Source organism: Loxodonta africana, chromosome X, assembly GCF_030014295.1.
Source record: "Loxodonta africana isolate mLoxAfr1 chromosome X, mLoxAfr1.hap2, whole genome shotgun sequence".
NCBI classification, from domain to species: domain Eukaryota; kingdom Metazoa; phylum Chordata; class Mammalia; order Proboscidea; family Elephantidae; genus Loxodonta; species Loxodonta africana.
In genome coordinates, this window is record NC_087369.1 from 45,281,545 (window position 1) to 45,425,723 (window position 144,179).

Genomic DNA, 144,179 nt, shown 5'->3' on the forward strand with positions numbered 1-144,179 from the left:
GTATATGTCTACGAGGTCAAGTTGGTTGATTGTGGCATTTAGATCTTCTGTGTCTTTATTGAGCTTCTTTCTGGATGTCCTGTCCTTCACCGAAAGTGGTGTGTTGAAGCCTCCTACTATTATTGTGGAGCTGTCTATCTCACTTTTCAATGCTGATAGAGCTTGTTTTATGTATCTTGCAGCCCTGTCATTGTGTGCATAAATATTTAATATGGTTATATCTTCTTGGTGTATTGTCCTTTTAATCATTATATAGTGTCCTTCCTTATCCTTTCTGATGGATTTAACTTTAATGTCTATTTTGTCAGAAATGAATATTGCCACTTCTGCTCTTTTTTGATTGTTGTTTGCTTGATACATTTTTTTCCATCCTTTGAGTTTTAGTTTGTTTGTGTCTCTAAGTCTAAGGTGTGTCTTTTGTAGGCAGCATATAGACGGATCCTGTTTTTTAATACATTTTGCCACTCTCTGTCTCTTCATTGGTGCATTTAGTCCATTTACATTCAGGGTAATTGTGGATAGGTATGAATTTAGTACTATCATTTTGATGTCTTTTTTTGTGTGTTGACAGTTTCTTTTTCCCACTTGATTTTATGTGCTGAGTAGATTTTCTTTATATATTGTCCTTTCCTCATATTTGTTGTTGTTGATTTTGTTTCTGCTGAGTCTGTATTTTTCCCTTGTATTTTCTTTTGATGAGTAGGATAGTTTGTCTCCTTTGTGGTTACCTTATCATTTACCCCTATTTTTCTAAATTTAAAACTAAGTTTTATTCCTTTGTATCGCCATATCTTCCTCTCCATATGGAAGGTGTCTGATTACATTTCTTAGTCCCTCTTTATTATTTGAATGCTGTCTTCTTTTATATAATAACATCGCCATTACCCTGTGTTGGGCTTTTTTTTTTTTTTAATCTTGCTTTGTTTTTTTGGATTTCCCTGTCTGGGTTGACTTCAGGTTGCTCTGCCCAGTGTTCTAGTCTTGGGTTGATACCTGATATTATTGATTTTCTAATTAAAGAACTCCCTTTAGTATTTCTTGTAGTTTTGGTTTGGTTTTCACGAATTCCCTCAACTTGTGTTTATCTGGAAATGTCTTAATTTCACCTTCATATTTCAGAGACAGTTTTGATGGATATGTGATTCTTGGCAGGCAATTTTTTTCTTTTTATTTTTTAAATATGTCATCCCATCGCCTTCTTGACTGCATGGTTTCTGCTGAGTAGTCCGAGCTTATTCTTATTGCCTCTCCTTTGTAGGTGACTTTTCTTTTATCCCTCGCTGCTCTTATAATTGTCTCTTTATCTTTGGTTTTGGCAAGCTTGATTATAATATGTCTTGGTGACTTTCTTTTAAGATCTACCTTATTTAGAGTTCGATGAGCATCTTGGATAGATATCTTCTCATCTTTCATAATATCAGGGAAGTTTTCTGCCAACAAATCTTCAACAATTTTCTCTGTATTTTCTGTTATCCCTCCCTGTTCTGGTACTCCAATCACTCGTAGGTTATTTCTCTCGATAGAGTCCCACATGAGTCTTAAGGTTTCTTCATTTTTTTTAATTCTTTTATCTGATTTTTCTTCAAATATATTAGTGCCAAGTGATTTATCTTTGAGTTCAGAAATTCTAGCTTCTACTTGCTCGATTCTGCTCCTCTGACTTTCTATTATCTAATTCTGTAATTTTATTGTTAATCTTCTGAATTTCTGATTCCTGTCTGTCTGTGGGTTTTTCCAGCTTATTAAACTTTTCATTATGTTCCTGAATAATCTTTCTGATTTCTTCAGTTGCTTTATCTGTGTGTTCCTTGGCTTGTTCTGCATATTGCCTCATTTCCTTCCTGATGTCTTGAAGGGTTCCATGTATTAAACTTTTGTATTCTGCATCTGGTAGTTCCAGGAATGCACTTTCATCTAGAAGATCCCTGGATTCTTTGTTTTGAGAGCCTGTTGAGGTGATCATGGTCTGTTTCTTTATGTGACTTGATATTGACTGCTGTTTCTGAGCCATCTAGAAGTTACTGTATTAGTTTATGCTTGCTTTCTGTGTCGTAGCTGCTTGCTTTGTTTTGTTTTGGCATACCCCTATGGGTTGCTTGAGTGAGCTAGCTTGATTATTTTTGTCTTTGGAGCTCTGGTGTCCTGTCCCCAGCTGGCTAGAGCTGTTATCAGGTATATCAGTCCAGGAGTCCAATCAGTTTTCTTATATGAATTCAGCTCAGGTTTCCAGGTAGCTGACATCAAGTGTGTGGTACAGGCTCTGTCCTACAGTCTTAGAGGGACAGGGGTAATTGTCATATATACCGGTATCTGATTGCAGCAGGGGGTCATGCTCTGAACAAGGCAGGGGGCTGAGAAGTGACCCCCAACTGTCTCTGAGGAAAATGTGTCTCTGTTCCCTAGAGCGTGCTGGTGGGTGGGTTCTGCAGAGGGACCATGGGCACCCAAAGTTTTTGTTGTAAGGACTGGGAGGTACCAGTTATCCCTGAACCCCTGTCGCAGGTGGCTGGGTGACCCAAGTGGAGCCACCAATCCTTGGGTCCCTGTTGTGGGTAGGTGAGGACCTTGTTTAATAGGGAAAGTAATGTCAAACGTCAAACACCCACCTCTCCACCGCACAGCTGAAATGGTTGGAGTTTGCCAACAAGGGCCTATTCTCCCAAAATAGGCCCACACAGGTCCATGCAGAAGGGAAAGGTGCTCAAGGTCCACGGACAGTTTATGCCTGGACAGGAGCTGCTTCTGTCCTGAGCTCCCCTGGTTAATGGAGCTAGCAAATTATCTTTTCCCACCAGTTGCAAGTTTTTTCCTTCCCCAAGGCTGGGAGGATGGCTCTAGGTGCTCACCAGGGTCTATCTCAGGCCCAGGGATTCAGCCGCTGAATCCGGCTTGGGGGTGGGGAGGGGCGTGGTAAAATATACACAAGTACTTAGCTTTTGCCGAGTGCGCCCTTCTGCTCAGTTCCTGGAGGTGTGAGCGGGCTGTGTGGCTGCTGCTTCTCCCTGAGGAAACTGCAGCCCAACGCTAGGACCAGCCCGCCGCTGCCGCTGCTCAGGGAATGGTGCCTGAGGGCTCCCCGCAATTCAGGTCCAGTAACTCCTCTCCGCTTCTGAAAGGCCTCTTCCTCCCCCTGCCCCTCAGCTCATTGTCTAAGATTGCCTTTGATGCTCAGGGCTCCCAGCTTGTCACAAATATACTCATCTCACTTGTTTTTTTGGATGTTTGTTGTGAAGAGGGCTCGACGGAAGCGTCTGTCTATTCCGCCATCTTGGCTCCGCCCCCCCCCCCCCCGCGATCGGTTTTAACAAGCCCTCCAGGGGATTCTGATTCTTACTGTAGTTTGAGAACCACTGTCCCTAGGGAATGGCAGAGCCACAAGACAGAAGAAACCTGAGTTCCTGTAACACCATTTGGAGGACAGCAACCCACCCACCCACCGGAAACATCTACCTCAGACTATGATATGAAATAGAAATAAACTTTGGTTGTGTTAAGGCACTGATGTTTGAGGGTTTATTTATTACAGTACCTAGTGTTGGAGGCCTAACTCTACCCCAAACACAATCACAATGCAAGGGTGTGTATGGTCAATGAAAGGGTGTGGGGTGAGCAGAGGGGTGATGAATATCACTGGATTCCTGGCACTTAAGGGGGGTACAGAGGAGCCTTCGCACAGCTACAATTAGTGGCAGCAGTGACAATAGAAGATCAGGGTCTAGAGTCCTCAAGTAATGGTTGAGCATGCCACTCAAACAAGCAGGCCTCCAGAACCACCAGGAAGAAGAAGGGACAATGGTAATGCTGAATGGCTATGTCTCCCATGATCCTTTGCTAGTCTCACAGGAAGGCTTTTCTCGGGAAACAAGCACAGATACCAAGGATTATCTGCCAGTTGTCAGCTGACTATATAACTATATAAACACCATTACTGGCAGACCAAAGTGCAGGAATTTTCCAGTGCCCATAAATCTGTCAACACCTGTGTCTGAAGCAGCTACTATCATGCTACTGACTTTGCTAGATCAGTTTCAAGACTATCTGCAAGGACATTGTGTGTGGTAGGCAGAATTCTAAGATGATCCCTGTCTTAGGCTGGGTTCTCTACAGAAGCAAAACCAGTGAAGTCTGTGTATATGTAGAGAGATTTATCTCAAGGATATGGCTCATGCAGTTGTGGAGGCTGGCAAGTCCCAAATCTGTGGGTCAGGCGACAGGCTGGAGGCTTCTCCTGACTCACGTGGTTGCAGGGGCTGATGAACCCAAAATTGGCAGGTCAGGCAGAAGGCTTCTGGTTCAAGTCCCAAGAAATGGAGGTCAGAGGATGATGAGTTGGATGCAGGATCCAGAGCGCAAGAGCTTTGCCAGAACATCTGTACATATTAGATGCAGGCCACATCTTCAAGGAAACTCGCTTTTCAAGTGATTTGCTGCTCACATCAGATCATAAAATGAGAGATTACTACATCAGATCACAAAATGGAGGATGATTACATCATTACGTAACTGCCAAACTACATCATTACATAATTGCCAAACCACTGAGAATCATGGTCCAATCAAGTTAACACACAACCTTAACCGTCACAACCCCAATGACTCTCACACTTGTATAATCTCTTCCTTTTTGAGTGTGGGTAAACCTGTGAGTATATGCTGAAATCACTCCTACAATTATGTCACATTATATGGCAAGAGTGAAATTATCTAGGTGAGCCTGACTTAATTGGGCAAGCCCTTTAAAAGCAGAAAGCTTTCTCTGGCTGGTTGCAGAAGAGGAAGGCAGAAAGACACTCTCTGACTGGCCTGGAAGAAAGCAAGCATCCATGTGAATTGTCTAGGGGGCCACATGGCAAGGAACTGCAGGCAAATTCTAGGAGCTGAGAGTGACATCCAGACAACAGCTAGCAAGAAAATGGAGCCTCAGTCCTACCACCCCAAGGAACTGAGTTCTGCCAACAACCAGTGAGGTTGGAAGAGGACCCCGAGCCCCAGATGAGAACCACATGCCCAGCTGACAATTGATGTCAGCCTGGTGTGACCTGGAGCAGAGGATCCAGCCACACAGGCCTGGACTTTAGGCCTACAGGACTGTGAGGTAATATGTTTGTGTTGCTTTAAGTTTCAAAGTTCGTGGCAATATGCTCCACAGCAGTAGCAAACTAATATCTGGGAAAATCACGGGTCTACCAGTGTAGCAGACTCTGCATACACTCCATTCAGATCCCCTGGCTCCCGTCTATAGGTTGTGTGTACATTGCCCATCTTCTGTGTCCTTGTAGTTCGAACAGCCCGCACACACCTGTAATTCCCTGTAGAAGGCTGTACTTGGGCTTCTGGAGCTGCTTTACCTGGTTTGTGCAAAGCTGGAAGTGTCCCCGGGAAGCCACTTAGTCAAAGATGGGCTGGTATGGGAAAGTAAACCCCAGCTCCCTTGCCTCAAGTTGAGAAAAGCTGTGAGGAATAACTCACACTCCAGAGCTCCCATGCAGGACCAGGCAGAAGCTAAGACTTGGTTTGAGATGGCATCTTGCTTTGCTTCTTCTCCTTCCCCTACTCCCTTACTGGTCTCCCATGGGAGCACTACCTTTCTTAATAACTTGCACCTGAATCCCCATTCCAAGTTCTTCTCCTGCGTGCCAATACCGGTTTCCATCCAGTCCATTCCAACTCATGGCGATCCCATATGTGTCAGGACAGATTTGCGCTCCATAGGGTTTTCAATTTTGGGGGGGGGGGTGGGAGTAGATTGCCAGGCCTTTCTTCTAAGACATCCCTTGGTGGACTCCAACGTCCAACTTTTCAGTTAACAGCTTGCACCACCCATGGACTCCATTCTCCTGGGTAACCCAACCTAAAGCAATCAGTTCTCCTTTTCCTCTCATGTCTGCCTTACCGGCTGAAGGAAGAATCTGGTGGAACGAAGTGTACGGTGGCACTTTGTAACTGCAAAGCAGTCCCTTGTGAATTTCCTTGCTGTGCTGCTTGCTCTGCCCTCTCCTGTAAATGTCCACGTATCAGGATGAGACAATGATTTTAACAGCTGACATCCAAGTTCCTTTTAAGGAGACATTGTCCTTCTTTAGGAAAATACCTTGATGAGGAAGGGGAGACTCTAAGGGTACACTTTACAGGAAGACCATGGAATAAGGTGAATAAAATGCCATGCATAAGGAATGAAGGGAAACGGAGGGGGGGAGGGCAGAGAAGGATGGCAGGGGGAGAGGAAGCAGTCAGCAGGTCCCCCACAGAGGATGGTACCTAGAGAGGAATCCCCAGAGTGTGCTGGAGGAAAAACTCGAACTGTCAGATGTCCTTGCTCTTAAAAGTTACATTGATTACATGGCTTCCACTTGAATCTCTAGCCCATTGACATAGGCTTGAACTTCAGTAAAGTTGACTCTACTCACAGTTACCTGGTGTGAGTGGTTTTTAGGAAAACCAGATTGCTTTTGTTGGTCATCATGGAGCAGGGGGAGGAAGACAACTCAGCTCTCTCTCCAAGTTCTGACCACCTGTGCCAACTACTGATTGGAGCCAGGACTCAAACCTTTCCTCTGAAACTGGGTCCTTTTACACTACTCCAGCCCTCCAGTCCTCTTCCTGCCCAGGGAGCGATGAGTTGTGTTCATTTAGATTTCTCCAAAAGCAGACCCTGAGACAAGGGTTTGGGTTGCAGGTAGTTTATTTGGGGGGTGATTCCAGGTTGGGAGGGGGGTGGTGAGGAAGTGAGACAGGGAAGAAAGGAAACCCAGTAAAGGGTGTGGGCAGCTGGGGCTCAACCCTGCTGGGGACCCTCTGAGGGACTAGGTAGAACATGCCTCGGAATTTCCCAAAGGATGGGGAAGTGGGTTTTACCCACTGGCTCCTATCCCTCATTGGCTGAGAATTGCTTGGTTGTTGTTATTGGCTGCCATTGAGTCAGTCGCCGATTCACGGTGCCCCGTGAACGAATGAAATGCTGCTCAGTCCCGCACTACTCCCATGATTGGTTGCTGATCAGGCCATTGTGATCCACAGGGTTTTCATTGGCTGATTTTCAGAAGTAGATCACCAGGCCTTTCTTCTAGTCCAGCTTAGTCTGGAAGCTCACTGAAACCTGGTCAGCGTCATAGCAAGGCACAAGTCTCCACTGACAGACGGGTGGTGGCTGCACACGAGGTGCATTGGCCAGGAATCAATCCTGGGTCTCCTGCATGGACGATGAGAATTCTACCACTGAACCACCCCTGCCCCCAGGATAATTGTTCTGGGTGAAAAGTGGAATACCAACAAAATCTATAAAAGAGCCTAGAGTCGCTTCTAGCCCCTCCCTGCCCTCACCCCTCTCATCCCATCAGTCATACCCAACTCTTGGTCAGTTAATCTAACTTCTCCTTCCTTCCTATTCTCAGCCAAGGCTGTAACTCAGGCCCTCACGGTCTCTCTTCTAGAAACAAAAACTTGCCTGCTGAGCTCCCACCTCCAATCTCTGCCTCCCATTTCAATGGGATTCTTTCTATAAAGCTCCCCAGCGCTTCCAGGATCAAATGGAGATCTTTGGCATTGGCCCCAAGGCCCTGCAGGCTCTACACTCTTGGCCAGCCTTGTCCTGGCTTACACTCGGTATTCCAGCCACCCCAATTTTTAGCTTCCCAAATTTTCCATCTCTCTGCCTCTGCAATACTATTCCTGCTGCTTAGAATGACTTTTTCCCCCTTCCCCCCGTGGCAAAGCTCTGCTCCTCCTTCAGTGGTCCTGTAATGGTTAATTTTATGTGTCAACTTGGCTAGACTATGGTTCCCAGTGATTTGGCCAAACAATAGTCTAGTTGTTGTTTTGTAATGTAATGTAATGTGATCACTTTCCATAATGTAATCTAATGTAATATAATCAATCGATCAGTTGAAATAGGAGTTTCCTTAGTGTGTGATCTGCCTTCAGACTGTTTATAGATATTTTGAGAGAACTTGATTTCTCTCCACTCTGTACTCATTTCATTGCCTGACCCATGGACCTTGGGATGCAAATCTGCAGAAGTCTCCAGTCTGTCACCTGACCTATGGATTTTGGACTTGCCAGCACCCACAATTATGTGAGTCAATCCCTTGAAGTAAATCTCTCTCTCTTTCTCTCTCTCTATATACGTGTGTATATATATATATATATACCAAACCCATTGCCATCAAGTCAATTTCAACTCATAGCAACCCTATGGGAAAGAGTACAACTGCCCCATAGGGTTTCCAAGGAGCAGCTGGTGGATTGGAACTACTGATCTTTCGATTAGCAGCCGAGCTCTGAACCACTGTGGCACCAGGGCTATAGCCTCCTCCTGCCCAGTAAGCAATGAGTTGTGTTCGTTATATAGCCTATACAGGCTACAGCCCCAGTGGCACAGTGGTTCAGAGCTTGGCTGCTAACCAAAGGGTAGGCAGTTTTAATCCACCAGCCGCTCTTTGGAAACCCTATGGGGCAGTTCTACTCTGTCCTATTGGATCACTATGAGTCGGAATTTACTTGACGGCAATGGATTTGGGTTTTTTGGGGGTATATGTATATTTAAATACACACACACACACACACACACACACACACATCACTGTTTCTGTTTCTCCCAAAAACCCTGACTAAGACAGTTCCCTCCTCTTCCCTGAGTCAGAGTTGATCACACCCTCCTACATGCCATGATCTGGTTTCTAACGTCCACTGCAGCATGAATTACCTGGTATTGGGCTTGTCTCCCTACCTGTCAGCCTGCCCACCTGTGTATCCCCCACATGAAGATCAGTGTCTGTTACAGTGTAGATGCTCCCATATTTACTAAATAAATAAGGGAAGGAGGAATAAAGAATTGTTCTTTTATAGGTCACGGACTGTTACAACGGAAAGGAACGTTAAAGATGATAGGGTTCAAGATCCATATTTTGCAAAAAAAGGGCAAGTGTCCCACCACTGTCCCACCCGTGTGCTCTTAGGCTTTATCATTTCAGTGCACTCCAGCCTGAGTTCCCACTGCCAGGACCTCATCTCTGTCTGGGGGCTTTCTATGGCTTCTGGAACCTCCTTTGCCCATACTTGTAGCAGGCCAGAAATGACTGACAGGAGTTGGTGGATAAATACCCTAGCTCCCTCGCCCCTGGCTTTGGATTAACTCTGTGACATGTTTTACACTATCTCCCAGAGAGCCCCAGAGATATTGGGCTCCAGTTTTCCACAGTAATAACTAGTTTGATAATTTCCCCTTGATTGATTTCCTCCTCTCCCCTGTCTTACTTCCTTACTACCCTGCCGGTACATCCTGGGATTATACCCCAAATAAACTATTTACACTTGAATCTTTGTTTCAGGGTCTCTTCTGAAGTAACCCAAGCTAAGACAGAGACTGAGGTTCAGAGAGGACAATGAATATGACTAAGGTCACACTGTCATTCAATACTGTCTCCTGCCTCCTATTGCCTTACTGCTCAGGCTATCACCCAGCACATATAACTCTCCCGGTAACCCCAGGCAGCAGGCCAGGAGGTGTGAGCCTCTCTCCCTGTGGGAACCAAGGAAAGATGCAGGCCCTCACACTTTGTGAGAACTAGGGCCAAGCCAGTGATTTGGTGTCACACCCGCTGATCACCTGGCCCCTGACACTAGACTACCCAGTCCTGCAGCATTACTTCTAAACCACTTCTCACCTCCTCTCTTTTGGGGCCAAATCTTTCATGTCCCAGTGCAGACAACCCTAGCTGGAGGAGACTTTCTTTGGGGACCCCCAAAATATTCAAACCTAACACTCTTCTCTCTCCTGCATTTCTCACCCCTTTTGCTTTCATGCTGAAGTGGATGGGAACACCCCATTGATTTAAAGCTGAGGATGCCAACTTCCAAGCCAAATACAATGAATCTTGTATTTGAAAGCTCATTTCAAGCCCCCTGAGCTTCAGGGAATTGATACTAAAAAATGTCTTATTCACACAAACACACATACATACCCCCCATGACACACACATACCCTCCACAACACACACACAATGCATAAATGGAACATATACAACACATGACACGCATAAACGCAAGGAACACATATAACACAGTCAATGCACAGAACACATATAACACACACAAACATAACATATTCAACACAAGTGACACAACCCATACAACACACATATACAATACACACACACAGCACACGCAACGTACAAACGAAACACATATAATACACAACACACATAAACACAATGCGCACACACAACATATACCACACAGACAACCTACACAGTACAAATGATACATACAACCTATACAATGCACAAGCACAAAACACAACACACACGTACAACACAACACACACGCACACCATCTCTTTTCTTTCAGTTCTTTCCTCACCTGGGCAGCAGGCAATGTCTGAGAGGGCAGGGCACCAGCTATGATCTAGTCGTCCATCTGGATTGTACCGAGTGCCACACCGAAGAGAGGGTTATTTCAGTTCATTTCCACTAGGCATTTGAACCGACTTGCTCGTTTCCTTCTCACTCCTCAGTATTAATTAGCCCCGGGACTTAAATCTGATGCATTAGGCAAAAACAATTCCAAATGCTTTTGGAGAAACAAATTCCAAATTAGCTGTAGCTGAAAGTGCGCCTGTTTGAAAGGCAGGCAGCATGAACATTGACGCTATAAAAATTAGAAATGAAAGCCCTCTAAAGGGTAAGGCCAAGATCAGCGGTGTTTGTTGACTTCCTGTTCACAGCCTTGCCCTAGCAGAGGCTCTGGGGTGGAAGATGGGGGGGGGAAGCTAAGTTTTGCATGGCGGTAACAGGTGAGAGGGATGGACAGCAATTCTGTCTTCTTCCTGCTTTCCCTAGTTGGCCTTCTCTTGTTTGGAACAGCCCTACCTCAAAGGCTGTTGTCATTGTTGTCTGCCATCAAGTCAATTCTGACTCATGGCAACCTCATGTGTGCAGAGTAGAACTGCTCCATAGGGTTTTCAAGGCTGTGGCCTTTCAGAGGCAGATCACCAGGCCTGTCTTCTGATGAGCCTCTCAGTGGGTTTGAACTGCCAGCCTTTTGGCTAGTAGTCGAGTACTTAATCATTTGTGCCACCCAGAGACTCCCTTGAAGCCTAGAGAGAATGATCTTCCTAAGGCTGCTAGAGGCAAAATCCCTCTCAAATTTCTCCTACTCCAAGCAGTAATCTTCATTCACCTGCCTGTTCCTCTTCTGAATGGTCCCTGGGGTCTTTGTAGGGCTGAGGAAGACCACATGGGGATGGATGTTCCATCTTGTACTGCACTGCAGTCTCTCTTTCCTGCAGCTCTGTCTTTTCCCCTCAGATGCAGGGATGGGGCACCTTTGGGGTTAGCGACACCAGGCTTTCAAATGTTTTCTGTGTACTGTTGCCTAACTGGTTGTATCAGCTGGAGTTTGATCAAGGAAGCAGAACCACTATGAGTGATACAAAGGAGCCCTGGTGGTGCCATGGTTAAGCACTTGGCTGCTAACTGAAAGGTTGGCGGTTGGAACCTACCAGTGGCTCTGCAAGAGAAAAGGCCTGGTGATCAGCTACTGCAAAGATTACAGCCTAGAAAACCCTATGGGGCAGTTCTATGCTGTCGCATGGGGTCGTTGTGAGTTGGAACCAACTCCATAGCACCTAACAACAACAAGAATTATAGAGATTAGCCCTGATGTAGTTGGAGGAGCTGCTTAAGCATCCATGGAAGGCTATCGCTTCTGTGTCTGGTGATAGGCCTGAAGCCAGCATGGCCAGTAGTCAGAAGAAAATGGTGGGCATGAAGTGGGAGAGACCAAGGACAAACCTGAACCTGGAAGGACAGATTGGAACTGGCATCTGTCTCTCACCTCCAACCTCAAAGACTTGAGTGACCTGCAGACTAAGCCAGTGCCCCTTACCATGTAACCACACACTCAACAGCCCCAGGCCTCAGAGAAGTTAAGGGAGATCCGGCAGGAGCTGGAGGAGCTACAGGGCTGGTGCTGCCCTCACCAACAAGGGAAGCCAGCAGATCAATGATGTTGTGTGAGAGCTGCAATGGTGCCTGCCCTTCCCCAATGTCAGAGTATAAAAATGGCTGCTCCCTCACTTCTACTTTTAGAATCTCATGCGAAATTCTCTTGTGGTCCACCATAACCCAGAAACATACAGGGAAGAGATTTCCGGGGAAAGTAATTCAGCTCAGCTAGGTTGACACAATATAAAGCCATCAACTGGGTAATTACTTCCCTGTCTACTCAATACCCTCCAGTCACTCACACTTGCTCCAGATGGTAAATAAGCTGGATTGTTGGTATATCAGGCAATAATTGCTGCGTAACAAACAATCTCAAAATCACAGTAGCATCCAACAGTGAACATTAATGTCTTACTCACAAGTTTGTAGGTCAGCTGGGTGGCTTGGCTCCACAAGTCTTTTACCCTTCTTTCTGGGACCTGTGCAAGCTAGGGAATGTTCTTCTTATGGTGATGGTAGAGACACAAGAGAACAAGCAGGAACTCATGAGGCCTGTTAAAGCCTAGGCTCAGAACTAGAATACTGTCTCTTCTATCCCATTCCATTAGCCAAGTAAGTCATATGACCAAGTCCAAAGTCAAGGGATGGTAAAATACACTCCACCTATGATTTTTTTTTTCATGATGAAGCCATGGCAAGGATGTGGATGCAGGGAGAGGGGAAGAATTGGAGTAAATGATTCAATCAATCCATTGCAAGGGGAAAATCCCATCCATTGGACATCTCTTCCCCACCATTTCTGTCCCGAGCCCAAGGAGAGCTTGGGACTCTTGTTACCTCTCTTTCAAAGACTTTGACTGCTCAGTTAATGAGTCTCAGCCTAATTCTGTCTCACTTCTACCCCTATCCTTCCACTTTCTCTCTTCCAAATCTTGTCTAGTAATCATAAAAAAATAGGGGGAAAAAATCTCTTCTTTTCTTTTCTTCATTCCATATCTGAGCCAAAAACCATGTGATAAAAAAAAAAGCCATGTGAAATTCTGCAATAAATACAACCGAGCTGAGGAAAAGAAAGCCTATTAGTTTTGAAGTGAAATTAGATAAAATAAAGAGTCAGTGTCATCAATCTCTAACAACCCTTGAAATGGTCTAGAAGTGCCATCCATAATCACTCCACAGTCTCCACATGCCTCCTCACACCTACCTAATTAATATCTGTTTTCCTTTAAGCCCCGGGACTAAACTATAAGAAACTTTCTCCATCTAAAGTTACTGTTTGAGGTGTTTGTGTTTAGTGACTAAGCTAGCAATCTGTAAAAAGTGGCATGGTGGCATCAGACCTCCTCTAACTTCAGGAAGGGAGAGGAGAATAAATATCAACATCAGCCCAAAGCTGATTCCTATGAGGTGGAGGTCAAACATATCTCCCCTCTCAATTTTTTCACCAGTTCTGACACCAGCCGTCCCTCCCATGGCACTCTCTACTTCTCTGCTGGGTCCAATAATTCACTGGAATGGACACACAGAGAAGTAGACCATACTTTCGGTTATGGGGTTTATTAGGGAAGTAACAGGTTACAATTCAGGATCCAGATCAACTTGGGGAAGTAACAGGAACAACTCAGGATACAGTTGTTTGATCAGGACAGCTTCTTCTTGGCCATGCCCGCAGGCAGGTCTCTCTCTCTCAGCCCTCAGCCACTCGGCCACTAAGCCACTCAGCCCTCGGCTCTCACCCTAGCTTCTGCCCTGCTCGGTCAAGTGTTACAAAGCTCTTTAGCTCTTCCGATAAGTGGCTGGAGGCACTCCACTCCCCCAGCAATCTTCTTGCCCAAAGGCAGTCAGCTCTCTCACTTGTTAGGTTGGCATGCCCACTACCTTGCTCCATGGACTGGGAAGCCAACCATGCTATCTCATGCCAGTCTCCTGGTTCTGCTACTGGCATTTCTCTGCTGCCACTTCTTGCCATCTTGTGCCATCTCTAGTGTTACATCTCTCTCTGTATCTTGGGTCTAGGAGGTTCTCAGCACAGGGATCCCGGGTCCAAAGGACATGCTCCTCTCCTGACTGTTCTTCTTGATGGTAGTGAGGTCCCCCTCCCTAACCTCTAGGATTGGCTCATTTTAAGCCTAGCAGGATGGCAAAACTTGTTAGGGCTCCATATGCCTTATTTGCATGATTCTACCCTTGCAAGGGTTCCACGCACCTTATTTGCACTATTAGCAAGCTGTCCAATCCCGTTGTTGGGCTACAAGCACCTTATTTGCATAGTCCCACCAATCATTTTGTGGAAATCACAATATCACAGCTAAAAAGCTAGAAGGGTCATATTAAGTAATTCACTGCACCACACAACCATATTACTTTCGCCTGGTTTATCTCCTGGGTATTTTTTAGGACGAAATGAGTTAATTCACAGAAAGCATTTAATACAGTGTCTGACGCACAGTAAGCACTCAAAAACAGTGAGACATTGTTAGCTGTAGTTGAAGTCATCATTACTAATGCACAATGTTTCAGTTAGTTACTACTGTGTACCAAACCACCCCAAAATATAATGGCAAAAAAGAAAAAAAACAGCCATTGCATTAGGCTTACAGATGCTGTGGGTCAGAAATTCAGAGAGGGGAAGCATGTCTCTAGGAGTCCTTGGGTGGTGGAGACGGTTAAGGCATTCAGCTGCTAACTGAATGGCTGGCAATTTGAGTCCACCCAGAGGCACCTTAGAAGAAAGGCCTGGCGATCTACTTCTGAAAAATCAGCCACTGAAAACCCTATGGAGCACAATTCTGCTCTGACACACATGGGGTTGCCATGATTCAGAGTCGAGTCAACGGCAACTGGTTGGTTAAGCCTGTCTTTTTTCCATAATGACTGAGGCCTCAGCAGGGTAGACCCAAATGATTAGGAGTGATTTGAAGGACTGTAAGTTTGGTGGGCATCTCTCTTACTGCATGGTCCCAGGACCTCACTTCTCCAGCATGGTGACTTCAGTGTAGTCAGGCATCTTACATGGAGGTTCAGGCGTCCAAGAATAAGTGTTACAGCCAGAAAGCATGACCTTTTATGACCCAGCCTCTGAGGTCACATGTGTCACTTCTGCTATACTCTATTGTTGAAGCAGTCACAAGCCCACTAGACTCAAAGGAAGGGGACATAGACTGCGCCTCTCGATGGGACAGGCATGAAAGGATTTGCAATCATGTTTTAAAGCTACCACTCAGCTATTTCTGGTACAATGATAGCTAAATAGGCTTTTGTGGGCTAACTGGGAACCTCAAGACTACTTAACAGTGTTTCTGTGGGAACTATGTTTGTAGGTCCAAATAACAGACTTACAAGTTGGAACTCAACTCATTCATAAGGTAGGACCTCCTGAATTCTTGTTCTTACCCAAAATGCCTAGCATTGTGAGCATAGGTATCAATACTATTTATTAACTATCAATGTTCATTGAGCACTTTCAAGTTTTAAAAAACAAACATGTCACTTTGATGACTAAGGTGCATTTGACCCAAGCCAAGGTCTTTTTGATCCCCTCATATGCATGTGAAAGTTGGATAATGAAAAAGGAAGACAGAGGAAGAACTGATGGATTCAAACTGTGATGTTGGAGAAGAATATTGAATATACTGTAGACTGCCAACAGAATGGACAAATCACTCTTGGAAGAAATACAACCAGAATGTTCCTTAGAAGAGAGGATGGTGAGACTTTGACTCACTTACTTTGGACTCGTCATCAGGAAAGGCCAATCACTAGAAAAGGACATCATGTTTGGTAAAGTAAGATGGTAAGCAAAAATGAGGGAAACATACAATGAGATAGATTGACACAACAGCCACAAGAATGAATTCAAACATAACAACCATCATGACGATGGCACAGTTTTGTCATACATAAGGTCACCATGAGTCAGAGTCTACTCAACAGCAGCTAACAACACTCTACATGGATTGTGTCATTTGATCCTCCCAACAACCCTATAGATACTGTGGTTATTTCCATTTTACGGATGGGGAAACTGAGACTTAGAGAAGGCAAGTGACAAGCCAAAAGTCATACAGCTGGAACTGTGACACAGATTTTGAAACCAGGTCTATCTGATTCCAAAGCCCATGCACTGACTCCATAAATACAATAAGAGTTAAAAAAAAAAAAAAAACCCAAAAAGGTTTGTAAAGGCCAGGGGGTTCTCTCCAGGGGAGCAGGCCTAACAGGGAAACTGTCACATATGTAGCTATCAGAAGCTCAAGCCTCTAGCACCAGTGACCTCTTCTTGTGCCCGCAGGCCCAGGGGCACTAAAGGGACAGTGTTCCTTCCTGGATGGATCTGGGTCACACAGTCCCTCCACATGGGCACAGCCATTCCTGCCTTGCCCCTGAGTTCCTGGCCTTCTCTGCCCCCACCAGCCACATCTTTCCCAAAACGTAGCAGACCAGGCCACACTCAGCTTTTTGTCCCCAGGCATGGATAGGGAATGAACGGCTGTTTTGTCCCTGGCTGTACAATGCCATTTGTGCACGGCTGCCCTAGGTGGGAGCGTGAGGCAAACACAGCCCCCATTCTCCAGGGCTGGTTACCAGACAGCAACAGCACACACAGTGGGAGGCAGCGCTCAGGCGGGAACAGCGTCGCCTGTGGGCTGCTCAAGAGGAAAAGAGGTTGCTGCCCTGGTAGGCTGTCCCCAGAGGTTTCATAGTCAAGGGTCTGTGTCACCAGCCCCAGCCTCCTCCTCCCACTCCCTGTTTCCCCAGCACCCATCCTCCACTGCGGTTTGGGATGAGAAAACGCTCTTGTTTGGGGTCTTTGCAATAACGATGAAAGCCTTGTTTTTTTCTTCTTAAGAATTCATCACTGCATTCCAGTGGGGGCATTTATCACCCTGTGCCCGGGCTGCAGACGGCTCCCTCCTTCAGATCCTCCTGCCCAGAAAGGCGGCCTTGTCAGACACGTGAAACCAGCCCCTCTGGACATCTGGACAAGACGCAGCCCGTTGGCTGAGCACGAGGCCATCACGAATGCCGCAGACAGTGAAAGGAGAGCCCTTGTTCCCGCTCCCAATAGCCCAGTTAAACGGACGCAGCTGGGCATGGAGGGGGCAGCAGGGTGAGGAGGGGAGCCAGGCCCTCTTGGCTGGCCTCCCCAGGCACCTTCACAGGGCAATCTGAAAGGCAAGTTTTCTTTAGGAAGAAGCGCCTGGAGCTGCCTTAGTAACTAACACCCTTTCCCTAAGAATTAAGCTGGATCAGTAACAGGGTAGTGGGTAACTGTTGCTTTTGCCTGTCCAGCGCCCCGTCTTCTTGTGACAGAATCTTTCTGTCCTGTGGGCAACCAATTCCATTAAAGGGTCTGACCCTTCCTCCACTCCCTCCCCGCCCCTACTCCCCATCCACAAGACTATGTTCCAGACCTGGGTGGCCAATCAGTGTACTCCAATACCCTGGCACTGCAATTGGGCATCTGCTAGTTCAACCAATCAGAGCCCTCTATAGCACTTTTCTCCCAGAGATAAAGACTCTCTGTTTCCAAGAGGCCAAGATGAGGCCTGCAGCTGCCAGTGGCCGTCTTGTCCACCATGTGGCTTCAGGCTGGTTAAGAAATGGAGTGACAGAGTGCTAAAACTATTTTTTGAGCCCTAGATTCAGCCATGTCTTCAGGTATTTTTTGGACATTTCAATGTTCTACACCAATAAATTCAACTTTTTTATTAAACTGGTTTGAGTTGGGTTCCCATCATTTGCATCCCAAAGTGACTCATTAGTTCCTCCTCAAACAAATATAAAGTCCTCAGCCTGGCACTGGAGGCCTTCTGTGGCCTGGCCACACTCTAGCCATTCCAGGTCCCAGTAGACAGATGGGTCAGCCTCTCCCTTGCTCTGGAAGAGTCACTCCCAGCCCATCCGTCCTGGAGCAGGTGCGCACCCTGAAAGTGGCTCTGTGAGGGAATGTGAAAACTGGTAACTCCAGTGTCTCAGACCAGCTGTGGCCCAGGAAGACCTGGCAGGAATCGATCCCCCTCACACTTTGTAAAACCTTGTGGTCTGACCGAGGCTCTGCACAGCTGGTGGCTACCAAGGCTGAAGAACCAGCTCTCACCAAATCCCCTCAAGAGTCCCCACAGAGGTATGTCCCAGTGCCTCCCCCCACCACCCCATGAAGGCTTCTCCCAGTGGCTCCTCAGGGGCAGCCATCTTTAGGGGCATGTTACTAGTCCTCCAGTGCGAAAGAGCTGTAGCTGACTTCTGGCTTCGCAACAGTACAGGAGCATGCAGGGCTGGCTCCCGAGGGCAAGGCTTCTTAGGCATGCTTGGAGAGGACTCAGGAAAACTAATTCCCTGCTTATATGGGCCGGTGGGCCTGAATGAGAAATTTCAGGCACTAGCCAGGGGCTAGAATTTGCTTCCCCAATTACAAACCAAGAGACCCCAGTTACAACTATAACTCTCTTTATATCTGCCCCCCACCACCACAGTGCCTTGCAGCACACAGTAGGCATTTTGGCAATGCTGCTGAAATCAATGGAAACTTTAGGCCTCAGAATTGATGTTTGGGTGCGCTGGTAAAGTCGAACCAGGCGTTAAAATATGAAAATACATAAAGGTTAGTAAATCTTCCTGACCCAATGCCCTGAGTGTTCCCCCTGCCGCCCAGCCTTCCAACCTTCGTACAATCCACCATTTAAAGGGTTAACTCTACAGCCTTGTTGCAGCCCTGACCCAGCACCAAGGAAGACACCTTTTTGATAGATGGGTGCCCAGGCCTTAAAAAAAAAAAAAAAAACCAGGCCTTAATGGTAGTTAAATATTCTCTCAACCCCAGTCAAGCAGAAAGTAAATGAATATCCAGAACCCTGAGGCATGGGGCCTGTCAGGGGCGGAGAGGCCACCCAGCTTCCTTGGTATTTCTCACTGAGCCTCCCTCCCCAATTTCTAACCTTCTCTCTGCCAGCTCTCCGGCCCTGGGTATGTGTATGTGTGTTGAGTGTGTGTGCAACCAGGCACAAAATCAACACAATAGATCGTGTGTAGATCCAGGCACAGAATCAACCACAATGGATACATTTCACTCATCCTTTATCCCCTCCATGTTCTTCCCCCCATAGTTTTCTAACTCACACCGTCCTTCTCTCACCTTCTTCCCCCAATGACCTCACTTGCTGAGAACACTGCTGAGAGTCTCCTTGGTGTCAGACGCTTTACCTATGGTACTTCTAAATAGGTATGATCATCCCCATTTTACAGAAGAGGAAATTGAGGTTCTGAAGGGTTAATTCCATTGCTCATCACCACACAGCAGAGTTGGGATTTGAACCCAGGTCTGAGAGGCCGTCAGCACCTGTGACCTTCCCACTGTACTCCACTGCCTCCAATATAGTCACTTGCATAAAAACCTATGTTTCATGTGGCTAATATCCAGAACCATTCTGAAAATGGTTTGTCTTTCCCTCCCTACCCGGATTATAAAGCTCTCAAGTGTAGAAATTCTTCTTTCTTTGTCCTTCCATCCCCTTCTTCCTCCAGTATTGGTAGTATGTGGGCACTCAATCAATATTGATTAAATTGAATATCATAAGATGCACAGCTTGAGAAACACCGAGCGTGTTCTTCCCTTTTGGTTTTCCATTTCCACCTCTTCGCACATGTCATTGTAATACTTTCCTTTGTCTTCTTAAGCCACTCTTTGAAATCTTCTGTTCAGTTCTTTTATTTCATCAATTCTTCCTTTTGCTTTAGCTGCTCGACATTCAAGAGCAAGTTTCAGAGTCTCCTCCAACATCCATCTTGGTCTTTTCTTTCTTTCCTCTCTTTTCAATGACCTCTTGCTTTCTTCATGTATGATGTCCTTGATGTCACTCCACCACTCATCCAGTCTTCGGTCACCAGTGTTCAATGCGTCAAATCTATTCTTCAGATGGTCTCTAAATTCAGGTGGGATATACTCAAGGTCATATATTGGCTCTCATGAACTTCCTCTGATTTTCTTCAGTTTCAGCTTGAACTTGCATATGAGCAATTGATGGTCTGTTCCACAGTCAGCCCCTGGCCTTGTTCTCACTGATGATGTTGAGCTTTTCCATTGTCTCTTTCCACAGATGTAGTCAATTTGATTTCTGTGTGTTCCATCTGGCGAGGTCCATGTGTATAGTCACTGTTTACGTTGGTGAAAGAAGGCATTTGCAATGAAGAAGTCGTTGGTCTTGCAAGTAAAGTACTATAATGACATGTTCAAAGAGCTGGAAATGGAAAACCAAAAGGGAAGAACACGCTCAGCGTTTCTCAAGCTGAAAGAATTGAAGAAAAAATTCAAGCCTCGAGTTGCAATAGTGAAGGATTCTATGGGGAAAATATTAAATGACACAGGAAGCATCAAAAGAAGATGGAAGGAATACACAGAGTCATTATACCAAAAAGAATTAGTCGATATTCAACCATTTCAAGAGGTAGCATATGATCGGGAACCGATGGTACTGAAGGAAGAAGTCCGAGCTGCTCTGAAGGCATTGGCAAAAAACAAGGATCCAGGAATTGATGGAATAGCAATTGAGATGTTTCAACAAACGGATGCAGCGCTGGAGGTGCTCACTCATCTATGCCAAGAAATATGGAAGACAGCTACCTGGCCATCTGACTGGAAGAGATCCACATTTATGCCTATGCCCAAGAAAGGTGATCCAACCGAATGTGGAAATTATAGAACAATATCACACGCAAGCAAAATTTTGCGGAAGATCATTCAAAAATGGCTGCAGCAGTATATCGACAGGGAACTGCCAGAAATTCGGGCCAGTTCCAGAAGAGGACGTGGAACCAGGGATATCATTGCTGATGTCAGATGGGTCATGGCTGAAAGCAGAGAATACCAGAAGGATGTTTACCTGTGTCTTATTGACTATGCAAAGGCATTCGACTGTGTGGATCATAACAAATTATGGATAACATTGCGAAGAATGGTAATTCCAGAACACTTAATTGTGCTCGTGAGGAACCTTTACGTAGACCAAGAGACAGAACGAGGGGATACTGCATGGTTTAAAGTCAGGAAAGATGTGCACCAGGGTAGTATTCTTTCACCATACCTATTCAACCTGTATGCTAAGCAAGTAATCAGAGAAGCTGGACTGTATGAAGAAGAACGGGGCATCAGGATTGAAGGAAGACTCATTAACAACCTGCGTTAATGCAGATGACACAACCTTTCTTGCTGAAAGTGAAGAGGACTTGAAGCACTTACTAATGAAGATCAAAGACCACAGCCTTCAGTATGGATTACACCTCAACATAAAGAAAACGAAAATCCTCACAACTGGACCAATGAGCAACATCATGATAAACGGAGAAAAGATTGAAGTTGTCAAGGATTTCATTTTACTTGGATCCACGATCAACAGCCATGGAAGCAGCAGTCAAGAAATCAAAAGATGCATTGCATTGGGTAAATTGCTGCAAAGGACCTAACTTCAAAGTGTTGAAGAGCAAAGGTGTCACCCTGAAGACTAAGGTGCACCTGACCCAAGCCATGGTATTTTCAATCGCATCATATGCATGTGAAAGCTGGACGATGAATAAGGAAGACCGAAGAAGAATTGATGCCTTTGAATTGTGGTGTTGGCGAAGAATATTGACTGCCAGAAGAACAAACAAATCTATCTTGGAAGAAATACAACCAGAATGCTCCTTAGAAGCAAGGATGGCGAGACTGCATCTTACATACTTTGGACATGTTGTCAGGAGGGATCAGTCCCTGGAGAAGGATACCATGTTTGGCAAAGTACAGGGTCAGCAGAAAAGAGGAAGACCCTCAACGAGGTGGATTGACACAGTGGCTGCAACAATGAGCTCAAGCATAACAACGATTGTAAGGATGGTGCATGACCAGGCAGTGTTTCGTTCTGTTGTGCATAGGGTCGCTATGAGTCGGAACTGACTTGACGGCACCTAACAACAACAACAAGATGCACAGAACTAAGCCACGTGGCCAGGAGGGTACCAAATCTTTTTAAAATAGCTATGTTTGGGACCTGTTATTTGTCATCTTTGGTCTGTAAAAGGGGAATAATAATAGTATCACCTTCATAGGTTTGTTGTCACGTTCAGATGCAAAAAACCATGCTGAGTGCATGGCATAGTGCTGGTACACAGTAAGTGCTCAATAACTATTGATGTTAGCGGCTGTTAAGTCAGCCCCTGACTCATGGCGACCCAACACACAAGATGGAACCATTATGATCCCTAGGGTTTTCACTGGCTGATTGTTTGGAAGTTGATCGCCAGGCCTTTCATCCTAGTCTTTCTTAGCCTGGAAGCTCTGCTGAAATCTGTTCAGCATCATAGCAACACACCACCTCCACTGACAGACGGGTGGTGGTCGTGCATGAGGTACATTGGCTGGGAATCGAACCCAAGTCTCCTACACAGAAGGTGAGATTTCTACCGCTGAGCCATTCTTATTGTTGTTATCATTCCCACCCAATGGCCTAAGCTTGATGCAAGGTTTTTAATTCCCTTTGCTCCATGACAGCTCTGCCAAACACTTCATTCATTCAATGGGGAAACACCCAAGAAGACATATCTCAACAGCCCAGTGACTGTCTCCTGGGTCTAAAAGCTGGATTTGCACTGCTCTTAAGCCCTCCCATAAACGCATCTTTCTACCTAGGCACTCAGAGAAGAGAGGGAGGGTCAGCAGAGTGAGCCATTTTGTGTCTTATTTAGAAGCAGTCTTGCATACTGGTGTAAAGGTCACTGTAATATGGCCGCGTGACAGCCTGTGCCCATCGTAAGTCCTTGTCCAGGATCCACTGTTGAACCTACTCCTGCTTCCTGTAGGTCACCAAGCACAGATCCGCCATGTGCCTGAACGCCAAAATCATTTAATGATTTAAAAAGATCGAGATCAATGGCTTCAGCAATTTCTGGGAAGCGGAAACTCAGCAAGCTGTGGAAGGTTCTCAATTTGCTGTCTCCAGCCTGGCCCAGTGGCAAGATTTATGCTGAATGGGCTCCACGATGCAAATATATCCTGGGATCGGGCCCCATCCAATCACCCCGCCCAGGAAGTGTTGGCTTACTGACATCACCCTCACAGCTGCCAAGTCTCCCTTGCTCTGAGGGGCACTCTCTCATTTCACATTAATTAGAAGGCCATTTTCCAAGCATTTCCATCCCATAATGAAGGGCTTTCTGCAGTGGCTCAGTGAAATATTAAAACATCTGACTTGGAATCTTAAAAAAAAAAATACATCCTGCCTACTCAGTCTGTATATTGTATAACCCTTCATATTCCAAGGGGGAAATTGAATTTAGAAATAAGGACATCTTGTCCAAGATGCTGGCTGTGGGGGGGGGGGGAGAAATGGGGGAATGGCCACCCTGCCACAATCAACGCTGACCACTGTGCTGTCCTCTTCCCCCACATCTGTCTCTGATGGGGAGACGGGAGTAGCAGAAGAGAGGAGGGATAAGAGAATAGGGAAAACATGATGAAAATAAGGGCCTCTAAGAGAACAGAAACAGTAGATCCCTTGTGACTGCTATTTCGGTGGCTCCCAGTGAACTGCACCTCCCAGTATTCATCTCCTTTTGTAGTCCTACCACACACACCCCCCTCCCCACGCTGATTCTGGGCTTGGCCATTAGACTCACTTTGGTCAATGGGGACACTAACAAGAGTAATGCAAGCAAAGGCTGGATAATCGCTTGCACATTGTTCTCTTGGAACACACACTCTTGGGATCCAGCCACCATGTAAAGAAGCCCAAGCTAGCCATGTGAAGAGACCATGTGGAGAGAGGTCCCAGCCTTCCAGCCATTGCCACCAAATAGCCAGGCATGTGAATGAAGCCATTTTGGACATTCCAGCCCCATTCACCATTTGACTCCAGCCACATCAGATATCCCAAGCAAGACAAGCAGAAGATCCACCAAGGTGAACCCTAGTTAACCCACAGAATCATGAAAAATAATGAAGTTGTTTTTGTTTTAAGCCAGTAAATTCTGGGGCTGTTTGTTATGCAGCAATGGAGAACAAAAGCATTCCATTATTCTCTAGCACACTCAAGGTCAAGACCGCATTTGGTCCCCAAATGCCTGCCATTGACTTTCACCAACCTACTCTAGGTCTCCACTAACTTCCACCTTTCCCCTCCTCTCTGGTATAGCCATCTCTCCTGGTCAACAAAAGTAGGGCTTCTGCTAACCCACAGCCTCTACATTTCTCCCACGGTGAGTCTTGATGATCAGGTGCCCTACTTAGTCATGGACCTTCCCTGTAATCACAAACCCGGGGTACTGGGTTATAGTGATGGAAAAATCACATTTGGGCCACACGGTGTGGCAAGGCGTGTTGTTGCAAAGTAGGAGAGTGTGAGTATTCAGCAATGAGGTCTGAGCTGCTAAAGACTCTAAATTTTATGCATACATTTTATATATGTACCGTGTGTGTGTGTGTGTGTGTGTACACACAAAACCAAAGCAATTGCCATGGAGTCGATTTCAAGTCATGGGGACCTCATGTGTATCAGTAGAACTGTGTTCCATAGGCTGATTTTCTGGAATCAGATCACCAGGCCTTTCTTTTGAGGTGCCTCTGGATGGACTCAAAGCTCCAATCTTTCAGTGTTAACTGTATCACCCAGGGGCTCTCTCTCTGTGTGTGTATACATATATATAAAAAAAACCAGTATATATATATATATCTGTGAGGGGGTGTGTGCACACACCCACATAATATCCTGGTCCATGCTATATCACAAACTAAGCTAAGCATTGAAAGGCTGTTTTGCTATGTGGAAATCCCTGCCATAATGAATTAATAAGAATCCTGTGCAATCAACATATTAATTGTATGTAAATGGTGTTTTTTAAATGCTTTAAAACAATTTATTCCCCTGAGCATTTTAAATAGGCCCCCTGGAAAGTTGTTTATGTAGTCATTTGCTTGGTGAACTTCTCTCTCCTAGCAGGTTCCTGCAACTCACAAATGAACATTGGAGGAAGCCTTGTTGTTCCCCTCTTCTTCTCTGGGCACCAGGAGGTTTCCCGAGGGCTGTGGCCTGGGATGTAGCCTAGTACTTGGGGAGTCAGATCACTTGTCTCAAAGCCTTTTGTTCCTTCTGTCAATTAAGGCCTATCCTGCACGAGGTCTGGATAAGGTTAAAACTTCGGTGGCTATCAGGGACAAAAGAAAATTAATCAACCCGCTAACAACTGCTCACTCGGCTTCTACCACGTTGCCACCTTGGCATAAAAGGTGAATGTTGCTGAAGCCAGACATCCCGTACATTCCCAAGACGACCACCAACATGAGAACGCGGCAAGTCGCTGAGGACATTCCTCCAAGACCTTCCGCGCCTTCACATTGAGCGGAAGCAACACCCCAGGAATTGCTGAAACAAGATGTTTAATAAACACAAATGCATGAGTTGAAGACACAGAAAGAGCCACTGTTTTGATTCATTTTGTTTTGTTTTGTCTCATTTCGTTCGGCTCCAAGCAAAGATGCAACCCCAAATTAACCCAAGTTCCAAAGGACCTTTCCGGTGAGTATGACCTGACCTAGGACAGGCCTGTTGAACCTCTGGAATTTCCCCACATGCTGCCACTGAAAAAAAAAAGCATCATTTTATTTATTTTCTTGAGATGCATATGATTGCAGTGTAGAAGAAACGTGCTGGGGCCATCAGTGAGGACCAACTCCTCTCACCTGGAATGTTTAAAGGTAGATCCTCAGAAAGTTAAGTAAATTTCTTTTTCCTCCCCCCACCCCACCACCTTCTCCTCCTTGAGCTGAGGCCACTTATTTTTCTGATTCCCAGAAGAAGCACAAGGCTTAAAGGGACAATTAACGAAGTCAATGTACATCATGACCCGGAGCCACATAGCACAACTGCAGCCACCTCAGTGACAAAGGTGACATTTTCAACTCAGCAGCCATGAATAGCTAATAGTTACCAACTAATAGACTCCAACTCACAATCGCCCTTGAACGAGGGGATACTGCGTGGTTTAAAGTCAGGAAAGGTGTGCATCAGGGTTGTATCCTTTCACCATACTTATCCAATCTATACGCTGAGCAAATAATCCGACAAGCTGGACTACATGAAGAACGAGGCATCAGGATTGGAGGGAGACTCATTAACAACCTGCGTTATGCAGATGACACAACCTTGCTTGCTGAAAGTGAAGAGGACTTGAAGCACTTATTGATGAATATCAACACTACAGCCTTCAGTATGGATTGCACCTCAACATAAAGAAAACAGAAGTCCTCACAACCGGACCAATAAGCAACATCATGATAAACAGAGAAAAGATTGAAGCTGTAAAGGATTTCACTTTACCTGTATCCACACTCAACACCCGTGGAAGCATCAGTCAGGAAACCCATGCAGTGCATTGAGCAAATCTGCTGCAAAAGATCTCTTTAAAGTGTTAAAAAGCAAAAATGTCACTTTAAGGGCTAAGGTGTGCCTGACCTAAGCCATGGTGTCTTCAATCACCTCATATGCATGTGAAAGCTGGACAAGAAATAAGGAAGACTGAAGAAGAATTTACGCCTTTCAATTGTGGTGTTGGTGAAGAATACTGAATATACCATGGACTGCCAAAAGAACAAAGAAATCTGTCTTGGAGGAAGTACAACCAGAATGTTCCTTAGAAACAAGGGTGGCGAGACTGCATCACACATACTTTGGACATGTTATCAAGAGGGACCAGTCCCTGGAGAAGGACATCATGCTTGGTAGAGTAGAGGGTAAGCAAAAAAGAGGAAGACCCTCAATGAGATGGATTGACACAGTGGCTGCAACAATGGTCTCAAGTATAATAACCATTGTGAGGATGTCACAGGACCAGGCAGTGTTTTGTTCTGTTGTACATAGGGTTGCTATGAGTCAGAACCGACTCGATGGCACCTGACAACCACAGTAGACTCCAACTCACAATCGCCAGCATGTTCAAGCCCATCACTGCAGCGATTGTGCCAATCCATGTCATTGAGTGTCTCCCTCACCCTCCCTGATCCTATTTCACCAAACATGAGGTCCTCCTCCAGCAGTTGATCCCTCCTCATGACGACGTGTCCAAAGCAAATGGGTCAGACAATGTTCTGTTGTGATCCATGAGATTTTCACTGGCTAATTTTCACAAGTAGACTGCCAGGTCCTTCTTCCCAGTCTGTCTTAGTCTGGAAGCTCCACTGAAAACTTTCCGCCATGGGTGGCCCTGCTGGTATTTGAAATATCGGTTGCATAGTTTCCAGCAACACAACAACATGCAAACCACCAAAGCACAACAAGCTGACAGATGGGTGAATAGCCAGTAGGGGAGGGGAAATGGAAAGCAAGCATTCCTAAAGGCAGGAGGTCATCCCTGTGGACTCTGGCACAGACATGGGAAACCTGTAACCTGTTGCTGGGAGCTGAATTCAGCTTGCTGAGGTTTGCTAAGGCCTCCATTCCCCAGTCTTTCCCATGGCAGCAAGGCTGCAGCCAGGCATGGTCCTTGGGTTGGTCAAATGCTAGCTTTGTTTGACCTTCTGCAGTACATATATGTGAGAAGGTCCCACTGATCCCTGTAAAGGCGACAGAAGCCAGCTGTTGCTCTCAACACAGTCACCCACAGCTGGTAAAAGAGATGGGAGCTGCTCCTGACTTTCCAAAGCAGCTATGACAGGGTGCTGAGGACAAGGCTGTCCCAGTGGGTACTGCTGTGAGACTCCAAACACCTCCCCAAACACCCTCCCAGATAGACGGCAGCATGTGAGTCTTTCAACTGGGCAAGCCAGGGAAGGCAGGTGGCTATGCCACCCCCTGCATCTTGGCACCTGCTTCTCCCTGTCTGCCCCATCCCCAGGGCACAAGTTTTTGCAAAGGCTAAGATGTAAAGAACATTTGAAAGCAGGATCACAGGGGAGGCCAATACTTAATGCAAAAGAACGTGAAATCACGGTAGAGATATTTAGGACCTTCATGGAGGGGACATTTGAGGGTGTTATGGATTGAATTGTGTCCTCCCAAAATATGTGTTGGAATCCTAAGCCCTATACCTGTGGATGTAATCCTGTTTAGGAATAGGGTTTTCTTTGTTCTTTAATGAGGTCCTATCAGTGTGTAGGGTGTGTCCTAAACTTAATCACTCCTGAGTTATAAAAAGAGTAGATTAGACACAAAAGGAAGTACAAAGCGGGGAAGATAGATGCCATGTGAGGATCAACAAGGAACCCAGGAACACCACACTACGAAAGCTGAAAGAGATAAGATCTTCCCCCAGAGCCAACAGAGAGAGTCCCTTCTCCTATAGCCTGTGCCCTAAATTTGAACTTCAGCCTCCAGAACTGTGAGAAAATTAATTTCTGCTCTTTAAAGGTACCCACTTGTGGCATATGTGTTACACCAGCACTAGGGAACCAAAGACAGAGGGTGAGGTCTCTCAAGTTCACCTACAGGTCACCTACCGGCCACCTAATACCTTTGGTAAAAGCCAGAGCTGGCTAGGGGTGATGCCACTGACCAAAGTGAAGGGAAAGGGTCCTGAAGCTCCCCTGGGGCACCTGCTGTTAACCCTTTAGTTGCTGGGGTGTGAGGAGGTCTTGGGAGAGGGGGCAATTAGGGGCCTGGGGCTGTTTACCAAGGAGTACAAAGAGATTTCAATGTTTTAACAACTGGCGAGGCCTGGATGGGGCAGGCCAGCTAGGTATGACCCAGGACAGGGCCTCTTGGTGGGAAGCCACAGAGACAAGTGACAGCTCTTTAAGGCAGGTTCTCCCAGGCTCCTAGGAAAGAGCCCACCAAGATATAGGGTCCCTTCCTGAGCAAACACTCTGCCACCACCACTGTAGACACATGGCAGCCTGGGAGGCTGGCTCCAGGAGATGTCTTTCCACAAAGCGAGGACTGAGCAATTTGCGCAGAGCCTCCCAGGCTCAGTGGCTCACTTGCTGACCAGCCTGGTCTCCAAGGCCAACGTCTGTGAAGGAGAAGGAGGAGGCCAAAGCCCCCACTGCTATTCCCTGTGCAAAGCTAAGTGGCCTGGTGGGCTGGGAAGAAGACCTTGACCTCAGGAGCCCTAAGCTGCCACTGACAGCAGACAGCAAGGGGGCCCTTGGGAACAGAGCTTTATTGAAAGACATTTGTCTTCATTTGGGGCAGCCTATATCTCATCCCACAGGCGTGCCCTGCAGCCCAAGTGTCCCTACCCCTTACCCTGATTGTCCCTGCACTGGTCATGTGCTGGACTTAGGGCAAAGTGGCCTCTTACACCCCCTCAGGCCCAGGGTGACAGATGTCAGGGAAGAGTAACAGGAAATCCCAGCAGTACCCCCAAAGGCCCCTGCCCCAAAAAGGAGACCTAGCACAGGGCGGGCCCCTCACAGGCTCAGCCCCAAAACATGAGTCCTGGGCTAGTGATTCTGCAAGTTCAAAACCCATATTCAACATAATAATCATAGATTTGTACAAGGAAAAAAATATGTACCTAAGGTTTGCAGAATGCAAACTGAAGAAGCTAAACCTTCTCAAAATCCTTGTGACTGGCAGAAGGTTCCCCAGACTCTCTCTGCCTTCTCTCTCATGGAAAGAGATGCTGGGGAGAAGGGCTCTGCTAGTGGAGGTTTAGAATCTGAAAACCTCAGGGTGCAAGATTTCGGTGAGTTTTTTCCCTGAAAAAGTCGGAGCATTTAAAATATTGGAAAACCACCAACTATGCCCTGGACGCTGCCACTGATCTGTGGAGTTGTTGTGAATAAATCATTTCACCTCCCCATGCCTCATTTTTCCAAATATTAAAAAATCAAATCTCCTAATCTTCAAAGGAGATGGCGGGAAGCCAGGTTACCCAGGCACCAAGCTGACTATAACTGGCCGCAGGTCCGGGTTCCCAACTAGGCTTTGCCCTATGTGACCTTGAGCAAGGCTCTAAACCTCTCTGGGCCTATTTTTCCTCTTCTGATGTCCTCTACCTGGAGAGGGGGGCGGGGATGTTAAGGAGGAGAGCATGGGAAGCCTCGGTAGAAGGTGGAAAGCACCTTGTAGAGCCCGAACCTCAACCTTTACGGAGCTGTAGAATGGAGGCATAAGGCACGGGGCGCGCCTCTATCCAGCACTTTCTAAACACACAGTTGCGAGGTGCTCTTGGTGAGAGCGCCTGGGCGCTTGGGCCCCCCTGCCATGCCCCCACAGGGAGTGGGGGTAGGGAAGTGTCTCCGCATTCAAAACGCGGGTACGGAGTGGGTAAGACGCGCCAGACCTCCAAGCCCACGTCCGGCGCGCCGCCACGTTTGCCTTCCCTGCTCGCTGGATTCATTTTCATTGCGCGCGCGACGCGTCCCAGCCGCCCTTATCTCGCCGCCGCCGCCGCCGCAGCGGCTCTGCAGGCGCGGGCGCCCCGGGCTCCCTTCCCTCCCTCCCTCTCCTCCTGCCCGCGCCTTTGTCTGGCCCTGCGGCGCGTTCGGAGCCAGCAGGGCGGGTAATTGGCGGCCAGAGGAGGCGAGCGGGCCGGCCCGGCCTCCGCTAATGAGCGGGCGGAGCCGCGGGGAGGGCGCAGCGGGTTCGGGCGCAGAGCTGGGGAGGAGGCCTCCGGGGCCGCGCGGAGCCCGGGATGGCGCTCCGAGGCCTGACCACCCCCCTCCCGGACTGTGGCAGGGTCGGGGACCCCAAGGGACATCCCCTTCCCCTCCCCCATCCGGTCCCGGGCGCGCTCCAATTACCCTGTGGCCATGCCAAGGCCTCCGGCTGCCCCTGGGCCGCCCCCGTGTCCCCGGAGAAGTGCCAGGGATGGAACGCGCGGGCGGGAGGGGAGAGCGGGGGCTCCCTGAGGGCTTCGTCTCCGGCAGGGGACCCCGGCGGCCCAGGCACCCCTTGGGTAGGGGCACTGGGTAGAGGGGACGCCCCCAGGGTCTGGTGCCAGAGAGCTGTCTTTAGGGAAGCCTGCAGGCAGCAGTGAAACCTGCTCCAGCGTAGACGGTGATAAAATCCACTCTGGTTTCTAAATTAATTACGCTGAAGCTGCAGCACTCTGCCGGCTCGGCTGAGGCTGGCTTGGATGGTCTATAAGGGGCACGGATGGCCCCTTGCCTGAGGCGGGGGCGACCATGTGGTGTTGGCTCCCACAAACAAAAGCCCCACTGCAAGCCTGGCTGTTTGGGAATGACAGAGGCCCGCGGGGCTTTGTGGAGAAGGGGGGCGTGGATTTTTCTCCTTTTCTCCACTGAGCCCTTGTCTCCACAATGCGCAAGCCCTTGAGGGATGCCTCATGTTAACAGAATCCTTCATGGCCGCCCTTTCGGAGGTAGCTTCTCAGACTTGGAGGTAGAGGTTAGGTGGCCTGTGAAAGAAAGGGCCCAGGCCTCAAGAGACTTGGGGGTCCGCGGGGGAACCCCACCTCAAGCAGCTCAGTTCAGCTCCAGGCCAAGTTCCCCAGTGGCCTCCAAGGTCATTTGACTTAATGGGGACTGCAACCCCCAGGGTAAGTGAGGACATTTTCTTCCAAGAACTCTCCACCTGGAATCCCCCCCTTCTCCCCCTTTTTCCTTTCCTGCCTAACCCCCCCACGCCCCCCCTCCCGTGGCCACCGGGGAGCAGCCCACCCACAGCGAGCTTTTCCCTCTTTATTTACTTTTTTATTGAGGTATAACTTACATACAGTCAAGTGCACACATCTCAAGTGCCCAGCTTGATACATTTTTACATATGTATATACCTGCACAATCACCACCCAGATCGAAATATGGAACTTTTCCAGCAGCCCAGAAGCTCCCCTCTTGCCGCTCTTAGTCAATAACCCCCAACCAGTGTAATCTCCATCACCGTAGATGACTTTTGCCTGTTTTTAATAAATGGACTCCTGCAGCATATGCCTCTCGTGTGTGGCTTCTTTCATGCACTGTCTGCCAGATTCATACATGCTCTTGCGTGAAACAATCTTTCTTCCTTTTTAATTACTGAGTAGTATACCATTGTATGAATATATCACAATTTATTTATCCATTTTACTGTTGGTCGATGTTTGGATGGTCTCCAACTTGGGGCTATTATGAATAAAATGGCTGTGAACATTCTCCTATATGTCTTTTGGTGGCTATGAGGACCCATTTCCGTTGGGTATAACCTAGGAGTGGAATTGCTGGGTCATGAGATAGCATGCGTTTAACATTATTGCCAAACAGTTTTCCAAAGTTGTACCCAGTTAGCTTTTTAAAGCTGCAATTAAGGTACAAATGCTATTCAGAAAATCTCCAAGCACAGCATAATAATGACCCAAACCCAAAACTCACTGCCGTCGAGTCGATTCCGACTCATAGCGACCCTATAGGACAGAGTAGAACTGCCCCATAGAGTTTCCAAGGAGCGCCTGGCGGATTCGAACTGCCAACCCTTTGGTTAGCAGCCATAGCACTTAACCACTACGTCACCAGGGTTTCCATAATAATGACCCAGCCCACCCAGTGCCGTCGACAGTGGACATATATTCAGTACATATAATGTGCTAAGTCCCTGGTGCCATAAACATTTTAAGCACTAGGCTTGGATCTACTCAGAGGTGCCTCAGAAGAGAGGCTTGGTAATCTACTTCTGAAAGATGACAGCCATTGAAATTCTGTTGGAGCATAGCTCTAGTCTGCACACACATGGGGTCACCATGAGTTAGAAGAGAGTCGAAGGTAACTGGTTTGGTTTGGTTTGGTTTGGTTTTGACGTGCATTTCCATGCAAACATTCTCACAGTGCCTGTCTTCATCTCAGAATCAGTGCAAAATCTCAGAGGCTGAGTCATATTGCTCTTTGTCCTGGCTGCCCCGATTGGGACCCAGGCACAATATTCTGCTTGTGGAACAAATCTCCATTCTACAGATGAGGAGACCAAGGCCCAGAGAGGTGGCGACTTGTTGAATATTCCAGAGCTAGTGAGTGACAAGGCCAAGTCTGGAACTCAATTCTCTGGGCTCCTGGCCTGGCTAGCATTGTTCGCTTATGTATGTAAGCCTGAATCCACTTGCAGCCTTTTTAAATTTCCTCCCTCTTACACTGCACGTGACTAATGTGCCCCTGACCCAAGCCATGGTCTTTTCAATGCATGCAAAAGCTGGACAATGAAAAAAGAGGACAGAAGAATTGATGCATTTGAACTGTGGTGTTGGCAAAGAATATTGACTATACCATGGACTGCCACAGTCTTAAAAGAAATACAACCAGAATGCTCCTTGGAAGCAAGGATGGCAAGAGTCTGACTCATTCATGTTGGACACATTATTAGGGAAGACCAATCGCTAGAAAAAGACATCACGTTTGATAAAGTAGCAGGTCAGCGAAAATGTAGGAAACCCTCAAAGAAGTGTATTGACACTGTAGCCACGATGATAGATTCCAATGCACCAACCATCATGAAGATGGCATAGGGCCCACAGTGTTTTGTTCTATTATGCATAAGGTTACCATGCGTCAGAGTCGATTCAATGGGAACTAACAACACCGCAGTTTGGCATCTCCAACACTCCAGTACTTCAATCCTTTGGAGCCTTTGTCTTTGTTTTCTGGCTATCTATTCTTGTGTAATGCATATGGTAGTAGTGCAGTGGTTAAGATCTCAGCTGCTAACCAAAAGGTCAGCAGTTTGAATCCACCAGCAGCTCCTTAGAAATCCTATGGGGCAGTTCTACTCTGTCCTATAGGGGTCGCTATGAGTCGGAATCAAATCAACAGCACACAACAGCATTCTTGTGTGACATACCACCCTCAGACTTAGTGACTTAAACCAATGATTATTGTGTCTGGAGTATTGTGAGTTGACTGGACTCAGATGAAAATTTCTTACTTGGTGTCTCTCAAGTGGTTACAGTTAGATGGTGGCTGGGGCTGGAGTTCACCTGAGCTAGACGTCCAATGACACACTCATAGGGTTGGCAGTTGATGCTGGCTGTTGGCCAGATCATCTACATGTGGCTTGAGCTTCTCACAGCATGGTAGCTACGTTCTGAGAGGGAGTGACCCAAGAGGCAGGAAGAGGAAACCATCAGGCCAATTAAGAGCTACACCAGGAACTGGTATAGATTCATTTCCATCATATTCTATTGGTCAAAAGAGTCACAGGTCTGGGCCAAGTTCAAAGGGGTGGAGACACAGACTTGATAGTTGACTGGCAGGTCACATTGCAGAAGACCATATGGGATAACAGCTATAGTCGTGGCCATCTTTGTAAAATACACACCTTCCTTGTCCACTTACCCTGCTTCCCAACTGTAGGTCCAGGAAGGCCAGAAACATCCCTCCACCTCTTTGATTCTTGAACATACTAGGTTCCCAGGACTCCTTCCACTTCAGGTTAAAACCACCACACTGAGTCATCTCAACATCAGATCCTTGGCATGCCCTAACTGTGCCTATCCAGCACTGAACACTGAGCCAGCTCACCATTCCTCTGAGCACATGGCTTCTCTGGGTTCCAGCCAACACATATCAGTTCCTCTCCAAACTCTGAGCACTGTCACCACTCTGGAATGTCCAACCTGAACCCTGCCATCCTGGCTTCCAATATCCAGCTGCCACCTCCCCAGATCTTCTCCTCCTGACAATCATAGAACCCACTTGAACCCCAGCCTAAACTAGGATTCTCCCACAGCCACCTAACATGTTTGGAAAGGGAGGCTCGGCCACTACCCTTGTGTACTTACCCCTTTGAAAGAACACAGACTTTATAGTTCAAAGACCTGGGTTTGAATCCTTACTCTGCTCTTAACTGGCTGTGCAGTCTTGGGCAAGAGGTCAAACCTCTCTGTGACTTGGGTGTCCACATCTACAAAATGGACATAATTACTATACCCATTTCATAGGGTTGTTGTGAAGACGAAAGGTGATAAATATATAAGCATCTGGTACAGTGCGAGGGAAAGAACACTCAAAAACTAGAAGGCAGTTTCCCTGATCCAATTTTTTCTTTTCCCAGACTCCAAAACTACTTTTTTAAAGTAAACTGTTTACATGGGGGAAACCCTGGTGGCATAGTGGTTAAGAGCTACAGCTGCTAACCAAAAAGACGGCAGTTTGAATACACCAGGCACCCCTTGCAAACTCTATGGGGCAGTTCTACTCTGTCCTATAGGGTCATTATGAGTTGGAATGGACTCGACGGCAACGGGTTTGTTTTTTGTTGCTGTTGTTTACATGGGATTCCCTTTTATAATTGATGGGTTTTCACAAAGCAAACATGCCCACGTAAGCAGCACCTGGATCAAGAAACAGAAGGTTATCAGCACCCCAGAAGTCCCTGCCCCTTTAGAGTTCCTACCCACCCCCCAAGACTATGATTTCTAACACCATAGATTAATACCTGAGCACATTTGTGGCCGCCAACTCCCCTGTACAATTGGCCGACAAGATAGTCATCTATCTGGTGTGATTTGAAAGCCAGAAAATCCAGCTCCCAATGTGCCTCAATTTCCTCCATCACTGAGGCATTCCTTTGGTTAAGCATTGCTCCCCACCCACGGTTCTCTTAAAATGCAAATCCATCTGTTTTGGGGTAATGGTAATTCCCTCCAAAAAAGAAAAACAAAAGACCAAACTCATAGTGACCGTATAGGACAGAGTAGAACTGCCCCATAGGTTTCCAAGGTGCTGATAGATTCAAACTAGTCCCATAGAAAAACTATCTGGTCAACTTTTTCACACTCGCTCCCTGCACAACAGAAGTGTGGTTAGCTGCCACTGTTGAGTCACGTGGCAATCCTTATGCACAAAGGAGCAAAACGCTGCCCAGTCCTGTGCCATCTCCATGATCGCTTGTGGATGGGACTGTTGTGATCCATAGGGTTTTCATTGTCTGATTTTCAGAAGTAGGTCACCAGACCTATCTTCCTAGTTCATCTTAGCCTGGAAGCTCTGCTGAAATCTGTTCAGCATCACAGAAACACACAAGTACCCACTGACACGTGGGGGTGGCTGCGAATGCAGTGCATTAGCTGGGAATTGAACTCAGGTCTCCCAAAAATTGTGGTGTTGGTGAAGAATATCGAATATACCGTGGACTGCGAAAAGAATGAACAAATCTGTCTTGGAAGAAGTGCGGCCAGAATGCTCCTTAGAGGCAAGGATGGCGAGACTGCGTCTTACATACTTTGGACATGTCGTCAGGGGGCATCAGTCCCTGGAGAAGGACATCATGCTCGGTAAAATAGAGGGTCAGTGGAAAAGAGGAAGACCCTCAACGGGGTGGATTGACACAGTGGCTGCAACACTGAGCTCAAGCATAACAACGATTGTAAGGATGGCGCAGGACCGGGCAGTGTTTCGTTCTGTTGCGCATAGGGTCGCTATGAGTCGGAACCGAGTCAACAGCACCTAACAACAACAACAACTCCCACACAGAAGGCAAGAATTCTACCACTGAACCACCACTGCCGCCCCACCCCCAGCACAGTAGAGCCTTGTTAACCAGCAAAGAAATGGAGAACAAGGGAAAAGCACGGAACACGGAAGATAGACCTTACCTGCTTCACAGTATTGCCCACAGCCAATTCAGACTTTGGGTGTGCTTTTTAATCTGATGTTTAAAGCACTTAGGAACCCATCACTCACCACTACCACCAACCACAGCGATTCCAGCAAACCACCTGAGACACAGAAAAGGAGCAGGTGGTGACAAAAATTAATCCTGTGAGTTTGCTGAGGTGCGACCCCACCCTGCTCTCTCAATACACCTTTTCTAAGTCAGGCCCAGGAGAGCTTCTGGCACTCTGACATCATCAGATGTCAGGCCTTTGACAAATGAGCCCAGCCCCACAGCTGGAGCCTTTGATAAGCCATTTGCAGGCGTCTGGGAGACAGCCACGCCGTTCTTGGGAATGTATCCTAGCCCCGTCTCAAATTCATAGCTTTTCATGTTTTTTAAAAGTATGCCGTACATCTGTGAAGATTCATGGTTTAAAAGATTTTCTCTTTTCTCTGACGTTTCACCTTTTCTCCTTATTTTATTTTATTTTTTTAAGGAAAAGAAAATATTCACTCCAAGGTTCATTTAGTTTCTGGGTAATAACTGTCAGATATTAACAGATAGCCCCATACATCCAGCATAAAATAATAGAATTTGTTGAGTGCATTAGACATCCAATAATGGGCACGGCGGACAGTGTTGTAGAGCTGAAGAAAGGCTTCTGTTGGTAAAATGGAATGCATGCTTTGAAAAACAAGGCATAAAGGACATTTGTCAAAATGCCCTCTTGTACCTCCATGCATTTGCAAATGCTGGTGCCCCTACCTGGAAAAATTGTTCTTGCCTTTCTCTCCCAGACATCTCCTCATCCTGCAAGACTCGAATCGGCATCGTCTATCCCAGGCAGCATTCCCCCGTCCCTCTGCATCACATCCTGTGGTTGGGAGCCAAACCACTGGCCGTGGAGTTGACTCTGACTCATGGCAACCCCACGTGCATCAGAGAAGAACTGTGCTCTGTGGGGTTTTCGATGGCTGATTTTTCAGAAGTAGATTGCCAGGCCTTTCTTTCAAGGCACCTCTGGGTGGAGAACAGCCAACCTTTCGGTTAACAGCCAAGTGCATCAACTGCACCACCCAGCAACTGCATGGTTGGAAGCACATCCTCTCTATTCCCATAGCATTCTGGGCTTGCTTCTACCAAGGCACTTGTCATACTAACTTGTAACCGTCAACTGCACCGCTGTCCTCTTCAAACTGCAGGCTCCTTGAGGGCAGGGCTCCTAACGCCGCATGAGACTCAGTCTAGCAGATGTTATCAGAGCCTCACCTGGGTCCCCCAGCCCTGACCACTTCAGCATGGGCCTCTCCAGTCCCAATAGGCAGCATCTGCATCTTTGCCTGAGTGTTTTGTCTGGCTCCCAGTGCCCACTTTCCTGCTCCTGGGCAGCCTGGAAGTTCTGGGGAATTACTGCCCTCCCAGCAGCCCTCAAACAATGTTTGACAGAGCTGGTATATAAACACTCCAGTTACCTGCTCCCCTCCCCACCCCACCACATCCTGGATGGGAAAACTAAAGCTTGTGTGCAACATTGGCTTAGAAAGTTCCCCGGTGGTATTAAACTCCAGCTGCCCACTCTGCTAATGGGCTTGATAACACTTTTTATTGCCTTCCTGCCTTCCTTTCTCTGTCTCACTTCTGCACTCCCGTTTCCTGGGATCACCTCTCAAATAAACTGTGGCTGTTAGCTGCCATAGAATCGGCCCCCAACTCATGGCAACCCCAAGCACGATGGAACAAAATGCTGTCTGGTCCTGCACCATCTCAATGATCGATTGTGGATCAGACCACTGTGATCCATACGAATTTCATTGGCTGGTTTTCAGAAGTAGGTTGTCAGGCCTTTCTTCTTAGTCTCTCTTAGTCTAGACACTTTGCTGAAACCTGTTCAGCATCATGTTAACATGCAAGCCTCTGCCGACAGACGGATAGTGGCTGTGTATGAGGTTCACTGGCCAGGAATCAAACCCAGCTCTCCCACATGGAAGGTGAGAATTCTTCCACAGAACCACTAAAGCCTTTTCTCAGGATCAGCTCTGAAAGAAGCCAAACTGAGACGGAAACACATCATAGATGCTAACTAAATGATGTTTGAATGAATGAATAAATGAGCGATGGGATTTTTATAATGCAAATATCCCAAGGAGCTCTCGAGTGTTAGGCTCTTATGCACCTATTGCTGTTGTGTCAATTCCAACTCATAGCAAATCTACAGAACAGGGTAGATCTGCTCCATAGGGTTTCCAGGGCTGTAATCTTTATGGAAGCAGACTGCCACATCTTTCTCTCACAGAGCAGCTGATGGGTTCGAACCACTGACCTTTCAGTTAGCAACCGAGTGGTTAACCAGTGCACCACCAGGGCTCCTTGGGCTTTCATGTAGGGCCTGTATTATCCATTTAAGTGACTGCACTGAGTCGATCAAATTCAAAGACTACTTGAAAATCTCTCCCTCACTTTGAACAAAGCAGACAAGGCCAAGTGCTCTGGACCTGGGAAGACTGCATATTACATGGCACTGAAGTATAGCATGGCTGCACCCAACTTAGACATTGGAGCATGGGGAAGCCATGCCAATTTGGTTTTGCTTTGGGTCCACTGGCCACACTGGGTTCCCCTTTTCCTTCTGTAATCTATCACTTTGGAGCTCAGTTAGGTCTTGGGGTTTTGTTGACAAGAGAAGCTTTCAAAGACCATGTGTGCCATTGCTTTGCCTGGTGGAAACATCAGCAGCTAAGAGTCTGTCCTCACTGCTGGCTCTCAGCCCCTTTAGCTAACACAAAACAAAACCCAAACCAAACCCATTGCCACTGAGTCAATTCCAACTCATAGTGACCCCATAGGACAGAGTAGAACTGCCTCACAGGGTTTCCAAGGAGCACCTGGTAGATTCAAACTGCCAACGTGGTGGTTAGCAGCCATACCAGGGTGTCCTAGCTAACACAAGGGGCTCGGAAATAAGGAAACAAGTGAGGGTGTAGTCTAACAGTGCACGGTCTAATTTTACTGATGGCTTTTTTTTCCCAACGATCCTCTGTCCACTAGGGTCTAGCTTGGTTCTAAGAGACCATTTCATTTCCAGGCTGATATTTCTGCCACTTATATGGATCAGGGGCTTTGCCTGCAAGTGCTCGAGCTTATTGGAGACAAAGCTAACTGCTGACATCCTTTCTAGCTCAAAAATCCTTTCAAAATTTTAGAATGTCTTGATTTTTAATGGACTCAACTTTAGTTGCAGTTCTCTTTTCACTGTTTCCTGACAGGATTTCTGAATTGAGATTTTCTTTTATGGTCCTTCTTGCAGGCAAAAGAGCCTAGAATACTCACTTGGCCCACAGGTAGGGGAAGCAAACCAACAAAAATAGCTAACATTTATTGAGTGCTTATAATGTGCTGAGAGCTCTGTGTATGTTATCTCCTTTAACCTTCGCGCAACCCACAGGGCACTACGATTATCTCCCTTTGACAGAGGAAGAAAGTGAAGCCCAGCGAGATTACAGAACTGGCCCCGGGTCATCGGGTTAAGAAATGGCAGCGCAGGGCACACACCATGAGTCTGCACTCTTAACCATGGCACTCAGCTGACTTAACGTTTATTGAGCATCCCTTATTGCTAGGGGTTTGTAATATAAGCTTTACTTGCTTTGTCTTACTTTATCTTCCCCCCAAATTCTAATCAGTAGCATTTGTCTTTGTTGTTGTTGCTGTCGAGTTAGCTGCGACTCATGGCGACCTTGTGTACAACAGAACAAAACATTGCCCAGCCCTGCACCATCTTCGTGATCATTGGTGTATTTAAGGCTATTGCTACAGCGATTGTGTAGTGCCTTCCAACCTAGGGGGCTCATTTTCTAGCACTACATTGGCTAATACTCTATTGTCTTAGTTTAGATTCCCCCAAAAGGACACCATGGGATGAGGATGTGAGCACAAGTTGTTTATTTGGGAAGGGATCCCAGGAAACCCCAGCAAGAGAGGGGACATGAGACAAGGAAGGGAAGGAAGCCAATAAAGGTGTGTTATCGATCAAGTTAGCACCACGGGCAACTGGAGCTCAATCCTCCCAAGGAAATTGAGGAGGCATTGTAGAATGTGTACCTCAATTACCCTGGGCATGGAGGCTGAGGTGTTTGTCCACCAACTCTCACCGGTCATTAGTTGAGGGCTGCCCCTGGTGGGCATACATTGTCTGGCCCCTCTGGCCTGCTGCATGCAGGCAGAGTGGGCTCAGGGTTCAGAGGAAGCTCTAAGGCCAAGAGCTGTAGAGGCCAGCAGTTATAAATCAGGCCTGTGTGCATTGCAGGGCAAAAGCATGGGGAAATATGGGCAAGGTACCAATTATACCCACTATAGGATTAATATTCTCGGCGTATAAATGAGATGAGGAAACTGCAGCTTTATGACACACAATAGAGGTCTGGTTAACTAGAGATAAATGCCATAGTCCCCCAAAATCTCAAGACAGCAAGGACGGACAGCACTATCTCTGCCCTTAAAAGATTTATCTATTTAACTAGATAAAAGTGGCCCCCAACCCTAGAGTTGTTAGGGGGCTGATGGGTAGCCTGGGGATGATTCAAGGGAAGAAGAAACAAAGGCAGGAGATGGTGCTAACAGAAGAAGAGGAGCAACAAAATCAGAGAGAAAGATTTTCAGTATGCTTGCGGTGATGTGGCAAAACCAAAAATGGAAGAAGAAATTCCTATACATCATGATGGTAATATTCTCAAGTTCTTTTGATTAGTAAGAAAACAAACAAAAATGTCCTCTGCCTAAAGGTACATAATCAAATGTCCTTCCAAGAGCAGCCAGAATCCATAAAACAGCACTCTCCACCAGGGGATTCCCGGCTCTCACTCCACTTTCTGGGAAACCCAACTTTGCCCGACCACAGGAAAGAGGAATGGCCTTGAAGGAGAACCTTCCCTGGAACTGGTCTGACTCCCAAAGCAATGGTGCTCTTAGTAGAATGCTCTGTGGAAACTTGTTTGTCCCAGGGGAGAGAAGCCAATTCAGTTAAGGGAATGGTTGGTTCTTGAACCATAAAAGTCCAAGTCATTTCTTTTAAGATGTTTAGCAGTGCTATATTGCCAAGTGTGGTAGGGAGAATAATGGCCCCCAAAGATGTCCATCTTTGGAACCCGTGAATATGTTACCTTGTATGGCAAAAAAAAAAAAAAAAGACTTCAGCGATATGATTAAGTTAAAGATCTTGAGATAAGGAGATTATCCTGGTTTATCCAGAGAGCCCAATGTAATCACAAGGGCTCTTAGAAGTAGAAGAGGGAGGCAGAAGAAGAGGCCATGTGAGGACTCAACCCACCATTGCTGACTCCGAAGGTGGAAAAATGGGCCCATGAGCCAAGGAATGTGGGCAGCATCTAGAACCTGGAAAACACAAAGAAACAAATTTTCCCATAGAGTCTCTGGAACGTAGCCCTGCCGACACCTTGATTTTAGTCCAGTGAGACCCATTTCAGACTTCTAACCTCCAGAACTAAAAGATAATAAATTTGTGTTGTTTTAAGCTACTAAATTTGTGTTAATTGTTACCACAGCAATACTAAACCAGGTACCTGGGGAACCCCCAAGCTGGCAGGCTGCTCATGTCCACTATGAGTGCTACGGGTGTGGAATAACCTCACAATTACCCCTTTAAGCAGTCCCGGGGAAATTTGCAGGAGGCCCCCACTTCTTGATAGACAACAGTGGTCCCTGGAAAATGTCAGGTCTAAGAGAATTCCCATTCCCTGCATCCATGAGGGAGCTAAATGCCATAGGAATTAGCAAGCAGCTCCCCAACACATGCATTTACTGAGTTAACCAAGAACTCTACCGCAGCTGTTTCTCATCATCTTCAGATGGCTTTAATCACATCTAGAATCATAAACAAATGGTTCCCAAATCTGGTTGGGCCTCAGAATTACCTGAGGGCACTTGCTAATACCACCACTCGTCTGTCAGTTTGTTGTACTGTGGTGGCTTGTATGGTGCTGTGATGCTGGAAGCTATGCCACCAGTATTTCAAATACCAGCAGGGCACCCATTGTGGACAAGTTTCAGCTGAGCTTCCAGACTAAGAGAGACTAGGAAAAAGGACCTGGCGATCTACTTCTAAAAAATTGGCCAGTGAAAACTTTATGAATAGTTTGATATAGTGCCAGAAGATGAGCCCGTCAGGTTGAAGGCACTCAAAATTCAACTGAGGAAGAGCTGCCTCCTCAAAGTAGAACCCAAAAAAAACAAACAAACCCATTGCCACTCAGTCAACTCCAACTCGTAGCAACCCTTTAGGACAGAGTAGAACTGCCCCACAAGATTTCCAAGGAGCAGCTGGAGGATTTGAACTGTCACCCTTTTGGTTAACAGCCATAGCTCTTAATGACTATGCCGCCAAATATGTGTGTGGAGTCAAGATTTCAGGACCTTCTTTGCTGATGTGGCTTGACTCAAAATGAGAAGAAACAGTTGCAAACATCCATTAATAATCAGAACATGGAATGTACAAAGAATGAATCTAGGAAAATTGGAAGTCATCAAAAATGAAATGGAATGCATAAACATTGATATCCTAGGCATTAATGAGCTGAAATGGACTGATATTGGCCATTTTGAATCAGACGATCATATGGTCCACTATGCCAGGAATGACAAATTAAAGAGGAATAGTGTCACACTCATCATCAAAAAGAACATTTCAAGATCTATCCTGAAGTACAATGCTGTCAGTGATAGGATAATATCTATACAAGTAAGACCAGTTAATATGACTACCATTCAAATTTACAAACCAACAACTAATGTCAAAGAGGAAGAAATTAAAGACTTTTACACCAAATTCTATAGTCTGAAATTGATCAAACATGCAGTCAAGATGCATTGATAATTACTGGTGATTGGGAAGTGGAAGTTGGAAACAAAGAAGAAGGATCAGTAGTTGGAAAATATGGCCTTGGTGATAGAAACAATGCCAGAGATCACATGAGAGAATTTTGCAAGACCAACGACTTATTCATTGCAAATACCTTTTTTTCAACAACATAAACTGGGACTATACACCTGGGCCTTGGTGGATGACGTATGCAGGGATCAAATTGACCACATCTGTGGAAAGAGGCAATGGAGAAGCTCAATATCATTAGACAGAACAAGGCCAGGGGCCAACTGTGGCACAGACCATCAATCGCTCATATGCAAGTTCAAGTTGAAACTAAAGAAAATTAAAACAAATCCATGAGACCCAAAGAACGACCTTGAGTATATACTACCTGATTTTACAGACCATCTCAAGAATAGATTGGATGCACGGAACGTTAATGACCGAAGACCAGATGACTTGTGGAATGACATCATGGACATCACACATGAAGAAAGCAAAATGTCATTAAAAAGATAGGAAAGAAAAAAAATGGGTATCAGAAGAGACTATGAAATTTACTCTTGAATGTAGCTAAAGTGAATGGAAGAAATGATAAAATAAAAGAACTGAACAGAAGATTTCGAAGGGTGGCTCAAGAAGACAAAGTATTATAATGAAATGTGCAAAAAATCTGAAATTAGAAAACCAAAAGGGAAGAACACACTCAGCATTTCTTAAGCTGAAAGAACTGAAGAAAAACTTTAAGCCTCAGGTTGAATACTGAAGGATTGACCAACACAGGAAGCATCAAAAAAAGATGGAAGTAATACACAGAGTCACTGTACGAAAAAGAATTGGTTGACGTTCACTGATTTCAGAAAGTGGCACATGTTCAAGAACTGATGGTATTCAAGGAAGAAGTCCAAGCTGCACTGAAGGCATTGTTGAAAAACAAGGCTCCAGGAATTGACTGAACACCAGTTGAGATGTTTCAACAAACAGATGCAAGGCTGGAAATGCTTACTCGTCTATGCCAAGAAATCTGGAAGACAGCTAGCTACCTGGCCAACTGACTGGAAGAGATCCATTATGTGTCCCCATTCCAAAGAAAGGTGATCCAATAGAATATAGAAAGTATCAAACAATATCACACCCAAGTAAAATTTTGCTGAAAATAATTACAAAATGATTGCTGCAGTACATCAACAGGGAACTTCCAGAAAGTAGAACAACGGATATCACTGGTGATGTGAAATCGATCTTGGCTGAAAGCAGAGAATAACAGAAAGATGTTTACCTGTGTTTTAGTGACTATGCAAAGGCATTCGACTCTGTGGATTTCAACAAATTATGGATAACATTGTGAAGAACGGGATTTCCAGAACACCTAATTGTGCTCATGAGGAGTCTGTACATAGACCAAGAATTAGTTGTTCGAACAGAACAAGGGGATACTGCGTGGTTTCAAGTCAGGAAAGGTGTGTATCAGGGTTGTATTCTTTCACCATACCTATTCAATCTGTATGCTGAGCAAATAATCTGAGAAGCTGGACTATATGAAGAAGCACGGGGCATCAGGATTGGAGGAAGACTCATTAACAACCTGCAATATGCAAATGACATAAGATTGCTTGCTGAAAGTGAAGAGGACTTGAAGTACTTGCTAATGAAGATCAAAGACCACAGCCTTCAGTATGGATTGCACCTCAACATAAAGAAAACAAAAATCCTCACAACTGGACCAATGAGCAACATCATGATAAACGGAGAAAAGATTGAAGTTGTCAAGGATTTCATTTTACTTGGATCCACGATCAACAGCCATGGAAGCAGCAGTCAAGAAATCAAAAGACTCATTGCATTGGGCAAATCTGCTGCAAAAGACCTCTTTAAAGCATTAAAAAGCAAAGATGTCACCTTGAAGACTAAGACTAAATACCTGGCCCAAGTCATGGTATTTTCAAACACCTCATATGCATGCAAAAGCTAGACAATGAATAAGGAAGATGAAAGAAAATTGATGCCTTTGAATTACGGTGTTGGCAAAGATTATTGGATGTACTGTGGACAGCCTGAAGAATGAACAAATCTGTCTTGGAAGAAGTACAGCCAGAATGCTCTTTAGAAGCAAGGATGGCGAGACTTTGTCTCACATACTTTGGACGTGTTATCAGGAGGGACCAGTCCCTGGAGAAGGACATCATGCTTGGTAAACTACCTGGTCAGAGAAAGAGAGGAAGACCCTCAAGGAGATGGATTGACACAGTGGCTGCAACAATGGGCTCAAACATAGGAGCGATTGTAAGGATGGTACGGAACGGAACAGTGTTTCGTTCTGTGGTACATGGGATCGCTATGAGTCAGAACTGACCTGACAGCACCTAACAACAACAACTTGCTAATGAAGTCCAAAGCTACCCTATCTCTGTCCTTAAACACTTTGGCCCAGGCCAGTAAAATGAGGCTGTCTGATGGTGCGGTCTGGGAGTCTGTGTTTATGACAGGTATCTCCAGGGCATTCTGGCACCTGTCTGTGGACCAAGATTTAGGAAGCACTGTTCTAAACTGCTGAGCTTTAGAGCCTCATGGAATGCTGCAACTAGCTATGGTATCTAGATAGTTGGATTCCAAAAATTTCAAAACTCTCAGCAGGGCACTGTGTTACTGAAAGAGTTTCACCGTGAGAATGCAAAATTGCAGCCTTAGTGTCCTTCACCTGGATAGTCTATAGCTGAAGGTGACCCTAGAGCTGAAAGTCCCTCATGGCAGCAAAGACCTCTGCATTCAGGCTCCAGCTCCACCACATTTGTCAGACCCCTGGCCTCAACCCTGATGCCCCACTGCTCCAAACCAGAAAAACCAAACCCATTGTCATCAATTCCAACTCATGGCAACCCTATGCGTGTCAGAGTAGAACTGTACTCCATAGGGTTTTCAATGGTCTTAATCTTATAGAAAGGAGCCCTGGTGATGCAGTAGTTAAGCACCCAGCTGCTAACCTAAAGGTCGATGGTTTGAACCTACCATCAGCTACATGTGAGAAAGACGTGGCAGTCTGCTTCCATTAAGATGACAGCCTTAGGAAACCAATGAGGCAGTTCTACTCTTTCATATAGCATTGCTATGAGCTGAACTCGACTCGACAGCAAGGGTAATCTTACAATAGTAGATTGCCAGGACTTTCTCCTGCAGCACCACTGGGTGACTTTGAACCACCAACCTTTCAGTTAGTAGCCAAGTGCAAATTCCACTGTCTCGAGACCTCCGTTAACAGAAAGACAAACTTGGGCAATATCCAACATTGTGGACTTTGCTGGTTGACTACTCATCAGCCTCTCCCTCCCTTTGTCCTTGCTAACAGAAGCCTAGTTCTGCTGGCAGGCAGCAACCGAACAGGAAAGGTCGGCCCCTCCGCAGTCCCAGAAAAGGATTACTCTACTCCAGCCGTGGGACTCCCAGTTCTCTCTGCTGATGATTGGTGAAAAAATGGTCCCATGGCCCATTTCTGAATATAGAGTCATAACTGGAAGTCTGCTGAGGATTTGGGGAAGAGAATTTTCCCCCTGATATAAGGGAAACCATTGCAGGAAGAGGTTTCTTTCCACTCACTCTCTTCTTTCCTGCTTGGGATGCTATTATGTAGGGATATAAAGCGTGGTGCTATAACTGCCATCTTGTGACCATGAGGTGACAGATTTAAGGGTTGAAAGAAAGAGCAGAAGGATGAAGAAGAGTCAACCTTGATAAAGTCATTGCGCAGCTCAGCCAAACTTGTAAACGCCTAGCTCCAGATTTCTTGTCATGGAGATCAAATAAAAGTCAGTATTGCTCGGGCCGCTGTTAGTTATGCCATGTGAGAGCTTTAAAACTTGGCACCCCAATTTTTTGCCCCCCCCCCTCATTGAGAGGTAGAGTTTATATACCTTCCTCTCAAGTTTGGGTTCTGCGACTACTTGATCAATAGAATACAGTGGAAGGCTATGCCAGTTCCCGAGCCCAGGCCTTAAGAAACAGGCCATCTTCTGCTTCCTGTCTCTTGGGACATCTGCTCTTAGAATCCAGATGCCATGGGAGCAGCCCATTGGGAGGCCCACATCAGAGGAACCAACTTACCAGCCAGGTAGGTGAGCCATCTTCAAAGTGGCTCCTCAGGCCCTATGTTAAGCTGTCCCAGCTAATGTCACATGATGCAGAGACAAACCTTCCCCACCAAGCTCTTCTCAAATTGCAAATTCCTGAACTAAAAACATGATCATTGTTGCTTTAAGCCACAAAGTTTTGGGGTCTTTTATTACACATCGATAGGTTACCAGAACACTCTGTCACTTGCAGCTGAACTACATTCAAATAGGGGCAGAGCCATCCTGTAGACCAGGGGTTGGCAAAACTTTTCTGTAACTGGTCAGATAGTATTTTCAACTTTGCAAGCCATACAGTCTCTATTGCAACCACTCAATTCTCCCACTGTAGTGTGAAATCAGCTATAGGCAATAAGTAAAGGAATGGGCATGGCCATATTTCAATAAAGTATTACTTATAAAAACAGGTGGTGGGCCAGATTTGACCCTCAAGCCATAGTTTGCCCACCCTGCTGTAGACCAAGGCTACACATTCTGCCTCCTCCCAAGCCCCAGACTTCTGTTAGTCCTTGCCCTGGGTCTCCTGTCATGCCAGAAGAGACCACTGGGCCGACTGCGGTCATCCATCATGATGTTTTAACCAGCCAGCGGGGACGTTGAAAAACTCAACTCTCAACTGTGCATTGAACCCGAGGCCTGACCAAAAAGCCCTCCAAAAGCCTGTGGTTCCTCCCAGGGAGGCCAGACATCGAAACCATACAGACTCTTCCCCAGGCAAATTGTTACCCCCACTTGACACTCTATTTAATGGAAAGCCTTTCCCAGAAATAAGTATATTAAAGTAAGCTTTGCATTTTTTACATTAACTGAAATTTGATGCAAATTGATAATAAATTACCTTCCCCCTACTCATTCATTTGGGAATCACATAAACTAGTTTACAGTTATGTATTATTACATTTCGCATTAATATAGCCATAGGAAGCTAGGCTTTGGAGAAATTTGCTTCCCAGCAAACCATCAGAAATCAAGGAGGTAAAAGTGGGATTTGGAGGGATATCTGACACTCCTAATGCGCTAGCCTCTGAGAGTTGTGAGAAGTAAGGCATCAGTGCACTGCTCGAGGCCCAAATAATTCATCAAATGATCACCGTTTGTCTTATTTGTCTGGCATAATTTTGCCCACTTCAGGGTCTTACAGCCTTCCTTTCTTCTTTCTTCCTCCCTCCCTCCCTTCCTTCCTTTATTCTTCTCTCCCTTCCTTCATTATTCTTTTCTTCCTTTCATTAACTTTTACATGAGTGTCTGCAAGGCCATTAGCAATGTACTACCTTGGATAGCAATGATCAGATTAGAGAGTACAAAAGGTTTACTATCTAATGAAGGTACAACAACTAGACAAAACTATAAGATGGCTAAAAATATTCAAGGTAGAATTTCTAAGTATACCTTCACATCTAGAATATAAGTTCAGTGGAGGCTTTGGTTTAAAAACGGTGGACTGAACACACATATTTACCTCCACTTCCTCTTGACATATCACTAAACCACAGAAAATGAATTTTTAAAAAGACAAGCCCACAAAGGCAGAGAAAATGGGAGAGGTGAGAAAGCAAGAAAATTGTAGACTATGGAAAGCAGGTAAATGAGTAGTAACTAACTTACCAGATTTGAGAAAGTTCCTAAGCAGGAAGGGGTACAGAATCTCATCTGCAACATAGAATTTTTAAGATCTTCATGCTTGCAAATGTCTTTATAGTCCTTCATATTTGATTTATATTTTTTATGGGTATAGCATTTCAAGTTGGAAATCATTTTCTCTTATCATTCTGAAGGCATTTCTCTATTGTCTCTTAGCTTCCAGGTGCTGTTGAGAACTCCAACACAATTCTGATTCTTCATCTTTTTTATGCCATCCTTTTTTTTTTTTTAACCTTTGGAATCTTTTAGGGTCTTCTCTTTGTGAACTCTTTCTTCAGCAGTTGTACAGCATGAGTAGGGAAAAGAAAGTCAGTCCTGGTTAGAGTAGGCCAGGAGATTCCGAAAGTGATAGCTCCGTGAAGATGGAATAGAATATTTTATGTGCTTAACTTTATTAACAAGAGATTTAGACAACAAGTGAAATTTTGGAGTTGAGTTAGCAATAGGTACGTAGAATAATGTATCAGTTAGTTGTTGCTGTGCAACAAACCACTCAAAAAATTAGTGGTTTAAAACAATCACTACTTCATTTGGTTACAACTTTGTGGGTCAATAATTTGGGCTGGAGTCAGCTGGGTGTCTCTTCTGCTGGTCTTGCCTGAGCTCACTCATGCAGCTGCAGTCACCCGGTAGCTCAGCTGTGGCTGGATGGTCCAAGATGGCCTCACTCACATGTCTGGTGTTTACCAGGTTGTTGGCTGGGAAGCCCTGGTTCTCCTCAACATGGCCTCACTGGCAGGAGAGCTCAGGCTCATTCACATCATGGCCTCAGGGTTCAAACTGCATCACATTTGCTAATATCTGTTGTAGGCTCATCCTCTGTATATGTCCCAAAGGAGCCCTGGTGGTGCTGTGGTTAAAGGACTCGGCTGCTAAGCAAAAGATCGGAGGTTCGAAGCCACCAGCTGCTCTGAGGGAGAAAGATGTGGCAGCCTGCTTCTGTAAAGATTTACAGCCTTGGAAGCCCTACGGAACTGACTCGACGGCAGTGGGTTTGGTTTTGGGTTTATATGCATCCCTATCTTAATCTCTAGAACCTATGAATCTTATACGGCAAAAGAGAACTTTGCAGATGTGATGAAGTAAAGGATCTTGAGATGGGGAGATTATCCTGGATTGTCTGAGTGGACCTGAGGTAATCACCAATCAAAAAAAAAAAAAAAACACAAACTCGTTGCCGTCGAGTCGATTCCAACTCATAGCGACCATATAGGACAGAGTAGAACTGCCACATGGAGTTTCCAAGGAGGGGCTAGTGGATTCGAACTGTTATCTTTTGGTTAGCAGCCAAGCTCTTAACCACTGCACCACCAAGGCTCTGAGGTAGTCACAAGTGTCCATATAAAAGGGATGAAGGAGGAGTCAGAATCAGAGGAGAAGGTGATATGATGACAGAAGCAGAGATTGGAGTGATGTGCTTTGAAGACAGAGGAAGGGGCTAAAAGCCGAGGAATTCTGGCAGCCACTAGAAGCCAAAAAAGTCAAGGAAATGGATCCTTCCCTCAGAGACTCCAGAAAGAACCAGCCCTGCCAACACCTTGACTCTAGCCCGGTGCAACTGATTTCAAACTTCTGACCTCCAGAACTGTAAGAGAATAAACTTGTGTTGTTTTCAGCCACTAACTTTGTGGTAATTTGTTACAGCAGCAACAGGAAACCAGTACAATGTCCCACTGACAAAAGCAACTCACATGGCTGAGCTCAGATTTGACAAGGGAGAAACCAACCAAGAGGCGGAGGAGCACAAAGTCATATTGCCAAGGGGTGTGCACTCAGGGAAGAATTATCACAACCAACTTTGCAAATAATCTACCAGAGCAAATAAGAGAGAAAACAGAACAGTAGACTGCATGGCTCCACTATGAGTATTGTTTACATAATCATAATAATATGAACCCTGAATATTCTCTAACCTAAATTTATAACACGAGTATATTGAGAGAAAGTGAGACTGCGGAGAGTGAGAATAGGTGATGATGATGAAGGTAAACGAAATACTCATTTTCCATCATAACCAAGTCAGTAGGAATTAAAAGATAATGTCTACAACAGAAAACTCAGAGTAGTAGTATAAGCATGTTATTTAGAGTTGTTGTGACTCACGGTGACTCCCTGTGTACCGAGTAGAACTGCTCCATTGGGCTTTCAAGTCTGTGAGCTTCCAGAAGTAGATCACCAGGTCCTACTTCCAAAGCACCTCTGGGCGAGTTCGAAGGCCAACCTCTGGCCAGTAGTCTATCACTTAAATATTTCCTCCACCCATACTTATCTTATTTAGAGTTGTTGTTGTTGTTAGATGCTGTTGAGTTGGTTCTGGCTCATAGCGACCCCATGTACAACAGAACAAAACACTGCCTGGTCCTGCCCCATCCTCACAATCGTTGTTATGCTTGAAACCATTCTTGCAGCCACTGTGTCAATCCATCTTGTCGTGGGTCTTCCTCTTTTTCTCTGACCCTCAGTTTCCCAAGCATGATGTCCTTCTCCAGGGATTGGTCCCTCCTAATAACATGTCAAAAGTACATGAGACGAAGTTTTGCCATCCCCGCTTTCAGGGAGCACTCCGGCTGTATTTCTTCCAAGACAGACTTGTTCATTCGTCTGGCAGTCCATGGTATATTCACTATTCTTTGCCAGCGCCATAATTCAAAGGCATTAATTCTTCTTCGGTCTTCCTTATTCATTGTCCAGTTTTGCATGCATAGGAAGCGATTGAAAATATCATGGCTTGGTGAGGCACACCTTAGTCCTCAAAGTGACAGCTTTGCTTTTTAACACTTTAAAGAAGTCTTTTGCAGCAGATTTGCCCAATGCAATACATCGTTTGATATCTTGACTGCTGCTTCCATGGGCATTGACTGATTTAGAAGTTAAAGAGGTAAATACCCAAAGAAAGAGATAGCCAGAGGAGGTGAAGTGGGAGAGGGGTGCCAGAGATTTCTGTTTGTTCACATAAAGGCTTGTAGAACTCTCACTGCTTAAACTCTATCCATGCATAGAATAGACTGTCAGTGAAAGAGAGGGAGACCCTCAACGAGATGGATTGACACAGTGGCTGCAACAATGGGCTCAAGCATAGCAACAATTGTAAGGATGGCGCAGGACCGGGCAGTGTTTCATTCTGTTGTACATAGTGTTGCTATGAGTCAGAAAAAAACTTGACAGCACCTAACAACAACATGCATAGTTTGACAAAAATAGAAGCTAGGTATTTTGAAAGGAAGGTGCACTGCCTTTCTTGTGTAACAATACAATCTGTCCTTTACAATCCTTAACCCATTACCATCGAGTGGATTCTGACTCATAGTGACCCTATAGGACAGAGTAGAACTGCCCCATAGGGTTTCAAGGAGAGGCTGGTGGATTTGAACTGCCGACCTTTTGGTTAGCAGCCTGAGCTCTTGGCCATTGTACCACTAGAGCTCCGTACAACCTATTGCCAATGCTAAAAGCTATACTCTTCCCTCACTAATAAACAAGTGAAAATAAATTTAAAGGCAAGGTGATATACAAATACATGCAGATAAAACTAAAAGGCCTCAAGTAGAAGTGAAGACTCCAAGCTCCTTAGCCTAGAGGCTGAGGAAAGGTCACTATAACGTTAACAGGCATTTGCCTGAAAGTTATAAAGGTAATTTATATCCAGAACATTTCCACCCATGTGAGAGAATGACCCTCCATTTTACTACATGTTGTATTAATGTCAATCAATATATGTTTGAGCGCTTTATACGTTATGGACAATAATGTTGGAGCCTTGCAAACCATTCCTGTTGGGGGAGCCACGCAAAATTCTGCAGGAAACAGCAGAACAACCAAGCCCTGCATGGCCCATCTCTCACTGGGCTCAGCAAATGTTAATCAGTTCAGCTATGCAAATAAGGCCAGAAGTTGGCCTATTCCCAGGCTGAAAACAGGAAATGCCCTGAGGGGAAGGCCATTTGGAATGGGGAAGTCTGGGCTGTATCTGTTCTAGAGGAAGCTGAGTGTTCTCCTGAACAGGGTCCTGTGCCGAGGAAAGATAGCCATGCAGATGAGCCAGGGGACTTGGGCCAAGTCACCTCAGTGATTTGGCAAACACAAAAAAACCAAACACGTTGCCGTCAAGTTGATTCCAACTCATAGCAATCCTATAGAACAGAGTAGCCCCATAGGGTTTACAAGGAGCCACTGGTGGCTTTGTATGTTCAACATTTTGGTTAGCAGCTGAGCTCTTAAGCACTGCACCACCAGGGCTCCAGTGACTTGGCAGTCCATGGTATATTCAATATTCTTCACCAATACCATAATTCAAAGGCGTCAATTCTTTTTCTGTCTTCCTTATTCACTGTCCAGCTTTCGCATGCATACGTGGCGATTGAATTTACCATGGCTTGGGTCAGGCACACCTTAGTCCTCAAAGTGCCTAATACAATATGTCATTTGATTTCTTGACTGCTGCTTCCATGGCTGTTAATTGTGGATCCAAGTAAAATAAAATTCTTGACAACTTCAATATTTTCTCTGTTTATCATGATGTGTATTGGTCCAGTTGTGAGGATTTTTGTTTTCTTTATGTCGAGGTGCAGTTCATACTGAAGGCTGTAGTCTGATCTTCATCAGTAAGCGCTTCAAGTCCTCTTCACTTTCAGCAAGCAAGGCTGTGTCATCTGCATATCACAGGTTGTTAATGAGTCTTCCTCCAATCCTGATGCCCTGTTTGTCTTCATATAGTCCAGCTTCTCGGATTATTTGCTCAGCACACAGATTGAATAAGTATGGTGAAAGGATACAACCCTGACGCACAACTTTCCTCACTTTAAACCTCTCAGTACCCCCTTGTTCTGTTGCAAAGACTGTTTGCTTCTTGGTCTATGTACACACTCCTCATGAGCACAATTAAGTGTTCTGGAATTCCCATTCTTCACGATGTTATCCATAATTTGTTATGATCCACACAGTCAAATGCCTTAGCATAGTCAATAAAACACAGGTAAACATCTTTCTGTTATTCTCTGCTTTCAGCCAAGATCCATCTGACATCAGCAACCATATCCCTCATTCCATGCCTTCTTCTGAATCCAGCTTGAATATCTAGCAGTTCTCTGTTGATGTACCGCTGCAACTACTTTTAAGTGAGCTTCAGCAAAATTTTGCTTGCACAGTGGTTAAGAGCTCAGGCTGCTAACCAAAAGGTCAGCAGTTCAAATCCACCAGCTGCTCCTTGGAAACCCTATGGGGCAGTTCTACTCTGTCCTGTAGGGTTGCTATAAGTTGGAATTGACTTGAGGGCAACAGGTTTAGTTTTCTGGTTATGTCTCCTTGGAGCGCTGACCGTTTTATCATTATGTAACGCTTTTCTTTCTGGCATGCTCCTTACCTCTCTTTGGCATCCACAACTTCCCTCACCACCAGCTGGGTCCTGCCTGCAGGCTCTGAGCATCCTCACCTGCCTGATGTTCCTCCTGTCCATCACCCACCCAACCCTGCCCTCCTTTCTCACTCCAGTTCTTAACCCCAGCACCTGCCTCACCCCAGGAAAGTAGCCTCCCTGGCCCAGGACCTCCCGCTGGTAGCACCAAGAGACACAACTGGAATTTTCAGGAGCTGCTGATGACAGCGTTGCGGATGCTGCTGTGAGCAGTACCTGCAGATGTTGAGGCAGTTATTTTTGTTCATCGATTTCAATTTGGTGTGCAGTCATTTCCTGGGCTCCCATTGGCCCAAGCTCTCAGGATGCTGCTGAGAGGAGCTCTGGGGTCCTGGGGCAGGCCAGTCCTTCTTCGCAGGGCGTAAGCCAGAGCACCATGAAGCCACTTCAATACGTGGGCCAGCGCCGAGCAAATGGGAAAACATTTTGAAGCCGCAGGCTTCTCCTGAATTAAATATTTACTCATTTCATGCCTCTCCCTCTGTCCACGGAGAATCCAGCTCAAACTAAATAACAAAGGAGGTCAGGCCTGTGATCTGCACAAAAATACTTACCCTGCAATTATAGGAATATTGGGCCTTACAATTAATGCCAGGCCTGTGGAACTTGGACAGGGTCCAAAGAAAAGCAACAGAAATGATGAAGGGGAAGAAAGATAAAGCTAGTCCGAAAAGCTAGAGAGGTGGGGCTTGTTTTGAATGGAAAAGATCTTGGGGGTGGCTTAATTACAGTCTTCAATACATTCCAGGGCTGGGAAATGGCAACGTGGGGTCTCCAGTTCCACTAGGGACATGCTTAACTTCTACCATCAGGTTGGCCACCTCTTGTTTCCACACTTTTTGATCTTGCTGGCCTATTAATAAAACATACCGAGCGCTCACCCCATAATGGGCTTCATTTATTTAGTTTGAACTTGTATAAATATATCATTGGACTATATTATCTTCAGCATAAAACACATACAAAAAAATGCTGTTGTTAGTTGCTGTCGAATCAGCTCCAACTCATGGGGACCCCATGTACAACAGAACAAAACATTAACCAGTCCTGTGCCCTCTTCACAATCGTCAGTATGGTCAAGCCAATGGTGGCAGCCACAGTGTATTGTGAGTGCCTTTCAACCTTGGAGCCCTGGGGGCTCAGTGGTTAAGAGACTGGCTGCTTACCAAAAGGTCAGCAGTTTGAATCCATCTTCCAGCACTACATCCGACAATGTTCTGTTGTGATCCATAGGGTTTTCATTGCTAATTTTTAGAAGTAGGTTGCCAGGCCTTTCTTCTTAGTCTGAAAGTTCCACTGAAACCTGTCTGCCATGGATGACCCTACTGGTATTTCAAATACTGGTGACATAGCTTCCAGTGTCATAGCAATACATTACAACAGACAGATAGCTAGGTGGTAAAAAAATACAAAAATAGAAAGTGTTAAGGGGCAAGACAGAGACAACTTTAAATTGAAATAAAAAAGGTTCTTCCCACACTTCAATGGATCACCTCGCTGCCACATCCTACTTTGGAATCCACTGTCTGTGCTGAAAGTAGTCCCAGCCACAAGGGTGTCACAAGGGCAGGAACTTTGTCATAGCTTTCATGTTCAGCAATGTAGCCCCAGAACCCAGAGGGTGACTGTTTTACGTTGAGATTCCCAGAAGCAGGTCCTGAATGAAGATTCATGTGCGAGTGATGTACAAAGGAAGTGCTCCGAAGAGAGGTCAGAAAGGGAGTGGGGGAAGCCAGACAGGAAAGCAGAGGAGGCCAGGTAAGATGCCATTGCAGGCAAAATGCTTACAGTGGGTAGCTTCAGCCTGATCCGCAGGGGAGCTCTGGAGGATGAGTTACACCTCACAGTAGTACTGAGCTAAGGCGAGGGAGGAGTCCCTGGGGGTGAAAATGGTTAAAGTGCTCAGCTGCTAACTGAATGGTTGGAGGTTCAAGTCCACCCAGAGGCACCTTGGAAGAAAGGCCTGGCGATCTACTTCTGACCGATCAGCCACTGAAAAAGCCTACGGAGCACAGTTCTACTCTGACACACATGGGGTTGCCATGAGGTGGAGTCAACTTGATGGCAACTGGTAAGGCAAATGTGCTGGGCTTTCCTGGTCCTACGTGGGTTAACATGGGCCTCAGGGCTGGGGGAGGAGGGGTGATATACACCTCAAGTTTCCTCGGGCTCTCTGGGCAGGCAAAGTGGCTCAGGTAGCCTGAAGGCAATCCTCTGAAAAAGAGCTACTAGTGCTAATTGGAGAAAGCACATCGGAAGGGGCTGCAACGAATATCTGACATTGTTCACTACGCTAACTCATTCATTGCGCATGCTCAACTAGTGTTTGCTGACTGACTGAACTGCTTGATATATGTTGTTGTCAGCTGCCATGGAGTCAGCCCCCAACTCATGGTGACCTCATGCACAACAGAATGAAATGCTGCCCAGTCCTGTGCCATCCCCAAGATGGGTTTTGGATCGGAGTGTTGTGATCCATAGGGTTTTCACTGGCTGATTTTCAGAAGTAGATCACCAGGCCTTTCTTCCTAGTCTATCTTAACCTGGAAGCACCCCTGAAACTTGTTCAGCATCGTAACAACACGGTGGTGGCTGCACATGAGGTGCATGAGCTGGGAATCGAACCCAGGTCTCCCGCGTGGAAGGCGAGAATCCTACCCATGAACCACCAATGCCACGTGTCGTGTATGCTCCCAGATCATTCTCTCCACTGTCGTTAGGGGCTCTTGAAGCTCTCTTTAGATGTGGTGGACAGGAGATGTTGTTAGGTGCCGTCGAGTCGATTTCAACTCATAGCAACCCACGCGACAGAGTAGAACTGCCCTGTGGGGTTTTCTAGGCTGTAATCTTTTCGGGAGCAGATTGTCAGGTCTTTCTCCCATGAAGCCACCGAGTGGGTTTGAACTGCCAGCCTTTCAGTTAGCAGCTGAGCGCTTAACCATTGCGCCACCAGGGCTTCTTGGAGGGGAGAGAAGCAGCCAGATTCCCTTCCCAGCCCTGGGCTACAGAGGAAGCACTATGAGGAGAGACTCTTCATAGTCTCTATGTCTGGCTGCCCTCAGAGATTGAGACCAAGGCGTCTCCTTCATAAAACACCAACAAAAACAAAGCCCCACCCAGGAGGTGGTGATCCCGCAAGCCGGAAGGGAGCCTGCACTTTCTAAAAGCATTTCTCTTGGCTTGGCTGAGCAGCGGGGACCTGCTGCCCCTGGAAACTTGGGCCAAGGACCGAATGCCCCATTTGCCAGCTTATGCTGTGGCTGTGTGACCTGGGGTAGAGCTTGGCTTGTCTCCGTGTGGACAATCCTGCATTCGTTAAAACGAGGAGGGCCACGTTTGCTTCCTGCCTGATGCACATATAAATCTTCTGCTTCTGGAAAACTCAGGGGCCCTGGGAAAAAGGGAAATTACAAGTACCTAATGCCACGGGTTTGTCTTTCGTGACTTGGATGAGAGTGCAGACACCCAACAGCAGAGTGACTTGTTCTGTTTGTGGCTATGCTCTGACGTTCCAGAAGTTGTCCTGTTGCCATTTTAACAGAAGAAACACCCATGGTTCTCTGCTGTGATGTTATCGCCCTCTGTTCTCTGGCCCTCTTCGTCTCAGATATATCACCATTAACTTTTCGTCGTTCTTGCAGCATTCTTTAATGAAGAACTCTATTTCATCATCTGAAACGCTGTGGAGGTAAAAGTGTGTGGCTGTGGATTCTAAGGCCACCGGATTTCTGAGGCACCAGACAATGGTCAGATTTATATTTTGCTGCACCGTCTGCCTTTTAGATGGTGTTTATGTTTCATGTTAAATATAATTCTCTTTGGCTTCTCCAGCTGCCTGGGGCCTAGTTCTGCTCTGTCCTAGAGCGTTTCACCAGGGAGCCGCCTCTCCATGTGGCCTCTGGGGTCGATTCATTTTTCTCCCAATGCCTTAATGAGTGATGAGTTCTAGAGACAATCAGATCGGCTGCGCGGGAGATTCCGCTCCATCATTACGACAGCCGGATACATCCCAGGCACCATTTTTCAAACCCATGTTTTTCATCACACAGATATGACTTGATTAAACCTTTGTGATATTACATTGGGATATTTGAAAATAGCCTTTAGTGACCAGCATGTGGGTCTTGTTTCTGATAAATATATTACTGGTGCCTGAGGGACTTCTACATATGGCGTTGGAGAGCACAGTCTCTGAGGCCAGACCACTCGGGGCCAAATCCCAGCTCTGCCACTTACTGCTGTGTAACTTTGGTCATTACTCAACCTCTCTGTGCCTCAGTTCGTCATCTATAAATTGGAAATAATACTAATAAGAATATACTTACCACATTGGGCTGCGGTGAGGGTTAAAGGAACAAATATGTGTAAAGCACTTAGAACAGATCCCAGAATGTAGTAAGAGCTATACGTGTTTGCTATTATTATTTTTATTATTTGCTTCTCACCGCAGGAGGTAGGGCCAATAAGAAACAAGGACACCGAAGATCGAGAAGAGCTCCGTCACCTGCCCGGGCAGCAGAAACATGGCACCAAATTTTCGGTCCAAAATGGAATACCCGTGCTGGTCGCTACTTTGCATCATCTTTCTCCCTTCGAGGCTGGCCTTGATGTGAAGGTAAAGGAGAATGTTGCAGGGGATGGGGAGGCACAAGGAGAAGTTGGCTGGGCCCCACGCCCCACTCCAGCCCCTGTCAAAGAGCAAAAGGAGGAGTTAAGACACACACTCCATCCCTCAGTCAGTCGTGGATTAAGCCATGTGTCCAGCAAAGGCATTGGTGGGTCAGTGGTAGAATTCTCACCTTCCAGGCAGGAGACCAGGGTTTGATTCCTGGCCGATGCACCTCAAGTACAGCCACTACCCATCCATCGGTGGTGGCTTTCACGTTGCTGGGTTGCTGAACAGGTTTCAGTGGAACTTCCAGATGAAAATGGACTAGGAAGAAAGGCCTGGTGATCTACTTCCCCAGAAATCAGCCAATAAAAACCCTGTAGATCACAACCAATCAACAAAGATAAACTAACCCCATACACCACGAAGAATGCTAGAAAAGACACCGGTATCCCATGTTACAGGGAAAACAGAAGTCTGAGGATGTGATGAGTTGGATGGTGTCCTCCCAAAAGATATGTTGAAATCCTAAACCCTGGTATCTGTAAAGGTGACCTTGTTTGGAAATAGGGTCTTTGCAGATGTAATTAGCTAACATGAGGTCATACCACAGTAGGGTGTGTACTAATCCAATCTGAGGGACTCCTTGTAAAAGGGGAGGAGAAGAGACAGACAAAGGGAAGACAGCCATGTGATAACAGTAACAAATGCTGCAACCTACAAGTCAAGGCACACCTGAGGCTCCCAGAAAACTGTAAGGGACAAGAAACCGTCTCCTCCTAGAGCCCTCACAGAAAGCATGGCCCTGATGACAACCTGAATCTGGCCTACTAGCCTCCAGAACTCTGAGACAATAAATTTCTGCTCTTATAAGACACTCAGTTTGTGGTATTTTGTTACAGCAGCCCTAGGAGACTTATGTAGAGGGCAAGAGGCAAGTAGGGAATCTGGTTGACATCTTTGATTCCCCTGGCTCATGCCTCGTATCAGTCAGCTTTCTGCCTAAGCCTGCTGCATAACAAACAACCCCCAAGTATCAATGGCTGACAACAACAATCATTTCGTTTTCTTCAGCTGGCTGCTGTAGGTTAGGTTAAGGGCTGCTCCACACATCTGTACTTTCTGGGACCAATAGCTACCAACACATGTTCTCTCACATCAACTAGCAGGAGAGTAAGAGGCCAAGACAAGCTGCACAAGGCATATTTAAAGCCTCTATTCATGTTACCTCTGCTGATTTCTCATTGGCCAAAACAAATGACGTAGCCAAGCAACATGAATGGCACAGGGAAGTATTCTCTGCCAACTCTAATAAGAGGGCCAGCGAAGTCACATTGGCATGGCTGGATAACCCTATTATTGGCATAGAGGAAAGAATTGGGAGCAATAACGCAATTTACCATGAGTTTCATGGGCAAGGCCAAGCAAGGGGAATAATGTCGGTTATGAGAGCACTGGAGGCAATAGTGGTTTAGTGGTAGAATTCTTCCCTTCCATGCAGGACACCCAGGTGTGATTCCAGGCCAAGGACCTCATGCACAGCCACCACTTATGTGTTGCTATGGTGCTGAACAGATTTTAGCTGAGCTTCCAGACTAGGAAGAAAGGCCTGGCAATCTACTTCCAAAAACCAGCCAGTGAAAACACTATGGATCACAGTGGTCTGATTCTGTTGTGCATGGGGTGGCCTTGAGTCAGGGGTTAGCTAATAACAACAACAACATACGACCACTAACAGCTGGTCCAAGAAACAGGATATGGCTATATTATGGATTGAATTGTGTTCCCCCCAAAATGTGTCATAAATCCTAACCTCTATGCCTGTGGTTATAATCCCATTTGGGAATGGGTTGTCTTTGTTATGTTAATGAGATGGGACTGGTATAGGGTGTGTCTTAAATCAATCTCTTTTGAGATATAAAACAGATTAAACTAGCAAGTGAAAGTAGTAACAATGGGGAAAGAGAGATGCCAAGCCACATGAAGATCCCACAAGAGCAGAAGCTCAGAAGGCACAAGGACCTTCCTCCAGAGCCAACAGAGAGAAAAAGCTTTCCCCTAGAGCTGGCACCCTGAATTTGGACTTCTAGCCTCCTAAACTTGAAGAAAATAAAATTCTGATCGTTAAAGCCGCCCACTTGTATTTCTGTTGTAGCAGCACTAGATAACTAAGGCCACCAGGTTTTCCAGATAACTAAGACAGGCTACTCTATTTATTAGGCGAGAGACAGAAGCTCGACTCAAATTCCCTTTTGCTTAACCAAAAAGAGAAAGTATTTGTTACATAACTGGGAAGTCTGATGGTTAATTGAATTCCAGTTTGACTACATCCAGAGACTCAAATGATGTTGTCAGAGTTCTTTTGCCCAGTCTCCATCTTGCTGTTCTGATTTTCTACGTAGCGGGAAGTTGGACTTGTCAGCCTGAGGATTTTATGGTCTTTACAACTTGAGATCCCAGAGGAAGAGCCTTTAGAGCTCACATAAGAAATCTCAGGGAAACTGCTTATTGGCCCAGTTTGGCCTGTCTATTTTTTTTTCATCCCTGAGCCAATTACAATGACCTTGGAATAGAATGCTCTGGTTGACTGATGGAAACCCTGGTGGCCTAATGGTTAAGAGCTACGTCTGCTAACCAAAAGGTTGGCAGTTCGAATCTACCAGGTGCTCCCTGGAAACTCTACGGGGCAGTTCTACTCTGTCTTATAGGGTTGCTATGAGTTGGAATCGACTCAATGGCAACGGGTTTGGTTTGGGTTTTGGTTGACTGAATTAGGAGGGTGGTAGCCTAAGGATACAATGATTGTCAGCCCCACCAAGACCACTTGGAGTAAAGAAGGGACAGTTCTCCAAAGGAAAGCAGGGTACTATTTTGAGACAAGGAGGAAATGGATGCCAGGCACCCCTAAAAGTTCTCATTCAGTAGGTGTTTCTGTTATATCTTGCTGTATATCGAACCACCCTCACTGGAAAAAAAAAATCCAGAGTGGGGGTGGGGGGAGCAGAGGGAAGAAGAGTTGAGTTATAAAACTCTCCTGGATCCAAAATGAGGGAATACAGCCCAGTGCAGCTTTAGTTTAAAAGAAAAGAAAATACTGCCACCTTTGCTACAAATCGCAGGCTGGCTTCTTTCTTGCCACCTCACCGCCTAGTAAAGCTGATCCAAGTTCAACACTTCACTTGCCTTCTGTAGCCTGGCTTTGCTCCATGGGGCAAGGAGAACCAAGCCCCAAGTGCCCTTCTATTTCTCGTTCATTCAGATCTTAAGTAGCAGGAAAGAACATCATATTAGGGCTCGCCAGAAGTGGCGTTATCCAATGTTCATTAAGTGTCTCAGCTATTATCTAATGCTCATTAGCGAGGCCAATCTGATATTTGCAATATATTGTTGGACTCATGTAAGAAAGGAACTTGATTTAGGAACCAGCAAGGGCTGCTGCTGTGAAATCTCTGGAGCTCCCTTCCCTGTGGTTTCTAGAATGTTCAGTAGTGAATAGTGAATCCCACTCTTTAGGAGAAACATAAGTTCTCCTTCCATGCCATTCAGCAAACACCAGGGAAGCGTCTTGCCCTTTTTCGGGACCTCCATCTTTGGCAAAACAACACACTCGGCTGCTAATCGAAAGATTGGTGATTCAAGTCCACCCAGAGGCACTTCAGAAGAAAGGCCTGGCAATCTACTCCTAAAAAAATCAGCCATTGAAAACCCTATGGAGCACAGTTCTACTCTGACATACATGGTGTTGCCGTGAGTCGGAATCAACTCAATGACAGCAACTGGTTTATTTTTGGCAAAGGTTCCACAAAGCCAGGAGACCTTCCGGAAAGACATCCCATATACATCTTATCGAAAGAATAAACCAAACCAAACTTGTTGCCATCACGTAGACTCTGACTCATAGCGACCCTGTAGGACAAAGTAGAACTGCCCCATAGGGTTTCCAAGAAGCGGCTGGTGGATTCGAAGATACCGACCTTTTGGTTAACAGCTACAGCTCTTAACCACTGTGCCACCAGGGCTCCAGCAGAAGAGCTGCCTTATTTCCCTTGGCAGAGGCCCCTGTGATGTAACTTCAGAACAAATGCCCTGTTGGAATGCCAGAATATGAACTGACTTCCCAGCGCGCACCACACTGCTCACGGAGTCTGCACTCTCCTCGGCTCGGATCATTTACGAGGTTTGAAAAGCATCCATATTAAACATGGGCTACAACATTTTCCTTCCCATCAGCATTCTGCAGACTCTATATCAGGAGACGATTCAGCCCTTCATACTTAGCTGAGAGGCTGGCGCTCTAACAAGCCGTTTCATGAGAAATATCTCTGAGAAGTCAAGAGAGTTGGCTGACAGTGGCCATAACGATGTGACTTGTACTAAGGAGGTCAAGGGCAGGGATCGCTGCCTTCATCCACTCTGGATGCTATATTGACTCTGTACTAAGGCAAGAGTCCTGGGGGGAGGGAGGATGCCAAGCCAAGGAGTGGACCCTGCCCTCAGGGAGTTCAGTCTGGCTAGGGAGACAAGTTCCCTCCCAAACAACTACCAGAGAATAACAGGCTAGGTAGGAGACCCTGGGTGGCGCAAAGAGTTAATCACTCCGCTGCTAAGCAAAAGGTTGGAGGATCAAGCCCATCCAGAGGTGCCTCGGAAGACAGCCCTGCTGATCTACTTCTGAAAAATCAGTCATTAGAAATCCTGTCGCGCACGGTTCTAGCCTGACACACACAGAGCCCCCGTGATCCAGAACTGACCCTGCGTCCTCTAGTAAGAGAAGCGATAAAGCATCAGCCAGGAGATGACAGGAGTCAGAACAGTGGAGTCAGAGCCCAGGATGCTGTGCGAGAAAATCAGATCCAGCCCGTAGCTAGAGGGTCCCAGAGCACATTGGACATAAGATCTAGAAGGAATAGAAGTTTGAGGAGACAGTGGAGTAGGGTAGATTGGTGGCGCAGAGGGTTCAGAACAGGTTCAAGACCCGTTCAAATTTTTCTCTCTTCAGCCCTGTCTTTGTGCCTCTATTTCACTTTGTCTTTCTTTGTGTTTCTCCTCCTCCTGCTCTTTCTCTCTGTCTCTGTCTCACTCCTCCCCCGATCATTCTCTCCTATTCTGTATTCCTCTTTTAGATCCTCTTGGTGGTTTTTTTGGTTTTGTTTTTTTCAGTTCTTTTAACCTATCCATCTTTTAATTCTTCAATCCCTTTCTCCACTCCTCCTGTCACTGGACAAAGGAGACAAAATAAGAGACGGAAAGTACTCTCTTTCTCTCTCTCTCTCTTTTTTTTTTTTTTTTTTTTGGCTCATTTGCTTCAAACCCATTCTGCTGGATTTTTTATTTTAAAAAATAAGAGCTGGGAAAATTTGGGTATCCTCAATGGTGATGCTCGGACAACATGATGAACATAATCAATGTCACTAAGATTGTTGAAATGGCAAATGTTTTGTTACCTCTATATTTACCACAATTAAAAAAGAAAAGAAAAAAGCACCAGGCAAAGGAGTTAAGGGGAAAAAAAAGAAAGAAAGAAGTGAATCAGACGTTTGAGGCCGTTTTATAGTAGAAGAAACTGAAGTACAGAGAGATTAGGTGATTTTCCCCAAATCATACCACTAGTAAGTGTTAAGCTACATCTCAAACCATGGTCTTCTAACATCAGCACAGTGACCCACAAGGACCACTCCCTCTACCAGTCCACACCAGTACCCAGAGTTTCACAGTATCTTACAGCCAAGCAATTTGCCTGTTTATTTATTATCTCAAGAATTAAAAACACTAACTTTGATTTTTTTTTCACACACACGGAATATAGAACTTTCTACATCTCTGCCCTCTAGCCTAAAGTCAAATCTGTATGCTTTACTATTAATAGACTGCCTCCTCCAGAAAGTAGCATTAATTGCCATTAACTGGGAAAAGCTGGGTTCTGGGACAAGGTCTAAATCATCTGTTCCAAAGAAATGATAGGCCCTAGCCACGGGGACATGGAAGAAAGGCCTGGCAATTTGCTTCCACAAAGATTACAGCCTAGAAAACACTATGAAGCAGTCTTACTCTGTAACACATGAACCAGGGGTTGCCATGAGTCAGCAGCTGACTTGGTGGCAGCTAATGACAACTACAGGAACATAGGAAGCTCAAGCTGGATGGTTCATATTGGTCAGTCCATCCAGCCTAGAGCAGATATTAAAGGCCTAAGAAAGGACACAGGCTGTGGCCAAAACTGCTGGCTGTCCCCCAGTGTCCTTTAGTTACAAGACCCCTGCCTTCTAGTAAGGCACGTGGCTACACAGAATAAAGACAACATTTTCCAGCTTCTCTTGCAGCTAGGTATAGCCAGATGGCTAAGTTTAACCAGTGGATATAAGCGGAAGGGTCAAGTAACATTCTGGGTAATTTTCCTAAGAGATAGCAGACACATGCCCTTTGCCTTCTTCTTCTTCATCCTTTCCTCCATACTGCTGCTAGACCTCCAAGAGCCATCTTGAACCATGAAGTATGACCTTGGGAATGGAGGTCTCACATGATGGGACGACAAAATAGCAGGAGCCTGAGTCCTTGAGACTTTATGAAGCAGAGTTCTTGACGGCCCTGGACTGGCTACGTCTAGACTTTTACATGAAATTAACTTCTATCCTGGCTTAGTATCTTAGTTTCCTATTGCTGCTGTAACAGAAATACCACAAGTGGATGGCTTTAAAGAACAGAAATTTATTTCCTCACAGTTCTGGAGCTTAGAAGTCCTAATTCAGAGTGTGGCTCTAGGGGGAGGTTCTTCTTTGTCTATTTCAGCTTCTAGTAGCTGGCGGTCTTTGGAGTTCCTGAGTTTATAGATTCACCTGCCTCCGTAGTCATCAGATAGCATCTGTCTTCCCCTTTTGTGCTTGCCTGTCTCTGTGTCTAAGCTGCTCCTTATAACTCAGAAGTGATTAGGTTTAAAACGCATGTTGTATGATTGGCCCTACACTGATACGGACTCATTAACATAACAAAGAAAATTCTATTCCCAAATGGGATCACATCCACAGGTATAGCGGTCAGGACTCCAACACATATTTTGGGGGCACACAATTCAATCCATAACACTTAGGTAAATCTGATCCCAACTGTAACACAAGAGTTCCTTGAAGCCATGTGAAAAAGGGAGAGAGTGGGTTGGCAACTCCAATGGACAGTCCGTGCTCAGAGACTAAAGGGGCCTGAAAGGGGGTATCAAGTCAGTGAAAAAAACAAAGCAGGTAGTGTTGACCTCCAGCCCAAGAAGGAAATGACAGCCCTTTTACAGCTGAGAAACAGTGAACAGAACATAATGTCAGAATGTGCTCTGCAGAAATTATGGCAGGTGCTGGGTGATGAGCCACCTACATTGGAGCCTCTCCGATACCCATCACTCTGCCATGTATCGCCATCATTTATTGGTCATCTTTCCATTCCATTCCTCCTGCCTTGGCTCTTCCAGACCCAACATCGTGAGAGGACAGGACTGCCATGATATGTGTCTTTGTATCAAGATCCCATAGTACCTGCACAGACTTTGTTTTTGATAAGGGCCCAAGGGACACTAATGGTTGCTAAACGCTATGAAGAAGAGTTGGCATCTTTCGTCATATTTTTCTACTGCCTTATATATTTTACACAAAGAACATATGTCATTTAGCCTTCACAACGACTCTTCAATCCATTCATTAATTCATTTGTTCATTCATTTTTCATTGACCAAGCACCAGCTACAGTAGGCATCTGGCTGGCCACCAAGAAAACAGACGAATGAACCATGGTCCATCAATGTAGGCAAAGGTAACAAAGGGGTCAGACAACTAACAAGGGGTTATTATCAAAATAGATAAAGAACTCAGAGATTTTTAAAAAATAATAAAAATGGGAAAAAGGTCAAATGATATGGATAAACAATTTATAGACAGGAAATCCCTAATGACTAACAAAAAGATGAAAAGATAGCCAATCTCCATGGCTTATCAAAGAAATGCAAATTAAAACAGAATCACTTCACATTCTAGACATCGGCAAACCTTACAAAACTGAATAAAGCTGAGTGCTACAGTAGGTGTGGGGAATGGGAATTCTCCTGCACTGCTGGTGCAACTAGGAAGCAACACAGTCATTCTGAAGATTACCTGGCAGTGCTAAGAGGAATAAAGTCTGTATAAACTTTATGCCCCAGAAATCCCCCAGGTCTTTACCCCTGTACAGGCTTGTACAGGCCCATGAGAGGACATGATTGAGGATGTCCATTACAGTTTTATTTGCAGTGCCAGAGAGTGGGAGGCAACCTGGGTGCTCCTCACAGGGGAATGGAGAAGCAAGATGGTGGTAGATACATAAGAAGGTAGCAGATATATGTGATGGTGGTAGATATACATGATGGCTGTAGATACACATGATAGCGGTAGATACATATGATGGGGGTAGATACATATGATAGCTGTACATACATTAGATACATGTGATGATTGTAGATACATAAGATGATGGTAGATACATAAGATGGCGGTAGATACATATGATAGCAGTAGATACATATGATAGCTGTACATACATAAGATACAAGTGATGGTTGTAGATACATAAGATGGTGGTAGATACATATGATAGCAGTAGATACATATGATAGCTGTACGTACATTAGATACATGTGATGGTTGTAGTTATATAACATGATGGTAGATACATATGATAGCAGTAGATACATATGCTAGCTATACATACATAAGATACAAGTGATGGTTGTAAATACATAAGACGGTGGTAGATACATATGATAGCTGTACATAGATAAGATACATATGATGGTGGCAGATATATGTGATGGTGGCAGATAAATATTACGAAATACTGTGTAGCTGTCAGAAGCAATGGACCAAATTTACATACAGCACTTGAAGAGATCTTTAAAACATAGTGTTGGGTGAAAAAAGGATGAGATCTATGGCTTTATATTAAGTTACTATTATAAATCAAAATCACCTGTATATATTTTTTAAAAACTCTCCATATATCTTTCAAGACATACACTAAATATATTGGAATTGGTGCCAGACCTGGAGGTAGGATGGGGACTGAAGAATGGAGTAAGGATGGGTGATATACAGGAAAAATAAGAAAATAAATAAGATGAGAGGGGTCTACGCCTTGATCAGTGAGGATGGCAGTGTGACACGAACTTGGTGTATGATTAACTCAACTCCCTGCATCTAAAGGCCAAAGGACATACAGAAAGACAAGGAAGAGAGGAAGGGAAGGAAGGAGGGGGAAAAAAGATGAACATGGTCATTGTCCTCAAGGGGTTCAGAGCAGGTGTGATAAATCCTCTTTTTTAAGAGGAGGAAATTAGCTCAAAATGAAGCCATTAAATGACTTGACCAAGGTCATATGGCAAATAGAGGCTGGACCCAGGTCTTCTCATTTCTGATCCAGGCTCTTCTCAGAATGCAAGGAAGCAATGTATTCTCAATTGCCCAAATTTAAGCATTACGCCAGATAACGAAGATAATGGCCAAAGGATGAAGGGAAAAGAAAGGCAAATAAATGGACTTGATCAAGTGGAAGGGTCTCTGCTCCAACTAGGCCAGACCCCCAGGCATTGGCTCAGAGGGGCTGGTACCAAAAAATCTGTTGCCGTTGAGTCAATTCCGACTCATAATGACCCTATAAGCCAGAGCAGAACTGCCCCATAGGGATGGCAATGTTTCATTCTATTGTACATAGGGTCACTATTAGTTAGAACCGACAACATAGGGTTTCCGAGGCTGTAATCTTTATGGAAATGGCACTAGTTTTTTTTTTTTTTTAATCTTTATGGAAGCAGACAGCCACATCTTTCTTCCTCAGAGTGGCTGGTGGGTTCTAACCACTGACCTTTTGGTTAGCAGCCAAGCCTTTAACCACTGTGCCACCAGGGCTCCTTTTAAGGGGCTGGTAGCTAGTGCTAAAAAAAAAAAAAAAGGAATGAGAAGATTCAAGACTTGAATACATACAATTCCCATATCCTCAAGGGAAAAGGTAGAACTGACAGGATTTCTTTGCCACTCCTTTTGGTGCTCTGGGCTGATCTAGATATTTCCTTTCTTCCTAACTCAGCTTCATATAAGTATGTACGCAGTTCAGAACTTCTGGTGTAAAAGACAGAACCCAATTAAAATGGACGGGAAGAAAGAACAAGAGAGTGGCAAGTCCATGGAATGTAGCTCACCTCAGGCATAGCTGGATCCAGAGATTTAAACGTCAAAGGTCACAGCCTGTTTCTGTCTTCCCGTCTCTTTCTTTCTTCCTCTGTTAATGCCTCTCCCTCTCCTCTGTTTTCCTCAGTGTTGGCTTTATTCCAAAGTAGGATCTCCCCTCTCTACCAGCAAAGACAGCTGCTGGCTGGTTTAGGCTGATACTCTACCCGCTCAACAATTCCAGACACCAGAGAGTGTCTCTTTACCCATAGCAGTAACAAAAGTTGTAGGAAAGGCTTTCATTGGCCTGGCTGTGTCACGTGCCCAAGCTTTAGCCAATCATTACAGCCAGGGGTATCCTGAGCTCTGATTGGTAAGAGTGAGGCATATAGCTACCCTAAGAATGTGTGTATATGGGGAGGAGGGGATGTTAAAGCCAATACCACTGAAGCTACAAGAACTGTGAATAAGGGGTAGTGATTACCCCAAAAGGAGATCAGGATGCTGTATAGGTACAAATAATGGATATCCACTGCTGTGTATAAAAACCAGTCGCTGTCAAGTTGATTCCGACTCATGACAATCTCGTGTGTGTCAGAGAGGATCTGTGCTACATAGGGTTTTCAGTGGCTGATTTTTAGAAGTAGATTGCCAGGGCTTTCTTCAAAAGCACCTCAGGGTGGACTCGAACCTCTAACCTTTAAGTTAGTAGCTGAACATGTTACCTCTTTTTATATGTGTGTGTGTGTATACATATACATATATACAGGGACATATTACCAATATACAAGGTACACACAGGCTTGCTTGTGCTTACTAATCTGTAGTGTACAATTTCATCTGTCTTTCACCACATGTTTTTCACCAGATATGGTAAAACTCATGTGAAATCGTGCACTACAGATTAATAAGTAAACACAATCAAGCCTGTGCGTACCTTGCTTACTGGTTAACCCACCCCGTGTGTGTGTGTGTGTGTGTGTGTGTATATACCAGACCCACCCAGTGCCGTCTTATATACACATATATATGTATGTATTGTGTGTGTGTGTGTGTGTGTACAGGCCGTCCCCAGGTTATGAATGAAATCCATTCCTGTGTCTTTAAATCGAATTTGTAGGTAAGTTGGAAAAGGTGCATACGGTTCTTATTTAGCCTTAATTTAGTGCAAGAAAAGGCTGGAAGCCTTTTCAGTGATTTAGAAGCTGCACGTGCAGCGAGTGAAGGTGATTGTGATGAAGAATTTGTTGCGAAGAGGGGTTGATTCAAGCATTTCAAAGTGACAGCAAATTTATACAACATTAAAGGGCAAGTACGAGTTGTCTGGAAGTCTGATGTTCATAACCCAGGAACTTACTGTATATGTATTTTTATATATCTGTGTATGACTTTGTGTTTATTTTTAGTCATTTTTTACATAGTTAATATATTCACATGGCTCAAAATTCAAAAGATACAAATGAGTAGACAATGAAAAGTCTCCTTCCCACCCTTATCCTAGCCACCCAGGTCTGGGCCTTACCACTCTGCTTCCCACTGCACTACTGGCCCAGACCCAGCACCTTACTCTGACCCTGCTCGGCAAACCTCCAGCAAGGCCACAAAAATCGGAAGCCTGGAAATGGTCAGTCACTGGTAATGCCAGCGATGCCCCGGCCGCCTCTGACATTCACTCACCTGTTGATGCTGGAACCCAGGGCCGCTTTTTACCACAGGCCTGGGGCTCCCTGGGCCAAATGGAGGGGGCCAGGTCCCCCTTTTCTTCCATCTGACCTCAGCAGAGCTGCATGCTTCTGATGACCAAGAGCGTGGAGAGGCATGGAGCAGCGTGGGTCACAGAGGTTAAGTGTTGTCATAATTCTCTCCCCTGGAGCACTGAACTCCATCTCCCTCCACTCTGTGTGGGAGGAATGTAATCCAGTTCTCCTTGGAAGGCAGAGCACATAGTGACTCCTTTCTCCTTTTGTGGTCAGGAAATGAGTTTTGCTCTGTTTTGCACTTGGGGGCTTATTATGCAATTGCTTAAAATATGCAACGGGATGCGGATATTTATATGGGGATGTTGAAATGATGACTTTTTAATGGAAGCAATCTAATTATGCCATATCTGCGCTCTTTTCATTTTTTGAAATTGTTTTCACATTGTTTTAAAGAAGAGATTGTGTGTGTGTATGTGTGTGTATGGGTTTTGTTTTTGTTTAGGGTACGTGGTTTTATTTAATCTCCCAGACTGTTGCAATGGATTGCAAAGAAGAAAAAAAAATCCAAAAAGTATATGGCTGTGATTTAACAAGATAATTAGCAGCTGCACTTTATAACAAAATCTAAGGCAATTATCACTTCAGGAGGACCCCGAGGAATCCCAGCTGCCAACATCCTGCTTCTCTGCCAGAGGGAATGACGTCATAACTGCTCCAGACAAAGGGGAGGTGGTTTCTGGTCACTGTGATGTCACTTGCTCCGGCAGACGGTCCCAGGCAGCTGGAAGACAGGTGACTGCTTCCTAGGACGTGAGGGAGAAGGGTGGGCAACAAAGGGCGGGCATCAGTTATTTATAGGCCCAAACCCCTCCCCCTCTCTGGGCTTCTCCCATTGGACCACCAAGAGGAAACTTTTTTTTTTTTTACTTAGGCTCCTCCCGCCGAGTCCTTTTGGTACCTTTTTTTTTATTGTAAATATATAGGTAACAAAACGTTTGCCATTTCAACAGTCTTAACATGTACTGTTCAGTGAGTGGTACCTTCTTTAAAGAAGTTGAGTTGCTCCTTTTCTCCTCTCCGAAGCCTCGTTTCTAAATCTTTGCCCCAACTAATCAAACCCTCAGTGGCTTACTGGGTCTCAGTCATGGTCCATTCAAATGTGTCCATTCAAAGATAAAAATTTCTCAGTTACATTGGACAGCAAGTCAAAGCAAGCTGAAGAACAAGATTTGTATTTTCACATCGGGGTTGCTTTCTTTCACCCCGTGACAAAATATTCATCAATCTAGATTCCTGAGCAATTTTTTGATCAAAAACAGAATACTCTAGTACATTATCTTCAAGTTCCAGAGAGCAAACTGGAATTTGTCATTGATTGAATTTTACATGTAAAATTGAACCAAACTATCTCTTTCTTTGATTATAAATGCCAGCAAATGTTTATGTGCATTGTGGGACAGCCCACAATTGAGTCCACAACCAGTCTTTTAATGGTTCCGAAGGATGGAGAAAGTGGGTCTGATTTTCTTGTAAATTGTAGGAGTCACCGACGAGCAGGCAGATTCTGGCCACCCCCGCCCCTTCATGAAACTGTAAAGCAATAGCCAAGGCCTCATAAGTCACAGTGCCAGATGACATTCTTGGGTGTCCGGGTGGGAATCTGTCCTATGTCCTTTGACAGATAAACCACAAAACGATGTGTTCCTGCACGCCCTCCCTCTCTCTTCCCCCTCTCCTCCCCCCTCTCCCGAAAGCCTTAGGCTCAAGATCCAAACTAGGGGAGGATAACAACAACTGGGTCAGGACATCTTTCATTCCTTCTCTCAACCTCAGCTAGAAGGCTTCTTGACCACATAGGAAATGAAATGAGACACGAACAGCCCCCAAGCCGCAGCCCCCAGGGGCCTTACCCAAAGACTGAGGAGTAAGTCCAGCGATAAGGAAGCCAGGCCTGCCCAGAGCTCAGCTTCCCTCTGGAACTGGGCAGAGTTCTACAGCCAAAGAGTGGGGGAGGGAGGCACTAAGTGTGCAGCCCACACAGCAGATCTTTTGGCCTAATGCCATTCTCAGCCTTCTAGAAAACTTCCTGCTTCCTTTATGGAAAACAGGTGTCCATGTCTTCCTACATTAGACTGGATGTCAGACAGGACCCTGGGCTAAGGAGCTGTTCCTGCTATCTATTGCTGCTTAACAAACCACCCAGGCCACAGTGGTATAAACAACAACCACTGGAGTATGCTCACAGATTCTGGGCTTCAGAAATTCAGACAGGACACAGCAGGGATGGCATGTCTCTGCTCCATGATGTCCCGGACCTCCCATGGGAAAACTTGAATGGCTGGGATGACTCAATGGCTGGGGGCTGGGATCAGCCAGAGGTTCCTCGATGCTTGGGCTGAAACGACTCAAATGTTGGGCTCAGCTAGTACTGTTGACCTGCATGTTTACATGTGGGCTCTTAATGTGGCTTGAACTTCCTCATAACATGGCAGCCAGTGGTCAGACTTTTTACATGGCAACTTGGCACTCCAAGCAGGAGTGTTTCAGCAAATAAGGCCGAAACTGCCTGGCCTTTTTGGAAGTCACGTAGCAGCACTCTTGTGTTGTATTGGCTGAAGCAGTCTCAAGCTCACCCAGATCTAAGAGGAGGGTCGTAGAACCCACCTCTGGATGGGAGGAGTATCAAAGAATTTGCTACCATGTTTTCAAACCACCACTGAGATGACTTCTGTGCAGAGCACACTTTCACCTTCAGGCAGGCTTGAATGCATGGATGTTTTGCCAACAGTATCAACGATGTTAGCGCCATGCTCGGGGTGGCCAGGAGAAGCAGGGAGGAAAGACAACCCCAAAACTAACCCACTGCCGTTGAGTCCATTCCAACTCATAACGGCCCTATTGAACAGAGTAGAACTGCCCCACAGGGTTTCCAAGGAGTGCTTGGTAGATTTGAATTGCTGACCTTTTGGTTAACAGCTGTAGCTCTTAACCGCTATGCACCGGGGGAGGAAAGAACCTGTTGCTGTCGAGTCGATTCCGACTCATAGCAACCCTAAAGGAGAGAGTAGAACTGCCTTGTACGGTTTCCAAGGAGCACCTGGTGGATTCGAACTGCCGACCTTCTGGTTAGCAGCTGTAGCTCTTAACCACTATGCCACCAGGCTTTCCTGGGGAAGAAAGAGGGAGGCACAAAACTTTGTCTTTTTTTGCTGTTTACTTCTATTCTCTCATTTCTGAGAGTCTCTAAAGATGCCTCTGACCTTCCCCCTTGCCATTTTCTTCCAAAGTAGGTGGAAAAGGATGACCCCATGACAGCCCTACTCCCGGTGTAGAAAATATGGCCGCCATTTCCACAGAGTGTCGGGAGAGAGGCAGGAGGCCTGTCCGGAGGTAATCTAGGTAATCTAGACAGGAGGGGCGGTGGTCAAGTAGGAGCTACAAAGCCCTTTTACTTTGCCCACACCCACCCCACTCCAACCTTGAACACCAGCTGGGTGAGCCCTTGACTCCCTCCCAGGGCTTCCGCCCTGCAAAGGGAAGTGTTAAAATAGAAAGCGGTAGAGTATCTGAGGTTATCGCTGAGTTCTTGGTAGGGCAGGCTTCAGGGGTTTTGTTTTCCACTCCAGTCCCAAGGATGCACCTGGTAACCTGCCTGAGTCTCTTAAAACCCCCCAGCATTTCTATAGAACCTTCCAGGTGCTAAGGCCAGTTAAACGAAGAGGGCTGAAAGGGAGCTATCGACCCAGGTAATTAATTCAGCCCCCCTGTCCCATTTCAGAGCTGAAGGAACCAAGGCTCAGTGGGGCTGTGACTTGCCCAGGGTTACTAGCGTGTTAGTGGCTGAGTTGGAACTGCTTGCTGTCCTCTGAGTCACCCTGCCCTCTGCCCTGGGGCATTCTCATAGCCAGCCGCCTGTCAGGGGTCACACTTAGGGGAAAGCCACTAATCGCTAGTGATTTGGCCAGCTCGGCCAGCAGCCCGGGGCTTCTGGGCAGCTCTATGACTGCCAGGAGGGCCCTGCCCACCCCCAGCAATCCACAGAGGCCCCCCAGGCTGCCAGGACCACGTCACCACAGCCTGCGGTCTGCCCAGCTAATGGCAGCGGCTGCAAGGGGAGCAAAGCAGCGGTAATTACAGCATCAAGGAATCACAAATGAATCTGCAAAGATGACATTAGGAGCATTAGACCTGGCACGGCTGCCTCCCGAGAGGTCGCTGGGAGGAGGCCGGGGCGGGGGCCAGGGGACGGGAGACAGACGCGCCTCTGTCTCATTCCACCCTCTTCGTTCCCAGCCAGGACTGTGATGACAACGCCAGGATTCACAAGCCCCTCGCAGAAACCACGTCGGCTGCCAGTCTTGTGTGTGTCAGTGAAGATAACAGCTGCCTTTCACAGGGAAATAATTGCTTGAAACACAACTGGACAAACCCCCAGGGGGCTGCATTAGAGAGGGGGAGCCCTGCTTTGGAGGAGGGGGATGTAAAAATGGTGTGGCAGGGGATGCGTCATCTGACCTCCTCTAACTTCACAAGGGGGAAGGAGAGTCATTATCAGCATCTACAACCCAAGGCTGTTTGCCATGAGGCGGAGGTCAGACATGTTTCACCCTCTAACCTCTTTACCAATTCTGACACCGATGCCCCATGCCACAGCACTCTCTACTTCTCTGCTGGGTTCCATAATTCCTTGCAATGGCCACACAGAACTCACAGACAACAGTCACAATTATGGGGTTTATTAGGGAAGTAACAGGTTACAGTTCAGGTTCAGGAATGCTCAGAATACAGTTCTTCCATCAGGAGAGCCTCTTCTCAGCTGTGCACACAGGTACACCTCTCTCTGGCCCCTCAGCCTCTATCCTGCTCAGGCAAGTGTTACAGAGCTCTTTTACCTCTGCCGGTAAGTGCCCAGAGGCACCCCACTCAGTCAGAAAGCCTCCTGCTTGAAGGTACTCAGCTCTCTTGCTCTGTGGGTCGGCACACTCACTGTAACCGCCTTGCTCCTTGGGCCACCATGCCATCTCCTGCCAGTCTCCTGGCTCAGCTACCTCTGCTGCTGCTTCTCACATCTCTCACTGTCTCTGGCGTTACAGTTCTCTTTCTCCTGGGTCCAGTGGACATGCTCCACTCCTCACTCTTCTTTCCTGGTGGTAGTAGGTCCCCCTCTGCTCTGGCACTGACTGCTCTTATAAGCCTAGCAGGATGGCAAAACCGACCAATCCCCTCGTTAGGGTTTCATACACAATTTGCATGGCCCTACCCCCACAAGGGTGCCATGTACCTTATTTACATTATTAACAAGCTAGTCAATCCCCTTGGTGGGCCACAAGCACCTCTTATGCATAATCTTCACCCAGTCATTTGGAGAGAGTTACAAAGACTATGGCTAGAAGGGCCATATTAAGTAATTCACTGCACCGACGGGGTAACCTGGGAGGACTCCCCATCCGCAATTCCCGTGATCCTTTGACATCCTAATGAGCTGTGCCAGCCTTGCCTTGTGCCGTCCCCAGCCCTCCGGAAGGTAATTAGTATGTCAGCAATGGCCACCACCTGCCCCTCCGGCAGGCAAGCCTGGGTGGGGGCGATGGTGGTGGGGTGGGGCTTCCTGGGTGGAAGTTGTTGCTGGAGGAAGTCCTCAGAGGCTGGAGAGGACTGAAACCCAAAAAACCAAACCCATTGCCATTAAGCTGATTCCAACTCACGGCGACACCACGTGTGCTGAGTAGAACTGCTCCATGGGGTTTTCAAGGCCATGACCTTTCAGAAGCAAATCACCAGGCCTTTCTTCTGAGGTGCCTCTGAGTGGGTTCGAACCACCAACCATTCAGTTAGTAGTGCCATGCTTAGCCATTTGCGCCACCCAGGGACTCCAGAGGGAGTTGAGGGAGGAGGAATTGAGGCAAGAGTGAGGCCTTGGTCGATAACCATCCTCCCAAGCCTGAGAAATGGGTCTGAAGCCGAACCGCTGCCTTTGGCCCAGCTGGCACCAGTAGATGTCACTGTAGGAAAGGTGGGGGCCTGGGGGTTGTCTGTGGACTGTGCTGGTAAAAATAGAGCTTGCCTGTGTTCCCACTGCCAAGTCGCCAAGCCCAGTGATTTATAAGGCTGAGAGCAGACGTGTGTGTAAATGTTTTTGCGTGTGAGATGTGTAGCCAACCGCGGACTGGCTTTTTCAAACTTACAAGGAGAGAGCGAGGGAGGGAGGGGAAGAGAGAGAGAGTGAAGGCAGCCAGGGTGGGAAGCACATGGGCCACTTTTATGTAACACTCCTCTGATACACACCGCAGTGGGGATTTATGCTCTCTTTGAAGTAAATTGCATCCCGGTGCACCATAGCATGAAAGTTAAGATTTACCATGGCTGGGACCTCCGAGACTCTGCTGGAAGCTAGAATAATTAGCACAGCATTTGGCTGCCTCTCCTCCCGCTCTGCGGGCGGTGACAGGAGTGGCACTAATAGATCTTCCAGGCCTGGGCCCCGTGTGTTTGTCATGGGGTCTAGAGTGGCTGCGGGCAAAGAGGACCCCAGTCAGCTGGGGAAATGGGCAGGGGAGCTGGGACAGTGGGACCTGCCCCTCCAGGGGCTGGCTGACAAACCAGCTCACTCCCATGAACCTCCTGTGCTCCTCTGGCAAAGGAAGGGGCTGGGCTAGAATGAACACTTTGCTCTGGGAACACAGGCACAGGCCCAGGGGCTTGTCTACGCAAGAGATTCCAGTACGGGACTTCCAGATTGCTACAAGTGGTTGTCCTGAGGCACCTGGCCAGTTTGAGGGTCTCCCAGACTGTGTCAGCTCCAGTATTCAAAGGCTCTCAGAAGATATTGCTGAGGCCTCTCAAGCCCTCCTGACTCACTCCCCTCCCTACCCCCGCAGGCTCCTTCCCTGGGCCCTTTCCCAGGGCCCTTGCACTCTGGTGCTGAAAGCTCTGAGAAGTGAACTTGACAAAGCTTGAGCCCCATGGAGCGAGTCTTAACAGCTGCTGGTCATCCCAGCTCTGCCGCTAACCTGCGGTTGTGACCATGGGCACGTCCCTGTCCATCTCGGGGCCTCAGCTTCCACCAGGTGGTCTCGAAGGGCCTCCTCTAACATTCCGTAATGTAGCTGACTCTCCCTCTCCCCAGGACCCCTTCGTGGGGCTCTAAGGACTCTCTAAAGCCAAAAGTAACATCCAGTTATAGGATCGCAGGCACTGTGATAGGATGTGGTAGAAGTGGGGGGCTTGTCCGCACTGCTCACAGCCAAGATTATAAGGGGGTTACAGTAAGGTCATATGCTTAACTTTTTCTCAAAGCAGAGAGCAAAGCAGGGTTTCCAGAATTCCCAGAGACTCTGCTTCATAATAATAATAAGGAAGCAACACTGAGCAGGGTTTTCCAAAGCCCTCATAACACTCTCACAGCATTATGTCAAGGTTGGTAATAACATTGTCCCCATTTCACATCTGAGGAAACTGAGGCTGTAGAAAATTGACTGGCCCAAGTGAGACAACAGAGCATGGTAGAGATAGAGATTTTGAAATCAAAGCCACATGAGTACAAATCTCAACTCTGACAGGGACTAGCTGGGTGAAGTAGGGTAAATGAGAAACTCTCAAGACCTTGGTGTTATCATCTGAAAAATGGGCATTAGCTTGACCTGAATGAGCCATCGTGAGGGTTAAATGAGATAGCATCTGTGGAAGGGGCTCACAGGGCAGGCTCCTCTTAGGTGACGTTAATGAGAAGGAGTCCCCCAGCCCAGAGTGCTCAGCCAGCACCAGGGACAGCTGGGCATCAGACACAGGGCTCTGGCCTCAAGCCACCTTTGCTTCCAGACCTTGCCTGGTGCCTGGCACAGGTCGGGCACAGTAAATATTTGCTGAACTGAATTACACTGGCTGCTACCACAGAGGTCTCACTGGTGAGCAGCACTGGGGAACTATCAGATAGAGCTGTGAGAGCACAGAAGATTCTCTGAAGGGAGCAGGCAGCTGGTGGTATGGAATTTAGGAAAGGGGGAGAAGCAAGTTAAAAAAGCTGAGGCTGCTTCTTGGATCAGGTGGACACTTGAGGCTATGTTGGCATCTCCTCCCTGAAGGGTAGATGAGCGGGTGGAGGGAGGGAGCAGGCTGTCTCATTCGGGGGAGAGCAATTGGGAGTATGTAGCAAGGTGTATATAAGTTTTTGTGTGAGAGACTGACTTGATTTGCAAACTTTCACTTAGAGCACAATAAAAATTTAAAAAAAAAAAAACCTCAGGCTACCAGGTCCGGAGGCCCGTGGGGCTTGGACAAAGAATCCAAAGTGGGGCAGAGGTTCTTGGGCAGATTCTAGAGGATGAATCCCCAAAATGCCCGGAGCAATCTTCCAGATCAATCTTCTAAGGCTGGCGATTGAAGGAGAATCTCCTCGGTAAAGCAGAACCAGCAGCCACACATGGCAAGTGGGATTCCTAAACTGTCTTCCCTAACCTCCCTCTCCCAAACCAAACAACCAAGCCAGTTGCTCCATAGGCTTTTCAAGGCTGTGACCTTTCGGAAGCATATCACCAGGTCTGTCTTCTGAAGCACCTCTGGGTAAATTCCAACTGCCAATCTTTTAGTTAGTAGTCAAGTGCTTAACCATTTGCACCACCCTCGGACTCCTTTCCCTTCCTCTACCACACCCCAAATTCCCATCTGCCATGTAGACATGGGTGTGAGAGGGAGAAGATGAAATGGGGGCTCCCTCCAGTATAAATCCTGAGTCCAAAAGAATGGAGGTCTAAGAGTCACCCCAGAAAATTACCACCCACCCCCACTCCAGGTTCTCCAGCCTCAGGTCTCTTCCTGGCTTGAAAGTAACAAGACATTCCACCCCTACAGTGCACTGTAACACCTGCCTTCTGCCCTGTGGAATGGCCAGGGCTGATGAGAAGTCCCCCAGTGCTGGGGCCTAAGGCCTCCCTCGTATAACTACCCTTTGCACAGGTCAGTGACTTACCAAGCAGAGGGGCCAGCAGAACACCCTGGGGTTCTTGGTCTCTCTGCAAAGGCCAGGGATGAAGAGATGGATGGATGGACAGATGGACCGAGTTCCCCAGCCCCTGCTGGCTTCTTGCTCTGGAACCTTACAGCTCTTACAATTGAGAGGGTTTTCCGAGTGTCTTGTCTACTTGCTCCCAACTAAGGCTTTAAAACACTCCCTTTTCTCTGCTCCTCAGGAGACAACAAACAGCTGGACAACCTCCCGTAGGAAACTGTCACGTTTCGTTAACTGCCATTCCACATACGTCACATCATGGAAAGGGGGAGGGTTTGCAGACAGGCAGGCCCAAGTTTGAGAAGCAGACCTAAGACCTTTGAGCTGTGTGATCTTGAGCAGCCTATGAAACCTCTCTGAACCTGTTTCACCACTGGTAATATGAGGGTTGTAATCATAACTTCTCAGGAGTGTTGTGAGAAAAGAGGCCATTCCCAAGAAGTACCTGGCATCGTGGTAGGTATTTTCTTTTCTTTTTCAGGAAATGAGCTAGAGGTGGTGGAAACTAACATAGGCTTTTGTGTCTAAACAGGCCTGGGTTGGAACCTGCTTCACCACTCACTATGTGGCTTGGAGCCAAGGTAGTGAATTCTGAGCCTCAATCTCCTAATCTCTAAAAGGGTATAATAATACTTAACCTGCAGAGTTGCTATGAGAAATAGAAATATTTTACATAAAGCTCCTGGCACATTAAAAAAAAAATGAAATGCCATCAACTCAACTCTGACTCATGGCGACCCCATGTGTGCAGGGTAGAACTGTGCTCCAGAGGGTTTGCAAGGCTGTGGCCTTTTGGAAGCAGATCGCCAGGCCTGTCTTCCAAGGTGCCTCTGGGTGGGTTCAAACCACCAACTTTGTGGTTAGTAGCTGAGCACTTAACTATTTGCACTCCCAAAAAATAGGTGTTTAATAAGCGGTAACCATTATTGTCTCTTGTGAAAGGAGATGGGGAAACTGAGGCACAAAATGGCCTGCTCCGATAGTGAATCAGTGATGGGGTCTAGGCACCAGTGTGGCCCAGGGGAGACATTACCAATGCTTGGTCCCCAGCAGCAGCCCTGTGGAAACAGGACCCTTCAGGCTCCCTGTGATTAGGATTTGGCCTGACCTTTAGAGTAGCTGGAGCTCACAGGGTGGGCAGGGGCCTGAGAGATAACTTTGTCTAGTTTTTGGAACCAGAATCCAGGTCTCTTGACTCCCAGTCCAGTGCTTTCCCTAAACCTTCACAAGGCAGCATAGCAAGGTCTTCAAGAACACTGGGGCTTCCTCAACAAGTTAAACATAGAATTACCATATAATCCAGCAATTCTGCTCCTGAACGTATACCCAAAACAATTGAAAGCAGGAACTCAGATACATGTATATGCATGTGCATAGCAGCACAATTCACAATTGCCAAAAGACGGGAACTGCCCAAAAGTCTATCAACAGACGAATGGATAAACAATGCATGGTACACACATGCAGTGGACTATTACTCAGCCATAAAAAGGAATGAAGTTCTGATAATGCCACACCATGGATGAACCTTGAAAACATCATGCTGAGAGAAAGAAGTCAAACATAAAAGACCACATAGTGTATGATTCCATCTGTTGGAAATATCCAGAACAGGTAGGTCCATCGAGACAGAAAGGAGATTGATTAGTGCTTACCAGGGCTGGCAAGGGAGGAAATAGGGAGAAACTGCCTAACGGGTACAGGGTCTCCTTTTGGAGTGAGGCAAATATCTTGGCCCTAGATAGAGGTGGTGGTTGCACAACACTTTGCATGCAGTAAATGCCACTGAATTGTTCCCTTTAAAATGGTTAATTTTATGTTATGAGAATTTCACCTCAATAAAAAGTTTTAAAAAAAATTGAAGACGAATAAAGAGCACGGAGCCGCACTGTGTTGGCTTTACTCCTGGTTCCACCACTTGGGACTGTGTGACCACTGGCCCTGGCTAGGCCTCTCTGTGTCTCAGTAATGGGGGTAATAACAGTGCCTACCTCAAAGGGTTGTTGTGGTGACGGTGAAACAGTGCCTGGCACATACCAAGTCCCCAATCAATGTTAGCTATGACTATTATTCCCTCTTTGCCACAAGAGCTTTGATCCTCAAAGACCCATTAATTGTGCAGCCCCTTCTTGAAGGGATTAAAAAAAAAAAAGCAAATGAAATTTTACATGAAATCATCACTGTAATATTTCTGCTGCCAGGACAAATCATTAGGAAGAGGAAAAAAAAAAAACCTGGCAGTGATACCACTGGTCTGCTCAGAATGAAAAGGAACATTAATATGGCAGCTGCCCAGGTAACGGCTGGGGAAGGGGTAGGAGAGGGGAGGGCTCCCCAAGGGAGGGGACGCTGACCTCACTGGGGTGTGAGAAAGGGGCCTGTCAATCAGGAACCCCCGTGAGGTAAAGGGATCTCTCCACCAAATGGGAAGAGGCGCAGAGCCAGCCTGAGCTCTGAGAAGAAGACAGGACCCCCAGAGACCCCTGTGAAGCCTGGGGTCTGGCTCAGCATCCTCTTGGCAGCAGCCCTCCCAGCAGTGACCCCTGAGTCTGAGCAGTGCCCCATCAGTCTCTGGCTCTGATGCCCCCTTCTTCAGGACCAAGTAACCTGAACCTGCCTCCATTCTCCACAGACCACTGGACCGAGCAAGAAGCTTCCCTAGGGATCCAAGAGGCTGGCAGCAAGAAGCAGTAGACCCAGGGTTGTCCCACCTCTGCCTCTCTCTCACCTCCCCCATCCCCTTTCTGTGCATCAGTTTCCTCAACTGAAAAGTGAGGTTGTGGTTTTAAAAGCTGTGTTGGAGGGCCCAAGGGTAGGCAGGGGACTGGTAGAGGCCAAGGTTGGGTATGGGCCTCCACCCTGCTTCTCCCAGAGCCAACCCATCTGTATCTGACTTGTGGACCTGAGTTACAGTTAAACATGATGTTGTTTAACAAAAGGGTTAAATTACTTCAAATGTGAGAATGTGTAAAGCCCTGAGTGGAGGGTGTCTAAACACCCCTTCCCTGTTAAGTGTCCTCTGTCCTAGGAGCACCAAGGGCAGGTTGCGGGAGCTGGCTTGGCCCTGGCTCTGGATCCAGAAGGAGAAGTTTTGATCTAGAGGGCTTGCTGATGATCCTCCTTCTTGAGCAGCCACCCATCCTCAGGTGTCAGTTTATCCTCCGGCAAGGGCTGGCTGGACACAATGCCTTGGCCCAAGGCCTGCCTTCAGGAGCCAAACCCAACACTCTCCTCAGCTTCCTGGCTTATGCCAGCACACTCCTTGGCAAAGGAGGTGACCAGCGGGCTCAGGGCACACCAGGAGGTTGTCTCACTGGTCCCTACAGAGCAGCTGAGAGTCATGTTCTGGATTCAAGCCTAGGGTGTCCCAATAGGCAACATATCCTGCTGGCTATGGTGGGCAGCAAAGGGTAGAGGAGCATTTCAACCTTGTGGGGTCTGCCTGAGCCCACCCCTGGGACCTTCAGGAAGTGAGCAACCATGGCCCAGCCACTCTCTGATGTGAGGCCCCAGTTGTAAATTCAATCTCGGGGGCCCTAACCAAAGACAGGGACCACTGGCTAAGTCACGGAGGCATGTCTCTGATAGTTTCCTTACAGCACATTTCATCAGGCGTGAGGGAGGGCATTCGTGCATTAGGCATGCCAGAGCTACAAGTAGGGATGGAAATTTCCTTATAGGGGGAAAAACCAGGGACCCATAGCCTATTTTATAGCTTTGCATCTGGCTGGCTCAGTGGGGTGCTAATCTGAGCTCCTTGGTATAGCAGTTAAGGCCCTCCTAAGTTAGGACCCCTGCCTGCTCTCCCATATCAGATCCAGCCCCTTCCCACCACGTGGCCCCTCTGAACTCTGCAGTGCGTCAACTATCAAGTCACAGTCTTGCCCCTGTGCCTTTGCATATCCTGTTCCCCACCCCCACCCCCCACCACCCCGCAATGCAATGACCATCTCCTTTCTGCTGTCTACTCTCAACATTATCTACCTGGCAAGCTCCTACTAGCCCTTTAAAACCCACTTTTCCCTTCCTCTGTAAGGCCTTCTCTGATTCCTTCCAGGGAGAGTTTCTCACCCCCTCCTTTGTCTCCCCACAATATCTCACAAATACACATCACAAATTTTTGTGTACATGTATACTTGCATGATTGTATGAATTTTTGTCCCACCTCCTTATACAAATTATTTGAGATGGCATCAGGAATAATGATAACCATCATCTATCAGCAGCCCAGTGTGTACTCTGCACCTGTTGACAGGTATTTCCCACAAGAACCCTGCAATGTGGATACTATTACTCCATTTCACAGATGAGAAGACGAAGGCTCAGAGAGGTTTGGTCTCCTTCCTGAGGCCGTACACCGGGAAAGCTAAGTCAAGACACAGCCATCATTCTTTGAGATTCCAGCGCCCAGGATTTTTATTGCTTTCTCACCACACTGAGCTGCATCCTTAAGGTCTTACCCATTTCTGTATCTCCAGTCCCCACCAGTTCCTGCACCGTCAATACTAGTGAAGTGGCTGGGCCAGGTGAAGTGACAGACAGCCTGACCACTAACAGTCTGACAGTGACCCCCTTTGTACTCAAAGTGTGGTCCTCGGAGCAGCAGCATTAGCACCACCTGGGAACTTGGACAGACTCTCAGGCTCCACTCAGACGTCCTCAATCAGAATCAGCATTTTAACAAAATCCCTGGGAGATTCGTGAGCACAGGAAAGTCTCTAGTTGAGGTACCTGTTTCCAGGAGAAAGAGCCAGAGGAAGCTTCTAGCAGAGGGAGCTGACAGAGCAGAGGGAACCAAAACAAAAAACAAAAAAAACAAACCCATTGCTGTCGAGTCAATTCCAACTGAGAGCAACCCTATAGGACAGAGTAGAGCCTCCTCATAGGGTTTCCAAGGCTGTAATCTTTAGGGAAGCAGACTGCCACATCTTCGTCCCACGGAGCGCCTGGTGGGTTTGAACCACTGACTGTTCAGTAAGCAGCCGAGTGCTTAACCACCACACCACCAGAGCTCCTCAGCAGAGGGAACAGGTCACTCTTAAAAAGCACTTCCAATGCTTCTCACCACACAAGAGAAAATGTAAAATTTCCTTTCTCGTTTCCACTTTTACTTTGCTAATTTCTTCCACAATAATTTATTAGACTGTAAAAGGTGTCAAAATTTTAACTGTGTTTTTTCCTTTCTTTGATATGCTCAGTCTTAGGAAGTAGAAGCTAATGTCAGGGAAAACCGTTTGGTCTTATTTGGTAAAGCTGAACATGCACATACTCTTAGTTCCACTCCCAGGGATACACCCCGAGAAATGTGTTACGTATATTCACCAGTGAGGCAGGGGTGGTTCAGTGGTAGAATTCTCGCCTTTCACGCAGGAGACCCCGGTTCAATTCCCGACTAATATACCTCACGCACAACCACCACCCACCCCTCTATCAGCAGAGGCTTGCATCTTGCTATGATACTGAACAGGGTCTCAGTGGAACTTCCAGACTAAGAGGGACGAGGAAGAAAGGCCTAGTGATCTCTGTCCGAAAATCAGCCAGTGGAAACCCTATGGATCACAACAACCTGATCCACAACCTGTCATGGGGACGGCACAGGACTGGGCAGCATTTTGTTCCATTGTGCATGGGGGTTGCCATGAGTCAGGGCTGACTGGCCGACGGCTAACAACAACAGCAACGTGTCCACCAAAAGGCATGTACTAGAATGTCCATAGCAAAGCTAACCTGCCCCGAAGCCCATCTACGGCTCGGTAGCGGGATGGATAAATAATGGTGGCACAGTCAAACAATGGACTACTACACAGCAGCGAGAATGAACTAGAGCTACATTCAACAAGGTAGATAAATCTCGCCATCATAATGTTGAGCAAAGGAAGCCAGGTCCAAAAGAGTACATGCTGAATGATTCCACTTCATAATGCTCAAAGACAGGCAAAGCCATGCCCTGGGTCAGGTCAGGTCGGGATATCCTCCTTGGCGGAGGCAGTGCCTGGGAGAGGGTGTGAGGGGGGCTCTCAAGGGGCTGCCATGTTCCGAGTCCTGCTCTCATATGGGAGCTTTCCGTTTGTAAAACAGCTTCAAGCTGCACACTTAGAATACATGCATTTCTCTGAATGTAGGTTATACTTCAATAAAAAGTTAAAAAAAAAAAAAGCTAATGTTGCCTAATGGCCTAAATTCTATGAATATGCAATAAACTTGCAGCATAAGAATTTTGTCCTGCAATTTGCCGCTGACTCGGAGTTCGGAGGTGTCAGGGTAACAAAGCATCCCAGGGTGAGCATTGGACAGGAAGCATTAGCTGCCCCCCAGGAGCCTCAAACACCTGACGGGGTTTCTCCTGCTTAAAATTAAAAACCTGCCCACAAGGCTGCAGAGAAAGGGAGAATGCACCACCTACCCTCATTTTGCAACAATATTAACTGTGGGAGTTGAACACAGTGGGTAGTGGGACTGTCTATAGCTGACAGCTGGACACCAGGTCCCTGTTCCTGGAGGGCGAGGCCGTGGTTTATTTATCTTTACGCACCCCCCACACTCACAGACACACACACACACACACTAACACACGCTCACATATACACATTCACACACACTCATACACGTACATGCTCTCACACACGCTCACACCCTCAAACACACTCACACTCATGCACACACTCACATATACACAATCACACACTCAAACATGCACATACATACACACACACACTCACATATGCATGTTCATACTCACCTACACACACACTCACTACACACAAGCTCACACACACTCACACACAGCCTTATCCACAAAGGCACACAAATGTCTGTTGTTTAACAAATGGCTGCCTATAGACCATAGCACTTTAGCCCTGGGAAGAGTAATAGTATCAGGCTTTTCTTTTGCACTTGCTGTGCGCCCAGCACACATGAAGCACTTTATACACATTGTCTCATTGAATCCTCGCGATCACCCTGGAAGGTCAAAACCCATTGCTGTCACGTCAATTCCGACTCCTAGCGTCCCTATAGGGCAGAGTAGAACTGCCCCAATGGGGTTTCCAAGGAGCGACTGGTGGATTTGAACTGCCGACCTTTTGGTTAGTAGCTGACCTCTTAACCACTGAGCCACCAGGGCCCCTGGGAGGTAAGGACCATTATTATTCCCATTTTATAGATGAGGCTCAGAGGGGTGAAGACAGTAACTTACTCAAGGTCACACAGTAATAGGTGGCAGAGTGGGGGTCACATCCAGAGAGGGCATTTGATCCAGAACCTGCTTTTCCTCTGTGCTTCGCTGCCTTGGGAACCATGTTTTCTGAACTTTACAAATACGGTCACTAAGATTAGCTAATAAAGACACAGGACACCCAGTTCAAGTTGAACTTCAGGTAAACAATAAATAATTTTTAAGTATGTCCACGCACTGTTTGGGATATACTCATACTAAAAATTATTCGTTGTTTATCTGATATTCAACTTGAACTGGATGCCCTGTGTTTTACCTGACACCCCTAGCACTGGGGCCCAAGGAGATGGTTTGCAGAGACTCCTCATGCAATGCTCTTTCCACTCATTGCAGCCTGTCAGGGATTGAATTATGTCCCCCCCAAAAATCTGTGTATCAATTTGGCTGGGCCATGATTCCTGGTAATGTGTGATTTTCCTATATGTTGTAAATCCTGCCTCTATGATGTTAATGAGGCAGGACTCAATCTACAAGATTGGATTGTGTCTTGAGGCAATCTCTTGAGATATAAAAGAAAGAAATGAGCAGAGAGACACGGGGACTTCATACCACCAAGAAAACAGCACCAGGACCAGAGCGCATCCTTTGGACCTGGGGTCCCTGCACCTGAGATACTCCCAGACCAGTGGAAGACTGATGACAAGGACCTTCCTCCAGAGCCGACGGAGAGAGAAAGCCTTCCCCTGGAGCCAGCACCCTGAATTTGGACTTGTAGCCTACTTAACTGTGAGAGAATTAACTTCTCTTTGTTAAGGTCGTCCACGGGTGGTATTTCTGTTATAGCAGCACTAGATGACCAAGACAGAGCCCCTCTCTGAACCTCCTCACACTCCATGTATCTACAACTGAACCCATCACTTTTCCCTAATTAGCAGCCCTCCCAACTTCCAGTTGTTGTCAGTGACACCACTGTTCACCATATCATATGGCCACTGCTATCACTCCTATCTCTGAAGTTCTGTGGCACTTAGTGTCCACCCGTGTCTAGCATTTACACAAAGTGCCTGGGGACACTGGCTGACCTCAAAGCATGTAACTTTTCTCACCCCAACAAGATTGCAAATTCCTTACCATCTGCATCTCGTATTTCCTGTATCGTACTAAGTCAGGCTTCCTGTGCTAAGGCCCCACCATGTTCCCAGCTGGGGCCACTTAAGCCCCACCTTCAGCTCAGCCCAACCCTAGGCTGTGGGAGTGTGGACCTCTCCCCGGGGGAAACCCAGGGGCTCCTGAATTCATAGTGCCGTGACTCAGCCTTGCCACAGCTTCCTCTTTGACCTAGAACCCTAGTTCCAGAAACTAGGTGTTCCAGTTATCTCTCGCTACATAGACAAAACCAAACCAACCCCCGTTGTCTTCAAGTTGGTTCCGACTCATAGGGATCCTATAGGACAGAGTAGAACGGCCTCATAGGGTTCCAAGGCTGTAAATCTTTATGGAAGCAGACTGCCACATCTTCCTCCCGAGGAGCAGCTGGTGGGTTCAAACCGCCAACCTTTCAGTTAGCAGCAGAGCACCACCAGGGCTCCTTTGCTGCTTAACAATCCAGCCCAAAACTTAGAGGCTTAAAACAATAACAATCATTCATTTTGCTCATGAATCTGCACTTTGGGCAGGTCCAGATAGAGAGGACTGGTCTCTGCTCCATGTGGCATTATCTTGGCCAGCTCAACTGGGAGCTAGAGGATCCACTTCCAAGATGGTTCCCTCAGGTGGCTGGCAAGTCGGTGCTGATTGTTAGCCGAGAGCTCAGCCAAGCTAAGGACCAGGGGCCTTGGTTCCTCTTCATGTGACCTCTGCACATAGCCTGGGCTTACTTTCAGCCTGGTGAATAGGTTCCAAGAGGAGAATCTCAAGAGAGGACAGGGTCGAAGCTGAACTGCCTTTTATAACCTAGCCTCAAGAGTCACGTAGCATCATTTCTGCCATACTCTTCTAGTTGAGGCAATCACAAAGACCCACCCAGGTTCAAGAGGAGACATAGACTTTACCTCTTGATGAAGAGTGTCAAAGTTCCAAAAGAGCATGTGGTACTGGAGCTATTATTGTGGCCATTTTTGGAAAGTACAACCTGTCATGCAAGACTTGTTACTTGGGACCAAACTAGAACCGTCTAACCAAAAAACCAAACCCACTGCCATCAAGTCAATTCCAACTCACAGTTTTTTTTTTCTACCCTTTTTTTTTTATATAGGACAGAGTAGAACTGCCCCACAGGGTTTCCAAGGCTGTGATTTTTACAGAAGCAGACTGCCACATTTCTCCCTTGGAGCGGCTGGTGGGTTTGAACCACTAGCCTTTCAGTTAGCAGTCAAGAGCTTTAACCACTGTACCACCAGGGCTCCTCAAAACATCTAACCAAGGCCAAATTAAGATCTTTGAAGACCCTTAAAAACCAAACCCAGGGCCATCAAGTCGATTCCGACTCATAGCGACCCTATAGGACAGAGTAGAACTGCCCCATAGAGTTTCCAGGGAGCACCTGGCGGATTTGAACTGCCGACCCTTTGGTTAGCAGCCGTAGCACTTAACTACTACGCCACCAGGGTCGAAGACCCTTAGCTCTGAAAATATTATGGCATGCCCTCCCCCAGATATTGACTTGGAGCTCAAGAAACTATTAGTTGAACAACTAAAAATCCAAGGTAGCTGCAAAACAATATATTCAATATGATATCTTTCATATTAAAACACATTCACAAAAACAAAATCATGTTTCTGTGTACATATACGTGCATCAATCTTTTTTTTTTAATCTTAGAGAAACAGCATCCAAGAGGATAACAGTGGTCATGTCTAGAAAAGGAATTGGGATTGAGAGACATTGAGAATGAAAAAGCGGACTCTGGCTTTATCCACAGGGCTTGAATAATTGACAGTGGAAATGTACTCTTGTTAGTTGAGTAATTAAAAATAGAAAGAAAAAAAAGTAAGAAAGGGAAGGAAGGAATAAAGCTAGATATATATGCTTCCAACTGCTGTTAGAATAAAAAGCCAACTTCTTAACATGGCACATGTGGTAGATGGAATTATTTGCCCAGCTCTTCCCTCTACCCGTGATGGAATCACACACCCACACCCTTTGCCATCTGACTGCATACCTTCTAGTGGACTTGTTAGCTGCTGTCAAGTCGCCTCCAACTCATGGCGACCCCACGTGTAACAGAATGAAGCATCACTTGGTCCTGCACCATCTCCATGATCATTTATATGTTTGAGTCCACTGTTACCTTCCAACTAAGAGGGCTCATCTTCCAGCATTATATTGGACAATATTCTGTTGTGATCCATAGGGTTTTCACTGATTAATTTTCGGAAGTAGATCGCCAGGCCTTTTTTCCTAGTCTGTCTTAGTCTGGAAGCTCTGCTGAAACCTGTCCACCATGGATGACCCTGCTGGTAACTGAAACACCTAGGGACTGCACTTGACTGCACATAACCTTGACTTTGTTGTTGTTACGTGCGGTTGAGTTCGTTCTGACTCATAGCGACCCTATGTACAACAGAACAAAACACTGCCCAGTCCTGCAGCATCCTTACAATCGTTATGCTTGAGCCAATTGTTGCAGCCACTGTGTCAGTCCATCTTGTTGAGGGTCTTCCTCTTTTTTGCTGATCCTCTGCTTTACCAAGCATGATGTCCTTCTCCAGGGACTGGTCCCTCCTGATAGTATGTCCAAAATATGTGAGATGAAGTCTTGCCATCTTTGCTTCTAAGGAGCATTCTGGTTGTACTTCTTCCAAGACAGATTTGTTCGTTCTTTTGGCAGGCCATGATATGTATATTCAATATTCTCCATCAACACCACAATTCAAAGGCATCAATTCTTCTTCGGTCTTCCTTATTCATCATCCAGCTTTCGCATGCATATGATGAAATTGAAAATACCATGGCTTGAGTCAGGCGCACCTTAATCTTCAAGGTGAGATCTTCGCTCTTCAACACATTAAAGAGGTCCTTTGCAGCAGATTTGCCCGATGCAGTGTGTCTTTTGATTTCTTGACTGCTGCTTCCATGGGCGTTGATTGTGGATCCAAGTAAAATGAAATAAAATGCCGTACCGTTAATGTAATACCAAAAGGTCAAAAAATGAAGTGCAATCTGTTGGTCCAAAATAGACTTTACATTGTTGATATATAAAATAAAAATATTGTAAAGTATTATTTATCTCATCTAAAAAAATAAAAAACCCATTGCCGTCGAGTCAATTCTGGCTCATAGCGACCCTATAGGACAAAGTAGAACTGCTCCATAGGGTTTCCAAGGAGTGCCTGGTAGATTCGAACTGCCGACATTTTGGTTAGCAGCTATAGCTCTTAACAACTACACCACCAGGGTCTCCTATTTCATCTTAAAGCTGTTGTATTTACATGAATGTGTACACATATTGGAGTTTCTGGGTGGTACAAACAGTTAACACACTAGGCTACTAACTGAAAGGTTGAAAATTCAAGTCCACCCAGATGCACCTCAGAAGAAAGTCCTGACGATCTACTTCCAAAAAATCAGCCATTGAAAACCCTGTGGAGCACAGTTCTACTCTAACACGCATGGGGTTGCCATGAGCTGGAGTCTACTTGATGACAACTGGGTTTTTTTTTTTTTTTTGGTACACATATTATTATGCTCATAATATATAAATAGTGTATTATATAATTTATAAATGAAGCAGATTGATGCATGGGAAGTCATGAGAATACAATCTTTCACCAGGTACCTCCCTCGGTTAATGTGATCCACTTGAAATCTATGAGACCTTGAGTAGTCTGGCCCTTGACAACAATTCCAGCCCCACCTCCTTCTACACTATTGGTTTGTTTACCAAATTCTAGCCATACTAGCTTTTTAGTGCCTCAAAAGTTTATAGCCTTCTCAGGAAAGATTTTGTCAGCCTGAGCTATTTTCAACTGTTATTTTAGCTAATTCCCACTCGAACTTCATGTCTCAGGAGGACCTCATCTAAACCTCCACTACCTTGTTAATTGCCGTCAAGTCGGCTCTGACTCATGGCATCCCATGCACAATGGAATGAAACGTCACCCAGTCCTGTGCCATCTACATGATCATTGGTAGGTTCAAGTCCATTGTTTCAACCACTGTGTATTTTGAATACCTTTCAGTCTAGGGGGCTCGTCTTCCAGCATTATATTGGACAATAGTTTGGTGTGATCAATAGGGTTTTCACTGGCTAATTTTTGGAAGTAGATGGCCAGGCCAGGCCTCTTTTCCTAGTCTGGTTTAGTCTGGAAGCTCTACAGAAACCTGTCCACCCGGGGTGGCCCTGCTGGTATTTGAAATACTGGTGGCGTAGCTTCCAGTGTCACAGCAACACATAAGCCACCACAGTACGACAAACTGACAGACATCTGGTAGCCACCTAAGTTAGCTTCTCCCTTGATTGGCCCTCTGATAACACCTTTTTTATTTTTCATAGCCCTTAACATAGTTTTAATTTCACATCTCTGTGATTATTTGATTCCTGTTTCCTCCTCCACATGAGGGCAGAGACCATAACTATTTTGTTCATCAACATATTCCCACTGGTAAGTAGTTTGGTGCCTGGGACAGTACGTTATTAAATAAATGAATAAGGCTGAGTCAGTGGAGGGCCTTAACGGAGGAAGTGGGATTTAAGCTCAATCCAAAGGTATGGGTAGAATTTCATAGAACAAAGATGTGCCCATGGGAGCTCCAGTGACTCTAGGGAGCAGTGATGGATGAAGCAGTTGGACGAGGTCAGGGGGTTACTGCTGAGACCAGGGAGGTACAGGGGCCTTCCCTATCCTGCTGTGGAGTTCCAACTTTATTCAGCAGCCAGTAGGGAGCCATGGATGGGTTTTGATCAAAGACAGGAAGTGATAAAGAGCCATAAGAACTCTGTTCTGGAAGGTGCCAGTGGTAGGGAGGCCAATAGTCTGCGTGTGCGGTGAGGAGGGCAGGGCCTAAGGGAGAAGTATCGCTAAGCAAAGATAGTCTCGGCTTGGAGGTCAGTAGAGAGAAGCGCTCATGCTAAAGGTGTTCAATAGATATTGCTCACCGATAGCGACTGATGTGGTGGAATAACTTTCGTGTTTCTGCCCTGAATAACTGGGGGGAAATGGGGTGGCTACTAAGTGATGGGGGGCAAGACAGGAGAATGGGTTAGTTTGATGGGGAAATGAGTAAGCATAATTTTATATGTGTTGAGTTTCATATGAGCACAGGATGTCTAGAAGACAATTTGGAGATGAGTACCAGAATTTGGGAAAACAGCTAGAGAAGACGCCTTAGTTTGTATTTCCCCAGAAGCAGACTCTAAGACAAGGATTTGTGTGCCCGTAGATTATAGGGAGCTGATCTCTGGAAACACTGAGAAGTGAGACAGGGAAGAGAAGGAAGCAGGGCTTCCAAGGGGTTCCTTCTGTTTCAACCCTCCTGCTGAGAATTCACATTTCTATCAAGTTCCCAGGAAGTTATATGTAAGAATCACAGTGATTCTTACATATAACTTCCTGGGAACTTGTTGGAAATGTAAATCTCCAGCAGGGAACTTGTTAGAGATGCAAACTTTCAGCAACGGGTCGAACCAGACCGAACAGGTTCAAAGCTCTGGAAGGAAGCCATTAAAGGATGAGTTTTCAAGCAAGCTACTACTATGGGCAACTGGAGCTCAGTTCTCCTGGGGATCTCCAGGAGCCAATGCAGGACATGCACCTCAGAGTTCTTCCACCTGAGGGTTATGGAGCTGAGGTATTTACACACCCCTTTTTGAGGAATGTTCCCGTGGCTCATTCATCCCTTGGCACTTCCCGGTTACTGTGTACATAGGCAGAGAGGGCTCTGACGGTCAAAGAAAGCCCTCAAGCAAGAAGACACAAATTCTGGCAGTTGGAAATCAGGTAGCTACGCACAGAAATAGAAATGGAAATGCTATTTTCGGTCCCTATTATGAACCCTGGTGGCACAGTGGTTAAAAGCTCGCCTGCTAACCAAAAGATAGGCAATTTGAATCCACCAGCTGCTCCTTGGAAATCCTATGGGGCAGTTCTATTCTATCCTATAGGGTCACTATGAGTCAGAATTGACTTGACAGCAATGGGTTTTTTATTATTATTATCATTACGTGCCAAAGGAGCCCTGGTGGCACAGTGGTTAAGTGCTTGGTTGCTAACAGAAAGGTCAGTGATTTGAACCCAAGAGTTGCTCCACAGGAGAAAAATATGGCAGTCTGCTTCCATAAAGATTACAGCTTTGGAAACCCTATGGGGCACTTTTTAATCTGCCCTATAGGGTCACTAGGAGTTGGTGTCAACTCCACTGCAACGGGCAGTATGTGCTAAGGAGCCCTGGTGGCACAAAGGTGCTCAGCTGCTAACTAACAGGTTGGCAGTTCAAACTCAGCCAAGGGAGAAAGACCTGGTGATCTGCTCCCATAAAGATTACAGCCTAGAAAACCCTATGAGGCAGTTCTACTCTATCACATGGGGTCGCTATGAGTCAAAAATTGACCCGATGGTACCCAACAGCAACAATGTTATGTGCCGGGCACATTTCCAGATACTTGCAAGTATTATCATGTTCCACCTCACAAGAACCATTTTAAAGATGATGAGGAAACAGTCTCAGAGAAGATAAGTAACAGTTATAAAGTGGCAGATCACAGATACCCACTTTGCCAAAGGAACCAGCCAAGAAGACATGGGACCATGATGCCTGCAGGGCATTGATGGGACTCAGAAGCTTCCAGCCCCAAGAGCCCACTGTAGCAAGAGGAAATGAAGACAGACAGAGAGAACTCTTAAAAGAACCACAGTAGTGATGGCCATATTTAACTCCCTGAGTAATTACTTGTCATGAAAAACAAAGCTACAAAAGAACATGAAACCCCTACTCTTGTAAGTCAGTAGTGCTGAGTGATAGTAATTCTAAGATTCTAAAGGAAATGAAGCATTTAAATAGCATGAATGTAGACAGAGATGGGAAATCCATCCATTCAGTGGCGCCTGATCCTGAAGATGAGAAAATATCACCCAAGTGAGTTCACTTTTGGGGGTTCACCTAGAGGCTGCCCCACTGAGTGCCAGCTCACACGGTTTATCTCATCTCTGGAAAAACAAGAGAAATACTGAATGGCCGGGTATTACAAACAGAACGTCAGGCTTTCTCAGCCACATCAAGGCCAAAAATAAAGGAAATTAATTTATTGATGTCATGGGCAGGCAAAGAATTGCTTTTGAAGAATTGTAGCAAATGGCTGGGAAAATATGGACCCAAAAAATTGGAAAGCTCAGTTAATGCTAAACAAATTATTAATCATTAACAGTAGTTGGAAAACAGGCCTGTGCAGGCAGATGAAAGGAACTGAGGTCGAGAAGGCTGGAGAAAGGAGAGACGATCAACTGTCTTCAAGGATGTGAGAGGTCATTAGTTATTTTCCTGTAATTTGGTGATTATTAGTGAGGCAGTGTGTGTGTAGCCAGGGGGCAGGGACAGAGGCAGGAAGGAAGGGTGATCATAGCAGAACTACCTGGGGTGCTTTTTCAAAATGCAGGTGACCCATGCCACACCTAATTTTAGCAAATCTTTCAGGGTGGGCTATCTCATCTCAATCTACTATCTGACATCTAATGTCTTACAGTCTTGTCAAAACTCCCGTTTTCATATCCTGAGAGTGGGCCTTGCCATATCTCTCCCTTCTGTGGACTTCCATGAAAAGCAAAGAGCTGGCAGAATGTTCTTCCTCCATGGTGGTCCCTCTGACCAGCGCCCTGGTGAGACCGATGAGCCCCTGAGAATAGAGCCTGGATGGCCTCGTCTACCATTGTCCCTATTGCCCCCAACCTAGTGCCCAGCACATAGTCAGATGCATGGTTATTGAACGAATGGCACAAGCATATCCCCACCACCAACTGGAATGAACACTCCTGGGCATTTCCTCAAAACAAGAGCAATTGCTAAAGGGACCATGACCTCTCTCTCACTGGAGACATGTCAAAGGAAAACGCCCACCCAGGAAGGCAGGAGATTGGGCCAATGGCCTCTTGAGAAGAATGTTAGTCCTTTCAGCCACAAGAAGCAGCAGCAGCTAGCTGAGGACATTCTATGCTGCCATGTGACAGCTCTGACTGTCGTGGTTGTCACAGCTGTCATGGCGGCCGTGGCAAGCCTGAGCTCCCTCAGGAAGGGCTGCTTAGAGAGATCTCAACTAGACTGCCCTTGTCCTGGGCCCTGGGTGATTTATAGCTTCATCCACACACACACACTCACTCATCCTGTCCACAGCCTGAATCTGGGCTAAGGCCCATAAAATAGGCAACAGCTATTGGCAAATTCATTAATTAGGATTCTGTTTGTACTTTTATTGTGAAGGAAAATCATTTGTCAGCTTAAAGTCAGACCCAGTGCCTGATGAGAACTGTTATTCTAAGAAGGTATCGACTGACAATGATTCTACGTGGCATTCTCTCTCTCTCCCTCCGTCACTGCCATCCCACTCCACCCCACCCCCTCAGCCAGAGAAAGACTCCTGGCCCTCCACTTCAAACGGGGCCTGCCCAGGCCCCTTCTTCCTTGCCAACAGAACCCCAATTTTGTTCAAGTAAAGGGCAGCCGCGTGGGTCAAGGGTGACTGGCCCCCTCCCAACTCCAGAAGGCGAAACTTGATTAATCAAACCAGTCATGGCCATTCCATTTCCTGCTGGGGTTCCTTCAAAATGACACATGGAAGGAACAGTCCCTCTCAAGCCTTTGGACCTGGGCTGGGATATGACACCTGGAGCTAATGAAGCCCTCCTGTGAACATGAAGAGGCAAGCTGGAGGATCAGCTCCAACGTGCTAAAGATGGCAGAGCAGAAATGTAGAAAGAACCTGGATCTTTGAGGACAGCAATGAACACGGAATTAACCAGTTCAGGAATTGTCCTACCTTAGGCTTCTTTGTTACAGGAGATAATCATCTTCCTTTGCCTAGGCCATTTTGAGTAGGGTTTCTGTCATTAGAGTTGAAAGCATCTAACATAGCTGCAAACATCCTGCTACGTCTTAACCAGCTAAAATGAAAACAACCTCCAACTGCCCGTTCTAATAATGGCAATCCCCCTGTTCTAGATAACCTCATGTGATTGTTCAGACCCTACCTAGACTCTGTTCACTCTGCCTTTGCTGGGAAAAAAACTGAATGTCTTCCCAAGAACCACTTTCCCATCAGGCCATTTTACTATCACTGGTAGAATCCCTCCATAAAAAGAAAAAACAGAAGTTTTAGGCAAGAGATCACACACGCACACACATACACACACTGATCCTATATGCAGTGTGGGTTGTTGAAATATACTGAGACCCAGTTTACCTGTTGAGGACCGCAAGATCAAGGTCATATCTTTTGGGCTGAGGCCAGATCTTCTCTAAATTGTAAAATCCCTCCTAGTGTCCTCAGACACAGAGTCAGCTGAGCAGGCCAGCTGGGCAGTTGCCCAGAGCACCAGTCTATTAAAAAAAAGAGGGTCCAAAATACCGCTGGAATAAATAGAAATGCCCATGCCAGTTGACTCAAGTCTCCACATGCTCCCACCAAAGTAAACAACATCCTTATATGGAATTTTCAAAAACACCCCTGGCTGGCACTGACCCCTCTCTTTGGGTATTTTTGCAATACACACATATAGCTGTGATCAGCTGAAATTCTGAAACCAAATAAAGTGTGGTGTAGCTTCCCTACTTACCAGAGACAATGATTCATTTTATTATATAATTTGTAAAACCTTCAAGATACTCCCCGAAATTGTCTGTCTTGAGAAATGGCCAAAGAAAACTCATGTGAGGAAAAGAACTACAAAAAATGTAAAACATTTTGCCATTTTTTTTTAGATCATTAACTTTTCTTTAGCCGAGAGAAGTAAATTAGTGAGTGAATCTATCCGTACAAAAGAATTTTCAATTAATAAGTTTGGCAGAGTCTGCTTCTTTCCTCCCGGTATCCTTTTCCCCTTTTCTCAGGGGAATCAACTAAGAAGCAGCAATTTTACCTGCCCACATGGCCATTCAGAATAAAGACTACATTTCCCAGCCTCCCTTGCAGCTAGGGGTGACCATGATCATGGGAATAAGTTCTGGCCAATGAGATATGATCAGAAGTATTATGTGACAATTCTGGGAGCCTACCTTAAAAGGTGGTTGGCAGCCTCTGCTTCTTGATTCTTTCCTACATTCTGATGGCTGGAATGCAGACATGCTAACTGGAGCTTGGCAATCGTCTTGGACCATGAGGTAATCTTGAGAATAGAAACTAGGCAGGGCAGAGCAATGGGATAGAAGCCCCTAAGGACTTCATAGAGCAGAACTTCCATGTCAGCTTTAGACTGCTTACCCCCAGTCTGCTGCATGAGAGAGGAATAAACCCTTGACTTGTATAAGTCACTGATGTTTTAGATCTGTTACTTGCAGCCAAATGCTGTTCTGAGAGTAAGTCTGTTTTTTCCCTGTATGAAGGGCCACCAAATTATTTCCCTGCACACAGTACTGTTGAGTCTTTGTCTGGAGTTGATCAGAAAAAGCAGGGCTCTCTCTCCTGGTCTGGCTTTCCTGTAGGCACTGCTGGGTGGTAAGTGGTATGATGGTGACCTTTCCAAGAGAGAGATCAGGTATTAGAAAGGGCAGGGTCCCAACTCCTTATGAATTGGAAGTGAGCCACTGTGATGGTTTTAAAACACGTCTAAAACTTCTTGGACCATTCCTCCCATCAAGAGATAAGTTCTAATTCCCCTCCTCTTGAAAATAGGCCAGTCTCAGTGACTACTTCTAACAAATAGAATATGATAGAAGTGATGCTGTGTGACTTCCAAGTTTAGGTCAAAAAAGACGATACCGCTTCCACTTGGCTCTCTCTCTCTTGGGATGCTTGACCTTGGAACCCAGCCACCATGTTGTGAGGAAGCCAAGCAGCTATTTGGCAAGGCCATGTATAGACATTCTGATTGACAAGTCCAACTAAGGTCTCAGCCTACAGCCAGCATTAAACTGCCAGACTTGAGGGTGAGTGGGCTGTCAGCTAATTCAGTCTCCAACTTTGAGCCACCCAACTGACACCAAATGGAACAGAGATGAGCTAGCCCTTCTGAGCCCTGCCCAAACTGTATACTCTTGAGCAAAATTTAAATGGGCATTATTTCAAGCCACTAAGTTTTGGAACGGTTTGTTATATAAAAAAAAAAAATTTTTTTTTTATATAGTGGGAGATAATTGCAACAGCCGCCTGCTCTGCCCCACAAGCCTGCATGCCAGCTTATGTGGGTCACCTACTACCACTGAGGCTTCTGGAAAGTTCTAACCTCATTTCAGTGGGCTCCTGAGTAGAAAGCAAGGGTCCTGGACCACACCTGGGGATGAAGGGCTAAATGGGGCACAGGTTGGTAGTGTCAAGTGTCCGAGCGGGGAGAAGGTCCAGGCAGAGGGAGCGAGCTGCCCCTCTATACTTGGCATACACATGGGCATGGGAGAAGAACCTGGGGCCAGAATCACAGCCCCAGGGCCTACATGCAGCACTACTCACCCCCCATCCTACCACCTGGAGATTCTCCTTCTAGGTTTCACTTCCGAGGGCTGGATTCCACGTCATTAAGGTTGGCGGGCATTTCCTAGGTGGACCCTGACATTTCTGGGAGGATTTCTCTAAATGAAGCCCTGACCCCCAACAGCACAAAGAGAGGGCTGAGACACTTTCTAAGAGACCCGCATGGTGAGAGAATTGCTGAGGCTTTTTGCTAAAAGTCCAAGGTCCCACTGAGAGAGAGAGAAAGAGAGTACGAGGGAGGAATGTAGGAAAGAGAGAAGACCCCAGACCATTGTTGTTGTGATTGACTCAAGGGAGGGCTTTGTCCAGGTGCGTCCTCAGCAGCACAATCCCATGCAGGGATTCCCTGCAGGTAGATGACTGGGGGACATATGCTAGGAAACCCCCATCCTCATATCTCACACGGCGGCAGCCCCCCTGCTGTTCAGCATTGCCCTCTTCTTGCGGTCACGTGTCAAATGCTGATTCTCCCAGAAGGCGCCACCCCTGCAGTGTGTGTGTCTGTGTCTGTGTGTATCTGTGTGTATACACACGACTGTGTGCCTTTACCTGCCAAGCAGCAGGAGATACGAAGGCTGGGAGAACCCTCTGGCCAGGGCACGGGGAAGATGACACCTGAAGATACTGCCTGAATCACCTGCATCTGTTCCTTGAAGCAGGTCATCTGGAAGCCTCTCCTCAGCTCTGCCAAGCCTGCACTCCTCCATGCAACAGCTGTAGACCTTTCCTCAGCGCTGCCTTTGTGCTTTGAATGCAAGTGTATTTATGTCTGATTCCCCCATTCCCACCCTCCGTTCCTGAAGGTGAAGGAAGGGAGGGAGGGAGGGAGGGAGGATAAGTGTGGAAAGAAAGGAAGGAAGATGGGGAAGGGATGAGGGAGGATAAGGGTGTGAAAGAAGAAAGGAAGGAATGGAGGGAGGAGAGGAGGGAAGGAGGGAGCATGAGGGTGGGAAGGAAGAAAGGGAGGAAGGAAGGGAGGGAGGGAGGAAGAGAAGGAAGAAAGAGGATGGGAAGGATCTATAAAGCTGGGCTCAAGGACACTTCTACCTCCCTACTCCATTTCACCTCACCTTCTCAGTGCTCCCTCTATTTCTCATTGAGGGCACCAGGCAAGAACCCCTTAGCTACCCTGCTGCTGTCAGCCCCTATTTGAGCACGAGCCTAGCAGAGCTGCACTACAACCAACGTAGACAATCTGGCAGAACTCCAAGACTTCCAGGTTAGGACCGTACTTTGTAACATGTTCCTGAGCAATCTATCGTTCATTCAGAAAATTCTCAATCAACATTCATTCCACAGTCGTGGGCCAGGCCCTGTCCTAGGTCCCTGCTTCCATGGAGCCAACATTCTTCTGGGGGAAACAGACAACCAGCAAATAAATGAGGAGATGGCAAATGGCAGTTTGTCCTATGCTAAGAACCAAAACAGGATGCTATGGTGGAGAGACTGGGGTGACACTTTAGGTGGGTGGGCAGGGAAGACCCCCCTCAGGTGACCTGCAAGCTGAGGTCTAAAGGACACGAAGAAGCCAGGCATGGTGATGATTGAACGGAAGTGTATTCCAAGCAGAGAGAACAGCTCATGCAAAGGCCCTGAGGCAGGAATGAGCTGCATGCACCCTACAGATAGCAGAAAGACCAGTGTGCCTGGACTTCCCCAGAAGAATGACGACTGATGCTATCAGAGCCAGATCACATGGGCCTTAGTGGACAAAGACAAGGAGCTTGGATTTTTAACTGGGATCAGGGAGGAGAGGTGACCTAATGGGATTTCTACTTTTTAAAAATTGCTCAGGACACAAGATATTTTATGATTTCAAAGGGGGAAATAGTAACTTTACATGGAGAAAGCTGGCTGACACCATCTTAAGCAAGTAATCAAAGTGAACATCAGCAGTAATGGGACAAATGGACATCAGGTGCCCCTGATATGATGCACAGGGAAGGACCCACATCACTTCAGTGGGATTCTTGCCCAAAATGCATATCCTGAATCTGGTCATGAGGAAACATCAGACAAAGCCAAACTAAGGGGCAGGCTGCAAAACAACCAGCCTGTGCTTTTTCAAAAGTGTTCACATCACTGAAGACAAAAACAGACTAAGGAAATACGCCCGATTAAAGAGATACTACGACTGAATACGGTGCACCATCCTGGATCAGGTCTCGGGGCAGGAAAAAATATTTTTTCTTTTGTTATAAAAGACATTAGTGGGACTACTGGTGAAATTTGAATAAGATCTACAGATCAGGTTACGGTATTGGCTCAGTGTTAATTTCCTGGGTTTGCTAGCTGTACTGTGGTTATTTAAGAGAATGTCCTTGTATGTATATAGGAAATACACCCTGAAATATTTAGGAGTAAAGCGGTGTTGTGTCTGCAACTTATTCTCAGAGGTTTCTGGGGGGGAAATGTGTGTGTGTGTCTGTGTGTGTGTCTGTGTCTGTGTGGAGAGGGGGTGAGAGAGGAGATAGAAAAAGGTAAGGCAAATTGATAAAATGTTAACATTCTGGGAATCTGTGAAGGGGATACAGGAAACCTCTGCACTATTTTTGCAAATTCTCAACTCTGAAATTATTTCAAAATCAAAAGTTTATAAAATAAAAATTTTAAAGTTCACACTGGCTACTGAGGGGAGAACACATATTGGGGGAGGAGGAGGGACACTAGGGGAGTAAGGGCCAGGGTTGAGGGGCGCTGCCCTTGGCCTGGGGCACCCTGCTTGGAGGCAAACAAGGACCAAGGCCCTCCAAAGCAGAGAAATCAGGACTCAGTGGGCTTCTCCTCTTCAGAAAGCCACTCAGCCCCCCGCTGTTTGGATAACAAGGGCCCAGCCAGTGCCCTCAGCTGCCGAATGGCTCTTACGACCTTTCTTTGCAGCCACACTGAAGAACAATCAAACATGAAAGCCTAGGGAGGCCGGTGCAATGTGGCCAGCGCTCAGCTCTGGGAAGCTGGTCAAGGGGGGTAGGGAGGCACAGGCTGTAGGGCCCATTGTCTGGTCACCTCATCCCCCAGTGTCCCCACCACCCCAGCCCCCTTGGCTAGCCTCAGCCCCTCAGGCGACAAGGCTCTTCAGGCCCCAGAGGGCCTTTGTCAAGACCCTTTTGACCCCAACCGGGGCAGGCCAGGGCCCGGTTCTGACAGAATAAAGGAGCAGGCCACCTCGGGCCACCCCGCCTCGGCCTGGTGCGGGGACACGTGGCACAGTCAGCAAGGCTGTCTAAACAAGCATGGGTTTAGCCGCACACCAGGCGCCACACTCATTAAACACAGGGCCAGTCTCGGTCCTAATCTGATGGGGCCGCCTCCAGCCACCCAGTTCCTGCAGGTGGACGGGTGTGTCTCCATCCTGAGCACGTCTCAGTGAATGCCGGGTGGTCTTATGATTCCCTACAAATGAGCCTCCTGCCTGAGGACAGAGAAGCCTCCTTCTCCCTCCTTCCTTTCTCATGCACATAAACTAACAGCCCTGTCAGGGAGGAGAGAGAGGCTGACACAGCACATGTGACTGTCACTGCCTCTAGGAAGAGAACTTTTGCGGAACTCCTTCCCCTGCCCAAGAAGTGCCTTTCAGAAGATTTGACACAATGGCCCACAATCCTGGATTAGAAGCATTCATGGATTGCAGAAAAAGCAGGTCCAAATGTAGACATGGTGATAGATTGCTATCAGCAGGCCCCTAGGAGAGGCTGCTCCTTTATTCTTCCGAACTCTTTCATGGAGATGGCCCAGGCGTGGTGACTCAGACGCTCCAGAATTCAGAGCAGCCAGGGCCAAGGCCTGGGTGGTGGAGTCAGCCTGTGTGTTGGGCCCAGCCCCTGGCATCCAGCCAGCTGGGAGGCTGGAGACGGAGGTTTGCAGGCTCATAAAAAGAAATTGCTTGTTCCATGTGGGGAAACTGGAACCCTTATCCATTGCTGGTGAGAATGCAAAATGGTACAGCCGTTGTGGAAAACAGTGTGGCGCTTCCTCAAAAAATGAAAAATAGAGCTACCATATGACCCAGCAATTCCACTCCTAGATATATACCCAAAGGTCTTGAAAGCAGAGACTCCAAAAGAGATATGTATGCCAATGTTCACTGCAGCACTATTCACAATAGCCAAAAGGTAGAAAAAACCTAAATGCCCATCAGCAGGTGAAGGGATAAACAAAATGTGGTACATACCTACAGTGGAATACTACTCAGCCAGAAGGAGAAATGAAGTTTTGATACATGCTACAGTATGGATGGAGTTGGAAAACATTATGCTGAGTGAAATAAATCAGTCACAAAAGGACAAACATTGTATGACCTCATTTATATAAAAAGACAAGAAAAGGCAAATGTATAGAGACCAAAGTTTGTCAGTGGCTACCAGAGGCAGGAGGAAGGAGGAAAAGAGGGGTTAACAGTCATGGAAAAATTGCATTGATTAAGGGTAGGGTTGCACAGCTGATTATTGTAATTGCCGTCAATAAGTTGTACATCTGTAAAAAGTTGAATTGGCAAAAGTTGTGTGATACATATATTTACAACAATGACAAAAAAAAAAAAAAAGACTAGCTGCTGAGGCTGCTTATGTACAACCAAACACCTCATGGGATTTTGTTCCTTGGTTTGGAGGTTTAGGGTCCTGGTTTCGTGGGACATCCCAGTTAATTGTCCTAACAACTTATTTAGTGCTCCTGTTCTACCTCCTAGTTCTTTGCATAGTGCCTGGGGCCTTAAAAGCTTTCAAGGGGACATCCAAGGCACAACAACTGGTCTCTATTCACCTGGAGCAACAGAGGAAGAAGGAGAGTCGTGATTAGGAGGAGGAAATGGAATGTGTGGCTAATTGCCTCCATGAACAACTGCCTCCTTTGCCATGAGACCAGAAGAACTGGATGGTGCCCGACTACCATTACTGAACATTTTGATCAAAGATTCCTTAGAAGAATCCTGATTAAAAGGGGGAAAATACAGAACAGAATTTCAAATTCTCATGGACTGTAGACTTTCTGGAACCATGGAGGGTAGATGAACCCGTGAAACTATTGCCCTGAGATAATCTTTAAACCTTAAACCAAAAACATGGCCTGAAGTCATCTTAAAACCAAGCAATAAAAAAAAAAAATAGCTTAGCTTAACTAGTAGAAAAGGTCTGCCTTGAGCATTATGCTCTTTTAAGATCTATCTATGTGGGATCAAATTGACAACAGCAACTCCGAAGATTAAATAGGAACCTTAGGGGGCAGTGAGTTGATGTTAATGGGGGAGAAACAACTCAGGAGAGTGAGAATGATGGCACAACTCGAAGAATGTAATCAGTGTCACTGAATTGTACATGTAGAAATTGTTGAATTGGTGTATGTTTCGTTTAATCTCAACAACTGCAACAAAATAAATAAAATTTAGAAGAAAAAAATTTTCTTGTTCCTCCGCAAGACGGGAGAGCGCACCAGGTTCCACGGGGAAAGAAGACAGGTGCTGCTGGGGCCGGGCTGTTCATGCCCAGGACGATGTCATCCTGCTGGTCAGGTGGCTGGCAAAACCTCACCCTGCCTCAGAGATCGGCTGCTTCTTCTGGGCAGGCGGCAGCCAGGCCAAGGAGGGCCTGCACTGCCTACCCAGGTGCAGGTGACCCAGCTGCAGGTAAGAAAACTGGGGTGCAAGGCCCCCACTAAGATCTTCCTCTCCCCCACTTCCCCATGGCAGGGCGTTTAGGAAACTTGGGGCGGTAAAGGGGCGATGGCCCACACCTTCCAAGTTAGCCCAACTGCTCAGACTTGAGTACTCAAATGTTTTACCCCACATGGGGCAAGCCTAAGATTTTTTTCCTATTTTTCAGCGTCCACTCGATGGCAATGGGTTTTTTTCTCTTAATTTGAAAAGGCACAGCATCCAGCAATGTTTCTCAAATGCTCTCTGGTATAGGACCAGTTTTAATTTTGTCTCTTACGTTAATTTCCGAATCATCAGAGACTAGTACTTTTGTAAAACACAGTAAAAAATTATTTGCTAGAAAAATGAAATGAAAAAGAAACACAACATATAAATGCAAGCCCAGATTTTTTATCATTAGATTAAACAGACATACAAATACTCTGTCCAATGGTGGTAAAAGTCTCTAAACACTCACTCTCAATGCCTATACTTATCTCATCGAGGACAGGTGCCAGACAGTTTGTGGAGTGGCACTGGTCTGGGGACCACATCGAGTAAAAAAAAAGTAGTGGTGGCTAAATTCAAGGTCAAGATGTGTGAGGTCTGATCCTACCTTGGACACTAAGTGGCTGCATGGTTTCCTCCTCTAAGCCCTGTTGTTGTTGTTGGATGCCATCAAGTCCATTCCGACTGTAGTGACCCTATATGACAGAGTAGAACTGCCCCCATAGGGTTTCCTAAGCTGTAATCACTACAGGAGCAAATTGCCATGTCTTTTCTCCCGAGGAGCGGCTGGTGAGTTCGAACTGCTGACCTTTAGGTTAGCAGCTGAGTGCTTAACCATTATGCCACCAGGGCTCCTTCTATAAGCCCTACTACCTTCATTTGTGCATAGCAGAATCATACATTTACCCACACCAGAGTCAGGTGTGCAAAGAACAATGTCAGTTCTTCACTTTGTCTATAGCTGATCTGTTCTTTCTCAGCATAGCAGAAAGGGGTGGGGTGATCAAGCTTTAGTTGTGTAGAGTAGACCAAGTCCAGAGCATTTGTTTAAATGGTCCCTTTAAGCAAACGCACAGTCTTTCTCCAATTTCTATCTAGCTGCCCCTCTCTTCTACAAGACAGTGTTTGGGTGTATGGGGTAGGAGAATAGAGCTTATGCCAGCACTTCTAACTTGACTATGCACACGAATCCCCTGGGGATCTTGTTAACATGCAGATGCTGATCCAGCAGGTCTGGGTGGGGCCCAAGAGTCTACATTCCTAAGGAGCTCCCAGGTAAGGCCAAGGCCAGTGGTCCTCAGACCACCCTTTGAGTAACAAAGGGAGTAGAATGAGGTTCTTGGACCTCCACGGCACCCCCTAGAAGCTTCCAGATATCTGCAGCAGAGTGGTTGGTCTTGGCTGTCCCCGAAATGGTGATTGCTGAGGTGCCAAACTGAAGTCTGAGGGAGGAGAACTCCTGGTCTGGCCAGGAGTCGCCTCCCCCTGCCCCCAACTCTACCTACCCTTAGCTCTCACTGGTGCTATGGAATCCTTGGAGACTCTGTGACATCCCCCGTCTGGACCCCGGCCTAGGCCCACTGGCTCTCAACACAGCTACCTTCCATCATCCCCTCTCAGGGGCCCAGGGGAACCACTGGGTACCATTGTTGGCCCCAAGAACCAAGGGCAGCTCTGGAAACCACTCTGTACCACCAAATTTTCTTTCATGTGGTGTCCACCAGACAAGTGTGGGGTTCAGCCTCTGGAACTGTATCCTCTCAGAGCCCCAAATACAAACAGAAGCAAGCACGCCGCTGCCTGACACATACCCTCACTTCTGGAAAGTACTTCCCTCAGGCCAGGTCCCAGTGCCGCCGTCAGAACTCCTGGTTGCTCCCCCTAGCTCGGGCTCCATATTCCCACAGTCCCCCTAACCAGCAGGAGCATGCTCTCCCCCATTCTCTTCCTATCTGGTTAGGACTTCCCTCTTGATATGTTAGGTAGGAACCAAAGAAATTTGGGAAACCTTTTTTCTCTCTGGACAATGCCTGGCTTTCAACCCAATTTTCTCCCTGTTAGATTCGAACAAAGCTTGTTATCGTGTGTACCCTCTAGTTGATTCCAACTCATCCCAAACCCATTGCCCTCTAGTTGATTCCTACTCATAGTGACCCTATATGACAGAGTAGAACTGCCCCATGTGATTTCCTATGCTGTAATCTTTATGGAAGCAGATCACCAGGTCTTTTCTCCTGCAGAGCCACTGGTGGGTTCGAACCACCGAACTTTAGGTGAGTAGCTGGACCCTTAATCATTACACCACCAAAAATCAAAAACCAAACCCGTTGCCATTGAGTCAATTCTGACTCAGAGTGACCCCCATAGGATAGAGTAGAACTGCCCTGTAGGGTTTCCAAGGAGCACCTGGTAGATTCCAACTGCTGACCTTTTGGCTAGCAGCTTTTGTTAGCCGCTGAAATCTTAACCACTGTGCTACCAGGGCTCCATCGCACCACACATAAACACACACACACACACACAAAACCAAACCCATTGCCATCAAGTTGATTCCGACTCATAGCAACCCTATAGGAGAGAGTAGAACTGCCCCATAGGGTTTCCCAGGAGTGGCTGATAGATTCGAACTGCCCACCTTTTGGTTATCAGCCGAACATTTAATCACTGAGCCACCAGGGCTCCTTAATTTGGACTTCCCTGAGAAGCAGTAGCTGCTCTTCCCTGAAGCTCTGAGATCCACTGGAAATCCATGTGAAAATACTTCCAAAAATGATCCCTGCTACATGTAAAATGAAGAAGTCTCTCTCTTCAGCCCCAAGAATCTATGAAAGGGCCAATGTCTTGGAAACCGATCACCATTCCTAGAGAAGCCTGCAGCTGGGACCTCAGCTAACTCCATCATCCCGCAACTAAGTAGTGAGCACCTACTGTGTGTCATGTACCAAGGGGTGGACGGGGGAGGCAGGGTGAACCAGACAATCAAGGTCCTGCTTGCAAAACATTCACAAGATATCATTGGTGGCACAAACAGTTACGCTGGAGGTTTAAATCCACTCAAAGGTGCCTTGGAAGAAAGGCCTGGCAATCTACTTCCAAAAGGTCACAGCCTTGAAAGTCCTATGGAGCACAGTTCCACTCTGAAACATATGAGGTCAGCTTGAGTCAGAATTGACTCCCTGGCAACTGGTTTGAGGTGGGGTTTTTGCCCCTTTGGTGGGCGCTGTGGTGCACCACCCAGGGCCTCCTTCAAAGAAAGGCTTGCTGCCCAGCCCTCAGTCCTCAGCTCCCTCAAGGTTGGCTCAACTGCGGAAAGCTGCCTCCCTGAAGACCACGCCCTCCTGGGGATGACCCACACCCAGCAACTGCTCAACAGAGCGCTGCAGGGCTATCAACTGGGGACTACTCTGCTGGGCCAGCATAGCTCCAGAGGTGGTGGGGGTGGGGCTTGGCCGAGCCTGTTGCAGCAGTTCAACTTTTCCTGTGTTCCCTCTGCTTCCTTCCCCTCCCTTCCCCAGGTGTGGCTCCCAGGGGCTCTCCTTAATAAACATCCCGAACACTAATTTGCATCTCAGAGTCTGTTTCTCAGAGAACCCAACCCTCAACACGCCCAGTCCCTGGGAGGTGAGGAGATGGGAAAGCAACAAGTAATTCTCCCTGGGCTCATTCTGAAAAAGAGCAGAGCCACAAGGCTGTGCCTGGGGACAGACCCCGCTCTGCCCTTGCAGCCAGCAGCAGAAGTGGAAGCTACCCCTCCAGGGAGGCAGGCCTTTGCTTCTCCAGCCCTCTCCTCTGAGGAGAGCCCTGGAACTAGCATCTGGAAGACCAGAGAGGAAGAGGAGCCCAAGGAGAGGAAAGCAAGCAGTAATGGTGCTGTGGTACAGGGAGGGAGCACAGGCCTAGTGTTCAGGAGAGGCAAGTTCCAGGCTGGGCTGGGTACCCTGCACAGACCACACTTTTCTCTGGGCCTGACCCCTCACCTCCAATGAAAGGCGTGCCTTTGTGGATGAGGTAGCCTCTAGGGCCTTCTGGCTCTGACATTCCCACCCTGAGCTAGGCTATGTTTGTGCCCTGGGCCTCATAGATGTGGCCAAGAGAGCTGAGAAGGTAGCGCAGAACTCACCAAGGGAAATTCCCCTCTCCTCTTCAGATAGGCGCTGAAAGCCTCCATTTTTGCTGTCTGTTCCACATGGGAAGGCCCAGGCCCTGCAGAGGGGGTCCAGACTGAGTGTCCACAGCTCCTAGTGGGGCAAGGCCTGGCCTCACGATTGCCTCTTGGCTGGATTGCAGAGCCGAGAGCTGTTGGCTGTAGCCTTGAGGCGTGGCCTACAACCTCACACTGTGTAAACCCACAGCTGGCTGTTCCACACCAAGAAGCGGAGAAGAGAGGGTGTTCCGATGGGCTGTGGCCACCATGGCTATCTGGCCTTCAGTTTCCCCACCTACGAGGGGTGCGAGCTTGACAATCTCCAAGGTTGTTCCCAGCTCCAATATGCAAATGGTTTGCCCCTCACTGTAGAATATAATCAGAGATAGAAGAGGCTGTCCACATGGCCTCAAACTCAGGGAGTCTCCACAATCTTACCATGGCCTGCTTTTTCTCTTGTTCCTCTGCTTGCTCCTCTTGCAACACCACCACCACACCCGAGGCAGCTTAGGGTGTCTCTCTCAGGAGAGAAGCCTGGGGCCACTCCCAATGCACCAAGCACAGGCTCCTCTTAGGAAGGAAGAGAGGCCCTTTCTCTAAATATTTTCTCTCCAGGTTTGGCTGAAGATGGCCACAGCCAGGGGGCTCGGAGAGTGAACCAGTCCTGCCAAGAGCCGCCTGAAGACTGCCATTGTGAAGAAAACGCAGGGAACGGGGCTGGCCCACTCCCAGGCAGCAAAGGGACAAGACCCACCCTCCCCTTCCTGGGTTCAAGCCAGGGTACCTACTGTGGCTGGGAGGGAGTGCTCAGGCCAGGCAGACCCCAGAAAACAGCCGCAGCCCTCCAGTCGGCTGCCGTGTATTTGTTTTCACAGCTGCTTCTCCAGCTCTGCTGTTCCAGTGAGCAAAGGAATCTGTTTGTCTGAGAAAAAGAATGTGGCAAAGAGGCGGGAGGCGGCCCTGGGCAGCCCAGGCAGCCTCAGCAGCTACGGGGGCTTGCCAAAACGAGCCAGACACCCAGGGGAGTCACCCAAAGGCCTGGAGGCCAAGGTCAGGGACTCAGAGACACTCTTGTCTCCTCCTCAACTCGCCCGACGACCCTGCTTCTCCGAGGGCCAGGGCTTTGCCCAGAGTCCTCAAGGCAGGTGCCAGCCTGGCCGCCTGAACACGTCACACAGAGGCCCACCCGCCTGAAGCATTCATTTGCTTCTTTCTCATTTATAGACGAGCACCCCCCACCCCCAAACACACACACAGACACTCTGAGAAGGAAGTCAGTCAGCTGTGTGTACGAGGAGCAAGCACATAGGACTGAAAGCAAACAAGTCTGCAGCCAGGCCTGCAGTGGGCTTGGAAATAAAGAAAACACAGAGGTGTCGAGAGACGCCCCAAAATCCCCTACCCTGGCCCCAGCCCCAAGGCCAGTCTGGTGCCAGCACAGCCAAGGGAGGCAGAGCTGAGCCCAGGAAGAGGGGAGGCTATCTGCAGGGCTGGAGCTCTAGCCACAGCTCCCCACCTCCCCCCGCAACCCGCCGGCCTGTCATCCTTGTTCTGGAGAGTTCCAGACATCCCAGCAGAAGCCGAGGCAGGGCCAGTTCAAAGGTCACCCTCGTTTGGGTGGTTCTGGCCATGGTAACATTTGAGATCACCCTTAATACCCACACCCTTCTCACCAATCACCTAGACTGCCCAGGAAGTTGCCCTGGGGACAGGGACAGGGGTGGAAAGGGGACACAGCTTCAGGCTAAATTTTCCAGATACACCAGGCTCACATCCCTAAGTAGTCTGGTTTGGTTCGAAAAATTCCCCATTGCTACTGAGATCTGATGAGCTTAGGTTGAATCCCCTGGGTGTGTGGGAGTAGAATCTATAATAACTATTCCTTCTAGTTAGTCTTTCCTGGTCAGATCCGTAATCTAGGCACAGGAGGTTAAGTGACTTGCCCAAGGTCATGTAGCTAAAAAGTGACCAAGGGAAAGTGTCTTAGGCCGGGCTCTCCCAGAAGCAGTCCTCGAGACAAGGATTTGGGGCCAAGTGATTTATCTGGGAATGGGGCAGTGAGGCAGGGAAGACAGGCAGCAGAGGATCTGTTACCAAGCAAGTCACTAAAATGAGAAACTGGGGTCACTCCGACTGGGCCCCTCTGAGAGACTGAGAATAATAGGCCTGAATGTTTCCCCACCTCGGGGTGAGGGAGCTGGGGTATTGCTCCTCTAGTTCCCAGGAGTGTTGCCGCCAAGAATGAAGACATTCTCATGCCCTCGGAGTATGTCCAAGATTGGTGAGTGCCAAGGGGATTTGGGCAGGACAAGGCAGCATCTGCCCCAGAAAAGTGACCACAGTTCTATGTGAATCCAGAGTCTTACTGGGTTTCTTGCACCAGACTTCCTCTCACCTGGTTCCTGATCCTTGAATCTTCAAGGCCCATCAGCTGGTCTTCCATGAGGTCAGCCTGTCAGTAGTTGTGGTGGGTGAGACTAGGTATGGGGGATGTTGAGATAGACACAGACACACACACACACACACACACATGTGCATGTGCACACACACACGCACAGGCACCAGTATGCACCGCGTGAATGAGTTTGGCATTGTTGGCAGCTGATTGGTGATTCCCTGGAGGCCTGTGAGGCTGCACCTCATAGGTTCTCGGGGGCTGGCTTAGTTATCCAGTGTTGCTATAACAGAAATATCACAAGTGGGTGGCTTTAACAAACAGAAATTTGTTCTCTTACAGTCTAGGAGGCTAGAAGTCCTAATTCAGGGCACCAGCTCCAAGGGAAGACCTTCTTTCTCTGTCGGCACTGGGAAAAGGTCCCTGTCTCATTTCAACATCTGTGGGCCTGGAGTTCCTTGGAGATCTCTATGTGTCTTGGCATCAATTTTCCCCTGGGTCTAGGAGGTTCTCAGCCCACGGACTCTGGGTCCAAAAGATGCACTTTGCTCCCAGCTTTTCTTTCTTGGTGGTAGTGAAGTCCCTCTCCTATCTGCTAGCATCTCTCTCCTTTTATCTCTTGTAAAAGGTTTTGCTCAAGCAAGGGTGTGACTTGAGTCGTGCCCTTTAGTAAGGGCACAACTCAAGATACACGCTACACTAATCCTGCCTCACTAACATATAGATGTTTAGGATTTACAACATATAATTACAAAAACCACAAAATGGAGGACAATTACATCAGATCACAAAATGGAGAACAATTACACAATACTGGGAATCATGGCCTAGCCAAGTTGACACATATTTTAGGGGGACATAATTCAGTCCACGACAGGGGTCCTCTCAGACGGGCCCCAGATTTTGGAAGTGAAGACCTGGATCTGATTCCATAATTTACCACTGTATGATATTGGGCAAGGGAGAGGTTGCTGAACACCTCAGTGCCTGTAAAATGAGAATCGTAATACCTACCTGAATCCTCAAAGGCTTGCTCTAAGAATTAGAAATAACAGAGTCCAGTGCCTAGTCCAGAGCAGGGGCAGTTGGCCATATTTTTTATAAGATAGTGATCATTCCTGGCAATAATTACCCTGAGATAAAACCAATACACAAGAATGGGACTTAGGTAGATGGGAAAAGGGACTCCAGAATGCCCTGGGCCTCCATCCCCTTGGACCAGATTTCAGAGTAGCTAGGTGGCTTCCAGTGCCTGAGGTGTGGGAACAGCATGTCATATCAGCTTATTTATCTACTTTTTTTCCTTCATTTGAATAAATTCCCAGGATTAAGATCACTAGAACAAAGAGGACAGACATTATTGTCACTGAGCCTTTTTAAACCACTACAAGCTATATATGAGTGTAGTTTTGCTACAATCCCTCAAGCAATGAATATCATTATTTTAAATTTTTTTGATAACTACACATAAAATTAATGAGCCCTGGTGGTACAGTGGTTAAGCACTTGATGGCTAAGAAAAGGTCAGAGGTTGGAACCCACCAGCCACTCCATGGGGAAAAGGATGTGGCAGTCTGCTCCCATAAAGATTACAGCCTTGGAAACCCTATGGGGCAGTTCTACTCTGTCCTATAGGGTCGCTATGCACAGAATCAAGTCAGCGTCACACAAAACAACAACACATAAAATTGTTCTAATTGATTGTATTTGCTTTTTTGTGAGTTACCTGTGGTTTTGCTCATTTAATAATATTTTCCTATCAATTCAGATGAGCTCTTTTATAAAATAACTCTGTTGTTACTGTTGTTGTTGTTAGGTGCCATCAAATCGGTCCCAACTCGTAGTGACCCTATGTACAACAGAACGAAACATTGCGCCACCCTCACAATGGTTGTTATGCTTGAGCCCATTGTTGCAGCCACTGTGTCAATCCATCCCGTTTAGGGTCTTCCTCTTTTTTGCTGACCCTCTGCTTTACCAAGCATGATGTCCTTCTCCAGGGACTGATAACTCCTGATAACACATCCAAAGTATGTGAGACAAAGTCTTGCCATCCTTGCTTCTAAGGAACATTCTGGCTGTACTTCCTCCAAGACAGATTTGTTCATTCTTTTGGCAGTCCATGGTAGGTTCAATGTTCTTCGCCAACACCATAATTCAAAGGCGTCAATTCTTCCTTGGTCTTTCTTAATCATCAACCATATTTTTTGTCAGCAGCCTGGTATGTCTTTATAATTTGATTGGAATGTGATTTGGGATTCTTTCTTTGTGTTAAGCATTTTTTATTATCTGTACAAACCAAAAACCAAACCCATTGCCATTGAGTCAACTCCAACTCATAGCGACCCTATAGCACAGAGTAGAACTGCCCCATAGGGTTTCCAAGGAGCAGCTGGTAGATTTGAACTGCCAACCTTTTGGTTAGCAGCCTGAGCTCTTAACCACTGTGCCACCAGGGCTACAGTTAATTTGTTTTGTTTTGTTTTCTTCTTATGTCTTCCAACATGCCCAAACTTAAAAAGTCCTTCCCCAGGAGCAGAACATGTTTTTAAAATAGGACTCTTTAGAAGAAAATGTTCTAGATCTTAAGAAATTGTGAAATCCTTCTGGTAGGTTAGATGACATTGGCTCCTTCATGTTCCCACAGCCACCCCCCTCCAGGGAGGGAGGGCCATTTACTGTCACAGTTGCAAGCATGGGCTGTGGAATCAGAGAGCTGGGTTTAAATCCCAGCTCTGTCACTCGGGCAAGTTACTTAATTCTCGATGTATCTACTTGATCATCTGTTAAATGGTGATGCTAATGGTACCCACTTCATAGGGTTTTTGAGAAGATCAAATGGTACCTGTGATGGTTAAGATTATGTGTCATCTTGGCTGGGCCATGATTTTCAGTGTTTATATATGTGATCACTCCCATGGTGGGATCTGCTGTGAATAGCCAATCAGTTGAAAGGGAGTGTCCTTGAGCATGTAGCCTATATCTGAATATAAGCAGACATTCTGGCTTTTTGCTCGCTCTGGATCCTGCGGCTGCCTCCTGTTCATCTGACCTCCAGTTCTTGGGACTTGAGCTATCAGCTTATCCGCCTATCCTGGGATTCATCAATCTTCATAGCCTAAGAGCAGGGGATCCTGCTCTTTGACCTACTGATCTTGGGTTCTCCAGCCTCTGCAGCTACGTGAATCAGGAGAAGCCTTGCAGTCTTGCCTGCCAGTCTTGGGATTCGTCGATCTTCACAACCTGTGAGATCAGCAGCCCTGCTCTCCGACCTGCTGATCTTGGGCTTGCCAGCCCCTGTGGCCACGTGAATCGGGAGAAGCCTCTATCCTGATCCACAGATTTGGGATATCCCAGGAAAAAAAAAAAACCCAAACCCACTGCCATCGAGTCGATTCCGACTCATAGCGACCCTATAGGACAGAGTAGAACTGCCCCAGAGAGTTTCCAAGGAGTGCCTGGCGGATTCAAACTGCTGACCTTATGGTTAGCAGCCATAGCTCTTAACTACTATGCCACCAGGGTTTCCGGCCTCTACAATTGTGTGAGCCATTTCCTTGATATAAATCTCTCTATATACATATTTATATACATATTTATATGCTTTACTGGTTTTGCTTCTCTAGAGAACAGTACCCTAAGTCTATCTCAGTTTATCTAAGTAGAGCTCTTGAAGCCTGGCCTGGGCCTCAGATCTGTGTCAGGTGACATTAGAGAATGAGATGGAAATGGGTGTTCATTCTGGCCCTGCCTGAAAAGGGGCACAAACAGGGCCCGCCCAGTTCAGCAGGAAGGCTGGCCTCCTGCACTCACTGGGACTCTTCGGCAGCTTGTCCCTCTGCTGCCTCCTGTTTGGTTTGATCCGAGGTTGACACAGACCACCTGGCCGGCTAAACTAGGAAGGTAAGCTCTTCCCATCTGCCCAATTACCTGCCAGGAGATTCTTTGTTTTCACACACTGAGGGGGACTCAGGGGCTGAGAACAGCCCTGCTTGTTTTGGCACCAGGTCCCCACTGCCATGATTGCCGCCCTGTAATTCCACCCCAGGCGGCTCAGACCCAAGAATTTTAATTGACCTGGAATTAGAAACTTTGTTAACAAGAGTGGCTAGAGGAAGGCCTGAGGGGGATTCAAAGGCTTGCGACTTTCCGGTGGGAGAGTCAAGTCCAGAGAACCCCAGCGAGTGGGGGTGGGGAGTGGTGAGATCACCTAGCTAAGCAAGCCCTGAAAGAAACAAAGGTGAGGCTAAAACCGGTAGTTTCAGGGCTGTGGAAAACAATTATCCCCAAGTTCCTGTGGCCCGGGGTGGGTCTCGAATCCCTCAACTGAAAATGAAATCTCATCCTCAATCTTAACTCTCCTCACCACCCACAAACGCACTGCAACTGAGTGTCTGGGTGATAATAGCTGGCCTCGAACTGGGCTTTGCAAACTGTCTGCACATTCACTGTTTCAGTCTTGTGAGGCAAGCAAAGCAGGCACAATTGCTCCCATTTTACAGAGGAGGCGACTGAGGGCCAAAGAGGTGAATCTATAGCTCCATATATGGTTGAGTTGGGTCTCCATCCAAGGATTATAACTCAGACTAAAGCTGCCAGGTCGGCCCCAATTCATGGAGAACCCCATGCACAATGGGATGGAACCGTTGTAGAGCACCAGTCCTTTCTTCCTAGGACACCTTAATCTGGAAGCTCCACTGAAACCTGTTCAGTATCCTAGCAACACACAAGCCTCCACTAGCAGACGGCTGGTGGCTGCCCATGAGGTGCATTGGCCAGGAATCGAACCTGGGTCTCCCTCATGGAAGGGGAGAATTCTCCCACTGAACCACCAATGCCTCCTCGCCTAAAGCAGTGCTTCTCAAACTTTAGCCATCAGAAGCCCTTGAGGGCTTGTTATAACACAGATGGCTAGGCCCTAGCCCCAGAATCTCTGAGTCCCTATGTCTGTAATGAGGCCCAAGAATTTACATTTCAGCAAGTTCTCAGTTAAGGGTGATGCTGCAGATCAGGGGCCCACACTTTGAGACTTACTGGCCTAAAGCTTCTGCATCATACTTCCTCATCATGTTAATAAAGGAATGCTTCCTGCATTTCTGGATGGACAGATTTGGGTCTTTTCCAAAGAATCTGTCAATGGCAGCATATCTGAAACAGAAGGCAGGAGCCGCAGCCTCCAGCCGCTGGGTGTCACACGTAAGGAAAGAGGCCAGATGAGAGAGGCTAGGGTATCCCAGGTTTGCTGCTTGAACACATGGGGTTAATTCTGAATCCCTTCTGGGAAGTGCACGTGATGGGCAAGGAGGAAGGTGGAATTATTGCTTATATACAGAACCATCAAGGTCTTGGCTGTGTTAAAGCCCAATCATTGCTTCCAGGTAGTAATGTGTTTTAGGCAATGTCTTCTGCTTGTGCTCAGCAATGCATGAGTCTCAGAGCAGTGGCCAGAGAAATGGCGAATCGTCCTCTATTGAGCGAGTGATAATGGAATCCAGGAGGTGGAAATTACAAGTCGAAAAGTAAAATCGATGCCCTGACTGTGAAATGACAGAATGCCCGGTGAGGAACTGTATGGAGATGCACCCCTGCCCCCCCCGCCCCGCTCTGCTCCGACCTTTAAGATTCCCACCAGTTCATAAGTTCCTTGAGGGCAGGGACCATATTTTAATCACGGGTAATCATATCACGTCAGGGCGGAAATGGGCCTTAGAGAGCTTCCAGTCCTAGAATGGCAAATCGGTTTCATTTTGGTGCCAGCTACAAGCATTTAGTGAGGCCTGACTGCAGGGCTGAGAAGGGTTCTCTGGTGTCTCTGGGCTCTGTGGGGAGCCAGCCCGATCAATTAGCGATGCTTACCACAGGCCTGCGGGGGGCGGAGCGGGGGAGGCAGCGCTTTGCTCCTGTTAGCCACCCCTGGTCTAGTCCCACCTGCTCCCCTGACAGAGGAGGAAAGAACAGCCCTGTGGCCTGCCTGTGTCCCCAGGCACACCTCAGCACAGCCAAGTCCTCAGGCGGCATTCCCTACCGTGCCAAGGGTACTCAAGGGTCCATGAACTTGGGTGGGGAAAAAAAATCATCACATCTTCATTTCTACTAAGCTGTAACTGCAATTGAGCACTTCCTTCCATTATGAACACAGGCAACAAGCCATAGAGGCATTAGTGGTGCCTGTGACTCCACCACCAGGAGAAGCCACAGCTATCTTCAGAGCACATTGCTGGTGCTTCAAATCTCCCTAAAGCTCTGAGTCCATGCTTCACGGGAACCACATTATAGTTGTTACTCAGACTGCCATGGAATTTTGTTATTTAATGTGTTCACAAAGAAGCACATATATGACTACATCGCAAAGCTGTTTTTTAATATTTGGATATGTGTATCTCATAGACTTGGTCTCCTCTGTAATCCTATGCTGTACTTTTAAGTACATTATTCTGAGAAGGGGTCCATCAGCTTCACCAAACGCCAAAGGGCCCGCGGTCCAAAAAGGGTTAAACCCCACTGCAAAAGTTTGCTGATAACAAGTCCTGTGTGTCAGGCCCCCTCCTGGCCTCGGCTTTAGTCAGAGAGGTGGATGTGGGCCACACGGGCAGTCTTGGGTCCCTTGTATTCTTTGCTGTGACCTGGCGGCAGCTGGCAGCTGAGACAGTGAGAATTGGCTGCTCTCCACTCTGGGGAGACAGCTGACCTCGGGGGCTCCCTGGGCTCGGATGCCCAGACGGTGACAGCTCTGGCCCTGCGCCAGGCCTCCCCAGTTTGGCCTTCCACAGCAATGGCCAGTCTGGGTCACAGACACAGCAGCTCGATGTTTGGCTCCAACCTTCTTATTTCTCCTATAGCCATCCTTTCCTTCAACCGGGCTGGCCCCCAGGAATGGAAAGCCAGGCTTCCTGCGTATCTTCCCGCTGCGTCTGGATGTCTGTTTCTCAGCCTCTGGGGCAAAAGAAACAACCTAGAGCTTTTCATCACGGAGCACAGGCCACCTGATTGTGGGCTCACCCCACCGTTGTCATTTTATTTTGAAAATGCATCTATCCGACTTCCTTGAGGTCTGCGGAAGGTGAATTTTCGACTCTGAACCCTGGAAGGCACTTCACAGATTGTTCCACACATTCCTCCGCCCCCATTTTACAAACCAGGAAACCGGCTGGGAGAGGGAACAGGACCCGCCCGCATCGCGCAGATCTGGAACTAGAATCCAGGCTCCGAACTGCCAGGCTAGGCCTTTCCCCACCACTGCACAGCCTCCCGAATAATGTAGGATTCTGGCATTGTGACCATCAGTGTAAGGGAAAGGACCAGTGAAAAAGAAAACTGTAAATTCTGCCCTATTGAAAATCGTCATTTGATGAAGTGGGGGAATTGGGGCCCCTGCAGTTGCCCGCTTCTGGGGGGGCTCTGTTTCCATTGGCTTCTCCGTAACTGGCATAGTCAAAGGTTCTGCGGTGAAATTCTTGTTTGTTTTTATTTTCAAAGACTCCTTGCAAAGTCCTGGCAGTGTGAGGTAAAGAGTGGAGGCCTCCTATTTTTGCATCATGGACAGTGGCTTAAAGATACTATCGGTTTGGAGGTTGCCCCTTTGCCCGAGGAATCTTCTCCCACTGCCTTTCATGTCAGCAAGCCATGCCTGAGATGCAAGGCCTTTCAGTAAGTCGAGACAGGCAAAGAGCAGCAGCAAACATCCCCCAAATCCCCATGGCTTAAGTCACATGCAAAAGGCTTATTCCAACCAGGTGTTCCACCGGCAGCCTGCCATATGGTGACTCAGAGACCCAAGCTTCTTCCATCCTGTGGAAAGTATCACTACCAACTTCAGTGTGTGGCTTCCAAGATCAAAGGAGAATGGGAAGGGAATATGGAGGATCCTGAGGAGAATTTTATGGTCCAGGAACATCACTTCTACCTATTTTCCGTTGGCTCGAACTCAGTCTCATGGCCCAAACCTAACTTCAAGAAAGGCTGGGAAATGTAGTTTAGCTGTGAGCCCAAGAAGACAAGGAAATGGGTGTGGTGAGGACAGAGTATTGGCACTGCCACAGTCTTCAATGCTATGCTATTGTCTGAGAAAAAGTTTTTTTTTTGGTTGGAAGTGACAAACTAGCTTAAAAGTTGGATGGAGATAACCAAATGGATGCCGGGTATCTCCCAGAATTCAAAGAAAAGTTGACTAAGCAGATTCAGGAAGGACTGGACAAGGAAATGGCCATTTTTCTTCAGTTCATTCATTCATTCATTCATTCAGTAAATATTACTGAACACCTACTAGATCCCAGGCCTGGCTTTAGAGCAGTGAACAAAACAGACCAAGTCCCTGCCCTCGTGAAGCTGGCATTATGTTCAACTCTCTCTCTGCAAACCATTTTCTCTCTTCTTTGTGCCCATGTTCCCAAGAGCTGCTGTGGTTCTTGTAGAGGACGGTATGGTGCTACACTGCCAGCCCTTCTCTTGCAGGACTGTGGAGAGGCCATGTTGGCCTATGACCCTCCCAACTGCTATCTCTGTCTCTTTCCCCATCTACTGTCCCATCTTCTATCTATAAAGATGTCTGGACAATTGGTTTGTGCAGTGATTTGTGAGAGAGGGACTTCCAGATGGGGGCTTCTTGCTCATCATTCAGACCAGGTGTCTTAATGTGGGTTCTCCAAAAGCAGACCCCGAGAGGAGGATTTGGGTAGGGGAACGAATAAATGAGATAGAGAGAGGAGGAAAGTCAGTAAAGCATGTGAAAGCTGGACAGTGAATAAGGAAGACCAAAGAAGAACTGATGAGTTTGAACTATAGTGTTGGTGAAGGATAGTGAATACACCATGGACTGCCAGAGGAATGAATAAGTCTGTATTGGAAAAAATACAGCCAGAGTGCTCCTTGGAAACAAGGATGGTGATACTTCATCACGTGTAGTTTAGACATGTTGTCTGGAGGGACCAGTCCCTGGAGAAGGACATCATGCTTGGTAAAATAGAGGGTCAGCAAAAAAGAGAAAGAACCTTGACAAAATGGATTGACACAGTGGCTGCTACAATGAGCTCAAATATAGCAATGATTGTGAGGATGGCACAGGACTGGGCGGTTGTTTTGTTCTGTTGTACATAGGGTTGCCATGAGTGGGAACCAACTCAACGGCACCTAACAGCAACAATGAGCCAGTTACCAGTGTGGACAAGTGGAGTTCAATTCTCCTGGGTACCCTCTGAGAGACTGTGGAACACTCCTCTAAATTGGTCCACCAGGTGGCAAGGAAGCTCAGCATTTGTCCATCAACTCCTTGATGGTCAGTCTTTGGTGGTCTTTGGTTAACTCCCTTGCTACTTCAGGCCTGCCCTGCAGACAATCAATCACAAAACACCCTGGAGCAGAGAGACTTGGGGGTTGTGGGCAGGGCTAACAGTCATCACTATTACATCAGATATCAAGGCTCAGAGCCAAGCTCCTCAGTGTGCGATCCAGGACCCTCCATCTAGGAAATCCAGTGCAGCTTACTATGCACTTCCCCACACACCTTCTGATTCCAAGGATCTGAGGAGAGGCTGGAACCAGCACTCTTTATTGACTCTTTAGGTGGGGGATGTTTACCAAAGACTGTGATTTCTACTCAAGAAATCTCATAAGGAGCCCTGGTGGTGAAGTGGGTAAGCACTTGGCTGCTAACCAAAAGGTCAGTGGTTTGAATCCACCAGCTGCTCCACGGAAGAAAGATGTGGTAGCCTGCTCCCATAAAGATTTACCGCTTTGGAAATCCTATGGGGCGGTTCTACTCTGTTCTGTACGGTCACTAGGAGTCGGAATCGACTCAATGGCAACGGGTTTAGTTTTGTTTTGGTACTGAAGAAAAGCATTCAAACTCCTCAACATAACCCAGAAGACCCCATATCCATTTCTTTCCACGCTGTCCCCTCTGTTGCAGCCACACCAGCCTTTTTGCTGTTCCTTGAATACTTCAAGCATGGTCCTGCCTCAGGACTCTTGCCCTTGCTTTTCCATCCATCTGACTGCTTTTCCCTCTGCCTTACCTTGTCCAGGTCTCTACTCAAAAGGCCTTCCCTGACCACCTTGTCTAAAATAACATCCGCCCCCACACTCTCCTGACCTGACTTAACTTTTCTCCACTGCACTTCTCTCCATGGGAAATTATGTAAAGTTACGTGAGATATTCATTCAAGTACTTGTTTGTTGCCTGTCTCCCCCACTAGAGTGAACACATCCTGAGGACAGGCATCTTTGCTGCTTTGTTCACAACTGAATCCCCACGCCTGGAGCTGGGCATGGAGCAGAGTAGGTGCTTAGGAAACGCCTGTCAAATGAACAGGCCTGCGCGCTCCCATCTGTGTCATGATCTCATTTTAGGAGTAGTCACCTCCTTAGACCAAACAGAGGAAATTAACTGTAGAGCGTGGGCATGTGGGGATCTTCCAAGGCAGCAGGCTACAAAAAGGAAAACCTTTGAAAACTACTTCCCGCCCCCTCCCACATATGCCACCAATCCCCTATCAGCCCCACACCTGCCCAAGCACTGACCTCCAGGACTCCCAGGCTAGGCCCAGGAAGAAAAGCAATCTGAAATAAGGGATCTCAGGAGCTTGAGTTGGGAACTTTGGGGAAGGGAGGGCACACTGATTCATCTCTGTGTCCCCAGACCAAAGCAAGCACCATCAGGATTCCATAAATTAAAATGGACTCATTCGAAACCCAGCTCAGCCTCTGTTTCCTCATATATAAAATAGATATAATACTTACTGGAATACATTGTTCCAAGAATGAAGGGAGCTAATTAAATCTGAGTATAAACACTTAGCATAGTACCTGGTACATGGTAAAATAAATAAATAAGCGCTTGATAAACGCTGGCTTGTAATTGCTTTTCCTATTATTAGGATCCAGGGCAATGGTGGTTCAGTGGTAGAATTCTCACCTCCCACGCAGAGGACCTGGGTTCAATTCCCAGCCAGTGCACCTCATGTATAGCCACCGCCTGTCTGTCAGTAGTGATTTGCACGTTGCTAGGATGCTGGACAGGTTTCAGTGGAGCTTCTAGACTAAAATGGACTAAAAAGAAAGGCCTGGCAATCCACTCCTGAAAAATCGGCCAGTGAAACCCTATGGATCACAACAGTCCAATCCCCAACTGATCATGGGGATGGCATAGGACCAAGCAGCATGTCTTTCCATCATGCATGGGGTCGCCACAAGTCAGGGCCGCCTCAACAGCAGCCAACAGCAACAGTATTCAGACGCATGTGGCACAGTGCCTGGCACACAAAAGACCCTGGGAATGGAAAGGTGATTTTGACCTAGTCCCCAAGAGGCTCTCAGGTTTTGGAGACGCTGACAGGAAAAGATAGTTACCACTCAACATGAGCACAACAACGGAGCTGAGGAAACAGCTCCAGAACCTCGAGGAAGGAGTCAGGGGCTCACTTCACCACAGGTAAAGCCTGGGTACCTCCCCAGGAGATGGGACCTTGGAGCTGCCTCCGGGAGGATGAAGTAGAGTCAGCTGAGCCACTGTTCTGACACGTGCACCCTGCAATTGCACTACCCAAATACTATGAACCATGGGGGCAAAATTTCTTATATGCCCCCCCCAAGTCCCCACTTCCATAATTTCCACCTCCAACCTTACTACCTCATACTTTGTTATTTTTACTAACATTATTTGTTGACCTGACCCTGAACTTGGAATTTGGAGGCGAAGACACGGCACCAACTTCTTTGTATTTCTATTTGCCCCTTCTCTGGACCCCGCCACATCTGTCGTGGTGGTCAGATAACAGTGGGATTTGGCAAGATCTCACAGGGGAACGATTATGAGATTTCAGTTGCTTCTTGTGTTTCAACCTACTTTCCGATCTTGGGAGGGGGAAAAAAGCCAGCCCACGTGGGCGACTCAGAAAACAAGCTGAGATAAGAGCTTATTGACAGGCCCAGCTAGCAGGCCCCTCATTCACACCGCTTCAAAGACAAATACTTTCCGTTTGTCGATTTGTTTTAGGCCTTGCCGAATCTGCAACTCTGTGGCCTTGACTCTAAAAATAAATCTCCTGCAATAATGACTAGGCTGTTGCAAAGAGGAAGGCGTGCAGAGAAGGAAAGACAGAGGGAGGCAAAGCTGAGAGCAGGCAGGAGAGAAACTGAATACCCAAACAGGAAGAAGGGATGTGGGGAAATATCCCCGGCTGCTTCCTCCTGACCAACAGCCAGCCTGTTGCAAAAGCAAACACCGCTGGGGAGGACACTGCCACGGGAACTGTGGTCTATTAGATCTGAGCCATGGAGTAGGAAAACAGGCCTATCTAGCCCTCTCCCCTCTATGAGCCCAGCTACTAAGCGTGGTCCATGGACCAGCAAAGTCAGCATCATCAGGGTGCTTGTCAGAAATGCAAAAATCAGCAGGCCCCAGACCTGCTGAATCAGAAACTGCATTGTAGCAAGACCTCCAGGTGATGCGCCTTAGAGCTTGGGGAGCTGGGCTGGGTCCCTGGTGTTTCACAAAATGCAACATGAATGCCTCAAACCGACTCTTTCTTAATTCTCCTCCCTTTTTTTAAACAAAGAAGAAGTGAAGTCTTCCCCCACTAAGGGGCTTACCAAGAGAACTTTCTTTTGGATGAAGGAACCCAGCAATATCCAGCTAGAGTTCTTGTTGACCACAGTTCATTATTCAAATAGCGCAGCCCCTCTCCCCACCCTCAGGATAATTAGCAATTCCTTTCACCTGCCATATGATCGTCCATCATTCACGCGGACACGGACACAAACTCATTACAGAACTAGTTACTCAGGAGTCACTCTGGGGATTGCTCTTTGAATCCCTTCCCTCCCACCCTCATTGCTTTGTTTCTCCTTCCTCAGCTCCTGGCCTGAAATGTTTCCCTGTCTCCTCATCTTTATGAAACTCTATTTCATGGCCTTGGTGCAAGATTTTGATACATGCTGACACCCCCCTTCATTCTCCCCTCCCCTTGTGTCTCGCTGACATATTTCAGTTCCTCCTTCCTGTTCTCATCAGTTCTCTGAAGAGACCATCCTTTCTTCCTTTCTGCCTCTGAGGTCATAAACTCGGTTATTTAGTGTGGATTCTGGTTCTCCTCGCTCCTGCTGCGGCCCAGGCAGGTGAACAGTCGGGCCATTGTTTAGATGCTGAGCAGGTGACAAATAGTTATGGTTGCTCTTTGCTGGAATTCTAAATAGTTGCTGTCACTTTTCATTGACTATAAAATGTACAAATGTGAATGATAAGAAAGAACGTAACTGTGCCCCATCTTAGCAAATTTATTTTAGCTGTGCTTTAAAATCAATTTAATTTGTAAATTATTCATGGCATGTAGCAACGATTACAAGCTTGCACTACCCAAACCTATGCTTTAAAGATTGTACTAACTTTTTCCAGGCATTTTGTGCATACTTTTATTTTGTATTACAAAAGGAATGCATAGCTAGTTTCGAAAATGTGGATACTACAGATAAGCAAAAATAATTATTTTATTATTATCATCTTTAGTTCTATGACCAAGAAATAATCACTGTTAACATTTAAGTATATATCCTTTCAGCCTTTTTAATGCTGTGCCTACACATATACACACACATGTGTGTGTGTATATATATATCATCTTTTTTTAAATAGGGTTATATCTCCCAAGATGGCTGCCATCAGTTCCTTCCCTCCTTGTACTGGAGTCCTTTGTGCTCTGGAACTGGCTCATACCAGCTCTCCAGGGCCAATTACGGGCATCTCTTGTCAACTTTTCATTCGGTAACATCATGTTGATAGCTTGAAATCAGCCATGGTGGCAAATACTACAAATTAGGGCTTTTTTTTTTTCAACTTTTCATTCGGTAACATCATGTTGATAGCTTGAAATCAGCCATGGTGGCAAATACTACAAATTAGGGCTTTTTTTTTTCCAGATATCTGGTGTTAATTTACCAGTATACCACTATGTATATACAAGCCCAGGGCCAGATCCACGGGTGTGTAACACAAGACCCTGTGCTCAGAAGGGGTCCATGCTCGATTTAATGCTCTGCGGTCGCCATCTTGAAATTCTTAATAATTTTATGTTTGAACTTGTGCCTTGTAAGTGAAGTCCAATGGGACGATGGAGCGTGCACATGAGTAGAGGGAATGCATTTGCCCTGCACGTCCATTGTTCCTTGCTGCCCCATTCATATATGGTATTTACGATACCCCAAGAACACAGAATTCCGGTGGATCCATGATGCCTAGGAGTTCAGTGAGGATCAAAGTGAGTATAAGGTAAGTGACTGAGGAAGCTGACAGCCCCAAGAGGCCATGCTTTTTATTTGAACCCGAACTTGCTTCAGATGGAGAAAGAAGGCAATGGTGTTTGAAGAAACACAAATGACTGAGGAATCCTATCATATTCTTTCTTACTTATGTTACTTCTTTGTATTAGCCAACGATTTACACTGAAAATGATGACACACAAGGAAACGGAAAGATAGTGCAACCCATAGTCCATCTCCCTTGCTCATCAGTGGCTGAAGGAAGAGCGTTGGTAGAATGTGTGTATATCAGGAAGTGACATCAAACAGTTGAGTTGTGTGCAAAATTTCCACTGTTCTGATAACAAAATACATATGCATGTACAAGCTATGAAATATAAATAATGTAATTTCAGTGATTCTGCATACGATTTAAATGCTTTTATATTTGCATTTAAAACTGGCATTGCATAATATATAGATGAATGGTAAAATTCATACTAATAATTTAAATTTTTAATTTTTCTTTACTTAGAGCAACATGAAATTAAAAAAAAAAAGACACCATAAATCAAGAGAAAGACCATGGAAGAAAGGAAAAAAAGCTCTGTATTTTAGTACCTATAATGGTACTTTTTCCCTGGTTTTTGAACAATTTTTTTTCCACACTGGGCCCTGCAAATTATTAAGCCAGCTTTGAGGGGTGGCATCTATTCCACCATCTCTTGAATTTGGTCTGGCTGTGACTGCGTTGACCAGGAGAATCCCATAGAAATGAGCTTGTCAGTGGCAGAATTTACTTTTAGGAGGACTGGAGATTTCCTCTTCCTGTCTCTGGGGCCCCTGAGCCACCCTGAATGAAGGCCAGGCCACTCTGCTGGAGAGAGCGAGCCAGCGCAGTCAAGCCTTCTGATGACTCCAGCTCCAACTACCCTCTAGCTGCAACTGCATGAGAAACCCCAGACAAAAGCCACCCAGCTGGGAGCTTTGTGAACCCACAGAACCACGAGTAATCACGAACTCTTGTTTAATACCACTAAGCTTCGGGGTAGTTTGTCCTGCGGCAATAGATAAGTGGAACAGCATACCTTCGCTTTTGTAACCTGTGTTCTTAGATTTTAAAGGTACAATTCTAGATTTATTTCTTCCACGTGATTCTGAGGCTGCCTTTGGTAAACCACAGTTTGTGGAACACCGCTTTGGGGAACATCACTCCATGGTGGCAATGGAATGTCATTTTCTTTCTTTCTCTTTTTTTAATTTAATCTTGTTGTTGTTATTGTTGTTGTTGTTGAGAATATGCATAGCAAAACATTCACCAATTCAACAGTTCCTACATGTACGATTCAGTGACATTGATTACATACTTTGAGTTGTGCAACCATTCTCATACTCCTTTTCTGAATTGTTCCTCTTCCATTACCATGTACTCACTGCCCCCTAAGTTTCCTATCTAATGTTTCGAGTTGTTGTCAATTTGATCCCATATAGATAGTTCTTAAAAGAGCACAAAGCTCAAGGCAGATATTCTTTACTAATTAAGCTAAACTATTGTTTGGTTTTAAGAAGACTTCAGGGGATGTTTTTTGGTTGAAGGCTTAAAGTTTAAAGATTTTCTCAGGGCAGTAGTTTTGGGGGTTCATCCAGCCTCCATGGCTCCAAAAAGTCTGGATTCCATGAGAATTTTGAATTCTGTTCTTCATTTTCCCCGTTTTGATCAGGATTCTGCTATAGAATCTTCAATCAAAATGTTCGATAAAGGTAACCTGGCACGATCCATTTCTTCTGGTCTCATGGCAAAGGTGGCTGTTATTCATGGAGGCAATTAGCCACATATTCCATTTCCTCCTTCTATTCCTGACTCTCCTTCTTCTGTTGCTCCAGGTGAATAGAGACCAATTGTTGTACCTTGGATGGCTGCTTGCAAGCTGTTAAGACCCCAGGCACTATGCAATGAAGGAGAAGGCAGGACCAAAGCACTAAACACAGTATTAGGCCAATTACCGTATTTTCACAAAAATAACACGCACCTTCTACATTTGCTTGCCAACCATGCCATCCCCACATGAGGTATTTTTGTGAAGGCACTATGCTAATTTTTTAGAGCAACATGTAAAAAAAATTGGCACAGCGATGCTTATGAAAATACCTCATGGGAGGGAGGGCACGGTTGGCAAGCAAATGTAGAAGGTGGGTGTTATTTGAATAAAAATACAGTAACTGGGGTGTCCCATGAAACCATGACCCTAAACCTCCAAACCAAATCCCATGAGGTTTTGGATTGCACATAACCAGCCTCAACAGTTGCTCTTTTTTTGGTTGCTGTAAATATATCTGTCTTAGTTATCTAGTGCTGCTATAACAGAAATACCACAAGTAGGTGGCTTTAACAAGCAGAAATTTATTCTCTCACAGTCTAGGAAGCTAAAGTCTGAATTCAGGGTGCCAGCTCGAGGGGAAGTCTTTTTCTCTCTGTCAGCTTTGGCGGAAGGTCCTTGTCATCAATCTTCCCCTGATCCAGGAGCTTCTCAGTGCAGGGAAGCAGGGTCCAAAGGACGTGCTCACTCCCAGCTCTTGTTTCTTGGTGGTATGGGGTCCCCATTCTCCTAGTCCATCTGAGTGGCAACCCCACCCTTTGAGACCCCAGAGGTCGTGGCCTACCCTTTGAGCCTGAGGCAGCACTGCTTCCTGTGTTTCTTGTCGCTTCTGCTTCCTGGTTCCTTGGCTTCTTGGCCCTTGGGCCTCACCACCTGCGTCTGCCCTGCTGGGGCAAGTGTTCCAAAGCTCTTTAGCTCCACTGATAAGTTCCTGGAGGTATCCCATTCCACCAGGAAACCTGCACAAAAGCACTCAGCCCTCTTGCTCCTGGTTCTGTTGCTGCCATTTCTCTGCTGCTGCTTCTCACCATCTGCACTGTCTCCCGTGTAACAGCTCTCCTCGTTTCCTCCGAGTCCTCACCAGAATTCTCTTTGATGTCCATAATTCCACCAACAGTCCGTTCAAGGCAATCTAGGCTTTACTATATCTATCACACAATATTTACCAATTCAACTTTTTGTAGGTGTACAACTTTTTGATATCAATGACATTAATCGGCTGTGCAACCCTTACCCTTAATCAATGCAATTTTTAATAGGATGTTGTTTTCAATGTCAGTAATGCCCATAAGTGCCCCAGCCCCAAATTATGGAACTGGATGATAGCCTGGGAGAGTTAACTGAAATAAGGATAGGCCTGCCTTCACAGAACTTCCCTCATCATATATTTGAAAAACAACAGACATACATACAATGGAATAGTACTCAACAATAAAAAGAAATGAAGTCCTGATACATGCTACAATATGGAGAAACCTTGAAAACATTATGCTAAGTGAAGGACAAAAGGACAAATAATGTATGATCCCACTTGTATGAAATACCTAGACTACGTAAGTGTACAGAGACCGAAGTTTATTAGTGGTTACCAGGGGTGGGTGGCAGGGAGAGGGAGAGGAGAACTCAATACTCGGGGAAACAATGAGCTTCTGTTAAGGGCAATGGAAAAATTTGGAAACAGATAGCGGTGATGGTTGAACAACATGATGGACATAATCAATGTCACTAAAATGTACACGTGAAAATTGTTGAAATAGCAAATGTTTCATTACATATGTGTTTGTTGTTGTTGTTGTTAGCTGTCATCAAGTCGGCCCCTGCTTCATGGCAACCCCATGCACAACAGAACACAATGCTGCCCAGTCTTGCACCATCCCCATGATCATTTGTGGATCAGGCTGTTTTGATCCATAGGGTTTTCATTGGCTGATTTTCTTCCTAGTTCGTCTTAGTCTGAAAGCTCCACTGAAACCTGTTCAGCATCCTAGCAACACACGAGCCTCCACTGACAGATGGGTGATGGCTGCACACGAGGTACATTGGCCGGGAATCGAACCCGGGCCTCTGGCACGAAAGGCGAGAATTCTACCACTGAATCACCAATCACCCCAATTTAAGAAAAAGAGAAAACAAACAAGAAGCAGCAACAAACACTTATCCTTACATGTAAAGCAGAACTTTCAGGAAAGATATCTGTCTCGGTTATCTAGTGCTCCTATAATAAAAATACCACAAGTAAGTGGCTTTAACAAAGAGAAATTTATTTTCTCACAGTGTAGGAGGCTAGGAGTCTGAATTCAGGGTGCCAGTTGTAGAGAACAGCTCTCTTTCTGTCGGCTCTGGCGGAAAGTCCTTGTTCCTTGGTTTCTTGGAGTTCTCCACGTGCCATGGTGTCTATCTTCCCTCATCTCTGCTTGTTTAATCTCCTCCTTTTATATCTTGTAAGAGATAGACTCAAGACACACCCTATACAAATCCTGTCTCGTTAGCATAGCAAAGACAACCCCTTCCCCAATGGGCTTATACCCACAGGCATAAAGGTTAGGATTTACAACACATATTGGGGGGGGGGGGACAGAGGAGGAGCTAAAACCTAAAAACCATAAGGATATTTTAGGTAGCCATACCAAAAGAAAAATATTAGTAAAGTTCAAATTCAGTTAAACTGTGGCCTCTACATCTTTGTATCCCTAGCTCCTAGCTTGGTGCCTTCCTCATAGTGGGTGATCAGCAATTATTTGTCAAATGGATTAATTTTAGTCATCAATAAATTTTAAGGATCAAACAAAGCTACAGTCTTGATGTTGTGCAGACACGCACTGGATATAATTAGCAGTTGGTAGACCTATGTGACCCTTGTGGAAAATGTCCAAAAAAAGACAATGAGCACATCCTGGTGAAATAAATTCATTCAAAGATTTTCAGAAATGTCTGTATCCCTGGCAGCTCTCTGGGACAGACTGTAATAGAGCCAGGTTTGGTGAGTATACCCCACCCCCAGAGGATGAGGCAAGGAAAATGCTCTCTAGTTCTTGAGGCATGGATACAGAGAATGGATGTGGCCTCAGACCCTGAACCGATGAGGAAATGGGCATCAGAGTTGCAAATGGGCAAGCAGAGGGAAGATTCTGTGACATCAAAGGTGATGGGAATGAGTACTGCTCAACCTCAGCTTCCTCATCTTTAACATGGTGAAAACAGTACATATCTCACAAGTTTTCATAAGAATTCCAGAAGGTAACACGTACAAAGCATCTTGCATGGTGCTTGGCACATAACACTCTCAACAAAGTGTTATCTCCTTTTTCCTCTCCCCAAACTCTCACTGCCCTGGATGATTCTTTCATGCTTCCACTTTCCCTGACAATCCAGTTGTGTTTGTTGTAGAGGAAGCTGGGGACAGGTAGTGTATCAGTCAGCTTTTGCTGTGCAATAATCCACCTCAAACTTCACAGCTTAAAACGACACTCATTAATTCTTGCTTTTGCATCTCTAGGTCAACTAATCTCAGTTGGGCTTGTCTGGGCAGCTCCACTACTGGCTGCTAGTCTACCTGGGCTTGGCCCTTCATTGCAGATTGGGATCAGGTCTGACTCTGGGTCCCTGGCTGAGCGACAGCAGCTACCTGCACAAAGTACTTCTCATGGTAAAGACCGATGCAAGAGGACAAGCCAAGCCACACAACCCCATGTCAAGCTAGAAGGACAAAAGGAGATGGTAAAATTGCAGCCCAGAAGCCAGGGCCACCTGGCACAAGCTGGGACCTCAGAGGGAGAGACTGGTCAGTGGTAGCTGAAGCAATGGAGGAGACTCAGCTGCTACAGAGACTCCACCCAATGCAGGGAATGGGGAAGAAATACCCTGGCTTCTTTCTTCCTCCTGCCCCGTGATTTCCATCAGTGTCTCCTATTGGCCAAACACAGCAGGAAGCCAGAGAATAAGGGAGCCAGGAAGAGGCAGTTTCAGTGAGCCAGAACAAGGCAGAAAAAGTGGTGGATCTGAGTGCAAACGGGCAGATGACTGTTACAGCATTCCTCTCTAACAGCATTTACTCAGCCCACATATGTATGCACACCTGGGCACACATATGGCACAAACACCTCAGCAACCACTCTCAGTGCCCCAGAGTCCCTGAGTGGTACAAACAGGGTTAAAGCTCTAAGTTACTAATTGAAAGGTTGGAGGTTCGAGTCTACCCAGCAGTGCCTTGGAAGAAAGATCTACTTCCAAAAAGTCGGCCACTGAAAACCCTATGGAGCAGTTCTACTCTGACACAGATGGAGTCACCATGACTCAGAATCAACTCAACAGCAACTGGTACTGGCCAGTGCCCCATCCATAACCCATTGGCACTCACCAATCTCTTGCCACAATTGTCTTACCGCAGAGAGCTGCAGCTCTGCCTGAGGGCTTTGCATGGTCACAGGCGCATGCTGGGGCTACATATTAGAAGGGCTGGGGAGCTGATGTTTCTAAGAGAAGCCCTCAACCAGGTTTGAACAGAAGTGGGTGGCTAAATACCCCAGCTTCCTCAGCCCCCTGAGTATGCTCTACCGTGTCTCTTAGAAGTCCTCAGTGGGATTGAGCCCCAGTGGCTCACAGGGGTAATCTGCTCATTAAGACACTCTGTGTTGACTTCCTTTCTTTCCCTCTCACTACCCATTCCTCTGCCAAATAAATTACTTGCACTTGAATCCTTGTCTCAGGTTCTCCTGGGAGAACCCAGCCTGAGACAAACACCCCAACATAATCCCCAGCCAGCATTCCTGCCTTCTCACCACTGTGCCTGGCAGTAGCCCAGAACCTGTGTGGCAGCAGAAAAAGAAGCCCCGAGGGCAGGGGAGGTAGGTCTAGGACTGGGCATCCCTGTATCCATCCTTAATACTAATAAACCTCTTGGGCCCTATTTGGCTCCTCCCACCCACCAGAGAGCAGTTTCTTTTCCATTCTTTCCATGGAAGGAAGATCAGAACTAGAAAGGCTCAGGGACACCCTACGGCAAAAGTCAGGGGCAGACTGGGGCGTGGAATGTTCTCCCAGAATCTCTGCCCTGTTCCCACTCCCACACTCCCTCATCTGCCCCCAGCACCCCACGAAAGGCCTTCCCTCTTCAGAAGAGAGCAAGTTAAATGCTGCGTTACCAAGGAACTGCCACAGTAGCCACCAAAGTGACTGCTCGTTATTTGAACACTTTCTTCTATTTGACTGAATACAGGAAAAATGTCACAAATAGAATATTCATCATCCCCCTTGTGCGCCTTTTCTTCCCTGCTTATCTCCCTGCTGTCATGTACGAATCCCGGCTTCAGGTTCATTTGGTATGTTGAGTGCGTGCCCGGGGAGAGGACGCCGCTGAAAGCCTTGCCCACACGCTCTGTGCCTCGACAGCCCTCCCTCCCCAGTGGTGACACCCCACCAGACAAACGCCACTCACACTGACCCCTTGAGGGTAGGACAACGTCTGCCTAGACGGAGAAGCCTTCTGCTCCACGCGGAGGGAACATAAAGGACCTGAGAAGCCTTCACAGCCGTTTAGTGATTCTCGGCATGTCACTTTTACAGACACCTCAGCTTCCAGAGCTTTTATCCTCAGGTGCTTCTTAGAAGACACAGGATGGCATCCCCACCCCGCTTCAAACACCTCTGTTTCGAGATCCTCAGAGGGGCTAACGCACCTGCCAATTTCTCAGCTACAGAGTCATCATCGTGAAGCGTCTCCCGCTGCCTCCTTCCCATCAGTGCCTCAGACACATCTCCTGTTGTTGGCCAGCTCTTTCTCCAGCCAGGCCCCACCCTACAGACTGCTATGTCAGACGGCAGGGAACACGTTTCTTGGACCAGAAAATCAAAGTACTTATTGCCCTGACAATTAGATTTTATGTTCAACTGCTAGTAACACAGGCCTGGAAACTGGTGGCTTGAACAAGACAGGGGTTTATTTTTCTCTTCTGTAATATAAGCCGAGGGCTGGTATGGCCACTCCATAACGTCACCAAGGATCCAGCCCTTTTCCCCTGCATTCTCAGAGTGTGACCATCACCCCCTGCTCTTAAGATGACTACTGGAACTCCAGCCATCACGTCAGAATACCAGACAGGATAAAAGGGACTGGCAGAAGGGTGCCTCAAAATTGAATTGACCTCTCTTCTAAGGACCTTTCCCAGAAATCTCACCCAAGAACTCCGGCTTACATTTCATTGGACCGTCAGTGTCATTTGATTGTCCCTAGCGGCAAGGGAGGCTAAGAAATCGAAGCTTTTAGCTGGGCACATTGCTATCATGCATAAAATTGGGGTTCTGCTACTAAGGAAAAAGAGGAGGAAGGGCATGGGTAGACAATTACCAGTACCTGTCACATTTGGGAAAACCTGATCTGTATTAACTGGGCTGATGGTTTAAGATAATTTTCATCAGGTATTATCCTGAAGGCCCACTTCTCTACCCTGTAATGTTAAGTCCATCCTTATCCTTCCCCAGCCAGCTCTCCCGCAACCTCCATTTCTCTCTTCACTTTGTATGATTCTCCTCCCTACAAATGTTGGTGTAAAAAATTGTGGCCTCTCTGGAACGATTTCAGAAGTTCTGAAATAGCCCTCCCTCTCTTCCACTGGCCACAAATAACTTGAAAATCTAAAGTTGGTGCTTCATTCCTTTGGTTACTCCATTATCCCCTATGAAAAAGTGCTGATTAAATGGCAAATGATCTAGATCCAGCCAGCCCAGAGCAGGTTTCGATGGGGGGAGAGCACAGGGCAGGGCCGGGGAGGATGACTGAGAAAGAGATATCAAACAGCCAGAGGGCAGATCAGGGTACAGGAGGCCCCAGGGGGCTGCTGCCAGCAGAGGTGTCCCTCAGACACCACTGGGACCATCCTTCTTCGCTAAAAGGGAATAAGAGAAGGTTCTGGGGCCAGGATCAAAACGTTTCCCAGGGAAGACCCTATACCTCTGCCCCATCCCACCCTCTGCCACCTTCCTACACATTCACTCTCCTGCTTTCCCTCCCTTGCCTGCCAAGCTTCTCCACAGGAAAAAAATAGAGAGTTCATTGGGATGTTCCATCCCCCTGTATGCCATGACACTTGTTCCCTCACATGGGATGCCACAGACACAAGACATTTTTCTCTGTCTTTGCTGAGTCTGACAGTTCTCTGTCTTCCTCTTCCTTCAATTCATTCACTTTTCGTTTTCTTAGAGAACACCTTGAATAATTCTTTCAGGAAGTGTTAAATGTCCCAAGTCCTTTCAGATCCAAAAACATGTTTAATTTGCCCTCATACTTGAATGTTAATCAGCTGGTGTGCCAGTGTTACTTGTCTCTCAGCCCTGTGTGGTGGTGTTGTTAGCTGCTGTCAAGTCAGCTCTGACCCACGGCAACCTTATGTAAAACAGAATGAAGCATCGCCCTGTCCTACGCCACCCTCACAATCATTAGTATGTTTGAGCCCATTGTTGCAGCAACCATGTCAGTCCATCTCATGGAGGTTTCCCTTCATTTGCAGTGACCCTCCACTTTACCGAACATGATATACTTTTCTTGCGACTGGCCCCTCCTGATGATGTGTCCAAAGTAAGCAAGAGGAAATCTCACCTTCCTCACTTCTAAGAACCATTCTGGCTGTCCTTCCTCCAAGACGAATTTGTTCATTCTTTTGGCAGCCCAGTCAGACTAAAACCAAACCAGTCATAGTCCGGTCGATTCTGACTACTTCCCTTTAGACTCTGCTCTATACTCCTGGGCTGGAAGTCCGCAAGCTACATTTCCCAGTTGGCTTCCTGTTGTTGTTAGCTGCTGTCAAGCCAGCTACCAACTCATGGCAACCCCGTGCACAATGGTATCAGACCATTGTGATCCGTAAGATTTTCATTGGCTGATTTTTGGAAGTAGATCACCAGGCCTTTCTTCCTAATCTTAGTCTGCAAGCTCTGCTGAAACCTATTCGGGATCATAGCAACACACGAGCCTCCGCTAACGGATGAGTAGAAGTTGTGCATGAGGTGCATCAGCCAGGAATGGAACCCACGACTCCCACATGGGAGGTGTCCTACCACTGAACCACCACTGGTAGGAGGAGACCAGAGAGAAGATTCCTGCTTCTGGCTCCAACAGGGTACAGTTGCTGGTTTCTCTTTTCCTGACTGGACCCCAGTTGATACTGTTGGGTATGGAATTCAAATCTCAAAATAATTTTCCCGCAGAATTTTGAAGATAATTGCCTTCGTCTTTTAGCTTTTCCGCCGAGGTATTTAATGCCAGGTTACTACTTTATACCTTTCTGGAGGAGTTGGAATTTTTTTCATCATCCCTGGAGTTCAGAGATTTTGATGCCTTTAGGGATGGGTTTTTATCATTATTTTTGTTTGGCATTTAGTCTGCTATCTATATCTAAAGATTGAAGTTTTTCTCCAGCTCAGGGAAAATGTTTATTCTATTATTACTTTGATTATTTCCTCTCCTACAATCTCTGCTTTTTTTGTTTTTTGCGTCTGAGAATTTCTATTAGATCGATATTTGAATTTCAGGCCCTCTTCCATGTCTCTTAATTTTTCTCATACTTTTTTTTTTTAATCTCCTGTATTTTTGCACTTTTTGAGAGAATTTCTCAGCCCAGTCATCAAGCCCATTAATTCAGACATCAGCCATGTTCAGTCGGCTACCCGGCCCATCAGATAAACTTGTTACTTTATAGCAATTGTACTTTTTTAATTCCAAGAACTCTGACTTACTGTTTTGACAGCAGTTAGCTCTTTATTTAAGGATATTACTTTTACTTAATTTAAATATCTCTTCTACTACCTGGGAGAATTCTGTGGGGATTTGTTCTTTCGTTTGTTTAGTTTGGTGCCTCTCTTTCATGATGTTGGTTTTCCTCAAACATGTTCGATAATTCTTTACTCTCTGTACCTATTATAGATAAAGGTCCAGGCTTATCTATAGTGGAGGCTGGCGTGTATTTTTTTGACTCAAGTGAAAAATTCCTACCCTCATGGCAGTGAAAGCAAGTTGTGACTATGGAAGCCCACTCTCTCATGGTTGTTTTGGTGGGAAGAGCTTGGATCAAGCCACCTTTCCTTTCAAGTGTTTGGGTAGCTTGTCTTCCAAGGGTAGGGACTCCCTTCCCTAATGGTCACCACCTGGGGCCATGTCCTTTTCTCCAGCCACAGCCTGTGGGAGTATCCTGGGTTAGAACCCTCACACTGGAAGGTTGTTCTTATGCTTGGCTGCTACCCAAAAGATTGAAGGTTCAAGTCTGCCCAGAGGCACCTTGGAAGGAAAGGTCTGGTGATCTACTTCTGGAAAATCAGCCATTGAAAACCCTGTGGACCACAGTTCTACCCTGACACACGTGGTGTCACCATGAGTTGAAATGTACTCCACGGCAACTGGTTTGATTTGGTTCTCCCAGACCTCTGAGAGCTAGGAATGGGCAATGTCCCTAACTTACAGCCTTATCAATAACCCTACAACCCATCCTCCCTGGTCCAGCCCTTGCTGTCTCTAGTCTTGAGAAGAATCCAGGGTTTTTCCAGAAAATTTACCTTTGGCAGAGAGAATCTCATTTGTCTATGTGGAACTTCAGGATTTTCAGCACCGCTCTTAAGATCCTGTCTCCCAACATTTCTGGGCAAGTTTCTCAGCTTTGCATCTAGGCTTTTAGTTTTATATAACATTTTATCATAGAAAACTTCATGCACATACAAAAGCAGATAAAATATCATAATCAATTCCCCTATGAACCCATCACCCAGTTTAGTAAGTATCAATTCATGGCCATCTTGGTTCATCTGTGGCCACACTCGCTCTCCCAGCCCCCACACATATTTTTTTGTTTGTTTTTATGTTTTCTGTCATTTCGGTGGAATTTGAAGGGAGGGGAAAAGTAATGTATCAGAAATCTTGAAACACAGCTTGTTTCTTCAAAAATGCTTAAGGAAATTATTGAAGCTGGGCAACGGGTATATTCACTACCCATCTGTCAATTTGTCAGTTTGTGGTGGCTTACGTGTTACTCTGATGCTGGAAGCTATGCCACCGATATTTCAATACCAACAGAGTCACCCATGGTGGACAGGTTTCAGCAGAGCTTTCAGACTAAAACAAACTAGAAAGAAAGGCCTAGCGATTTCCTTCTGAAGAGTAGCCAGTGAAAACTCTATAGATCACAACAGAGGATTGTCTGATCTAGTGCCGGAAGATGCGCCCTGTAGGTTGGAAGGCACTCAAAATATGCACTCGGTTTGCGTACACCAATGATTGTGAAGGTGGCACAGGACCAGGCAACATTTCATTCTGTTATACGTGGGGTCACTATGAGTTGGAGCTGACTCGACGGCAACTAACAACAACAACAGGTACGTGGGGGTTCATTTCCTCTTCTCTTAACTTTTAAGTATGTTTGAAAAATTCCGTAATTAAAAGTTTTTAAAAAAACAAAATCAATCTTCGAGGAAGGGATGTTACTAAATGAAGCATATTCTCCAAGATATTTCTCTGGCTGTCTTCTAGCTCAGTGATTCTCTCAAACAGCAGGGTGGGGAGAGTGGTGAATTCTTCCTCCAGTTTAAATGATTCATTGGGCCTCACGGTGTCTACTGAGAGATGTTATAGAGAAGAGCGCTTTGTCCCAGGTGAGCAGTTGGGAAGCAGGGATGGAGAGCCACACTCCAGCCTAGCAGGGGCTGCTGTAAGCCCCAAGCCACTCTCCTTCCATGATAGAAAGTTTACCTGCAAATTAATCCAGAATCAACCCAAATCTACTTATTAGCAAGCATTTCTGGGTTCCTCCTCTTACATTTTATTGGCTCCAAGAATCTTGACTGGGTATTTGATTATATTAAGGAATAAATTTTATTATTAATATCTTATGTATTTATCCTAAACGGTTCATCACCTCAACAGTATTGTGGTTATGTCCTCTTTCAGGAATGCAAGCTAAAATAATTATAGTTGAAATGATGTGGTGCCTGAGATTTGCTTCAGAATAACAAAGAATTGCTACACCCACATAGGTTCACTCAAAGACACATGCTACAGTATTCATAACAGCCATTCATAATGGCCCCAAACTGGCACTACTCAAAAGTCAGGTCAATAGAGAATGAACAAACGGTGGTGCGTGCATACGAGGGAGTATGACTCAGCAGTGAAAAGGAACAAACTACTGATGGAGCAATGTGGGTGAATCTCACCAACCTAATGTTAAGCATAAGAAGCCAGGCATAAGAATTCATACTGTACGATTCCATTTATATAAAGATCAAAACCAGGCAAAACTGATCTGTGATGTTAGAAGACAAAGTAGCTGTCACCCTTGCGGGGAAGAAGAGTAATAACTGTAACTGGGCACAAAGGGGGCTTCCAGGGAGCTGGTCACATTCAGGTCCTTGTCCTGGGTGCCGGTGACACAGACATGTCCAATGTATGCCAACGTATTCCGTGTCTACTGATGATGTGTGCACTTATAGCTTTGTATATTATACTTTGATTTAAAATTTTTAAATACTATTCAAGCAGGTTTAAACCAAAAATCAGCTGTAAGGTATCTCTTCAAAGTGTTAAAAAGCCAAAATGCCACCTTGAGGACTAGGGTGCACCTGACCCAAGCCATGGTGTTCTCAATCACTTCATACGCATGTGAAAGCCGGACAATGAATGAGGAAGACAGAAGAAAAATTGACACCTTTGAATTGTGGTGTTGGCGAAGAATATTGACTCTACCAGGGACTGCCAGAAGAACAAACAAATCTGTCTTGGAAGAAGTACAACCAGAATGCTCCTTAGAAGCAAGGATGGCGAGTCTGCGTCTTACATACTTTGGACATGTTATCAGGAGGCATCAGTCCCTGGAGAAGGACATCATCCTTGGCAAAGTAGAGGGTCAGCAAAAAAAGAGGAAGACCTTTAATGAGATGGATTGACACAGTGGCTGCAACAATGGGCTTAAGTATCAGACACCCCTATTCATCTGATCCATCCTAGTAACCGCTGTCCTCCTTCTTCTATCACTTCCAGTCTTAGCAGCAGGTGGTTACTATGCTATTAACCGACCATAACCTTAATACCACCTTTTGCAACCCAGCGGGAGGAGAGGATCCAATCCTCTGTCAACACCTATTTTGATTTTTTGGACACCCAGAAGTTTATATTCTTATTCTTTCAGGCTTCAGCATGATTTCACATATCATTACATACTACTCACCATCATGAGGGTGGTGCAGGACCGGTCACTCTTTCGTTTCGTTCTGTTGTGCATAGGGTCGCTATGAGTCAGAGCTGACTGGATGGCACCTAAGAACAACATTCAAACAGGAAGGGCGTATGGATACAGTGGGACTGGCCATGGTTTACTGGTTACTGGGGCTGGGTGAGGGATACAGGGGACTCGTTGTACAGTTCAATCTCCTTTCAGTTACATTGGGAAACTTCCATTATAAAACAAGCTTTTGAAGTGACTTTATTTTAAAAATACATATTTTCTCCCAAGGGGGCAGGGGAGGGTTGTGATGATTGTGTTTGACTGGAAAAGAGAACAAAGAATATCTAAATTCAACGCTCTGTACTTCTTTCTTTTCTGGTAGGGGTAGATTTCCTAGCCATGCTCACTTCTCTGCCTGAAGAGCCCTCAATCCTTCTCTCACCTCCCACCCCGATTACACTCCACATCCCCATGAAACGGGCCTGTACAACCAGGAACAATTGTTTTCACAAGAAGAAAGCTGTCCAGAGCTTCCATTAGCCATTATGCGTTTTTATTGATTTATATCTACCTTGTTCCAAAGATGTATTTAAGGTTTACAAAGATGCATACAATAAATAGAACAGCATAAAATAAATTACAAGTAAATAAGAACAAATGAGGTAAAGGAAAAGCAAGGATAGGAAAGTACAGTGAGGCCAAGAGTGAGGTAGCTGCACAAAATACCACCTGTGAAATCCACAGCACTCGCTAGAGGTGGAACACAAGCTGGAGGTTGAGTCTTCCAGCAGCCCAAGCAGAAAAGGAAGCCCAGCCACACTACGTGATTTACGGGTCAGTGGTACAAAAGCAAAGCAGGTGCTCAGGAGAAGCACGATGATTCCTAACATGAGATCAGGGAGGAGAGTTTTCACCATGGAGCACCATAAATATAATACAATGAGCAACACCCTCATGTTGCACACAGCAAAGGGACACCAGACGTTCCTACCCACACAATGGATTACTACACAGCAGTGAGCAACAACTCTTCACAACTATACGGACTGTGATGGTTAATTTGATGTGTCACCTCAGCTAGGCTATTGGTCAAACACTAGTCTAGATATTAATAAAAACCAAAAAACCAAACCCATTGCCATGGAGTCAATTCCGACTCGTAGCAACCCTGTAAAAACTGCCCCATAGGCTTTCCGAGGAGCGGCTGGTGGATTCAAACTGCCGACCTTTTGATTAGCAGCTGAGCTCTTAACCACTGCACCACCAGGGCTCCTAGATGTTCCTATGAAGGTATTTTGTAGACATGATTAACACCTACAATCAGTTGCCTTGAAGTAAAAGAGATTGCCCTCATTAATGTGAGTAAGCCTCAGCTAATCACTTGAAGGCAATAACTGAGGTTTCTCAGAGAAGAAGGAAAGTCTGCCTCAAGACTGTAGCATGGACATCCTGCCCAAGTTTCCAGCCTGTCAAATGACCTATGGATTTTGGACTTGCTAACTCCCACAACCACATTAGTCAAATCCGTAAAATAAATAAATCTCTCTCTCTCTATATATATATATATATTTATATACATATATATAACCAACTAAAACCATTGCCACTGAGTCGATTCTGACTCAGCAACCTGGTAAACGGGTTTGGTTTTATACATATATGTGTATATATATACACACACATAACATATTCTCTGGAGAATCCTGACGAAGACATGAACTTTCTCATAACGTCTTTCAAAATAACCAGTTCTCATCAAGTTGATTCCAACTCGTGACAACCACGTGTATGTCAGAGTAGAACTGCATTCTGTAGTGTTTTTAATGGCTGATTTTTCGGAAGTAGATTGCCAGACCTCTCTTCCAAGGAGCCACTGAGTGGACTCAAACCGCCAATCTTTCGGTTAGCAGCAAGTGTATTAACTGTTTGCACAACCCAGACCCTCTCCTTCAAAACAGGCTGATGAAAACCTTAGATATATGGATCATGGAAAACCACTCCATGAGGACCAAAAGTGGGTTTCACACTGAGGTGATTTCGGCTGCTAACTGAAAGGTCGGTGGTTCGAACCCACCAGCTGCTCCATGGGAGAAAGATGTGGCAGTCTGCTTCTGTAAGGATTACAGCCTGGAAACCCTATGGGGCAGTTCTACTATGTCCCATAAGGTCCCTAAGCATTGGAATTGACTCAGGTTTGGTTTTTGGTTTAGGAACCCCCTAGCATTATTGCCAAAATTGTATGCATGTATGCGTATTTCCCAGGGAGTGGGTCCATAGTTTTTATTCTCTTCTCAAAGGTGTCAGTGAACCAAAGAAAAGTGAGGGAACCCCCCCAGAGGAAAACAGTGGGCACATGCTTCGAGATTTCTCCATAAATGCTGCTTCTCTCTGACTCCTGACAACTATCAGTGTGGCCAGTGTGGGACGGAGATGTTGGTTTTAACATTTGGTAGAGCTGGGGGTAGGACTGGAATCCCCCCGTGGAAACTGAGCTGAATCCACACCAGGCTCTGAGAAGATGGCCACTCCACCCTTGCTCAGAGAGTTGCCGGGGAAGCCCCCAGGGACACGGTAACTTAGAGGTGACTGAGTGATTGAGGTGTCACTGTAGTTCTGGGCCATCAAGCAGGGCTGCGATCATCTCTACCAGAAGAGTTTTTTGTTGTTGTTGTTGTTGTTTTTCTTTTTTTTTCTAATTTAAGACAATTATAACTAAACACCCACCTAAATCATCTTTTAAAAAAAGTCATTAATCTTTGATAGCGTGACTTCCTAATGAATCCTCCAAGCTCAACTCACACAAAATGTGCGCCAAGGTGACTGAGGTGATTGGTTGCCAGCATTAGAAGCCAAGCACCAGGTATAAGCTGGGGAATCCTTACCACAAACAATGGCTTCGGGTCCAGGATAATTAACCTATAGTTCTCCTTTCTGCTGATAATTAGATAAACGTTGTTTATGAAAACTAGTCCTGGATGTCATTACTGCTAATAACGAAAGCTAACATTTATGAAACATTTATTACATGTCAGGTACTGTATTTTCTTATGTGACCCTGACAACAGTGCTCTGATTGGGAAACTAGCCCCTTCCCTCATCATTCTTATTTTATAGATGAGAAATCCAAGGCTTAAAGAGGTGAACTAACTGGTACAGAGGAAATGTTTGCCAAGGATTTAGCAGGAGAAGAACTTTTTCTCTTCCACAGAATTTTGTACTACTGGGTATAGATTTAGAGGCACCACCATCTGAAAACTAGGAGGGATGGAATGCAAGCTCGCAGGGGCAACCACAGAGAGTTTGAGAGGGAGCCCCCCTAAGGGAACAAAGACAAGAACTGGTTGGTGATACCATCTGGCTCCTGAATCAGGCCACTCTTGAAAACCACCCAACTTGTTTACCTTTTACTCATGAGGCCCTGTGCATTCCCCTTTTGGCCTAAGAAGTTTCAGTAGGCTCTCCTCATCATTTGCAATCGAAATATTCTTAACTAATACAGGAGGTAACATCACTAACCTGGCTGTGGTATTTCTGGCTCCTGGTAGACTGTGTCCAACAAGAACCAGATAAGTCCCTCATTACAAACATAGGATCCTGAACCTGTGCTAGGTTGTTCGCAATCCAATGGCAAAAAAAAAAAAATTTTCCCTTGAGGTAGGCAAGGTGGAGTTTTCAATAATATTCACGGAGTAGCTGATCTCCTATAGGTTTTAAAGGCCTGTCCCCTAATGTTCTCATTCCTATCATGGAGGCAGTCAGGCTGCACCGAGGATTAACACGAGGAGGAAAAGCAGTGTGCTTGCTCTCGGTCACTATCGCTGATCCTTTCTGTAACTTTCTCATTTCTTTAAGTTGCCTGCCCAGTCTCTTTTCCAGGGCTCCTTTAGAAGATAGTTCTTGTGGAACATTAGCTGGTACTGCAGCTCTGCCAGGGCAGGGGTGGTTCAGTGGTAGAATTCTCT

General features: G+C 46.4%; 1 long non-coding RNA gene and 1 other non-coding gene across 6 annotated transcripts; both read right to left on the bottom strand.

Annotated features, from left to right (window-relative positions):
• Positions 1–31,532: 31,532 nt before the first annotated feature.
• On the bottom strand, positions 31,533–110,187 carry LOC111752783 (uncharacterized). 5 transcript variants are annotated; one of them, XR_010319756.1, is made up of 7 exons: positions 109,499–110,187; positions 98,333–98,791; positions 97,521–97,657; positions 90,294–91,199; positions 69,287–71,757; positions 58,919–59,161; positions 31,533–41,812 (listed from the first exon to the last, which is right to left on the bottom strand). It is a non-coding gene; the product is annotated as an uncharacterized LOC111752783 (long non-coding RNA). The 5 variants fall into 5 exon arrangements; XR_002787698.2 differs by lacking the exons at positions 31,533–41,812; positions 58,919–59,161 and having other exon boundaries at positions 68,852–71,757; positions 109,499–110,016; XR_010319754.1 differs by lacking the exons at positions 31,533–41,812; positions 58,919–59,161 and having other exon boundaries at positions 68,852–71,757; positions 90,294–91,202; positions 109,499–110,016.
• Positions 110,188–116,684: 6,497 nt separating this feature from the next.
• Positions 116,685–116,755, bottom strand: TRNAG-UCC (transfer RNA glycine (anticodon UCC)). The gene has a single exon. It is a non-coding gene; the product is annotated as a tRNA-Gly (tRNA).
• Between the last annotated feature and the right edge of the window lie 27,424 nt (positions 116,756–144,179).